General features: G+C 39.2%; 4 protein-coding genes and 1 pseudogene across 7 annotated transcripts; 4 read left to right on the top strand and 1 right to left on the bottom strand.

Annotated features, from left to right (window-relative positions):
* Nucleotides 1–9,390: 9,390 nt before the first annotated feature.
* On the bottom strand, nt 9,391–18,676 carry dedd (death effector domain containing). Of its 2 annotated transcripts, none has more exons than XM_028454214.1 (5): nt 18,373–18,676; nt 16,859–17,453; nt 15,683–15,787; nt 14,429–14,569; nt 9,391–11,888 (listed from the first exon to the last, which is right to left on the bottom strand). In XM_028454214.1, the coding sequence occupies exons 1-5, from the start codon at nt 18,373–18,375 to the stop codon at nt 11,482–11,484; spliced, it is 1,251 nt and encodes a 416-aa protein (XP_028310015.1). In that variant the 5' UTR covers nt 18,376–18,676; the 3' UTR covers nt 9,391–11,481. The 2 variants fall into 2 exon arrangements, with proteins under 2 accessions (XP_028310015.1, XP_028310016.1); XM_028454215.1 differs by having other exon boundaries at nt 18,525–18,676.
* Nucleotides 18,677–20,948: 2,272 nt separating this feature from the next.
* Nucleotides 20,949–46,252, top strand: pard6b (par-6 partitioning defective 6 homolog beta (C. elegans)). The gene is made up of 3 exons (XM_028453251.1): nt 20,949–21,192; nt 27,027–27,249; nt 44,780–46,252. The coding sequence occupies exons 1-3, from the start codon at nt 21,130–21,132 to the stop codon at nt 45,691–45,693; spliced, it is 1,200 nt and encodes a 399-aa protein (XP_028309052.1). The 5' UTR covers nt 20,949–21,129; the 3' UTR covers nt 45,694–46,252.
* A 4,554-nt stretch (nt 46,253–50,806) lies between these two features.
* On the top strand, nt 50,807–85,045 carry arfgef2 (ADP-ribosylation factor guanine nucleotide-exchange factor 2 (brefeldin A-inhibited)). Of its 2 annotated transcripts, none has more exons than XM_028454146.1 (39): nt 50,807–51,118; nt 53,380–53,410; nt 56,332–56,455; nt 57,281–57,427; nt 60,495–60,674; nt 60,746–61,013; nt 61,085–61,222; nt 61,306–61,430; nt 62,389–62,522; nt 62,727–62,961; nt 63,050–63,149; nt 64,079–64,218; nt 64,317–64,425; nt 65,192–65,369; nt 65,483–65,594; nt 66,838–67,043; nt 67,128–67,212; nt 67,294–67,465; nt 67,542–67,693; nt 69,799–69,927; nt 70,000–70,158; nt 70,353–70,500; nt 71,575–71,671; nt 71,740–71,780; nt 71,865–72,034; nt 73,220–73,371; nt 73,444–73,616; nt 73,693–73,853; nt 75,245–75,375; nt 77,161–77,290; nt 77,418–77,553; nt 79,075–79,213; nt 79,307–79,364; nt 80,299–80,407; nt 80,497–80,636; nt 81,581–81,758; nt 81,832–81,970; nt 82,651–82,768; nt 83,914–85,045. In XM_028454146.1, exons 1-39 carry the CDS (start codon nt 50,971–50,973, stop codon nt 84,076–84,078), a joined length of 5,457 nt encoding a protein of 1,818 aa, XP_028309947.1. In that variant the 5' UTR covers nt 50,807–50,970; the 3' UTR covers nt 84,079–85,045. The 2 variants fall into 2 exon arrangements, with proteins under 2 accessions (XP_028309947.1, XP_028309946.1); XM_028454145.1 differs by having other exon boundaries at nt 61,303–61,430.
* On the top strand, nt 70,579–70,696 carry LOC114467717 (uncharacterized; annotated as a pseudogene).
* Nucleotides 85,046–86,594: 1,549 nt separating the features above from the next.
* bcl2l1 (BCL2 like 1) lies at nt 86,595–129,023 on the top strand. Of its 2 annotated transcripts, none has more exons than XM_028454147.1 (3): nt 86,595–86,752; nt 89,403–90,123; nt 127,237–129,023. In XM_028454147.1, the coding sequence occupies exons 2-3, from the start codon at nt 89,593–89,595 to the stop codon at nt 127,378–127,380; spliced, it is 675 nt and encodes a 224-aa protein (XP_028309948.1). In that variant the 5' UTR covers nt 86,595–86,752; nt 89,403–89,592; the 3' UTR covers nt 127,381–129,023. The 2 variants fall into 2 exon arrangements, with proteins under 2 accessions (XP_028309948.1, XP_028309949.1); XM_028454148.1 differs by lacking the exon at nt 86,595–86,752 and adding an exon at nt 87,236–87,427.
* Nucleotides 129,024–129,244: the final 221 nt, after the last annotated feature.

Raw genomic sequence — 129,244 nt, 5'->3', positions numbered from 1 at the left:
CCAGTATCAGGATGATTTCATTTTTTGGTCTAAACCAAACAAGGGCTCCATGAAAAACACACCAAACAACTCCAAAACAGCAACACAAACACAGAATGACAGATGAGTCACATTAGACAAACTAACTCCGCCCACAGCTTCCAATGAGACAGCTACAAGTGTGTTTACAGGTGAACTGAACGTCATAAGAAGTTTGGTTCAGTTTGTTTGCTGGAGCAAAAATTTACTTTCTAAGACTACATTTCCAGTTTCTGGGCTAATATAAGATGCTAAACAAAACAGGTTTTACATCAGTCCTGGGAACAGGTTGGTAAAAGAGAAACTCTTAAAAATAAGAGTAATATTGGATGAAGTGTGCATGTCTTAAACGTAAGCTGAAGTCCCTTCACTTTGTGTTGGAGCTGCATCATCATCCTTCATCACTTCCAGAAGATGAAGATCTCCTGCTCTGAACTCTCCAGACTTCCTCTGGTGTGCTGTGGGTCACACGTTCTCTGCCTCTGCCTACAAGGACATGGAAGTCCCTCTACCACACACACTAAGAGTGGGATGATATATCATGCGACATTGCGATACTGAATTGTCGCAAGATATATTGTAATGCCACAACTTTATTCCAAAATACACAAAAGGAAAACAAAAACACAAAGCAAGAACAAAAATTAAACAAAAACTGCACAAAATGTTTAAAAAAAATTGAGGGTGTACCCCCACCTATCGTCCTAAGGAAGCTTGAGATCGGCACCAGCAGAACCCTGTGACCCGGAAACAGGAATAAGTCGGTCAGAGGATTAATGGATGGATGTTTGATAATCAGGCCTGTTATGACATGTTAATGTCACATGATCATGATCATGTGTGTGTGTAAGCAAAGAATGTGTGTGTGCGCGTGTGTAGCGAGTTCGACCTGAAACTTTGTCAACGGGTTTCAAATACCCCGAGTGTGTGCACCTGTTAATTTGGAGTAATTTCAAAATGTTTATTTTAATTTAATTTTATTTCACTTCTGGACGGAACGGCAAGTGAAACCTATTCAGCTTTCAAATCATTTGAAACTGTCAGCCACTGGTGAGTCTTTTGCAGACATTGTTTAAACCATATAACTGTCCGTGTTATTGCTCAATAACGCGCTGTTTCACTCGAGTCGGTATTGAACTCAACCTGTTCAATTCTCCATCCAAAAACTGCGGATTCTCTGTGGTGCCGTGCATGGAAGCTAAGCTCTGACCACTCGGTTCGAAGGTAAACTTTTGTCAGAGTGATGCGCAGCAGCCCAGCGTGAGCCTCCTCGTTTACTCGCCTGAATATCTTCACTTTGTGGAGGAAAGAAAAACTGCGTGGCATGACCGGAACTACTTTTTATTAACAGGCGGAGTTATACATCGCATCACACAGTGCAAAGAGGTGGGGTCAGGAGTCAAACATAATAAAGTAAAAATACAATTGGGAGCATATTAATTATTTACATACATGTGTTAATATATTAACACCCCCACTTACTCTCACATTGTCAGCTTCCTTTGCCAGGATAAACAAAACAAAAATGCACAAATAACATTTTAAACTCCAAAAATAAGTTTTGAAAACTTGAGCAACTTGTGCAGTGATGCTGGTTTTGTCATCACGTCTGCTAACATCTCCTCTGTAGGACAATAGTGTAATGTCACTTTTCCATCGTTCACAGTTGACCTAACAAAATGGTATTTTATGTCAACGTGCTTACACCCACTTACTGCACTCTTGCCTCTGGGTAAGCTGGTCAGGGTGAATGTTTGATTCTCCCTCAACAACTGTATCTCATCGTCCATGGCTCTGATCGATCCGTTAGACTCAGATGAAGTTACTGCTTCCTTGAAAGATCGTGGTACAATACATGACAGTCTATAACAATAATCAATGTTAATGAGCGCTTGATCATCATTGTCTTCATCAGTAACATATTCACTCAGATAACTCGGTTTGTGTCTGTCTCTGGTTGGATATCTCCTCGTGTTATCACTTGTCTCATGTTCCTCACCATTTGTTTCTGGGTTTAGCTCTCCTGGCTCGTCCTGAATGTTCTCTGAGCACACATTTGGTTCTGGTATGGTTCTCTGTTTAGTTTGGATTGTCTCATCATCATCGTCAGATGTTTTTATTGTTTGTGTTTGCTGCGCTGATGTTTTCTTTTACACAAACTCGACTTTTTCACTATCTGGATGATAGACCAAATAAGCGGAACTATTTTTTTTAATTACTTTATTAATCCCTGAAGGGAAATTATGTTACACTGTTATTTTTAGGGACATGCTTCTCACACACACATAGAATCACACACATGCACAAACAGGACCTGTGAACATGCATCAACGGAGAGATGTCAGAGTGGGGCTGCTTCCACAATGAAGGGAGCACCTTGCTCAAGCTACCAGAACAACTTCTGTATTTTGGTCCGCATTGGGATTTGAACCGGCCACCCTCCGGTTTCCAACCCATGCCTCTACGGACTGAGCTACTGCCGCCCCATTTTTGTCATATCCTATGAACACTCCCTGTTCACATCTTGTGTCAAGTTTCTTTTTGTCTTGTTTGTAAGCAAAACACACACCCCCAAACTTTTGCATTTTTGAAACATCTGGTTTCTTTCCTGTCAGCATAAAGTAAGGTGTTTGCTTTGTGCGATTATTAAAACACCTGTTCCTGATGACTGCTGCTGTCTGTACAGCGTAAGGCCACAATGTTTTTGGCAGGTTTCTCTCAACTAACATGCACTTGGACATGTCAAATAATGTCTGCCAGTTCCGCTCTGCGGTGCCGTTCTGGTGTGGTAAATGCGGCGCAGATGTTTCATGTCTAATCATATTTTTGTTTAGCAGTGATTGATTCTCTTTTGACGTAAACTGTGTACCATTGTCAGATCTGATACACTTAACCTTCCCATAGGGGGTAGTATCGGCTAGGAACTTCTCTGTTGCACAAACTGTGTCACTCTTTCATTTCGGAAAGTAAACAAGAATTGCACTGGAAAAATCATCAGTGAATGATACAGCATATCTGTATCCCTCTAGGAACTATTGGCTCTGCAAGATCTGTATGTACCAACTGTAAAACCTCTTTGGCACGTGCATCAGCCTCTTTGTTTCTTGTCTGAACAAACTTTCCCTGGATGCACACATCACATGGTGGAAAAGGTTTCTCTATTTTGCCCTTAATAGTCATACCTTCAACCACTTTTGACAACTTTTATACATCGTCATGGTTACAATGTCCTAGTATTTCGTGCCATGTTTGTAGGTCAAAACATCCATTACATTCGTCATTACCTCCTTCTGTTGTTGTGGAGAGGTAGTAAAGTTTATTTTGCACATTTATTGGGAAAACAGTACCGTCTTTGTGTATGAGGTGGTCTTTGTGTATGAGGTGGTCTTTGTGTATGAGGTGGTCTTTGTGTATGAGGTGGTCTTTCCCCTCCTTGAAGATCACTGTTGCCCCACTGGCTGTGGCTGCCTTCACAGAAAAGATGTCCTGTGGATAAGAAGGGATAAGCAGCGCTCCCCTCTGTAGCAGCATGGCGCAGACCCCTGTTGCCCCGGCGTCGACCATCAGGCCTTTCTTCTTAACGCCCCCTCCTGGGTGGATGCCCACGTCTCTGTCTCGGGTCAGGAATGCATAAGCGGTATTTCCACTTTCCTCCTCAGATGCTTGTCTTGCGTTGTCCTGTCTTTGTCGCCGCCTGCAGTTTGCATCTCTGTGTGTAGCACTTTTGCAAAAACTGCACCACTGCTTACGCATACATGTTCTGGCTCTGTGTCCTTTTGTGCCACATTTAAAACAGACAATATCAGCAGTGTTTTTCTGCACATTAGCAGATGTGGAATAAGTTTTGTCTTTTGTCTTCATAACATTATCTCCAGCTGACTGCATACACGTTTTCTCCGTGTCTTCAAAGGACCTTAGCTTTGTTTTGAAGTCTGTAAATCTCAGAACCTCATCACTTTGGGCCACATGGATGGCAAATGGCTTGTACGACTCCGGTAGGCCTTTGAGCACCATCGCAATGAGCAGATCATCTCTCATCTTTTCATCAGCATTTCTTAGCGCAGTATTCAGTCACACTTTCATTACTTGCCTTTTGCAGATTGGTCAGTTCAGTATACAGGCTTTTCCACACCTGCATAATATGTACGTAGAATCTTCAGCGCTTGTCTAGCATCATCGGAGGCTTCTCTCATGACCAAACTCAAACTTTTATCGTCCAAAAACTGTATTAATTCAGCATAATCTTCAGCATTTTTCTCTGGAAACTCTTCATCTTCTTCACCTTCTTTACATAATATGGTATTCTTTAGCCATTGTAAATGTAAATGTCCCAAGAACTTAGTTTCCCAGAGTTCATAACCTGTTTCATCTCCATCGAAGACCAGACGGGACCATCTACCACTCGGCCGCTCTTTCCTCTGGGCGCACATGGTAAGTAGTGAACAAGCTAGGTTAGCTGTTAGCCTTTGGGTTCACTGAGCTCGCGGTTCGTTGCGACTTACTTCTCAGCAGCTTAACCTTCGCCAATCTTTTCCTCCGCGGCTTCCTGGGCCCATGACCTGCAGCAGCCCAGCGTGAGCCTCCTCGTTTACTCGCCTGAATATCTTCACTTTGTGGAGGAAAGAAAAACTGCGTGGCCATCAGTCTCGTTGCATGACCGGAACTACTTTTTATTAACAGGCGAAGTTATACATCGCATCACACAGTGCAAACAGGTGGGGTCAGGAGTCAAACATAATAAAGTAAAAATGCAATTGAGAGCATATTAATTATTTACATACATGTGTTAATATATTAATATAAACAATGATTTCTGTTTAAAAAAAAAAAAAAGCCAGCCGAATTGTAGATAATACTTTAATTTACTTACTCATGTAGTTTGGAGCTTTACGTTTTGTTTTGTGCAGTTTGGTTGTTTTTCTGATTGGTGCTACAATCACTATGGAGTTTGGTTATCAGCGTCTCAAACATTTCACGGAACACACACACACACGGTATTTATTTATAATAAAAATATACTAAATAAGTAAAATAAAACACAAAAAAAATGCACAAAAAGACAACGGAAAGATTTTAAAAAAATACACATGACAAAAAAACATACATTACAGAAAAATACAACAAAAAATGAAAATACACAAAACTAAATATGTATACAAAAAAATACACAAAAGACAACAGAAATGCAAAAAACTACACTAAAAAAAGATACAAATTGATTCCAGAATCACACTACTTGGCAACAAAAAACAATAATTATACAAAAAATGTACAAATGACGTAAAACCAAAAACTAAACAATATTTATACAGGAAGTACACAAAACGACAACAGAAATGCACAAAAATATACTAAAAGGCTCCAAAAACACACAAAATGATTCCAAAAAACATACATTAAAGAAAAATACACCAAACAACAAAAACATGAAAATGACTCAAAATACACTAAACTAAATATTTATACAAAAAATACACTAAAATAATGACAGAAATTCATGAAAATACACCAAAAAAAAAAAAAAACTAAAATACACAATGATTCCAGAATCACTACAATGGCAACAAAAATCAATAGTTATACAAAAAATGCACATAAGGACAACAGAAAGATACAAAAATACACATAATGACTCCAAAAACATACATTACAGAAAAATATATCAAACAAAAACATATAAAAATGACTATAAAAAAACAAAACACATTTATCATGCGCATGTCCCATAAAATTAAACCAGGGAAATCGCACACGCTATTTTACTTTGTACCCACAAATAAACCCCTTTATAATAGGAATATAACGATTAGTCTTAAGGCAGTTAAAAATTGATTCATAGGTATCAAGGTTCATATCGATTTTCTGAAAATTGAATCGCAGTACTTTTTTTAAATATATATATATTATCCTTCTCTTGTCCAAATGCTGAGGCGGCGGGCGGAATCTGCTACTACTTTCTTTCTGGCCGCCTTATACTCTTAAACATGTTCATAAATGATTCCTTACCCCTTTAGCACCAAAAGAATATCTGTAATGTTACGTGAATATTTGCAAAAGTCACGTTTTTATATTAGCTCTGTCTTGTGGCAGCATCTCTTCTTCACTGCACAGAATATCTGCATGCCAACCGACCACTGGGTTACCAGCGCCCTCTGCTGATCCAAACAATTATCTGATGCAAATACAGTGCAGACTGGATTTTTATTTTTAAAGTCCAATTGTTAAGGCACAAAATACATTTTCAGTTGCTCTTTTGAAAAGAAAAATAACTATTATGCAGTTTTGCATTGTTTACTATAGAACCGGAATTTAAATTAATAGGCTTCTTATTCCTTTATTTATTTCATTCAATATTTATTTTTAGTTAAATTGCATTGTTTTGAATAGTTTATCAAGGGATTCTTTTGACAATGAAAAATAAAAGGAAAATAGTACAGTATTTTCTAGTTTTTTTTCCCCAAAAAAATAAAGGAATATTTTTAAATCATCATTTGACTACAGTCCCATTTTGTAAAATAAATCATGATAGAATCGTATCGTGAACCCAGTATCGTGAATCGAATTGTATCGGGAGTTGAGTAAATCGTTACATCCCTACTTCATAACACTACAGAGTACAGAGTATGTACAAGTCTTTGTACATTCAACCTTCACACTTACTCATTTGGCCAAAATTGACAACTGTACTTATGCTCCCACATGAATGCATACTTCCGACGGGCACTGTACTACCTGTCTATGAAGCAAGGAATGTGTGTGTGTGTGCTCCTCAAATATCTCTGTGAATCAGGCTCAGACAAAGCTGAGACTTTCAACATGGCTGCTCTTAGTTCAAAGGTGCGCAATGTTGAATTTGTTTGGACTGCAATGATGCCGTTGAAAAATTATTTCATAAAATTGTCCACCGGGAGCCGACAATTTTATGACATTTTAGAACTGATGTCATCATCACTGTGATCTGGTTTAATTATAGGAAATCAGAGATACATTTATCAATCATGACTTTATGTAACTCATTATCAAATAAATTAAACAAGATTCAGCAGCAGTAAAAACACTAATGGAGTTATTTGTGCTTTTCATTTACCTTTTTTTTTTTTTGGAAGTAATTTCATTTTAAGTGAAGAAATAAATGAATTACATACAATAACACTAATAGTGATCCACATGCATAAACATATCAGCTCATGAACTCTGAGTCAGCAGCTATTGTAGCCTTTTTAATGCGTCTATTGTTGATGTATTAACATTTATTTGTGTTTGTAAGGAACCTGTTTACACTTTAAGTTGGGAATTGTTTTATTTATTTATAATTTTTTATTTATCGTGATGTTTTTCGTTATCGTGATAAATACCAGAAATTATCTGGATCATTTTTTTTTAGTCCATATCGCCCATCCCTACCGGGGTGCCATCCGCATGTGTGTGTGTGTTTTTTTCAGAAGTAAATGTGCATTAGGAATTAAGTGTTTATAAGGTCAGTTTAAAGAGGATTTAGTTATTCTGAATTAAAGAAGAAATAAAGCTCCCATGTAAACCATCCATACTTAACCTCCCACCGTTCTATAGCAAGACATAATTCCTACGGGCCCTGCACTAGTAATGTAAAAAAAATTGGGAGGGTATTCTGCCCTGATTAATGTCAAGTTGAAATTTTCTGGTAAATTTCTACAGGAACTTAAAATGGAGAACTTTGGGAATGAGCAAAAATATCATCGTTCCTGGGAATTAATTATTGGAATTAACTAGAAATTCTGAGTAACTTTTAAATAACGGATGCTAATATTAAAGATGATTTTCCCAACTATTTTTGAAAATTGCTTTTAACAGCCAATTTAAAATTTTTGTTACCAACCTTGAAAATTCTTGGAATTTTACAACCATCGTTGAAATTTTATGTTTTCAGTTGTATTATTTTGCATGGATGCTAACATTTATGTTTGGATTTAGTAATTATTTATTTTTTCTAATTATTATATATTACTCGCATTTTCTGTTAAATTCCAACAAATATTTTTGATCTATGAAGCCTAAATATCATTTCCAGCAGCTTTAACAATTTTATTTTTAATCATACTTGAATTCGACTCCTTTTGAATGACCAAATTTGAATAGAGATCCTAGAAATGTGTTGCACAAGAGCCCAAAAGGACAAAAAGCCAAACCTAAATGCTGCAGTCCATCTCTCTATAAAAGCAAGGAAGTTCTGCGTGCGTTTGTGTGTGTGGAGCAAGATTTTCCCCGACGCGGTTTCTGTTCGACCTGAAACTTTTTTAACTGCTTCCGCATAGCCCAAGCATGTGCATCCGTTACTTTGGACTTATTTGGTGTTGCAAAACGTTTATTTTAATTTTATTTCGCCCAGGCGGCACATTCATGTTTACCCAGAAGTGAAACCAATCTGTTTATTTACAACCTCTAATAATCAGTAGAAGAAGGCCCTCCTCCAGTACACAAAAGTAGGTCAATATTGTGGTGTCTGTTCCACCTGAAACTTTTTTTAACAGCTTCCACATGGCCCCATGGTGTGCATCCATTATTTTGGATTTATTTGGTGTTGCAAAACGTTTATTTTTTGTGGTACTTCTGGGTCGGGTTTTGTTCTCTCAAGTCTCACACATTGGGTGACAAACGCATTTCAACAACCTGTGAGGAGTATGTGCATGCGCGCGGCTGGTGCGCGTGTGAGAGAGAGAGAGACAGAGAGAGACACACACTACAAAAAGTACACAAAACAACAGAAATGTACAAAAATATACAAGAAGGCTCCAAAAACACACAAAATGACCCCACAATGACATTACAGAAAAATACACCAAACTATAACAAAAATATGAAAATGACTCAAAATACTCAAAACTAAATATTTATACAAAAAATACACAAAATGACAACAGAAATACACAAAACTACACACCAAAAATACACAAAATGACTCCAGAATCACACTACAATGGCAAACAAAAAAATGCACAAAAACACAACAGAAAGATACAAAAATACACATAATTAATCCAATAAACATACATTACAGAAGAATTCACCAAACGAGAAAAAAAAAAACATAAAAATGAGTAAAGAAAACAACAAACACGTTTATCATGCGCATGTCTCATAGAATTAAACCAGGTAAATCGCACACGCTATTTTACTGCAAATATAGCCCTTTTTAAAATTACAGAGTACAGAGAATGTACATCTCTTTGTACATCCAACCTTCAAACACATACTTATTTGGCCATAATTGACAACTGTACAGTACTTAAGAACATGAATACATAGTTCTGACGGGCACTGTACTAGTTTATTAAATTACTCTTTCTTGAGTTTTCTTCAGGAAATGCAAAAATCAGAAATCGTATCAACCACAAGTATTTTACACAGTTGACATTTCTGCCTTTTATTATTGGTTACATGCAGTTTTTTGTAAAAGCAGCATTTTTAAAAAATCAACAATATACATTAGAAAATAAAAATGAGAGGTACTGAGCCACACTGGGTTAGTTACTCTACGTGGAAATCCAAATGGATCACAACATGAAACGCAGCCCGACTCTTCCTTCATGACAGTGACCGGTTGGTTATCTGATGTGTTCTGATTGGACAGTCAGGTCGTTAGATCAGATCCACAGGAGACGTCAATGACAAACAAAATGATTGTGATGTGATGCATTTTACTTTAATGACATTTTTTACCAAGCCTCGACATTAACGATGCTCCGTATGATGAGTATCATAAAAAGTGGAACCCCTGAGGGCTGTTCGTTTGGTGACATTAGACTCAACTTCTGCTACAAATCCAAATATTCTTTGCACATAACGGCATTTTGTAAACAGTATATATGTGACGCATATCAGCTTTTATTAAACATTTCCAAAAAAGACTTGGGAGCTTGTGTGTGACTGCAGGTGAAAACCTGACGACCATCAATGCAGCTCATTATAATCCACGTTTGTGTGAATAAGTAAGCAGTCGCTAACATGTCCACATGTTAACTACACGACTGTAGCTTGTTGCTCTTCTATCCAAAGCACGAGCTAGCTTAACAACACCTGAAACAGACGAGCATTAGCAACAAACTAATGAAGAATTAGCATATGCAGCGTGAGCTCCATGTAGACGTTCCCTTTCGGTTGACTGATAAAAACAGGTGTGCTGTGCTATCTGCAACAGATCCTATATTGTTTTGTTATTTTCTAGGATTTTGGAGTCTAACTGGTTTTGAACTTGGCAGACGAGGGGTCGATACATAGAACCAGATCCTTTTGAAGGCGTTTCACTGATATCTTCACTAGTGTTACTTTCTATTAGGTAAAAACTTTAGGTGGGAGTCAATGGTTGTGATGATTCTGATGGTTTTAAAAAAATCTAAAATCTTTCAATTTGGACTTTGATTCGTGAACTAAATGCACTAAAGTCACTTCATATGTAGCCATAAACACTGACAATACAACCAGATCTGTGCCTGTATTCACAAAGCATCCTAAGGCTTAAAGTAGCTCTTAGTGACATCACTCTGAGAAAAATCCTCAAATGTAATGATTTTTCTTACAATTTCTTAGGCCCTAAGAGAGCTCCTAAGGTGAAAAAGGAGGTGAGGAGGACTTGTAACAAACCTGAAAGTGTCGCAAACAGACAGAGGAAGGACATATATTCTCTGTATGTTTAACAACAGTGATTTTATAACACGCTACTGGCTTATATTTATTATTATTATAGTGTTTTTGGTTTGTTTTTTCACACCATCCACCAAGTAACATTCCTGCTTGGAATTTTTAGACTAAGTTAAGAGCTCTCAGAGTAGTCTCTGAGAAGCTTTGTGAATACTGGTTTCAGTTGAACTAATGTGAAGTTTAGATCCATCCCTGACTCACTCCAAGATGCAGCTCTTGGCTTTATTAGTAGAAAAACTACAGGACGTCAACGTCTGCAAAGCCCATCACTGAACGCACACGTCTAATGCTCCTGAAACAAGATCACAGACAATTGGAGACGCGTGGTGTGACTAATGTGGAATTTCTTTTTTCCCAGTATGGATTTAAGTTCCCAGATAAACAGTCAACAGGAGGTGAGGATCAGAGATGTGAAGAGAAATAAAGGCACGTGTCAGATCTGAAAGGATTTCCACATCTATCAACAAGTCCATATGGATCCATAAAGGATCCCAATCAATGAACCCCTGGAACCGTACGACCACTCCCACTGGGAGGAACTTATCAACAGTGAGTGTTTAACAGTGAGTGTGTGTGTGTGTGTGAACAGAAAATTCAGTGAAACGTTTGGATGAGGTCAGTGTCATCAGCCTTGGAGAACACCTGAACAGCTCAGCGTTAGGACAGCGCCACACCCCGGCTCTCAGAACAACGGGAAAGTTCTTTGATTCCCGTCAAGCACGAGAACATCTCACCCTGCTCCCCGGAGGAGGCTCCGCCCACTTTCTCTGATGCTCTGACTCTTAGTGTCTAAGAGAGCGAGAAGTTGCTGTTTGGGGTCAGGCTTGCTCCACCCGTCACCAAGTTATGGAGCAGTTTGCGTCGACCAGCCTGGTAGTCCTCCTCGTCCACGTTGACTAGCAGTTTGATGGCCTCGTGGCCCACAGCCTGTTTTAGAGATTCTGTGATGAAAACCCCTTTGAGGGCCTCTAACAAAGACCCATTGATGTAGTCTCTCCAGAAAGCATCCAAGTAGGTGAGCTCAGAGAACTTGATGTCACAGATGATGGAGCCCAAGTCTCGTGACTTCAGAATAGTGTTTGCCTGGTTGAAACGTTCAAACTGTCGCTCAACTGCTTCCTGTTTGTTGGAGAACACATTCCCCTGAAGTGCTGACTCATGCTGGCAGTACTCCGCACGAACACGGAGGCGAATATCTGAAAGTAAAGCACACATTCATGTCAGATGGAGCATCAATCTCAGGTGGTTTTAGCATTGTGCAGGACGGATGACCGCTTCATACCAAACACCTGTTAGTTTTTCTATTCGTGTAATTTTAGTGATAGTGAAGCAGTGGAACGTTGTTTGAGAGTCGTCTATTGTGCAGTTGCACTAAGCAAGCACGACTCGGGTTGTCCAACCTGGCAAGCCTATGTCAGACTAGTTTGGTTCGCTAAGCAAGTCCACCAGCTCCTGTTAATGTTTAACTAGGGTTGGGAGTTAGCCTGGTGATGAACCACTAGTTGGTAGCTTCGCATAATTAACCCTCTGAGAACTGCTAATCGTTACGGTTCGACAGAACCTAAATTTGCATTTGTGCTCATTCTGAGGGGTATTCCATAAAGCGGGTTATGTTAAAACTCTGAGACTGTTCGGGCTCAAATGAGGAAAAATCTGAGTATCCCATTCCTAAATGCGAGGTATTTTCTTCTCCGAGTCTGGTACCATGGTAACATTGAGGTCGAGTTAAGAGTTAACACGAGTTAAGACTCCGTCTTTAGGAGCGTAGGGTCGGGGGTTTGATCCCAGGCAGTTTCTTTTTTTTTTTTTATGACGTCGACATGACTAGCGACTATATTACATTAAAAATCAATATAAATGATGCAATGTCAAGCTGCCTTTACTGTCATTATAGCTACTGTAGAGGGAGGGCTCTCTATGCAGCATCCCTCTGCTGCTGCCACGGCTCCTCAAACACATTTTATTAATATTACTAAAAAACGGTCGTCACGTCCCTGGTGCGATGAAGTGATGAAGCGACCAAAAAGCGTGACAAATCACGGGCCATTTAAAAGACTATAGACAGAGGCTGTAGTTCCTCACCTGCAGCGGGTCCAGGTTCAATTCCCGGCCTGGGACCCTTTCCTGCTTGTCATTCCCTGCTCTCTCTGCCCCCCTTCCTGTCAAGCAACTGTCATATAAAGGCCACTAGAGCCAAAAAAAATCCTTTAAAAAAAAAAAAAAAAAAGAACTGGCTCATATTCCACAAACACTGGCTTATTTCACCCATCGGGGTGAATAAATCACTCTTCCGGGTGGTTGCCATGGCAGCTCAAGTAATCTCTGCTCTATTGATGATGGCTTTTTATTGCGCACGTAAGTAACCCAAAGTTTATATACTCAGGATTGATTGACCCACTTCATACCAACTATAATGAAATCCAATACCCAGAGTTTATGGATAGACTCAGAGTTTGTTGAACCTCTTATGGAATACACCCCTGATTTCATTTATTAGAGTATCTTCAAATACTTTATATCCCTAGAATTCTTACAACCTAAGCTAAAGGTTAAACATAAAAATAAACCACAAACAAAAATCGGAAATGTTTTTATCACTATTTAGTAAACAAACACACAAAACATATTGATCCAAAAAATTTCTAAAAGTAGAAAATTAGGCAATTCCTTTGTGAACAATCCTGATATGAACAATTGACCTATTTTACTTTTTCAGATATGATATTTTTTATGAACAAAGTGCAGATGTTTCATCACTACTGCTGAACCAAAACAAACTGAATATAGAAACCTGAACAAAGTGAAAAAATGTACTTTATAATAATTCGCACATCATTAGTAAAGCTCTGCTGCTTCATGCCCCGGTGAAGCCTGTTTTGTTTGCCGAGGTCCGTGTGTGTGTGTCATTTGACAATATTAAACTGAATCCTGTAAATAGCAATACATACGTCCTATGGGCGCTGCACTAGTTCTCTAATTTAGAAAAGCAAAAATTTTCCAGTCATGCTTTGGAAAAACAAATAAAATCATAACTAGAAACCTTTGTTTAGAAAAACAGAGTGATTTAAAATTCTTGGTCATATCGCCACTTACTAGGGATGTAATGATTAATCGTAAGGCAGTTAAAAATCGATTCATAGGTATCACTGTTCACATTGAACATTGTTCACCGTTTACTGTGAAAATTGAATCGCAGTACTTTTTTTAAGTCACGTTTTTCTATTAGCTCTGTCCGCTAGCATAGCATCTCTTCTTCACTGCGAGCTTAGCTGCATGCCAACCGACCACTGGGTTACCAGCGCCCTCTGCTGGTCTAAACAAATATCTGACCTAAATACAGTGCAATGACTGTTTTTTTTGGTCCAATTGTTAAGGCACAAAATACATTTTCAGTTGCACTTTTAAAAAGAAAAAGAACTATTATGCAGTTTTTTGTTTATTATAGAACCAGAATTTAAATTAATAGGCTTCTTCTTCATTGGTATTATTCCTTTATTTCATTCAGGATTTATGTTTAGTTAAATTGCATTGTTTTTAATAGTTTATCAAGGGATTATTTTGACAATGAAAAATAAAAGGAAAATAGTAGAGTTTTTTATAGTTTTGAACCGAAAAAAAATAAAGGAATATTTTTTAGTCATATGGCTACAGTCCAATTTTGTCAAATAAATCGTGAGAGTATCGTGAATCGAATCGTATCGGGAGTTGAGTGAATCGTTACATCCCTACCACTTACCACATGTCTGCTTCTCTCTGCACTCTACCGAGGAGTGACTTCTCTTCCGTTTGCGGTTCTGAGCAGCAGAGGTTGACTTTGGTCGCTGAGGGGCCACATGTGATCCAGATGAGGAACAAGAGAGGACCGGCTGTGGACCTCCTGCAAAATATACATGTCTGTCAGTTTGATGTTCTTCTTAAACCAAACCTCTTCTCTCTTTGGACACCTGATCTGCTTTTTTAACAAAGCTTGTCTTTAACAGATTCACACAGTTTGACCATTAAGACCCTTAATATTCAAATTGAATGAATGGAAGGCTGGAGATTCACCAGGAATCCTCAAATGTGATCAGCTTAAAGTGAAGCATTAGAAGTAATCCTTGTTTTTGAGGAAATAGTGCAAGACAGGGTTGGGGTCAATTACATTTTTAAATTACAATTACGTCTTCAATTACAACTCAACTATGATTAAGTTCACCAGCTTTTTTCCCCAATTACAAATAAATTTACATTGATTTTCCTCCTGAAATAAATTACAATTACATTTTCAATTACAATTAATCACATTTAGTAAATCTTGAATAAATAGGCCCATAAAACCTAACCTTCCTCCTGTGTTAGCTTTCTGTTAGCATCTCATTTGATAATGGGTCAGTTTTTACCCATGTCTTAAATCAGCTGTAAAATACGCTAAAATATCATATATCATCTCATTTGTTTCTCATCGGTTGGTTACCTTGTTAGGCTTCATTATCCATGAAAATATTGATATTAATATTTTTGGTGTGGGCATCTGAGCCTTTTCTCCGACGCTTAATACGAACTGACTGGTAAAAAAAAAAAAAAAATGAAACATTTTAATTGTTTACTAAATAAGCTTATATGTAAGCCATAGAACAGTTACAGGGTTCCCCATTTTAGTGTTTAATCAAATTGTAAATGACAGTTTTTATAAAATGTTCATGACAATTAAAAAGTCAATTATCTGAACTCAATTACAACACATTTTTTCAATGATTATGTCATGGTTGTAATTAATTACCAATTATGCAATTACAATTATAATTGACCCCAACCCTGGTGCAAGAAAAATCGAATCTGCTACAATAACAAGGTGATGGTGATCTCAGACAGGCACAGCCTTGGTTCAGGATCAGGATTCTGTAACGTTACAAGCACTTGATGCCAGTATTTGATGGGCTCAGAGCAGAGCAGGTCCCAGTGAGAACATGCTTACTTTCATTTGCTGTCCATCACACACTCTCTCACAGACCTGTCTTTCTATTAGGTGTAGTGTCATTGTCGTGCACAGTTCCTCGAGGTGAAATGTACCGCACTGTCGTTTCTTCCAGGTACTTGTCAACAGGATCTGGGCAAACTGAGAACAGCATGTTTTATGTGCAGTCACAGAAGGATTCATGCAAAGACAAACATCAACGTTTCAAAGGTCGTTATGGCTGAGCTGATCACCGTCTTTTAACCAATCTAAGCTTGGAAGGACTTAAGAACTCTGTGATCACAGAAAACACAGAATTCACATTCTGAAATGGAAAAAAGCAATCTGATTTGAGTTTTTTCTTCTAAATCCGGTCTCAGTGACACAGAAATACCTCACATATGTTTTAGGACAAAAATCACACATTTACAGGAAAACATGTGTCTGTAATAAACACAAGTATGATAAACATTTTAATTTCACTCAAAACCTTGTGGTTATTAATCACGGCTGCTCTGAAATTGCAAAATGAAATTCAAATTGCTCAATGACACAGACTACACCCTGACATGCATGCTTTGTACCATATCACACATTTTTATACAAATTTTTCTTTGTAACGAGTGGATGATGTTTTGAGGACAAATGGCACTGCACATCACCCAAAAAGTTTGGCGGTGGGAACATCATGGTGTGGGGCTGTTTTTCAGCATACGGTACTGGCAAATTTCATATAAATGAAGTATGGATGAATGGAAAAATGTACCAAGATATTCTTGATGAAAATATGCTGTCATCCACTAGGATGATGAAGATGAAACGAGGGTGGACAGTTCAGCAAAGACAACCCAACACACAGCCAAGGAAAGTCTCAACTGGTTTCAGAGAAAGAAAATAAAGCTGCTAGAATAGCCCATACAATCACCTGACTCGAATGATGAATCCAATTGAAAATCTATGGAAAAAACGAATGATCCGAGTTCACCGAAGAGGCCCATGGAATTTTTCATTTCAGTAAACGTGTTTAATACTTTTTCCCCTGTGTCATTTCACATTGTTACACAAATTCATTTATGACAATCTATGGTTAACTTTCTTTGCATGTGTTGATTACATGGACCGTTACCAACATCTGATGAAAATGTCATGCCAATAGCACCTTTAGAAATATATTTACTGAGAAAAATGGTGACTTGTTCAATACTTATTTTACCCGCTGTAAATTTTACTTACCAGCCTGACGCTTTTTCAAGGTGACGTAAGGCAAAAGATCGTGGCGGGTGATTATTCTTAAAAGTTGAAGAACGTGACGGAAATTGGTTTCATCACAGCGTCCCTGGCGCTCCAGAGCTAGTAGGAAATCTTTCCCACTCCTGATGCCGCCGCGCTCGTATTCGTCAATCACATCGACAAACAGAAAAGACAGCACCCGCACGTCCCGGTGTGTCAACTGAGCTCCAACAATGTCAAACATGCGGTGGAGAGAGTACAGGCCGTGGGAGTTATCCACAGCTTCCTCTGGCCATGAATCACAGCCAGTGTCTCTTCTGGACAGGCTGGAGTTCGAGGAGGAGGTGGAGGAGTCGGAAGAGGAGGTACTGTGGGCCACATTGCAGCAGGAAGTTGCCATAGCTGAGCAACCGGGCCTGTTGGTCACACGGCCGTGGTCATTGTTGCTACTTTGACTCGATTCCTGGTGGTTAGCGTGAAAGTGACGCGGGACCTGCTGTGCAGATGAACTGTGAGCGAGCTGAGGAGGAAGAGCAGGGAGTGGAGCTTGTTGTGATGTCATCTCAGGCAGAGACTCGACAGGGGACGGGGTTGGTCCCTGAGCACAGAGAGAGACCATGTCATGTACACAAAGTTCACAGAATGCAGAATTACAATCAACGTTACAGAGAACTATAGCAACAAGAAGTCCCATATTTATATCTTGTCGATGCATTGAAGAGCATTCAGGTCAGTGTCATAGTGGCCCATAACAATCACAACAATTCAGTGTCTTGACAACATGTTTTGATCGTTTGACTCGACAGGGATTACTTAGTATTTGTCTAGAAAGAAACCTCTTCGTTTCAGCATTAGCCCATTGTGTCATTACCTAAAACAGTTCAAGAATGTAAGTAAAACTAAAACAAGTATCTTACATTTCATTTGTTTTTTTCCCCACCAAAATACAAGAGCGTTTTAGGACCATGGTGTAATCTCTATGACTTTCAGAATAAAATTGTAATAAGAGATAAATAGTTGTAATATCAAAAGATAACAACTTGTAATATTATAATATTAAATCGTAATATGAGAATAAATCGTAATAAGAGACTAAAGTCGTGATATTACGAGGTAAAAACTTCCAATAATATAAAAATAAATAGTAATATTACGTGATTTTTTTCTCCAAAAAAAAAAAAATCACTACTTTAATTGTTGCATGATGACTTGTTTCTTATGACTTTATTCTCACATTGTTATGAGGTTTAAACCTCACAACATTGCTCCTTTAATTTATTTACACTTTATTCTCGAATACAGTTTGTCTTTCTCTGTCAATGTAACCATAAAACGCAGTTTTACCCAAATTAACCTGGATCGCAGTGTAAATATTACTGAAACCTTCTGCATGAGTGTCAGACAGTGGTGTCTGTCTAGTGAAAGCCCGATTTCGGGTCTTGGCATATTTCTTCTGTTTTAAGACTTTTGGTCACACTTACACGTTGTATATTCACAGATTAGTTGAACAAACGTACCATGTAATGTTTAAATACTGTTAGGTCTGTGGAAGGCTAGCGGTTTGAAGGTGGAGCTGCTGTGTGGCTCTCTCTGTACAGTGGAGCTGTACCAGATGGACTCTGCTGCTACGTTCCGGGTCAGGCTATACAGAAACGCTGGTTGACGGTACCTGAGCTCGTGTTCGTGTTTCACACGATCTCCACGGTCAGAGCTGATCGGATTGAGCGCACACAGAGCCGGGTTCATAGGCTGTGCTCCGCGGAGAGGGACCATGGAAAATACAGAACAGCAGCCGTCCTCCTGATGCTAAAATGAAAGAACTTCCGGTTCACGGAACTGTTAACTTCCGGGGCAGCATCCAGCGACACGCTGCTCAGTGCATTTGAGTAAAACACAATAATAATAACATGTGAATTACTCTAATTTCTATTTCATGAAACTAGTGACGTCAAATTCCTGCTAAAGTGTCATCACCTAAAATACTTTTTTAAAAAAGTACTTAAAAATGGTATATAAATAATTTAACTCACACTATGTAATTTAATTAAATGGAACAACAGGATTGTGCTACAGAAAATAATGTCTTTATTCATTAAAAACTATGGAAAGGCCAATATTTTAAATGGTCTATGTGTTCGAATTTGATATTTACAGATCGGTTTTTTTAACCAACGTGTATGTAGAAATTAGATTGTCTTCCCCCCCCCAAAAAAACTACATGTCTTTCACCACAGGATGTCACTGTATCCTCACAAATAGAATTTATCCACACAGCTCAAAAGGAGTTTATCGCCCCTTCACCTTTTTGTTTTAGAATACTAACTCAAGCGTCATTATTTTCATATGATTGTATTAGAATGCTGCATGCCTTATTAGAAGGGCACCTGCACTTGTTTTTATGAATGAGAATACCCGAGTATTCTCATTAATGAAGAAGAACAAGGGATACAAAGATTTGCTGATATGCTGTAACATTTAAATAATGATATTATTTAAAGCATTTATACAACATTGAAAGGTGGGAATATGTGTTTTAACATTTTTCAAGTGTATTTTAAGAAATTATTCTTCATCAATTTTCCAAAAACTCAATTTAACGAGTTTTTCTTTGAAAATAATAATAATAATACTAGTATTTGTTAAAGCTTTAGATTATAATATATGGCTGTAGTGGTGAATGTGTGCTCTTTTGATAGACTGGAGTGAGATTATATAATAATTTGTGTAATTGGTTGGAATGTAATGGCCTACTGTACTCCTGCTCTAGCAGGATTGAGCAGGAATAGAGATGAATGTTTGATAATTATTGTGAAACTCCCTTTACAGTAGGCCTACACCTTTTTTTTCCTTTTTGTTTTTTTAAAGGAAACCTATTAACTTTAATGATAAAAAGCAGGCTACTTCTAGAATCTTTTCTCCAATTTACTATGTTTTTCGAAGTAGTTTTTGTTGTCCTTATGTGTACTTTTTTGCAATTTTGTTAGTATTTTTTCTAGTGCTGGTTTTTGCTGTCCTGTTGTGTATTTATTTTTGCGCTTAATTTGGGGGCTACACAAAATGTGTGTGTTTAATCTCTGTTCCTAAAGAGCATGGATGGGTTAATTACAATTTTCAGTTACAATTACAATTCAATTACAGTTATCAGCATTTTTTTCTAATTACAATTACATTTCAATTATTGTTTTTTATCCTCAGAAAGTCAATTACAATCACGTTTTCCATTACTAAAGTTCAATTATAATGAATCACAATTACTTAGCCTGAAATAAATAACCTAATAAAAGTTACTCTTTCTCTTGTGTTAGATTTCTGGTAGCATCTCTTATGATATATGATGATTATTAGGCTATCTAATCAATTAAAATATAGGTTTTTAATATTTTTGAAAATGATAAAATGTGAGAAAGCTTGATATGAAATACATATTAATAATTGTTAACCACATACGGGTAGATCTGTAACATGGTTCCCCAGTTTTATGTTAAATTATAATTGACTTTTCTTTTTTTAGAATTTTCATGGCAATAACAGTTACAAAGTCAATTATCCGAATTCAATTACAACTTAATTACGATGACAGCAACCATTTTAAAAATTGCAATTACAATTGTAATTACACAATAATTATAATTTTAAATTACGCAATTACAATTATAATTGACCCCAATCCTGCTAATGAGTGATACAAGAATAGATTTTGATGTGTGTGTGTGTGTGGGAGAGAGCGAGAGAGAGAGTCTGCCCATGCATGCATGAATATATACATATGTAGGTGTTCGTGTATATGTACTGTATGTATATATGTACTGGACGCATATGTGTGTGTATATTGATATATGTAGAATTCTGTACTTAACATTTTCCCCTTAAATATTATTTATAACTTCATTGCAAATGTTGTTCTACATATATGTAGTGAACGCCTATTTTATTTTAATCTTATTGTTCTTTCCTGTGTACATGGTTCTCACACCTTTTTTTTGGCAATGTAAACCAGTTTTCTCACGACAATAAAGCTGTTTAGAATTGAATTGAATAAGAGAGAGAGAGAGAAAGAGAGAGAGAGAGAGAGAGAGAGAGAGATACGCGCACACAGCTGCTGCTTCTTTTCTTCTTCCTATCAGTCCACACACACACACACACACACACCGTCACTCACACACACGGCGGTATGAGCGTGGGCAACTTTCCGGGCGGAGCCGCGTAGTGTGAGTTGTTCGGCCGCTGAGGAGGGTGAGAGGCTCGGTGTGTGGACGTCTGTAGGAGCCCGAAACATGAGCAGAGGCCAGCGGGCACCGAGCAGCCGTTCACTGAGTGCCGTGGAGGTGAAGAGCAAGGTACGGACGCACGGAGACAGACACACACAGACACGGACAGGCCTGTTCGGCTCTACTCAGCCCGATAACACCAAACCACACAAGCTAATTTAGATGCTAAGTGGCTTGACGGCAGCTCACTGTGTGTGCGCGCGCGCCTCCACCTGTGATTGTTCCGTCAGGTGGTCTCCTCTCATCTGTCCTGTATCTGGGTTTTTAAATGAGGGTCCGTGTACCCCTAGGGGTACGCGATGGCATTACAGGGAGTACGTGTGTGAGAGAGAGTGTGTGTAAAATGAACAAATGAAAGCATGACAACATTCCTACCGATGGTCATGAGCTTTGGGTTATGACCGAAAGAGGAACGAGTTTCCTCCGTAGGGTGGCGGGGCTCCCAGAGATAGGGTGAGATGCCCGGAGTAGAGCCTCTGCTCCTCCGCGTTGAGAACAGTGACTCTGGCACCTGAGTAGTAGAGCTGGGCTTATGTACAAAAACTCATGTTAAATTTGCTGATGCGGAGTAAAGAAAGTAGCGCTTCCAAAACAAGTAGTTTTGGCGCTATATAAGTAATGTTGAATTGAATTGAATTGTAATTTTCTATTTTACCTAAATAGAAAACTCGATATATCTTGAATCTCGATCTATTGCCCAGCTCTACTGATTAGGTAACCTCCCTGAGGTGTTTAGGGCACCTCACCTGTAGGCGACCCTGGAGAAGGCCTAGGACAACCTGGAGAGCCTTTTTCTTCCTGCTGGCCTGGGAACGCCTCAGGATTCCTCTGGCATCTGGGCCTCGCTGCTAAGAATGCTACCCCCACGACTGACCGTGGATAAGCCGTGGAAAATAGATGGATAAAGGAATTAAAAATATGGGGTTAACAATATTTTTTTTGGTTGAAAATGATAATCTTAGTAATGATGAAGGAAATGATCTTGATTAGACTATGAAATGAAAATACAAGCGGTATGGTGAGAGATGATCAGAAATGATAAGAACTGTAGGAATAATTCTGTTTAGGAGGCACTAAATACTGTTTCATTCCACTTATTTACAAAGTTGAATTCTTTAAAATGTGTTTTATCACTCATTCATTCCATCATTATAAAAACAAATCTTTAATTAGGCCTCTTAAATCAAATAACATATTTATAGAAAGGTGAATATATTTATAGAAATGAGATAAACATAGTCTGAATGTTTTTAGGTAGTTTTTGGGGTGATACTCATTATTTATTACTATGATATTAAGGTTATGTTACATTTACAGTATGAAATGGTTAGATTTAGGGCTAAACTTAATGTTAGGGCTACAGTATTTTAGAATAATGGAATGGACCTGCTAGTATTTTGGACTAATTTTAGTGGCCGTGACAAAAGGAACTTTCTCTGATATCATCATCTGATATCGGATGATATCAGGCTACATTAAAATCACTGATACAAGCAGTCCATACCAGACTACGCTCTAGCACTTCTAATATATTTTCCAACACAGAAAAGCTGATTAACCTTAATTTATCAAGGTTATCGTAAAAAATGTAAAGATAAATGTATTTAAGCTACTAATTATAACCAGAGTTTCTGTCAATACATTTTAGGCATACTTTAAATACTTTAGGCATACATTAAAACACAAAGCTTCTTTGAGGCAACTGTTTAATTTAGGCAATGATACCTGTACCTACAAATATCAATATATTTTTATTATTTTCCCAGATAACACTATAATTTATGTTTTTAATCTTTATAAAACAAAGCTGGCATTAAATCTAAATATTTATTTAATTTATCTTCAAAATGTTATTATTAATATGTAAACTTTTTCCTTGTTAGTTTTTGTAAGGTAAAATAAATTAAAGTTAATACCAAATTTTGTAAATTTCTTTAAAAGTATATTATTTTTAATGTAATTTTTCATAGTTGCCCTGAAACAGGAAGTAGATAACTTGCTCGCTATGTGTAATCACGTTAGGGCTTTTCTGATCACATTGGCCTTTTAGTGGCCTGAGTGTGAGAGAACAAGCCTCGGCCAGCCACAGCCAGTTAACCTCAGATCATTTTGCTTTGCTGAGCAACAGTAACCACAACAACTGGTACGTCTGATCAACACAAGGCTAATGGGACGTTGCTCTGTGTGTGTGTCTGCTACACAGCTGCGTGAACATTGGATACCTGGAGCCAGGGATCCCTTAACATTGTGCTGCGTCTGCTCTGCAGAGCCATCCACTTTGTGTTGGTGCTTGGTAAACATGCTGTCAAACATAGATCGATCTGCTCTTAAATGATTTTTTACGGACGCAGGCTTTTTTTTGCTTCAACCTCTTTTAACACTGCATTCCAAAGGGCCTCCGATGTTCCATGATTGTGGGAAATGGATGTAAATTATGGGATTCATTTCCTGAAAGGAAATGGCAAAATTGTTATGATTATCTTTTAAATTATTTTATTAATAAATTATAAAACAATATCAAGCAGAAATTGCAAGCTGACAGAATTAACTCCCACATGCATGTTGTGAGAAAATATCATGTATTTGTATTCGCAATCGGGTAGTTAGAGAGACAGAAATGTCAATTTTCTGGAAAAATCTATAATGACATGACTCGGTCTGCAAAGGGGCAGAACATTTTAAAAGCTTGGGAATAATAAAAAATATAAACTTTTCATATTAATTATTTATTGAAATTTTTGAGTAATTTTAAATAACTGTATCATATCTATACATAAATAAATATTAGAATTCTATGCAAAATAGTTCCATTTAAAGGGAACATATTATTAAAAATCTACTTTTGCAGTTTGTTTGATTACATGTGAGGTAACTTGAGTGTCCACCGGCACACAAAATGTGAAATAAAACCATCCAGTCATTTGTAGGGGTGAGGGATGTTGCAATATGATACGTATCGCAATACTTGGGGTCAAGATATGATATTATCTCGATATATCACAATATTCTACCCAGTTAATATCAAAATTAAACGTAGAGATGAAAAATCAAGTTGCTGTATATGTTCATCAGAAGATATTGATCATTCAGAGGACAAATTGAGTCAAAACTCTTTGCTTCAAAACGTCCTATTTATTATTTATTATTAGTGTTTTTGCACATTTTCACTGAAAAAAAGGAAATGCAGTGTTACACACTGCCATCACAAAATAAAGTGCAACAAGTTTCTTTTCACTGAAACTACTGCATGTAGAAGTCTCAAAGTAACCATTATAACATAATGACGACATTGTAACAACTGTAAGTGAGAACATTAAGGATAAACCACCCTGAGTTACTGATAATGCACAAAAATAAGAAAAAGTAATTTATCCTATTGTGTCAGTTTAAAAACTGATCTGAACAGATTATATGAAAATAAAATGCCTGTGCATACATTAAATTAAAAAAAAATTAAATCCGGGCTTTCGCCTTAATTGGTCATGTATGTTATTACATATATGAAATTTGTCCTCTGCATTTAACTCATCCCTGAGGAGCAGTGGGCAGCGATATTGCGGCGCCTGGGGAGCAGTTAGGCATTAAGGGACTTGCTCAACATCCCACAGCGATGGCCCGGGTGAGAACCGGCAACCCTCCTTACAAGCCCAGTGTCCTTAACCACCAGGCCACCACTCCCCTAAAACACAAAGTATTGCATTACACACTGCCATCATAAAATCAAGTGCATCAAGTAACCATTGCCACACATTGAAACCATTGTAACCACTGAAATATTGCACAAATACACAAAAATATTGATCAAATATATTAAAAAAAAAAAAAAATTGCAATATATTTTGAAATTGTTTTTTTTTGTACACCCCTATTCATTTGTTTGTGGTCTGTGTAAGTCTTACAACACAGAGAAAATTACTCCGTTTCAAATTTTCGGAGTTTGTGACGTCACAAGCGAAGAAAATACACTCCCTCCTCTGGTATCTCCACCCATTGACTCCACCCCCAGTATGTCCTATTGCCTCTCATCGCTAATCTGACGTGTTTGTGACACAATTGGCGCAGCGATTGAACAAAACAAATGATTATCACCTTAAATGCACTATTTCTGGAGTGAGAAAAGCTAAAGAGGAGGAGAAAGAGTGTGTGCGAAGCCGGGTGACAGGGGAGAGAGAGAGCTGATTACTTCTCCCAGCACTTATCATTAACAGCGCCGCTTTTATGGTGTAAATGATCAACTTACGGAGTTACTAAAGGATGAGTTCACTCAGAATGTAGGCTTATTCAAAAAGTTAACCGCTAAAATTTTGTCCCGGGAAGTTGCAGCTGCAGCCGTGTCACTGTAGCGGAGCGGGAGGGATAGGCTGCTGCTCTACACAAATCCAGGGACACACCCCCCAAAACAGAGAGCTCTCACAGAACTTGTTTTTACAGGGTATTCAACCTCTTCTTTTGCTTTATTCATGTTATGTTTTGACCAAACACCATCACAGATACATATGTCATTTAGACCACAGGGAACTGTTTTAAAAGGTGAACATTTTTCATAATATGTCCCCTTTAAAAAAAACCTAATAGCTCAACTAGTGTTGCAAAATAACATAGTCAGAATAATTTATTTTAGCGCCCTTTAAAACAGTGGTTCCCAATTTTTTTTCTATTGCATCCCCCTTTGAAGAATGAAAAATTGGCAGCACCCCCTCATCCCGACATCGCAACACAATTTTATCAAAATGGGTTATAAATCTTTATTAAAAAAAGGTAAAAATTGTGACTATCATTTAAACTTATACAAATAACATAAAATGTGCAATCATATATTATAGAATGGTAATAAAAAAGTTCTTGGGTGCAAATACATTTTTTTTTCTATTTTTCATGCTCAATGTTTAACAAGGCCGTTCTCGTGGTCCCCTTCATGATATTGTGCACCCCAGTTTAAGAACCACTGATCTTAAATATCAGTGTCAGCTTTTCAATATTACTCCCAATTTCTGATTAACTCCAATAAAAAATGCATAGCAAAAGTTTCTATTTTTGAATTCCACCAAAATTCCCAAGCTAAAGTCGGTGCGAGCTGCGCCTGCAATAACATCTGATTGGGGAAAGCTGGTGAAACAGAATCAAAATGGAAATGTGGAAAGTGACGCGGAGATGACACAGAAATGGTTGAACTGAAAAGACAAGCTTATCCTGTAGTTGCGAGTCTCATCCTCACTCTGTCATGTACCAGTGCTATACCGGCTGGAATGTGCGTTCTTATCGAGATGTATGCTTTAGTTTCAATGTATGCTTTAGTTTCAAAAACTAGCAAAAATTGTTTGCTCGTTTTTAGTTCTTTCAGCAATACTCAAACATTGCAAACGCAATAAAGCTCAGGGTATTGTATTGTATTGTGAGACATGAATTGGACTCTGAGTCATTATCAACTAGTGCAGTGCCCGTAGGAAGTATATCTTGCTATAGAAAAATGGGAGGTTAAGTAGCTTTTTCATTGATGGTTTACATGGGAGCTTTAATTCAGAATAAGAGTTAAATCCTCTTTAAACTGACCTTGCAAACACTCAATTCCTAATGCAAATTTAATTATGAATTACACACACACATACACAATTTTTTTTATTATTATTAATACTCACCTTAGTTACAAATCCAACATTGCACACCCTTGAACCAAGCAGCAGCCATGTTGAAAGTCTCAGGTCAATCTGAGCCTGATTAGCAGAGATATTTGAGGAACACACACACAGACAGAGATTCCTTGCTTTTTTAAATAGATGTAAGAACAGGTCTATCCATTTTAAACAAGAAGTAATGTGTTTCCTCAGCCATGAAATGCTTCTGTTTTCCCTCATTTGCATTTGTCTTTGTTGTAAACATGTAAATGTTCTCTGTCTACTTCTCAGTTTGGTGCAGAATTCCGGCGCTTCTCTCTGGATCGGTCCAAGCCGGGTCGCTTTGATGAGTTCTTCAGCCTTCTGCAGCACGTGCATCACATTCCCAACTTGGAGTTGTTGGTGAGCTATGCCGACGTGCATGGGGACCTCCTGCCCATCAACAATGATGACAATTACCTCAAAGCCATCTCCACTGCCAGCCCCCTGCTCAGGCTGTTCCTGCAGAGGAAAGGTAAGCAGCTGAAAGAGAAAAGTCTGAATAGTTTCACAGCATGGAAGGACCTCTCCAAGCTCCATAATTTAGTCCAGCTCATGTAAATCAGGGGTGTCTTTCATTTTGGAAATATTTGGTGATAAAGAGAAAGTAGAAGGTGGACAATGGGTGTGGGAGGGTGCAGGTCTGAGTGGTCTCCCTAGTTAAATGAGAGGAAAAATGTAAATACTTGTTACATTGCTATAATTGACATTATACATGTCGATGTGATACACTGTAGTATGTGTAACGTTCGGTGGGAAATCCGAGCATTTCCATGGATTTTTGAAAGCCCCCAGACATCGGGACAGGACCCACTGGTCAAAGCACCATAAGTGATTGCGCAGAACACACATCCAACTGTGTTCACTCAGCATCCCCTACACCACTGAATCAAGTGAATGGCTTGTTATCACGCTTCTGCAGAGCTTGATGACAACACATTGGTTTCAACGAGGTGTGTTAGAGCAGGGACACACCTACACCCATACAAACACTCACCGATGTGACTATGACGATGCGACGAGGCTGTAAACGGCAACATCTTAGCTTTCACTAACAGTATGGCTGTTTTGGAAATGGCTCACTCTGTACTATGCATTACAAACTCAATGAGTATGTACTATCTACTATATACTATAAGTATGATTAGGATGATGACTGTTCCCACTGAAGTATACTTTGGGATACAGGAAGAGATGCTTTTGTTTAAAAAGGAGATGTTTGATTTTTAGCTTGATGCTGGTCCCAGGACGATTTTAGATTCCACTCGCAATGCATCATGGAGCGGTTGAGAATGACTAGTGTGCCCACCTTACACACAAAATGTCCCCATATAGTATTCCCGCTTACTCAATCTTTTCATACTATCTGTCTAATGTGAACGTACTACATATCATATTTGATGTCAAACTTAGTGTGAGTAGTACGTGAGTGTGACATTTCCAACACGGCCATGGACTTGTTCCGTTCAGACAAATACTAGCAGAGTTAAAGTCTTCTAAGGCCAGTTACAGCAACAACTTTGCTGATGACTTATTTTTTTAGGAATACCAAGATGGAGGCTATTTTCAAATGCATCCATTTCCTCCTAATGGATGCAGTTAAAGGAGCAAATAAAATGCACTTTATAATACTGTACGTTTTTAGAATGCAGGAGGTCGTCTCTGGTCATTCAAACACCAAACGATGGCATGTGATGTTTTCTTGCATTTGAGTACGGGCAGTTCCATTAATTCCTTAAGCAGGTTCTTCCCGATCAGAGGGTTTGAGGTTCTGAGGTACAAACTTTGTTGGTCCCTCATGTGAACAAGGCATTAGCTCCCCAGCTTTGAACCCTGCAGGTCTTGACAAGTTTCAGGGTACTCGATTTACTCAAGACTATTCTGATGATACAAGGTCTTCTCAAAGTGGAATGGAAAGGTGTATTGTAGACTAGACGGAGGACTCAATACCTTGAGCTTCATAACACATAGCAGAAGAAGAGGCCAGATATCCAACAAATGATCAATGATTCCTTCAAGGGAAAGATGGACTCACGTGCAAGGTGCAGGTTAACATGTCATGGCACGAGAACCCCACTTGGTAGACCAGTTATGAACATTGTTTTCCTGGTGACTTTATACCCAAGTATTTCTTGGTTAAATTGGAATGTTTACAGTTTCCAGGTGGGGAGTGTTCTGCTTCAAGCTTTGTTATTGTTGAGTTTGCTTTGTTTGTGTTATTACACCACAGTGCTAACTAATGGTGAAAATGAGCACTGTTTGATTTTCCTGGCCTGACCTTTTATTACGGGTCATTTCTTCTCCAAACCAGAAGTACTAGAACATATTGCTACACATACTTTATCTACACTGTAGGATCTGAATTCTTGTGAATCAAAAACAAGAAGCTCTTGACTGAAGGGATTTTCCCGTCAGTTTGGAGCTGTTCCTAAAGTGCGCTATGAACATAAACCAAAACCAAATCAAGGTGCACTTTCGGATACTGGAGTAGAAACTTTTCAGGTGCAAACAAGCAGAAATTAGAAGAAAAGGGAACCATCTATTGGACAAAGCAAGCGCGTTCTTACACAGCATTCAACAACAGAGCAGCAACAAATTGCATGGTTTTGAGGTTTTTTTTTGTACCCTAGCCAGTTCTCCTGCCCACCCACAATGCTGTGAGCTCTATGTCATCTTTGACACTCTGTGTGTTTGGAATGAGTCGAGAGTGTTTGTGTTTTCAGCACAACTGAATCGCTCTAGATTTTGATTGGAAAAGCTCAGAGTCTGGCTAAAACAAAATTCTAGAATTTGTTTGCGTTTTCACACAGGTCAAAACACAGCGGACTTGAAAAGCAAATGTGTCCTAAAACTATTAAAATGCTCCAGAATGAATAGATTGAGATTGTGACTAGCAATATGAAGCTCATGATGCTTTTCTTCTTCTTTGAATCACTTTGTAAGTGATATCTGTTTATTGTGCTCCTCACCTCTTCATGTTATTGTATTGTGTGTGTGTTTGTGTGTGTGCATGCGTGCGTGCGTGCATGTGTGTTTTGCCCACATAGGCCCCTATTTGCTTCATTGTCAGGAGCTCAAGTTTCAACCCCCATAGACATTGGTCTGTGAACTAAGCGAGTCTGTGTATTCTGAACACTGCACTACACAGCTGTAGTGCAGTGAGCTACAGTACATCATCATCAGCTGATTTGAATTAGGCCTGTACTACAGAGCTGGATTTCCTCTTATCGCACTAACTTCCGGGATTTTATCCGGGTGTCCTATACTACTTAGGCTAACTGAGCGAGTGCTTAAGTCCCACCTCCTGACCAATCAGTTCTTTTGGAAAATGACCTGCCCATTGTTAGAAGATCCTGGTTGGTGCAGATCTGACAGCTGTGCTTAAAAAAAAATATTATTAATGGATAAATGCAATCCTTTCATTTACTGATGAAATACTTTAGGAAAGGTATAGATTTACATCAGATGGACTGATCTACAGTCAGCTGTAGATAAATTAATGATCCGTCCGTATCACCGACTTCCAGGTTCCTCCAACCAACACTCTACCCAGGAATGAGACACTCTGATCATTCATTCTTTCATTCATACTTACATGTAATAATGACGCTGACAGCATCAACAGTGAAACAATGTGCTCTCATCCCAGTGTGTGTGTGTGATAAATTGAAACACGTCTGTGATGTAATATAAGTGTAACTGGCTGATCAATGCGCTGTCCGTTTATCATCCGATTAATTAATGTTGTATAATCTTGTGTCACAAGCTTCCTGCCTGTGTTCCTTAGTTCCTGATTTTTCTGCAGCAAGTGTTGTTTTTTGGTCTGAATTATGGATTTTAATTCTTCATATTTTTAAAGAATTATTCCTCAATTGTGACATAAATTGCTCTACAGTTTCTACTTGTTTATGATTGATCTGACGCTGCCAACTACACTCCTGTCAAAAGAGCAGGCTGAAATCAACTCGCTTAATTTTGCGAGTTGATATCATGCTTTGTAGTCCAGCTTCTCCCTGATGGAGAATGTTTGGTTAGGTGAAGCCCTCTAACGGAGATAAATCCAGGCTTCACTTATCTAGCATCGTAGTACAGGCCCCTAATGTCAGGTTGTGTTTGGTTTTGCTGTGCATCCTTGCGATGAGCTGCTGATTGGCTCCTGTGGAACGGTCAGTTTTGCTTTGTTGGGTCTAAGCTCTGTAGCTCTGCCATATGTCCACATATGAGCTAAGCCACTTTGTCAAGAACAGATTAGTGGGGTCACTGTGGTGTTTCACTTCAACAGTCCACACACACCCAACCAGCCCCAGCCCTCCCCTGTAAGCACACACTGACTCAATTAAAGCTGCTCGTGACAATAAGTGTTTTAGTGTAGGCTTCATAGATCAATTTGCTCAAAAAAATGTAAAAGGTTTAAATTGCCGCTTAAAAGTTTGTTTTGTTCTCTACTGTAAACACTTGGTTTATTGACAATGTTGGAGAAAAGTTAAGCATTGCATTGTGGGATGTGGAGTCCCAAGGATGCATAGAAGTGTTTTTACTTCATTCTTCCTGTGATTTCTGTTTTTTTTCTTTAATATTTTATCAGCTCTGTGTCAGATTTGTAAATGTAATCGTAATGGCTCAGAGATCACTGTTTCGTTATATGTATTTATTTATTTTTTTATTTTTTTAAATGTTTTTTAATTTTTATTTTAAAAATGCAACACAAATGGGGCAGGTCAGATAGACAGGCCAGACAAAATTAAGGATTTGTTACAAATTCCTGGCTTTTGTTTTTTTTTTTGTTTTGGTGTTTGTACAACTCCATTCATCGTACCCTGCCCTGGGACACATTTTCTAGAGAGGAAAGAAAGAAAAATAATGGCAACCCTTTTAAAATGAGTAAACAAAGAGGAGATGTGTGTATGTGTAAGCGACTTGAAAAACTAAGATTGGTGTGCTATCTTTCAGAAAAGGTTCCAAGATACAAATTCTGTCTTTAGATCTTCTCAAGTATTTTATCCCCGCCCCTCCCCCACCCTCACAGACATTTTCTTCTACATGTTAATAGAGTTGGAAATGCCTTGATATCTTTTTCGCCTTTTTTTCTCAAACAGGCTTATTTTAGTCAGTGATGCTAAAAATAGCTGTAATAGCATTGGTTAGATTGATCTGTTGAGTGCGATTTGAATATTCCAGCTCAGGAAGGTGTTGTCAGGGCAGAAAATGAGTGAAACACACATGGGTTAAATCAGCAGGGCAGGTTTGGCGTCTGTCGCAGTTGGGGTTTAGTTTGGGGTAGATTCTTGTCAACTGTGCTTTAGAGAAATGCACTTAATTAAAACTAGATGACACTGCTTTTCACACACTATTAATTATTACTAATAATAGTGCCTGTTATTAATGTTATTATTACTCCAATCATTAGGAAGTAGAAAGCATGAAGTCTTCGGGCCAGACATGTAATTAGAGCTGAGGGGAGACAAGTGAGCGCAGTGTGATAGGAATTCATTATAATGAACTAGAGAGGGAGGGAGGGAGGGAATTGTATTAGTGATGGAGGAATGCAAAGGAGGCCCAGGCTGGGGAGTTTGTAAGAGAGAAATAACCAGGGAGGGAAAGAGTTTGAAGCGAGGGGAGGATTTAGTGTGGAATGTAAGGAGCCTGTGATCACGTCTACAGGGCATATTAGTCAGGACAGCAGGCTAGACTAAACCTGAGCAAACCAAAAGTACACACAAGAGGTAGGAAATGGGTTGGAGGAATATAAGGAGGTGTCTGAGGTGATGAGATGGCAGGATGGGCAGGAAGCAAAGTGAACGTTTGGCTACGAAAAGCTTGAACGGAGTTTCATAGAGGATGACATGAGTGTGAGTGAGTGAATTAGTGTGGCAAAGCAGAAGCACAGTGATGTGGATGTGAAATCAAGAGTTTATTTGAAAACACTGGAAAACATTCTACAGCGAGAATGTCGAGCTAAAATTGTCACAAAAAGATGAAAATTAGACTATTTTATTAGATGAAAATGAACTAAAGTATAAAAATAAAATGAAATAAAACTAAATAAAATGAATCAAAAATAAAACTAAATCAAATTCAAATATATGAAAAGAAAATGAAATAAAATGCATCTAAATAAAATAAAATAAATCAAATTCCAATATAACAAATAAAAATAAATGCGCACTTCCTTAGCCTCCTTCCCACCAGGCAGCGCTAGAGCGAGCCTGTTAAAAAATTTTGCAGAAAAATTATAATTAATCAATTAATAAATATATAAAAAGCTGTGAGCAACTAATTGCTAACTAATTGAAAAGTTAGAAAAAGGATAGTAATAAATGAATAGACAAAATTAATCCAAAAATTAATTGACAAGAAAAACACATAAAATGAACAGTAACAAGCAAAAATATACAGAATGACAGAAAAACACCCAAAACAACAACCAAAAGACATAATCATTTGTTGTTTCCTGTGTTAATGTTCACATTGGTCATTATTCTAAATGCTCCATTAATGATTTTTGTGGCCCCTGCTGTGATAAAAGTTGCCAACATCCTCTTTACAGCATTCTTACAATAATTATAATCATGAAAATAATAATAATAATAATACTCAAGGGAAAAAATCCACAGCATTGTCACATTTAACAAATCACACATATGCATACAATTTGTTCTGGTTTACAGCTTGCCACACATGCTCAGTTAAAGAGATCTTTTTATGTGGCTACTTGCATTAAATTGGGTTGGGTTTAACTGAAGAGAGGCTTTATTTACACTGTAATAGTTTGGTCAGGTAAATAATGCTGTTTATTGACACTGAGTAAGAAGTCTGACGTGTTAAGTTAATGTTTACTTTCAGTTAAAAAAAAGCCTCCAAAAAAAATTGTGTTCCTGAAAGTTGGTGGATTTTTTGAAAGCTGCAAGAAAGTGACATTCTTCTCACTTTTCTAAGGTGGTGATTCAGAACTTTGTCATGAACACACTTTATTTTATCATTGTAGATAGAAACCAAGTCACAGTTGCCTCAGACAATGGATATACAGTAGTTGCAGGTAAACAGAAGGCGATTTAAAGAGTGAAAGGTGGAAGCTCATGCAGCCATGGAGAATGAAGAGGAACCAATTTAAGCACAATTCAGTCAACAATGACCACACACAATGTGCTGATTTGAGAAGTACATCAGTAATCTGACTTCTACTTTTCATGTGGTTTTTCCTATGTATTTCATGTATTTTAAATAATGAAACTGAATCTCTCCTGTTGGTGCAGGTTTCTAATAATGGCTGATGAACTCCAGCACATGAGCTAGAAATCTTTTAAATAATAAATCTTTAGGTAATTTATCAAACTGTTAGCTACGTTTCACACCCAGGCTTCCTTTTGTTTGAGCTTGGTCTATACCTATCACAACCTCGCTGCTTTTCAGCTGTTGTTTCAACCAATTGAACGATGTTTGAGGAAGTAATATCTCACCACACATTCCTTAGGACCTCAGTAGGTGAACACAACTCAACACTTCTGTATTTGTTAAAATACATCCCTCCCTTTATTCTCTATCTATCCTTTATTTATCCCTCATCCTTCAATATTTATCATTATTATTATTTTTATTGTTGCTGGGTTGTTTCTTTGTTTTTTGGTTTTGCTTGCTTGTTTCTTTGTTCTTTGTTTTCTTTGTTTTTTGTTTTGCGCACCGTCTACCAAGACAAATTCCTTGTACTGTCCTAAAAAACTGTACTTGGCCATTAAAACATTGATGTGCTTATGGACACCCTTACAGAATACGGATATATGTAAATGGAGCTATGAAATAAATAACACAGGTTATCACCTTCAACTATAGATCAGACCAGGCGATCGGGATAATTATGAGATGGACTGGGAAGCAAAATTTTTCAAATTTGTAGGTGTTTTTCTACCTCAAGATCAAGGTCAATTGAAATCCTGTTCCAAAGTCTGCCAGTGGAGGAAACAGCTGCAGCTGCCTAAAAATAAGAGTTACTATCAAGCTGCTGAATTTAAACAACCCTTCCTACTCAGCATGAATTGAAGTTAGCACAACAGATGGTAGGGATGTAACGATTTAAAGTTAAAAATCGATTCATAGGTATCACTTTTCACATCGATACTGTGAAAATTTAATCGCAGTACTTTTTTTTAAACAGCAGAGGGCGCTATATATTTATCCTTTTCATCCAGAAGTGTTAACGGCGGGCGGGATCTGCTACTACTTTCTTTCTGGCCACCTTCTACTCTTAAACATGTTTAATAAATGATTCCTTACCCCCCGAAAGAATATCTGTAATATTACGTGAATATCTGTAAAAGTCACGTTTTTCTATTAGCTCTGTCTGCTAGCGCATAGCATCTCTTCTTCACTGCTAGAATAACTGCATGCCAACTGACCACTGGGTTACCAAACAAATATCTGACGTAAATACAGCGCAAGTCCAATTGTTAAGGCACAAAATACATTTTCAGTTGCGCTTTTAAAAAGAAAAATAACTATTATGCAGTTTTGTATTGTTTACTATAGAACCAGAATTTAAATTAATAGGCTTCTTCTTCATTTGTATTATTCCTTTATTTATTTCATTCAACATTTATTTTTAGTTCAACTGCATTGTTTTGAATAGTTTATCAAGGGATTCTTTTGACAATGAAAAATAAAAATGAAATACTACAGTATTTTCTAGTTTTTTTCTCTCCCCAAAAAATAAAGAAATATTTTTCAGTCATTTGTCTACAGTCCCATTTTGTAAAATAAATCGTGAGAGAATCGTATCATGAACCCAGTATCGTGAATCGAATCGTATCGGGAGTTGAGTGAATCGTTACATCCCTAACAGATGGAGTTCCAGTTCAAAAGATGTCTAACTCTTTTTTTATATTAAATGTAGATAATACCTTTTAAACAACTAATGTTAAACATGTGAACATAGCAAACAGCTCACTGTGTTGGGATTTATTTATGTAGCCAATCACACGTGAGGATGGGATCACATGATCCTTACTTTAAAGTATAAAGCAGGGCAGACAGGTGCCAGATTTGAATGTGTTTGCTATTGAAGAATGTAAAGCTCATGTGTGAGAAGGAATGAAGAGGAGTTGGAGACCAGAGGGTTCAGTTTACCCACAGCTGCAAGACTTTTGTGCCAGAGCCCAAAAGAGCTAAACTCTCAGAGCAAACAGTAGTAGTAGTTTATCCATTTTCATTTCATTCTCCTTCCTTGTTTAGATGACTTTACTGCCTATTCAATTTAGAGTTAACTGATGTTTATATGCTTCAGATGACTTATGGAAGCCAGGAGGGTCGCGCTGACACTGTGCAAGATTACGATGCAAAAATGTCCATTTGTGACCCTCAGCCATCCGTTTTATGGGAAAAATACTGGTGATGCACTGAAGATTCGGCCACTGAAAATTTGGCTCAAAAGTGCATTTTCGCTTTTTGTCCGAAACAGGATGTTGTGAAGATGCAAGCAAACACCGTGGTCAGCGCACGTTTGTCTTGAAACGGACCAACAGCTACTGTATTTCAATACATCTGAATACTAAAGCATTTTCTAAGCAGAGGTTGAGACGGAGCGTGTAAGTGGGATTTATATTTTGTGTTACGTCGACGCTGTAGTTACGTGTAGCCCCCCATCAAAATGGACCCCTGCACTGCAGCCAGAAGCGTGGCTGCACATTAGCAGCATGAATCCAGTTTCAGTACACGTTTCACAGAGATCCTCTGATCTTCATAACGACTGCACTTGGTCGCTGTTATAAAGATCATTACTTGGATGGGATTACCAGCGCACACAAGAAATTATGCACGCCTCAATGAAAACAGAGAACCTGCTTGGACACGCCCACAGAGCAGGAAAGGAGAACAGAGCTCACAGAGTCAGGAACAGACTTCACTATTGAAGCGAGCAGCTGATCATCATCAAAAACATCAATGCACTTTGTGTTTTAATCTGAGAACATATTTAATTTGACTCTTTCAGCAGCTCAGTCAATTATAGGCCTGTACAATATTGTACAGTGCATATACAAAGTATTCACAGCACTTCGCTTTTCCCACATTTCATCATGTTACAGCCTTGTTCCAAAAGGGATTCAATTAATTTTTTTCCTCAAAATTCTACACACAATAACCCATAATGACAACATGAAAAACATTTTTTTTTAAGTGTTTGCAAATTTATTAGAAATAAAGAATGAAAATATAACATGTACATAAGTATTCACAGCCTTTGCTCAGTACTTTGTTGTGGCACCTTTGGCAGCAATTATGGCCTCAAGTCTTTTGGATTATGAAGCCACAAGCTTGGCACATCTATCTGTGGCCACTTTGGCCCATTCCTCTTTACAGAACCGCTCGAGCTCCATCAGGTTGGATGAGGAGCGTCGGTGCACAGCCATTTTCAGAGTTGTTCAATGGGACTCAAGCCTGGGCTCTGGCTGGGCCACTCTAGGACATTCACAGAGTTGTCCTGAAGCCACTCCTTTGATATCTTGGCTGTGTGCCTAGGGTCGTTGTCCTGTTGAAAGATAAACCGTCGCCCCAGTCTGAGGTCAAGAGCGCTCTGGACCAGGTTTTCTTCCAGGATGTTTCTATACATTACTGCATTCATTTTTCCCTCAATCTTGACTAAACATCCCCACAGCAAGATGCTGCCACCACCATGCTTCACTGTGGGGATGGTATTGGCCAGGTGATGAGCGATGCCTGGTGTCCTCCAAACGTAACGCTTGGCATTCACGCCAAAGAGTTAAATCTTTGTCTCATCAGACCAGAGAAGTTTTTTTCTCATGGTCTGAGAGTCTTTCAGGTGCCTTTTGGCAAATTCCAGGCGGGCTGCCATGTGCCTTTTACTAAGGAGTGGCTTCCGTCTGGCCACTCTACCATACAGGCCTGATTGGTGGAGTGCTGCAGCGATATTCGTCCTGCTGGAAGGTTCTCCTCTCTCCACAGAGGAACCCTGGAGCTCTGTCAGAGTGACCATCGGGTTGTTAGTCACCTCCCTCACTAAAGCCCTTCTTCCCCGATGACTCATTTTAGAGGGACGGCCAGCTCTAGGAAGAGTCCTGGTGGTTCCAAACTTCTTCCATTTACGGATGATGGAGGCCACTGTGCTCATTAGGACCATTAAAGCAGCAGAATTTTTTCTGTACCCTTCACCAGACCTGTGCCTTGAGACAATCCTGTCTCGGAGGTCTACAGACAATTCCTTCGACTTCATGCTTGTGGTCTGACATACACTGTTAACTGTGGGACCTTATATAGACAGGCGTGTGCCTTTCCAAATCATGTCCAATCAACTAAATTTCCAATTAGGCTGTAGAAACATCTCAAGGATGATCAGTGGAAACAGAATGCACCTCAGCTCAATTTTGAGCTTGATCTCAAAGGCTGTGAATACTGATTTCATTTTTTATTTTTAATAAATTTGCCAAAAATCTCAAACAAACGTTTTTAAGTTGTCATTATGGGGTATTATGTGTAGAATTTTGAGGAAAAAAGTGAATTTAATACCTTTTGGAATAAGGCTGTAACATGATGAAATGTGGGAAAAGCAAAGCACTGTGAATACTTTCCATATGCACTGTATAATTGGAGTCAAGTTAAACATTTTATTTTATTGTATATTGTGCATTGTTGGAATGTCAGTGCTAAATTCATATTTTCATATTTTTAATTGATTTATTCTTTGAAGCAATAATAATGATTTATACTATGACAATGCTTTAATATTAGTGAGGTGAGTACACATTTAAAGCCACAAATTTGATTATACTAATAATTGGCATTGAAATTTATTTCGGTGTTTCAGGTTTAGTCTTTGGTTTTGGCCAAGAATTTTCATTTTGGTGCACCCCTAAATATGTGATATAGTCACAAAACATGTACGTGAGGGTTTAGTTCATGTCATATAGCTATTTCCAATCGTTCTTTTATCCATATGCAACCTGTGTCCAATCTGTTAAAGACAGTTTGAACAGCACAATTTTTTGAAATGTGATAAACGTCACAATTCTGTGTCCCAGGAAGAGAGACGGGAAAACACATGTTCATGCAGGTCACTTCAGGGTCATGTTCAATTCATCCCCTGATAGAGAACACATTTGATGTGAATATAAGTGAACACACACAAAAAAACTGATTAAAAAAATAAATCTGGATTGTGATTTAAAACCTGCTGTGTAAACAGGTTCTCTGGTGCAAAGTAATTGTGTGTGAGGGTGACATTCTTGAAAGAGCCAAAGATAAAGTGTTGCTCTGTAACAACCATCAAAAGACTGTGTTTGGCCTAATGCCTCATGGGAAATGAAACATGAGGCTGCCCCTCTGCCCGGGAATAAGTGACGCTTTGTTTTGGTTTTGGGGCTGAAGTGGGAGTGGCCGAGAGCATACCTGTCAGAACCTTTATCAACCTCCTGAGAGCATACGTTCTCCGATTACACACACACTCTCTCTCGCTATCTCACAAGCAGAGGAATTCAGACTGTGACTGACAATGTCTGACTTGGTGAGCTGTTTTCATCTAAAAACAAAATTTACTGTCATAAAACGTGAAAGCTCATAAATGAACAGTCACGATACAAAGCACCACACTGCCAGATGTTAATATGTAGCAACTTGTGTTGTCCTGGTTAGCTATTAAAAGCCAAGGTCCTTTTTTTCCCTCCTTGCGCTGTGCATGTTGTAACCCTGCCAGCTGTATGGGTTAAAGTCTGAAGTGCACGGACTGTATAGGAAGCCCCTCCATCTGAAATACTGTAGTGTATCACTGTAGTCAAACACTGCGCTCTGTGAAACCATCATAACTTACTTTCTTTTTACATTTGTAGCATTTCATAATTCTAAAATTAGAATAAAATCAGTTTGTTCAAAAAGTCAGGTTACGTGCATACATGCACATGAGTATGTGCATCTTTGTGAGGTGTACAGGCCTCTCTGCTGTCTCAGCTGTGAGAGGTGAGTCTTGTTTCAAGCTATTGCTAAAAGATTAATGGGGACAGTAATCATCTGCTTATTAGGGGCCAGGAATCTTTTGTTACCCATGTTCTGGTTCTTCTGAGGAACTCTTACTTCCAATAAGTGAACGATCACCAAACTTTGCACAAAGGTCCAGTCTCATCCCAGATCGTCTCAGCTGCAAAAACAGGCCAATCGTCCTAAACGTGGCGCTACAGCAAGCCTCTAAAGTTTGATATTTGGAAAATTCACAATAAATCAATCACATGTGCTACAGATTTGAAACTTTCACCAAAATGTTGCCCCAACACTGAAAAAACTTTTGTCCATCAAAACCTTTTGTAAGTTATGAAGTCCATCACTCTGTTATTATCAAAAACTGTAAAATGTATTAAACCACAATTGATGCTCAATTGACACTAAACTGTCCTACACAAACATCCACACAGATTTATGATTGATCAAAAATCGAGTCTACAGTACATTAAAATGTTTGAGTGTAAACATATACTTTTACATTGTTATTCAATACATTATCAACGTTCATTAAAAAAATGACAAAATTTGAGGGTCGTTGTGGATGATGTTTGGAAATTATTAGAATTTTATCACAAAAACTTAATTTTTTCCAAAATGTTAATTTTCACTCTCATGCTAACAATTGGAGTCAATGCAAAAATGTCCTATTTAGGCATCAGTTTTTCACTTATGGAGCCAATAAATCAGTGTTGAAAACTAATAAACGATATCTCCATGCTAAATACAGCTGCTGTCTTGCTCACAGGTGACTGGTTAAATTGATTGGTGAAGCTACAGGTGACATTTCCATGATCTAATTAGCTCAGTGACATAGAGCAGTGTTTTTCAAATAGTAGTACGTGTAACCCTAGGGGTACGTGTCACGGAGTGAGCCGTGACGCTCACACAATAACCACAGTTAGTTACTGACCTCAGCATCTATGCAGGGAAAGGCCTACCAGCATATGTGTTTGTTGGTTAGCAGCAAACTCACCACCATGGTCACAGGAGCACTTCCATTTTCAGGAAACCAGAGGGACTAACCCAACTCATGTAAATAGGGGTGTTTGGTGGGCTGGTGTTGGGTCAAACCATTTGTACAGGGGTGTTTGTGTAATTTTTGTTTGTTATGGATTTTAAAAACATTTAAGGTGAATTAATTTACATGAAGTTATTCTGTATGATTGAGTAATTAAGGTTTGTTGTTTTGTGTGTTGCTTGTATGATTATTTGGTTTGTTATTAAGTTAATTGATTTTAGATGGGGTTTGGTTTGTCTGTGGGAGGAGTTACAGTTAGAGGCTGCCTATAAAGGGAGCACAGCCTCAGTTGCTAGAGAGGACCCTGAGTGAGCAGACCTGTTAAAACTGATGGCAACAAACAGAGGGTAAAGTCCATGTTCAGGATTTGCAAAAAATATAGCCTGGCATCTCAATGCCCTTTTCTTTTTGTTTTGCTCAAGTTTTTGGTTTTCTGTTTTGGGGGTTTCACTGTAAATATATTGCACCTGACAAGGAAGAAAAATAAATAGAAAAAGCTTGAAACGTATTTCTACTCTCGAGTCTGTCTGTCCCCTCCGCTGCCGGTCATCCTTACCACATTTGGTGTCAGAAGTGGGAGGAAGGAGGTGGACTGAAGAAGGACAGGCAATAATAGAGAAAGAAGAAGAAAAAAAAAAAAAAAAAAAATGGAGACCAGGACGAAAAGACCTGAAGAGAGCGCTGCTGAGGTGACAGAGGTCAGTGTTATGATAGCCGCCGAGGGTGGATGATCTGGTTGAGCGCCTCGGCAAAGCAAAGTACCGGAGCACGCTGGACTTATGCAAAGGGTACTGGCAGGTGCCATTGGCGGAGGACAGTAAAGAGCTGACCGCTTTTAGGACACCATTTGGGCATTTCCAGTTCACTGTACTTCCTTTTGGATTGCATGGGGCACCCGCTACCTTCCAGCGGTTAATGGACAGAGTCCTCAGGGGGACAGAGGGCTTTGCAGCTGCCTACTTGGATGATATTGTTGTGTACAATACCAGCTGGGAGGAACATTTACGTCACCTGGGTCATATCCTGTCTTTGATAAAAGAGGCAGGCCTGACCATTCACCCCAAAAAGTGCACCTTGGCAAAGGAAGAGACTTCTTACCTCGGCTACATATTGGGTCGGGGTGTCATCCGGCCTCAAGTGGGCAAGGTGGAAGCCATCATGTCTGCAGAGCGACCTACCACCAAGAAGCAGGTACGCTCGTTTTTGGGGTTGGTGGGTTGGTATAGACGCTTCATCCCAAACTTTTCAGAAGTAGCGCTGGTACTGACTGAACTGACACGGAAAAAGCAGCCCAATAAGGTTATTTGGACTGAGGACTGTGAAACAGGCTTTTGGGCCCTAAAAAACTCTTTATGCCAGGAGCCGGTGCTGATCAGTCCCAACTTTGATGAGACATTTACACTTCAGACGGATGCATCAGAGCGAGGCTTGGGCGCTGTGCTGCTGCAGGTGAGCCATGGACAGCTACGCCCTGTGGCTTATATTAGTCGCAAAATCCTACCAAGGGAGTGTAACTACTCCACCATTGAGAAGGAGTGCCTGGCAATCAAGTGGTCCTTGGACTCTTTCAGGTATTACCTGATGGGTCGTAAGTTTGTATTGGAAACGGACCACAAGGCACTGTCATGGTTGGGGCGTATGAGAGACACAAATGCACGTATAACCAGGTGGTTCTTGGCTATACAGCCTTTTGACTTTCAGGTGTTGTACCGTTCTGGGAAATTGAATTGCACTGCAGACTTTCTCTCCAGAGTGCCACAGGGGGCATCTCGAGAAGGGGGGGGAAATGTCACGGAGTGAGCCGTGACGCTCACACAATAACCACAGTTAGTTACTGACCTCAGCATCTATGCAGGGAAAGGCCTACCAGCATATGTGTTTGTTGGTTAGCAGCAAACTCACCACCATGGTCACAGGAGCACTTCCATTTTCAGGAAACCAGAGGGACTAACCCAACTCATGTAAATAGGGGTGTTTGGTGGGCTGGTGTTGGGTCAAACCATTTGTACAGGGGTGTTTGTGTAATTTTTGTTTGTTATGGATTTTAAAAACATTTAAGGTGAATTAATTTACATGAAGTTATTCTGTATGATTGAGTAATTAAGGTTTGTTGTTTTGTGTGTTGCTTGTATGATTATTTGGTTTGTTATTAAGTTAATTGATTTTAGATGGGGTTTGGTTTGTCTGTGGGAGGAGTTACAGTTAGAGGCTGCCTATAAAGGGAGCACAGCCTCAGTTGCTAGAGAGGACCCTGAGTGAGCAGACCTGTTAAAACTGATGGCAACAAACAGAGGGTAAAGTCCATGTTCAGGATTTGCAAAAAATATAGCCTGGCATCTCAATGCCCTTTTCTTTTTGTTTTGCTCAAGTTTTTGGTTTTCTGTTTTGGGGGTTTCACTGTAAATATATTGCACCTGACAAGGAAGAAAAATAAATAGAAAAAGCTTGAAACGTATTTCTACTCTCGAGTCTGTCTGTCCCCTCCGCTGCCGGTCATCCTTACCACAGTACGCAATAGCACAATGGGGGTACTTGAGAGATAGTGGAAAGTTAACAAACAAAAGCATTGAAAATATAGTTTTACAATATTTATTTTTTGTTAGAAATGATAATCATAATAATGATGATGGAAATGATCTTGATAAGAACAAGCATTTAAAGTACAAAAGTCAGTCTGGCATGAGGTGACTGGAAATTCTAAAAAACCGTAGAAATAAATCTATTCAAAAGGCACCAAATACTGTTTCAATCCACTTATTTAAAGAATGAGATTCTTTCAAATATGTTTTATCACTCATTCATTCCATCATTATGCTCTATAGTTGTTTTTTCATAGTATTTTGAGCAAATTGTTGTCGTCGGACAAAGGGGTACTATGATTCAGAAATATGGGAAAAGGGGTAGTTGAGTTTGAGAACCACGAACATAGAGGATGTTCCATCATGAAATAGGTATGGCTTAATGATGTGTTTGACTTACTGATTTATTGACTAATCATTGCAGCTGTAGAATTCCTATTTTTATTATCTTATTAATTATCTTACTAATAAACAAAGCGCATTGTCTCTTTTGCCAGAAATTGTGAGTTGAATTGATTCTAATGTGCATTTTTCATCTTCCTCTACTCTGCTTGTTGCTCAGAATTGCCTACTTTTGCCTAAAATTGCCCGTCTCTGACTGTTGCTGACTGTCTGCTTCCCGTTTGTTTGACAGAGGTCGATCATTAGTGGATGGTCAGCAGAGATGATCAGTGTTAAGAACGTTACTTTAAAAAAGTAATTAGTTAAAGTTACTCACAACTTGTTCCAAAAAGTAACTGCGTTAGTAACTGAATTACTCTATAATAAAAGTAACTCATTACCAAGGAAAGTAACTATTTGCGTTACTGTAAAAAAAAAAAAAAAGTTGCTCTATGTCAAAGAATTCACATTTTTTAGATGCGTGTGTTGTGAGGTGCTTCATTAAATTTGAGTTGCTTACAACAGATGTGGACAGTCTTCACTCCTGGTTATAATGTACACTTCGCATGCACGTTCTTGCCTTTGACCACAATTAATTTAAAGTAGTGTTTGCATCGTCACCTTAAAAATGCCAATCATAATCGCTCACCTTGTTTTTAACCCGCCTCCTTTTGCTGGCACATGTGTAAAAACACTGGCTCTGATTGGCTACCATGAAACATGACGCCGCCTAAGCCAATCATAATCGCTCACCTTGTTTTTAACCCACCTCCTCACTACAGCTGAGTCAGAAGCCAGGGTTGCTTTCGGATAACGGTTCATTCAATCATGCATGTAACGCACCGCATTTAACGTTCAGTAACGATAACGGCGTTGTAACGGCGTAAAAAGTAACTAGTTAGATTACCCCGTTAATAACGCCGTTATTTTAAACACTGTTATTCCAAACACTGCAGATGATGCCTGATGAACTGTGTGTGATGCACCTGAAACACTAACCAGCTTCTCTTTTGTCTCCATGTTGTGTTTTTCAGAAGAAGCAGATTACTCCACATTTGGTACGGACTCGTTAACCAGAAAGAAGAACACGGGGCTTTCTGCTGTTCTTCTGCGAGCCGACGCCAACAGAAAGAAGCCTCCCGTCATCATCAGCCTCCCTCGAGACTTCCGGCCCGTGTCCTCCATCATCGATGTGGATATTCTTCCGGAGACACACAGGCGTGTTCGCCTCTACAAGCACGGCCAGGAGAAGCCGTTGGGTTTCTACATCCGTGACGGTTCCAGCGTGCACGTCACTCCCCAGGGTCTGGAGAAGGTCCCTGGGATCTTCATTTCTCGCATGGTGCCTGGTGGCCTGGCTGAAAGCACGGGTCTGCTGGCTGTCAACGATGAAGTTCTGGAGGTGAATGGCATTGAGGTCGGGGGGAAGTCTCTGGACCAGGTGACGGACATGATGATCGCCAACAGCCACAATCTCATTATCACCGTCAAGCCGGCCAACCAGCGTAACAACGTGGTTCGAAGTGCAGGGGGCGGGGCAGCGTCCGGCAGCTCGGGACGCTCCTCGGACAGCGGTGCCAGCTATTATGGCTACTTATCCCATGGGGGGGTCGGGACCCCCACCTCCACACCATCGCACATCATCCAGAACTTTCCCGTCTGTGAGCTGGACAGCGACGAGGAAGACGAGGACCTCATAATCGAGGCGGGAGGGGAGGCTGAGCCAATCAGACGCACTCCCTCCGACTACAGCATGCCCTCGCTTCCTCGATACGAGCCACACCTCAACCTCCGCTCCTCCTCGGCCCTCGCCCTCCAGGCCAACGGGAAACTGCCCACCAGTGGCAGCAACGGATCGCTGAGCGCTGCCGCCTCCACGGCTCCGTCCCCTGAGAGGAGGCTGGAGAGGCGGAGTCTGGAGGAGGATGGCACTGTTATCACACTGTAGGCGGGGCATCGGCGCACCCTAGCTCTTAAAGCCAGAGACAAACACTACACACACACGTTCAGTGCTTCATTTACTCACAGCCTTGGACTTGTCTGCGCCTCCAGAACAGAGCTCTGATCACTGATGGGGAAACAAACCAATCTCTGTTCATCCTTTTCTTCTTTGAGTCTTCTGCTCTGTTCCACTCAACACGTTTAGGAGGCTGTGAGTCACACTTTCCATCCCTCCATCGATTCTGTCATATAACATTTTCCTTCACGTCCTCGCTCTCTATTGGAGCAAACAGATCTGTTAGTTTTACACTGTAATGCAGTGTGAAGGCTAATTTCCTCCCTCCTCCTCCTCCTTCTTGTCTTTTAATTCTGCAATCACTTGGACGTAACTCGGCCCTTCGATTTGACACGATCAAGGAAAATGATTTAACATTCTGAAATGGCAAAAGCAATTTTTATCTTTTTTTTTCTTTACTATTATATGTAATTTATAATCATATATGATATATATTTATATATAACAATTAAAAAATACCTATATTTCATTGATATATAATAATTTATTTATATATATTTGTAGAAACTAAACCCCAAACAATGATTTGTATGAAAACAAATGTATTTGGTATGAAGTAGTGTTGGTTCTGTCACATTTTAGTGAAACTATTTTTATTTGTTGTATTTTGATGTCAAAATGTAAGTGTGACTTTCATCTATGGGTTGAAACCCGGATATTACAATTCAGTTTTGCTATTGGCTGAGAAATGTGGCCGATGATTATTTGGTGGCTTCTTTCGTCACTAACCACCACTGTTGGCCCCCCTCCTATAAAAACTGGCACCTGTGTCGACTGACTGACGGGGCTGCTGTTAGAGTGTGAGTGGGTGTGTCTTTACTGCTCCAGGAGCCCCGCCCATCATCAGACTGGAATGGATGGACGTCAGCCAAAAACCCCAGGTTTTTGTTACTGTTTAAAATCTGTCCCCAGCATGACACGGTTATATCTTGCATGCATGATTCTGGATATATATACATATCATGCTTTTCTACGCTACTTTTCCTAAGGAACCTGGTGACGGAAAGTCTCATAGGTGTAGCAAACAGATAAAAATGTCAATTTACACTGACAATCTTGTTCAAGTTCTCACTCTACATAATCACTCTATTGCGTGGGAGTGATTACAGAAAATGAAATGCAAATATCTCTATGACACGGACTAAACTAAACCCTCATGTTTTGGGGACAATATCACACATTTCCATGGTACTTTTTCTATAAAACGAATGGCTGCGTGTCCAGCAAGTGAAGCAAACAGACATATCAAATGCCTCGCAACATAACCCTTTGGTATTTCAGCGAAACCCGACCACCAAAAGTTATATGAAGCATATAGGGCCTTTCTTCTGAAATGGGATAAGGATATCCAGGATATCTCTCTGTTAGCGGGCTTCACCTAACCAAACATTTTCACAGAACAGCTGACGAAGCAGGATATGAACAGATTCACTTAATCCAGGTGATTAAAGCAAGGCGACGTGTGCGCTTCTGTGACGGGTGGAGATTGCACCATTAGACCAATTACAATCACATAGAAACTGTGTAGAGCAATTAAGTCACAATTGAGGAATAATTTTTTAAAAATATGATGAATCAAAATCTGTAATTCAGACCAAAAACAGCACTGTTGCTGCAGAAAAAGCAGGAAGGAAGGAACACAGGCAGGAAAATGCTGACACTGTTAATGTGTAAAAGCGTGATATTATACAGAATTAATCCATGGGATATAAACAGACAACACTCTGATCAGGCAGTTTCATTTTATTACAGCGTCGTAGGACAGGGCACACCGAATGAATCATGAAAGTTAGCACGATAAGAAGAAATCCAGCTTCATCGTACAGGTCCATAAATACCAAATTAGTAATCGTAGTTGTTCGCTCTATTATCCTTATTTAGCATGTTTGACATGATTTTTGGAAGTTTAATAGCCAATAAAGTCATCTAAACAGGGGAAGATGATGAAACTGAAAAGGGTGAATTCTGATCAAATTTTGAAAGTCTCCACACATCTTTGTGCTTTTTACATGTGAACCTAATTCTGTCTCCGTGATGTCTACAGCTGTGATGGCATGTTGAATCACAGAGTAATGAAGTGTATGAAAGTAAAATGAAACTGGAGGAAAGCACAGCCCTGCTTTAGTGAGTCACACTGAAACAAAAACACGTAACGGTAACCACTTCTTCTTCACAGTGTTTGATCAAGGAGAGGCCGTATGTACGCTGCATGTTTGCACTGACCTGCATAGGCTCTGTCTACCATCGTCACATCCTGTTCATGCAGCACACAGCCATTAGGATCATGTCAAACTCAAGGTCAGGGGGCCAAATCCAGCCCTTTAGAGCATCGAATTTGGACCGCTCGAGAAAGTCAAATTTAAAGAAAAAAATGACCAACTATTTCAGTTGTAGATATCTCAGCCCCTCAAAATACAAACATTCAAATAAAACCGGCAATATTTGCAGAGCTCAGTTCTCCACTTCTTATGTCACCTGACAGCAGTAATTTTTTTTTTTTTATCTCAAATTGTTGAAAGAACTCAAAATGTTTCCAAAAACCTGGCGAATTTCCCTCAAACTCCCAAAATCAGGGAAATTTAAGTGAAGATCCTGCAGAGACTGATATACTCACGTACTTTATCATTTATATATCATTTATACATGGAAGTGCAAACCAAGCCATATTAATGTTGAATTTTCTCTTTTTTTCATCCAAAATCTGTGGCCCACTTAAGCTCAAACTGGTCAATTTGGCCCCTGAACTAAAATAAGTTTGACACCCCTGATATAAATGGATGATTTCCTGTGTTATGTTGTGTTGTAAACATTTGCTCTCATTTATTGTTCTCACCTTGTCTGCAAGTAAAAGTGGACAATATGTCACACGTCCTCACACAGTTGTTCGCGCCCAACTGTAATCGCACTCTAAATTATTTTTACTGTATCTCACTTTATTGCTGGACACTGGGATTGTAGCCAGAGCAAAGTTGTATTTATTCTCAGATCACCTCTTTTTTTTCTTTTTAGTGCATTTATTTTTATATCATGACTTATTTTTCTGATTTGTATTCAAGTGATGAATCTTTTGGTAATGTAGATTTTATTTTCTGATTTTCTTTCTGTCTATGTTCATGACGCTCTCTCTTCTTTTTCATACTGTGAAACATTATTTTTGTTTGAGCCTGAATGTTGCTTTCAGTCAGATTTCTCTTTTTAAATGAAGCAATAATTTGTGCTGTACCAGATAAATCATAAGGTCTAGATTTGTATCAAAGATGCCAGTATTTTATCTATGATGTTTGGTTTTGTTTTTTTTACATTAAATGAAGGTGTTTTAAGAATAAACTGGAAATGTATGAATAAATAGATGCTGATCAAATAAAACTGTCTGCTCGCTGTGTGTCTGTAAATGTCAAATATTTACCTATTTTATTGTACCTAATTATTAATAATAGAATAGAATAAATATCCAAAACATCAACAGAAATATGCTAAAGGTCAACAAAAGAACAACTACACACAAAATAACTGAAAAATAAACAAAACATCAACAAAAATACACAAAATAACAAAAATGTAAATAAAACTGACTAAAAAACAAACTGCAAAAATACACAAAATCACTCAAAAAAAATCATACACATTTACCGAAAAATAAAGAAAATTATAAGAATACACAATATAACTGAAGTTTTCACACAACAATAAAAATGACTCAAAACAAATAAAACAGCGAAAATGCAAAATTTACAAAAGCATCAACAAAATACAGAAGTTAACAAAACTGCACAAAAAGGACTCCAAAAACAGACAAAAAAGCAAAAACAAAACACAAATTTACAGAAAAGGAAAAAAAAAAATCATGGTTTACTGCGCCGCCTGTTGGATCAAATGTGACATGGCGCTTTCCCTGGGTGTGCTTGATTTACTGCAGCCGTCACACCGGCTGAATGACTGTGCGGGGCCGTGGAGCGTGCATAGTTCGTCTCTACTGTAAAAACCTAAACCTGACACAAAAATTGAGTGAATTTTATACGATGTGAACACAACGGCTGTGGGAAATAAAACCAATCCAATGGTTTATTTATATATTGAGTGAAAGGAAAAACAAAGCTTTCTGAATCATAAAGAAACAACATTGGTAAAATAGTTAGGGTTTTTAATATTTGTCAAACAGTGAGGTGCGAGTTTCACAATAAGGTTAAACAGCTTCAAACTGATAACAGTGAAATACGTCATTAAACAGCTGTAATACATTCAGATTGCCCAACAATAAATTAAAGTAAATAATAAACAGTTACACAATTAACAATATTGTACTTAATTAAGTAAGTAAGTTTCTTTTCACTATCTATCTGCTATATTTCTCGGGCTCCTTTAAAAAAAGTAGTTTCCCTCTGGGATCAGTATTTCTGATTCGGATACAGACACTCCTCTGAACGAGTGGTGGGAAGATAATTTCCATAAAATAGTCGTAAATCCTTGTGGACCTGCTGACCATGGACATTAAATGCTGGCAAAGTCAGGAAGGGATTTTTGTAGAATTGTACATAATTTTCTAATTCATTTTATTTATTTATTTTTGTTTATTTGAGTGGGACAGTGTGTATTGATGTACAGTTGAAGTTGTAAATACACCGTAAATAAACGCTAATTTATATCCGTAGTCCCATGGTGCAGGGGTAGAAAACATTAGAATAAAAACACATAAAAAAGGCATTGGCTATCCGTACGGTTGCCGTATCAATATCCCATAATTATATCCGTACGTAGTGTCCCTATTTGGCCGGTTTAGGTCACGTGATAGGTCAGACATTGGCCAGTTTAGGTCGCGTGACTAAGAGTAAAACTTACCCAAAACCTAACCCCTAAAATTGTTGCGATATTGAGTAATAACCTAACCCTAACCCAAGACAGACGCACACGTACTTGTATTTCGCGTGCCAATAGCACCGGAGGTGCAATCGTACAAATAGACACTTTCGAATAAATTAAAAAAAAAAAACCCGCCCCGCCCTGCAGGGGGCGGCAGTCAGAGACAGGCTCATCGGGGTCACGTGACGTGACGTGGACCCATCATGGCGGCGCTGTGCTGAGGCAGCGACTGTAGCTGTACAAACACGGACCGCCTGGCTGTCATTCGACTCCCTCAGCGTTCGCCAGCCTCACTGGAGGCCGGGCCGGGCATGTCGGCCTGAGCTCCACGTCACGGAGACGCTCCGAGACATGCAAGCAGCGGCAGCTCAGCGCCAGGCGGAGAGCAGCAGAACCAAGAGCATGTTCCTGTCACGGGCGTTGGAGAAGATCCTCTCCGACAGAGAGCTGAAGAGGAGCCAGCACGGACAGCTGCGGAGGGCCTGCCAGGTGGCGCTGGGTAAGCAGCGGATGGGCGGGTTACATAGACCCTGAGTGCGCTCTAATAGGCATTAGTGACCACCATCATCATCATCCTCATCACCACCACCATCACCGTCATCATCACACAGCAGGAACAGGTAACAGGCCGCCGGGCCGAGGTCAGCTCAGACAGCTGACAGACCAATCCCAGGGCTGAACGTTGCACTGACGCACACGCACGCGCACGCACACTCACCCAATCCAGGATACGGTGACGCTCGTGCTGTTTGTGTCCTGGAATAATAAAATAATTACCATTTCAATGAACAACTCGTTTAAAGTCAGCTGGTTTATTAGGTTTGATACTCAGTGAAGAAAACACTGGATATGATTGTAGCCCGACCGATGTGGGATTTTTAGGACCAATACCAACATTTGCTGTAATAAATAAACGATATTTCGGTCAGTAGCCGATATATAATCAGAACATTGATGTACATGAACAAAATTATTATAATACTCAAAATATGATTGAAGACAAAGAAGCAAAACATTACTAAAAAAAACAAAAACAACTTCAATTAGTAACATTGTCAACACAAGGACTGTAAAGACAGTTTTTTTTCTGACTGAAATACATTGTAAAAATAAATAAATCTTAAAAACTAAATGTGGATAGATCAAACTTCTTCTCTTCATTACTTCTGATTCAAAAGTGGCATCTTATAATTCACTCACTTTTTCCTTCACTTTCAAAGTTAAAAACAAATATTTGAACTGTAAAAATAATACTTTTTACCATCTATTATTTTGTTTCATCTGTTTAATTTATATACAAATCATTCACCTGTATTATATCACTGAGCTTATTGAACAATCTTAGCATTAATACAGGGAACAATGAAGATGTCCCGATACAACTTTTTCACTTCCGATATGATACCGATATTGCAGCCTTGCGTATCGGCCGATACCGATATTGATTTGATACAATATCAGCACGAATCATACATACTTTTATTACTTATTTTGTAGTGTGGAATGTTAGAAAAGGTTTGATCAGGTGATATTACTCAAACAGAGAACAATAGTCAGCAACAGTAGGTTACTTTGTTGGAGTGTGAACCACAGTCACCTATGGACAGAAGTGCTGGAGCGGAACATTTTATCGGAAAGCTTGTATCGGTGACTTTAGATGCATGTCACCTGTTTGCAAGACAAGACAAGGCAGATTTATTTACATAGCATTTCATACACAAGGCAACTCAATGTGCTTTACATGATCAAAAAGTGCAACAGACAACAGCTTAAAATTAATAAGAACATTAAAGTAGGCAACAAAACATTTAAAATCATCAACAAACATCAACAACAACATGACCCAAAATCTCCTAATCATACGCAGTAGAGAAAAACAGTGCCTTTAACTTTGATTTAAAAATTGATCACATTAGACGCTGACTTCAGCTCTGCAGAGCGGTGTTTGTCCACGGTGGTACCCCTTTTTCTTATTTCTGAATCCAAGTACCCCCCATAGTCTGACATTTTGCTTAGAGAAGTATTTAAAAACAACTATAGAGCATAATGATTGAATGAACGAGTGATAACACTCATTTTAAAGAGTCACATTTGATAAATAAGTGGAAATAAACAATATTTAGTGCAGTTGTTTCCAATCATTTTTGGATCATGACCCCATTTTGATATCATGAATTTCTGGCGAAAATTAAGATTTATATTTCACAAGGTGAATATATAGAAATACAATTGTTTAAGATTGTGTTTTAATTGAAAAAGAGAAAGGATAATTAAAACATTTGAAAAATCTACTGTATTTGAATTTTCTGAAATTTCAGGCGACCCCATTTAAATTGCAGACGACCCGGCCCCAAGGTTGAAAAACACTGATTGCTGAATAGATTTATATTATTTCCGGTCATCTCACGCCTGGGGTGGGACGAGAAATGACCCTATCTGACCCTCTCTCTCTTTCTCAAGTACACCCTGTAGTGCCATCGCGTACCGCTTGGGGTACTACTTCCCTGTTTGGGAACCACTGGTGCACGGGTCCAACAATAGAGCTCTCTTACATTTACCTTCACCTGTTTCCTGTGATTGGAGGATGTGATGTGGTTAGAATCCATCACCATCCACATGTGTAAAGGTCTCACTTTGTCAGAACAGTGTCAGTAGGAGGACCTGCAGTCTGTCCGTCCCTCGCAGCGGTTCCAGGGTCGTGTTGGGTGTCGTTGCTGTCAGTTGGCTCCTCAGTAATTGTCCTCTGTCTGTCTTCCACAGATGAAATCAAAGATGAGCTTGAGAAACAAAAGTAAGTAACGAAGTTCCTTTCCTCCTGATGTGCCATGTCAGTGCAGAGAATTCAATGGTTTAACATGAGGATTGGTGATGATGTGCTCATGTTTACATGGCAGAAAACTGTTATCGCGTTGACGCCACTTGACTGGTTCAGATTTGTGTTGTTGTTTGATGTAGGGCTGCACGATTATGGCCAAAATGATTATCGCGATTATTTGGATCAATATTTTAATCACGATTATTTAACATTTTAGGGAAAACTTCTTTATTTTTGTTTAAATAATATGTTTGGAATAGGTATTTTTGAAATAGTTTTAAAGGTAATATTGTTTAAATATTGATTTATGTTGACGTTTTTAAATGATCAGAGTTTCTGCGCTCCATTGGGTTTGACTTGCTGCTGTGAACCTGGTTTTCTACTGTAAAGTACGGGTTAGTGTCAAAGTGAAGGAAAACACTGCCCTGTTGAAGCCCATGCGGTCAAAGGACAACAGTTTAGTGAAGCAGGATGAGGAGCAACAGTGTTTCTGACCGTCAAAGCTGTTAAAACCGTCAACTTAAAGGGGACATATCATGCTAAATCCACCTTTTTAGCCTTTGAATGCATTTTGTTGTATATTTAGAGTGCTTAGAAGTACAGAAAAAATCAAATTAGTCTCTTCAGGTGCTTCGTTGATATCTTTATATTCTGCTTTGGTCATATTTTTCAATCTGTTTCAATTTTTCTATTCTCTATTAAGTTTTTTGAACTATTACGTCACAGTATTTGCAGCGGAACTGCCAAATTAGGACATCGACTCCAGGCCCAACGTTTCGAGCAATCCGCCATTTTTATTTCTCGCTTTTATTTTGTAGTCCAAGCTCAAGGATGCCGAAGTTACGAGAGGATAAGTCAAAATGTTCGGTTGTTGGATGTAGTAACCACACACTTCATTACACTATCTCCCAGCATCAGAACCTTTTCGAAGTGCCTGGTTGAGCTTTATTTTTATGGACATGTACCCATATCTGTGGGTAAGGTCATTTTTGTGTGCGCGAAGCACTTCAAGGATGACTGCTTCTGCAACCTCCGTCAGTATAAAGAAGGATTTGCTGAAAGACTTTGTCTGATTGAGGGTTCAATTCCTTCTATCTTTGGAGACGACGAACAGAGCACTTCGGTAAGCTGTAAATAACACTAAAAAGTGTGATGATAAGACATCCCTGTCATTGTTTTGTTAGCATTAGCAGTTGCACCGTCTTCATATGTTAGCGCTGGGTGCTCGTTTTAGATCCTTGATAATATGGCCTATGTGATTTAATTTAAGTCTAAAGTTTTCATTAGTCATTTCATTTTGCCGTTTTTGTCTCCGAAAAGACTGTATTAAAATGCATTTTGTGACGTTAGCTTGGCGCTAGCGTTAGCTCGGTGCTTGTGTTAGCTCACTTGTTAGGGTTCTGCAGGTTCATCATCTTCATTTTCATCTCGCTCCGCCGGGTCAGACTCTGGCTCGAACATATAAGGCTGGATGGACAAGTCTTCTGTTGTTGACATTTTGTAAATAACCTCTGAATAAAAAGTTTCTGCGCCGCTACATCGCCGTATCTCTTCTATCAAACTACAAAAATGGCCGAGCAGGGTGGAGTTGAACCGAGTGTCACCTGAAGAGGGGGCGGGGTATGGAGTGTCTCATTTGCATTTAAAGAGACCGCACCAAAACGAGTTGCTCTCAGAAGCACATCAGAAAAGGGGTAGAAAAGGGGCCTGTGGAGCTATAATAATGAGGAATTCAGACCCAAGCATTGCAGTTCCACTTTATATAGACCACAACTGTATGATTTATATGTAAAAAGGAAGGATTTAAAACCATGATATGTCCCCTTTAAGCAGTCAAAGTGGTCAGCATCATCAGTGAGGTCATTGTGTTCTTTACGTAAGGATTTATTATTTTTTGGGACTTTGAGACTGAGCTTTAAATATAAGGACACTTTGATTTTGGAACTTTAATTTTTGTTTTTCTATTTTTTGGGGATAAAAGAGACAGATTGATTCATCCTACGCTTGCCTCTTTTTTCTTAATTTTTAATTGGATTATGTTTGAAACAAGCGAGTCATAAAACTTCATGTCCTGCAAGAAGTGGTAAAACTTTGTTTTTGTGTGTTGCCACTACTTTTACTATGGGCTAACTATAGACACACTGTTACAGAGTGCAATGCCTTGAAAACAATTGCAGCGTATAAAGAAAAGTTAGCCTTAAGAATCTGTGTATCATTTGTTCATTCGTTTTTCATGATTTAACAAAAACATGAAAATCTAAAAAAACACTCATTATTTGATGTTTGTTTCCAAAACCAAAACGGAAAACGCCTTGTCTCGTACTTTGGTCAATCGGTAATGGAGAAAAAAAACAAAGATGTTAGTTTTTCGTTTTCTGTACCGAAGCAAAAGAGCTTGAATTTGAAAAACAAGGCGTTTTCCGTTTTTTCATTTTGGTTTTGGAAACAAATATCAAATGAGTGGTTTTTTTTTTTTTTTTTTGTTTTCCATGTTTTTGTTACATAATGAAAAACGAATGAATGAATGATACACGGATTCTTAAGCCTACAGGTTTTGAGCCAGGAACACCAGTCTGTCAACATTTTCTGGCTTGAGTATCTGCTGGAGTAATTAATTAATACTAATTTATTAGGTACTTATGTCAATCAACTCATAGGGCCGTGTCAACATGTTCCACACAAACCCCCCCCAACCCCCACAAAACTCCAGTTTTATATTAATTAGAGGCAGCATTTTAAGTGTAAAAATTGCAGATGATCAGTTTAATTTAATCGTGGTGGCCAAAATCGTAATCACGATTAAAATTTGATTAATTGTGCAGCCTTAAATTGATGTTGCATGAATCAAACTCTTATCACTGCATCATTGATCTCATACATTTCTACTGTTTTCCCAGGGAGGGAACTGTTGTCCCACCCAAAGCCAACTACATCGAGGCTGACAAATATGTGCTGCCCTTCGAGCTGGCCTGTCAGTCAAAGTCCCCCCGGATAGTCAGCACCTCTTTGGACTGTCTCCAGGTACACACACACACACACACGCACCTGCACTCACACATGGCAGCTTCATGGCTTTTTAAATGTGGAATTATCGAGCAGTAGTTTTAAAGGGTGTCTGTAGTGCAACTGCATACGACATAAAATTAGTTTAATGCATTACCAATAAGGAAAATATCTGCACATTTATTTAAAAAAACAAACACATTTTCAGTAGTTTACTGACTGAAAATAAGAGAAAGTTTAAAACTTTGTTAATTTCTTAAAGCTAAAAATATTAAAATAACATGTTTCTTTCTGCTTTCATCTTACTGCTGAATAGGAAAAAAATGTAACTAACAGCTTAGGGGATGGCTTAGTGCGGTGCATAAAAATAATAATTTTTTAAAAAAAAACAACTTAAAGATAGTATAATGAACAATGGTTGATTAATAATGACATTCCTGTTGTCATTAAAAAATGTAATCTTTATGTAAAAGGCAATTGTGACTATTCTTCTTCAAAAATTAAACTCATATAAATGCCATAAAATCTGCAATCTCTTATATTAGAACAGTAATAACAAAGTCCTTGGAGTGCAAATAAAACATTTTTGTTTTCATGCTCAATCTTCAGCAAAGTTCCCCTCCCCAGTTTGAGAACCACTGGTATAAACTATAAAGCTGATCTGGTGTCTAATACTTTAATATTTTTAGTGATGGATGAGCAGTTATAGTCCGTTAATACCACAATCCTCATTTGAAAATGATCCTTTTTTTTTATCCCAGGTCATTTGAAAGTAATAACAGATGATTTAAGAACAATGAGCAAACATTAAGTGTTTTCTATTATGAACTCCACCCTTCACAGAAGCTGATTGCGTACGGCCACATCACGGGCAATGCTCCAGACAGCAGATCTCCAGGAAAGCGGTTGATCGACCGTTTGGTGGAAACCATCTGCAACTGTTTCCAGGGTCCACAAACGGACGAGGGAGTTCAGCTCCAGATCATTAAGGTTTCGTTGCACGTTAAAACACACTAATATTTAGGAAGAACACATAAAGCATATCCTTGATGCTCCATTTAAAGCAGGGGTGCCAGACTCCAGTCCTCGGGGACCAGATTCCTGAGACTTTTAGATGTCTCCCTGCTCCAACACACCTGGTTGAAACCAATGTGTTGTCATCAAGCTCTGCAGAAGCATGATAACGAGCCATTAATTTGATTCAGGTGTGTTGGAGCAGGGAGACGTCTAAAAGTCTCAGGAATCTGGCTCTCGAGGACTGGAGTCTGGCACCCCAGATTTAAAGCCATCAGTCCCTGTGAAATACACACAGTTTGAACCCTTTTGACCAGAGAATTTGAGATAGTGATGGTGTTAGTTGAACACATTTACAATGTCTTTAGTCCCTTAAACTAATCTGAGGGGAAGAAAAACAAAGATGTGCTTTTTGGCAATGTGAGATCTGAAATTTAAGGAGCTACGTGGAAGAGAATGATAATAATTTACATGTAGCTGTTAAGATCTCGCGCTGGATGGACATGGGGCGTTCAATCTGGGTGGGAGGGGGTGGGGTGGCTCTTACCTCGGTTCCTTCACTTCTGGAGTTTTTCACCTCTCACAGATTTTGGGACCTCCCTGGTCAAGTCAAATACAAACTGGAGGGTACACTTCCTCCCAATAGGGTCTGGAAACTTCCCTCCTTAAGGGCGTCTTGTTGCTCTGGGTTGGCTGTCTCCTGATTGGATTCCCAACAGCCCAGAGCTTGCAGTGAGGCCTGGATAGGGATGGAAATTAATTAAGACATCGGAGGAAAAAAAATGGAATAAGGAACGGGGAGTGGAGGAGGTCTGGAGGAGTTTACCATGCCCCTCTCTCATTCTTCAAATGCCTGCCTCATTGGGTCCCTCTTTCTATGAACGTCAGAGTTATATGTAGTATTTTATTTATTATTTAATTTCATTACATTTATGTGCGTAGACCTTCCCTGTTCATTATTTATCTTTAACCGTTTTTTTTTTCTCCATTTTTCTCTTCCTCAAATGAATGACAAACTACCGCCATCAATTGTCTTTTATTTTTCTCTTCATTTCTTCTTTCCCCACCCCCTCCCATTATTTTCTCCTCTTACACACACACACATGTTTGTTATTGTAAAGTGAAGGATTTGTAATTTGTAGATATTTGTGAATGTTGTTTCGGGTGTCTTGTTGGGATATTGCACTGTTGTCTTTGTACGATACATACAAGACAATGATGAAGACAAAGTAAAATAATAAAAGATAATTATAATAATTCTCAATAACTAACTTAACCAATGTTACGCCTTCCCTGGGATGTAATACCAAAAGGCTTGAGGGGCTGCAACATAAGACTCCATTACAAAACTAATGATTTTCAAATTATTTATTAACAAAAGTTCTTCAAAGTACCAACAAAACAAAAGGGATTAGGGATCCTGGCCAAACTAAACAAAATTAGGGAGGGCATTTGGCCAACCTTATACAGAATTTGTCGCACCCAGAGTCCAACCTCTTCATTACAAAAAGTTACAAAACGGAGCCATGAAAACAGGATTACCAGAAATCTCCACTCCAAAGCTAAAATAACAAGAGAGAAGAACCTCGAGTGGGGAGCAGAAGAACTCTCCCCACATGTCTGCTGCTGGTCGCATGTTGTGCCTCTTCTCTAATGCTCCTCTCAGCCCTTTATATAGCTCCTCCTCCCTCTCCATCTGATTACTGATATGAATCAGGTGTGTTAGGTGAGAGTGAGGAAGGGCAGGCTGGGGGACCAGGAGGGACCAGCCATAACTAATGCCAAATGATGGTAAAATTAAATTTTACTCCTCCATCCACAGCCTAAAAGCTTAAATTCCGGTTATTTGATCAAGACAATTCTTTGCATTTTGCTCAATAAAAAGTGGACGAGTCAGGCTCGCGAGCAAGAGACTGTGCTCCCCACCTTCCTGTGCACGCTGTGCAATGACCAAACCTCATATCAGGACAGCGATCCCTCACAGACGCAGAAATGTTGATTATCAGCCTCAGTGGTCCGCAAGCTGGAGTCAATAAATAACACATTAAAATAATCTCTTAAAATGCCTCAGTGGAGGCTCTGCTGCCACTGGTTTAACTTTGGCTCCTCACGCTGCACTGGTACATCAGTCATCGCTTCATTCACCAATGCAATGTTGTGCAAAACAGGTTAAAATAATGTCACACTTGCTTTGGGGTATGCAGCAGTGTTCCCCCGCTAGTCCAACGCAGCCTAAGTTGCACTCGTGACCTGTGTGTGTTACGTTATGCACTGTTAAAACTATTCCCTCCTGCCTGGTAGCAGGGTTTGCTAGTGGATTTGTCAAGTATCCTGTTGAAAGAAAACCAAAAAATGCTGATATTGATAATTGGGCTTTTTAAAATTGATTTTTCGTTTTAATAATTCATTTTGATCTGTTCTAAATAGTGTCTGTTTATGCTTAAATAACAGTTGAGGTTTTTTAATGCTTTATTTTCAGACTTTGCTGTTCTGCACCACAAATCCACACACTCAGGTTTGGGTATACTATCTCATGCCTGATGTGAGATCTGATCATAGCATACGCTCACGTGTGACAAAGTGGATGAAGGGATTCACACCATTGTCAGTTATTGTCATACAGTATATTATTTTGTATTTTTATTAATTTAGCTGTAACTTACTTTTGCTTTTATAACATTTGCCAACACTTACTATCCCGGGTTTGTTTGTGTCAGCATTTAGTTATAGTTTACATCAAAGCATAGTAATTCAAAGCAACTTTATCTCTCCCTCTTCTGGACTTCTTTTGCCTTGTAGATATGTTTGTAATATTGTCTTGGGGCCACTATGGGTCAGATATATTTTTAACTTTACACACAGATTAATTCTGAGCAGCTTGTTTATATCATGTACCACTTTTTAAAACAAACTCATCCCAGTCTGTAAAATAATAAATTGTTTGTCAAACTGATTGTTGTTCCAGTTTTCAGCAGGTTTCTTTGTGTTTACGCTTTAATATTGGTTTGTTAATTGTGTCTGTTCCATCCTCGGTCCTGCCCAGGCTTTGCTCACAACGGTGACATCTCCACACATTGAGATCCATGAGGGCACAGTACTGCTCACCGTCAGGACCTGCTACAACATCTACCTGGCGAGCCGTAACCTTATCAACCAGACCACGGCCAAGGCCACCCTCACGCAGATGCTCAACGTCATCTTCACACGCATGGAGAACCAGGCCGTCAGTCTGTTTCTAGAGTTTAGTTGAAGTGCATATTTTCCTGGTCTGACTTTGATCTGTTGACCCTGTAGGCTCTGGAGGCTGAGGAACAGGAGAAGGAGCGCCTACATTTGCCCCAGCAGAACCCCTCACCTGTTCCAGGTTCTAGGAGGTCTGGCTCCCCCCGGTCTGACCGCACACAAACTCCCGATCATCACAGCTCCCCGTCGCCAGCAGCTAGCAGCCCAGACCTCAGTAGCTCCACCCCCCCTGTACTCGCTGCGGAGCAGTCGCACACGCATGCCGTCAATGGGGAGTGGGACTCGAGCACAGCAGCAGAGCAGCTCACGCAGTCTACAGGTGAGTGTCCCTGCATCAAAGGTGTGTCCGTGGAACGGTTTCCTTTATTCTTACTGTGAGCTTTTTCTCAGATTCAGTTTTTGACAATGACACGCCTCCTGGAGCAGCCCAACAACACGAAGGAGAAGGAGGAGGGAGCGATTACCCCCCAGCCTCAGGAGAAGGAGATGATGGAGAGCAGCAGGACCCCCCCACGCTCTGTGAAGACGGTCAGAACTCACACACCCCTTCCCCAAAGTGTCTGCACTAGGCTCAGTGCAGTCATCCAGGAATCTGAATGTTTTTCCAGCAGCGGAGTCCACAGCCCCGCCTGACGGTGAACTCCCAGAGGTGGCCCCCCCTAGAGTCGAGATAGAGAACCAGCAGATGAATGGCATCGGAGAGGACCGCTCCTCAGTTTCCTCCACCGACATGCTGGTTAGCAGTGATTTATATCAATAACGGATGACCCGATACAACTTTTTCACTTCTGACACGATACCAATATTGCTGCCTTGGGAATTGTCCGATACCGATGTTGATCTGATACGATATCAGCAGGAATCATACATACTGTGATGACTTATTTTTGTTGTAGGGGTGTGCATTGCCATCAATTTGACTATACGATTCACAATTTGCATGTCACAAAACGATATATCCCGATACTAAATAATAAGATACAAATCGCAATATCAATAATTACAAATTTCCCCTTTACAAGTACAAAATGGCATGAAATGCAATTAATTTATTTTTTTTAAACTTGCTTGATCAAGTAAATGGTAACTGTAATTCAAGTACAAATATCAAAAAGAAGTAGTGAGGTAGTTTAACAAGTTCTGATGTGGTTCACTGACACCTAGTGACCAGTCGTTTACCTGCTATGCATATGTTGGTGCAATTAAATGTTTTTTTTTGTTAAAAAACATTACTAAAAAAATGGATTTTTGACATTTTTTGGATTGATACGATAATCATGCTGTGATATATACTGTCATACACTATTATTTTGTAGTGTGGAATGTTAGAAAATGATTGATCAAATTATATTAATTCAATTCATTTTTATTTGTACATTTATCATCTTGTAGCGCTTATCAGAATATAAAATTCTTAAGAAAAAACCCAACAAATCTACATGAACATGAATCAGCTACAGTGGGGAGAAAAAAAAGCCCTTTTAATGGTAAGAAATCTCCAGCAGAACTGGTCTCAGAGGTGGCAGCCATCTCCTCGACTGGTTGGGGTTAGTGGACTTTGTGCCAGTGCACAATGATTGGATTGAGTCCGTGATATCAAACCATCTTTAGTGAAGACTTCTGACCATTTATATGTTGTAATAAACATAGGAAAGCTCCCCGCAGGTGGGACTGACCTCCTCTTTCTGTCTCAGGATGCCGAGGGCCTGCATGGCGCCCACAGTGCTGCCCGCTTCTCTCACATCCTGCAGAAAGACGCCTTCCTGGTGTTCCGCTCTCTCTGCAAACTCTCCATGAAGCCCTTAGCAGATGGACCTCCAGATCCAAAGTGAGTCCTTGTCACAGTCCCACCTTTTCTTCTTCGTACAATGAAGACATTTTGATACCAATATATCACTTAAAAGATCAATCATTTTATACATGACCGTACGTGTAGATCCTCCAACAGACAGAGATGTGCACAGATGCCTCTGAAGGAGCACTGCAGCTTCCTCACACACACTTATACGTGCGCGTCTCGTCTCTTCTACAGGTCTCACGAGCTGCGCTCCAAGATCGTCTCCTTACAGCTGCTGCTGTCGGTGCTGCAGGGTGCGGGGCCAGTGTTTCGCACTCACGAGATGTTTGTGAACGCCATCAAACAGTATCTGTGCGTGGCTTTGTCCAAAAACGGCGTCTCCTCTGTTCCTGAGGTGTTTGAGCTCTCACTGGCCATCTTTCTCACCCTTCTGTCCCACTTCAAAGTCCACCTGAAGATGCAGATCGAGGTAAATAACTTAGTGATAGTGGAACACTCTGCTTCAGGCTTTGAGAGCTCATATGTTCTCAATCTTCACCACATGCTTTTCATCGCAGGTCTTTTTTCGGGAGATCTTTCTGACCATCCTGGAGACGTCGACCAGTTCCTTTGAGCACAAGTGGATGGTCATCCAGACTCTGACACGCATCTGTGCAGGTACAGTCTCTGTCTGGAGCTTCTTCTGCTAACATAGCATCGGGGGGGTGATGTCTCACAAGCAGGAGTGGTAATTTTTCAAAATAAAATACTTTCCATGTGGCCCGGTGTCATGTACTGAGTGCGTATCGTACTGAGATTATAAATGCACATGCGCACTACCGGAAAATGAATTTTTGCTTAAAAAAAATAACAATTAATTTTTATTTTGTTTTTTTTTTTCAAAGTAAATGGACATGTGTTTTATTTGTTTATTGGATTAGGTTAGGGTTATAATCTCATTACGTGACACCGGTACTGAATATTCCACAGACTCAAGCTGGTCCACAGCCCAGTGGTTGGGATTTGAACCAAAACATTAGTCAACTAATCATACTGGAAAACGTTTCTCTGTTCACTAATGTTTGCCTTCCAGAGACCCAGATCAATTGGATCGAACACACTGAACATTGGTAACTCATTAGAAAAGAAAACATCAGTAAAAGTAAGATTAATCATTTGAGTAATTGTTGGGGTCTGAATAACATTAACATTTGGTATTCTTATTTAGGAAATAGAAAAACACCCGATACACTTATGTTTGTTTTTGATATTTACCAGACACACCCAAATGCACTCGCGCACATACACACGTGCAAGGACACACATGCAGCTGGTAGGGTTTGAAGGCCTCTAATCCAGCCTGTGCTTAACGTAATAATAAAATGGCATAAGGGTTGTTTTCAGAAACAAAAGCAAGCACTCTCACAGAGGTGAAACGAGTTTTTCTCAAAATCCAATTGTGGATACACAGCTACTATTAAAGTAATATTTACTTTTTAACGGGAGTGAAACAACAATTGTTCCCTAAAATTACTGAAAATCAGTCGTTGGATTTTACATGTTTCCACTCCTGTGATGGAAAGTTGTCCATTCCCATGTTCCCACAGATGCGCAGTGTGTGGTGGACATCTACGTGAACTACGACTGCGACCTCAATGCTGCCAACATTTTTGAGCGGCTGGTTAACGACCTGTCTAAGATCGCACAGGGCCGGAGCGGCCAGGAGCTCGGCATGACTCCTCTGCAGGTACTGTTGCACGTTTACTCTGCACATTAACCTTCCCACGTTCATAGAGGCGGGAGTAGAGCCATGCTGACCCTGGGTTGATTGGTTCACTCTCATAGGAGCTGAGCCTGCGTAAGAAGGGGTTGGAGTGCTTGGTGTCCATCCTCAAATGTATGGTAGAGTGGAGCAAAGACATGTACGTCAATCCAAACCTTCAGGCTAATCTCGGTAAGTTTACATTGACCAGAATGCACAGAAGAGAATACCTAATCATTACAGGGAACCTGGATATTTTAAATAAAAGCTCTGTCAATGTATTGCATTGTTGGATGTGGAGTCCTGTCGATGGATGCATAGAAGTTTTTTTACTTCATTCTTATTGTGATTTCTTGTGTTTGCTTCCAAAGATTCTGCCAAACTTACATCCCAACACATTGCTGGTGTTTTCACTGAAAGTTGAAAACAATTTAGGATGTTTATTTTGGGGTTGACACGTACTGATCCGAATCCGGTCGAAATTGAATGTGTGGTGGAGTGAGGTGATATCATGGGCAATACTGGGAATAAACTAGAACAAAAATCCAAGTCAAGCCAGTTACTTTCCTTCTTGTCTGACACAAGAAATCACAGTAAGAATGAAGTGAAAACATTTCTATGCATCTGTCTATGGGACTGCACGTCCCACAATGCAATGCGCCAAACTTTTCTGAAAATGTCAATGAGAGAAACAAACTTTCGAGCGGCAATTTCAACTTTTTATATTTTTTTCCCCAACCAAACAATTTTTGATTTATTGATTCATGAGGCCTTTACTATGTCGTTATCTGTTGAAAGCACTACAAGCTGATGCAAAATGCAGCCTCTGAATCAACTGTATTACTTCACATTTGGTAGAAAATGGCTGGTTTTCATCTGTGGAATTTCAAGGATTGGCTTTGTGTTACTTTTCCTTCTTTTCATGAGTAATGACTGTTAGTCTCTGTGCTGTTGGTAGGTCAAGAGCATCAGCCAGAGAGTGAGGCAGCAGAGCTTAAGCTCCCAGAGCACCTCGCTGGACGTCGAGATAGCATCAGCTCACTGGATTCCAGTCACGTCACGTCTCAGGCGGATCACCCAGAACAGTATGAGGTCATCAAGCAACAGAAGGACATCATAGAGCATGGCATTGAACTGTGAGCCACGTCTGCTTGTAGTGAAGCTCAGACTTCAGTGATGTAGCTGCACATTCCTGTGAGTTCAGTCCATAAAACACCAGCATCAGGTTTTTTTATATGTTCCTTCACAGCTTCAACAAAAAGCCAAAGCGTGGCATCCAGTATTTGCAAGATCAGGGCATGCTGGGACCCAAAGCCGAGGATATCTCCCAGTTTCTACACCAGGAGGACAGATTGGACACGGTGAGCATTACACGTCCTTAGAGGTTGAACGTTGACACGCTCTGGTAGGATTAGGATCTTCAGGTTCAGGGGTAGCATTAACCGTCCTATTTTTCATGTTAATGCTAAATGCAACAACTCACCCTAAATAGTGCGTCCATGAAGTTTTGTTACATTCTCATGTCCATCTTGTTGTTAAATCTTGCATTTTAAATGTTGTCTTTGAGCGTTGCCGGCCTGCTTTTCAGAGAACGACCGTATATGGTTTGTGACTAGGGATGCACCAAAATGAAAATTCTTGGCCAAAATCGAAAATGAGAAAACCAAGGCCGAAAATCGAAACACAGGAAGAAATTGTAATTGACAGATATTTGACTTTGTAATTATATTTGCCATGAAAATTATATCAAAAACTTTCATTTACAATTTAATCAACTGGGAAAAAATATTACAGTTCTGTGGCTTACACATACGTAATGAACAATCAATAAAGTATGTTTCAAGTTTTCCCCCTACCTGTCAGTTGTCTTGAGGATCATTTTACTATTTAAAAAAAAAATTGAAATCTAGGGGTATACTGATGGGAAAAAAGGCTCAGATGCTCACACCAAAAACATCATTACCAATATTTTCATGGATAAGGAACCATAACAAGGAAACTAAGAGATGAGAAACAAATTGGATTGTGTATTTTACAGATGTCTTAATGCGTGGGTCAAAACTGACCCATTATCATAACAGATGCTAACAGAAAGCTAACACACGAGAGATGTTACGTTTTATGGGGTTATTTATTTCAGGCTCAGTAATTGGAATTCATTTTAATTGAACTTTAGTAACTGAGAACGTAATTGAGTTTCAGGGGGAAAATAATAGTTAAAAAAAAAATATCAGTCACCATAATCATAATTAAGATATAATTGAACTTGGGTAATTAAAGATGTAATTGTAATTAAAAATTTAATTGACCCCAGCCCTGCCCAGAAGGCATGAGACAAAAGCCAACGCTAGGAGTCCACCAAGACGTATTCTGTCTGAGGCAAAATTCTAAATTTATGAGACAGTGATGTGTGATGCACAGTTTGCTTGTTCAATGGACTGAATATTATTTAAAAATGAATGAAAATTAAATGCTGTACTTATTATTATTATTGAAATAATTAATGGTACTGGGAAGAATAGATTAGAATAGAGCACACCCTCTGGTCAGGAGCTTTTTTGTATTCCCTTCTTATCCTGATTCCTGCTCGTCTGTGCTGTGTAGACACAGGTGGGGGAGTTCCTGGGAGAAAACATCAAGTTCAACAAAGAAGTGATGTACTGCTACGTGGACCAACTGGACTTCTGTGGACGGGACTTTGTCTCGGCCTTGCGAGCGTTTCTGGAAGGCTTCCGGCTGCCCGGTGAGGCCCAGAAGATTGACAGGCTGATGGAGAAGTTTGCTGCTCGATACCTGGAGTGTAACCAGGGGTAAGGCCAGCGTTTCCTGTGGCTCCCTATGCAGGTTGGAGGTGTGATGTTTGCTTTGAGTCAATACTCTGTTCTCTTTCACAGACAGACGTTGTTTGCCAGTGCAGACACTGCCTATGTACTGGCCTACTCCATCATCATGCTCACCACAGACCTGCACAGTCCTCAGGTCAGATCTCTGCTCTCGTGTGTCGTCCTCACGCATTTGTCTTGCCTGTCCTCCAACTGTCCTTGTTGATCTTTTCTGCAGGTGAAGAACAAAATGACAAAGGAACAGTACATCAAGATGAACCGCGGCATCAACGACAGCAAAGACCTGCCTGAGGAGTATCTGTCCTCCATTTACGATGAGATCGCAGGCAAGAAGATCGCCATGAAGGAGAGCAAAGAGTTTTCAATCACTCCTAAGTCCTCCAAGCAGAGTGAGTGCTCATCTCACTTGTCGCTGTCACTCAGGTGCGCTGTAGCTCAAGACCTCCATTAATTTTCATCTTGTAGGTGTAGCCAGTGAGAAGCAGCGTCGTCTGCTCTACAACATGGAGATGGAGCAGATGGCAAAGACGGCAAAAGCTCTGATGGAGGCCGTCAGTCACGCTCAGGCTCCGTTCTTCAGTGCCACGCACCTGGAGCATGTCAGACCCATGTTTAAGGTACAGCCGTATCAAAAAATATAGGAAAAAAACGCTTTGAATTCCACTCTTTGTGATCGTTAATGAAATCTCAAACGTCTGGTATTAAAGGGGTTGTGTATATTTGGATGGATCTAAAAGAAAGGAAATGATTAGTAAAGGTAGTTGAATATAAATGAGTTTAAAAGCCTCTTGAAGCGTCGTTGCTGGAGCCAAAGTTATTTATTCAACAAACAAACAATAACTTGTTTTTTGATAATCTTTGTTTTGGTTTTGGTTACCACAGCCAATAATCAGTGAGAATCATAGTTTATAAACATCTGTCCTTCAGCGAGCTACAGAAGATTGTTAAATCTGTGCTTGTTAGAATGAAGAGCTCCATTCAGACTTATATGCGCAAATAAACTAAACCAATAGGAAATGTCTTTCTTTAAAAATGGAGGAACTTCCTAATTTCAATATCAAGAAAGTAAAAGCCCTCAAGTTTGTTCGTCATTCGTCTGCATCATGATTACAAATAGTATTTTTGTTTGATTAGACACGAAATGTGGACACACGCCTCGCTTCCAAAAACTGAGTAAGGAATGTTGCTTTTTATTGTTTTTTACTTGTTTCATTCTTTGATGAGTAAACCTAATGAAGGTCATCCAGTAAATGTTCTCTAATATTTGGAGTACATAAGCACACCAGTCTGTATTCTTGAAATGTAAATTCTTGGCTGAAACCGAAAATGAGAAAACCAAAACAATTACCGTATTATGCCAATTAGTACAGTCAAATGTATGTCTCTATGAATGTGTACTAACCTTACTATTGTAATTGTATACATTAATATTAATGATTCAAAGAATAAATCAATTAAAAATATCTGAAAATATTTCTTTGACACTGACATTCCAACAATACGAAATATAAAATCAAATAATAAATAAAATCTTTAACTTGTACATTAAATAATGTACAGGCCTTTAAGTGATTAGTCTGCTTAACGCAAGTCAAATTAAATATGTTCTCATTAAAACACAAAGTCCATTAAAGTTGTTAATGATCAGCAACTGCTCTGCTTCATTACATTAAAATCATTCATTTAATTTTATTTATTTTAATTCTATCATGGTTAAACTTACATTTTGTTCACAAGGAATATTCAACTTCATTACATTCCATGTCCATCAGATCTTGAAATATCCTGTATTACGAAAGAGTTTGATACAAACACGACTGGAAAATAGCCTAGTATTACTTTAGGAACCGGTTGATGAATTTTACTTCTAACTACTCCTAAACATAAATGTCAAAAATCATGTTATGCCTCTTCACCACAGGGGGTCATGTGTCAGTGGGACAGTTCTGTGATCTTACAGTATCCCAAAGGTATCTGTTTGTAAAGGAGGGGGAAGAAAGACGGATGTTCTTCCCCCTTGTGGAGTCGTAAAAAGTGTTGGGCCAGTCTTTTCCGCTATGTTTTTGGGTTCAAAGGCTGCATAGTGGGGTTAGCTATGCACCTCAAAGTTGCTGGGGCAGTTATTTTGTAAACAGTTTGTGATAAAGAAACAGGCTCCTTGGTTAATTCCTGTTAGGAAGATGGTCTTTAGGCTTGATGTGGTTTGGTTTCCTACAACAGTTGTGATGAAGTGCTGAGGATCTCTGTGAAACATGCGCAGACAGACAAAATCTGAATTCATGCTTCTGATGTGCACACGCATCACATAGGCTAAGCTTTGACATGACAGAAACATATCACACTTGTGTACTTTTCATAGTTTTCACACTGTGTCAAACTCTGCTTAAAAGACGGTTTAATGCTTAGGTGAATTTAAATACGGCCGCTCCATGGACACGAGTGGACCATTTCCAGACAAACGCGCGTCATCACATCTTTTTTTGGCAGCCAAATTTTCGGTACATCACTGTGTGTGTGTGTGTGTGTGTGTGTGTGTGTGTGTGTGTGTGTGTGTGTGTGTGTGTGTGTGTGTGTGTGTGTGTGTGTGTGTGTGTGTGTGTGTGTGTGTGTGTGTGTGTGTGTGTGTGTGTGTGTGTGTGTGTGTGTGTGTGTGTGTGTGTGTGTGTGTGTGTGTGTGTGTGTGTGTGTGTGTGTGCGCGCGCGCGCGTGCGTGCGTTTTCAGCTGGCGTGGACTCCACTGCTGGCAGCGTTCAGTGTTGGACTGCAGGACTGTGATGACCCCGAGGTGGCCTCGCTGTGTCTAGAGGGAATTCGGTGTGCCATCAGGATCGCCAGCATCTTCAGCATGCAGGTGTGTTGGTGCACTCCTCCTCCTCCTCGTCTGTGCTCTGACCTCGAGACAAACGTTGCTTTGTGTTTGCAGCTGGAGCGTGACGCCTACGTTCAAGCTCTGGCCAGGTTCACCCTGCTGACGGCCAGTTCCAGCATCACTGAGATGAAGCAGAAGAACATTGACACCATTAAGACCCTGATTACTGTGGCTCACACTGATGGAAACTATTTGGGAAACTCCTGGCACGAGGTATTGACACTATTTATTTATTGTTTACATTGGATAACCCAGATGTTTTGTTCAGATTCAACCTTTTTTCAAGCAGATGATCTTTGATTTATTGATCAATGAGGCCCACACCATGTTTTTATTGGATAATACAATATTTGCTCCAAGCAGCTTTAAAATAGGTGTGTGCTGCTTGTGTTTGACGTGTGTTGCAGATATTACGCTGCATCAGTCAGCTGGAGCTTGCTCAGTTGATTGGGACAGGAGTGAAGCCACGCTACATCTCAGGGGTGGTTCGAGACCGGGAGATGGGCATCAAAGGCCTACCATCAGGAACCGAAGAGTTCATGCCCCTGGGGCTGGGTAGGACAAACACATGCGCAGGAGCTTGCTGTACACCACACGAGTCACATTTTCCCATCATTTTGCCCCTCATTTTGGTTATGTGGCCATACTAGCCTGTCATTTCCTGATCTCGTTAGATCTCGGAAACTAAGCAGGTCTGGGCCTGGTTAGTAGTTGGATGTGAGACCACTTAGAACTCCAGGTGCCACAGTGGGGGACAGTCGCTCCAGTGGTATCTCTCATTGTGTCCTTGGTCAAGACACTTCACCCACATTGCCTAGTATGAATGTAGTGAGTGAGTGTTGGTGGTGGTCAAAGGGGACGATGGCGCATGATGGCAGCTTGCTTCTGTCAGTCTGCCCCAGGGCAGCTGTGGCTACAATAGTAGCTTATCACCACTAAGTGTGCAGTAAAAGAATAATCAGTTGATTCTGTAAAGTGTCTTTGAGTGTCCAAAAAAGTTCTATATGAAATGTATCTATTATTATTGTGATTATTATTATTATTATTATTATTATTATTATTATTAATTATTTTGTGCGCCCCCCAAAGTATACATACAAAATAACAGAAAATACACAAGACAAAAAATGGACAAAATAACTCCAAAAGCAACATAATAATTCCAAAAACTCACAAAATAAAAACACAATATGAGAGAAAACTAATCCAAATGATGGAAACATGTACAAAAAGACTACAAAAACACACAAAATTACAACAAAGATGCAAATAATAATGCCAAAATCACAAAAGCAATTTAAATATTAACAAAAATGATTCATGGAAAAAACTAAAATTAATCATTACATTGTAACACACAAATCAACAAAAATAGGCTCAATCGCAGGAAAATACTCAAAGTGACCTCAAACATACACCAAATGATAACGAAAAGGCAAAGAACAACAACACAAAGAAACAAAATGACCCCAAAAACAAACAAAACACTTTGTTCTTTCCTGTGTTAATGCTCAGACTATTTCAAATGCTGGCATAAATGTTGATAATGTGACCCTTGGCTCAGATACATTTTTTTTGCCCACCTTTGCTGTAAACAGTGGACATTTGTGTGTTGTGTGTGTGTTGCAGGTAACCTGGTGGGAAGTCAAGACAAGAGACAGATGGCCCACATTCAGGAGTCAGTGGGAGAGACGAGCTCTCAGAGCGTGGTGGTGGCTGTGGACAGGTAGGTAGGTGGGACCATTCTTTACTGGTTTATCTGCTCTCACTTCATCCATCAATCAATGTTTGCAGGATCTTCACTGGCTCAACCAGATTGGATGGAAATGCTATTGGTGAGTGTGTGACAGTGAAGGATTGAAGGATGTAGTACAATGCATCGCTTTCTCACTGAGCTGTGTGTGTGCGCGCGTCTGCAGTGGACTTTGTGCGATGGCTGTGTGCCGTGTCCATGGACGAGCTGGCCTCAGCACACCAGCCAAGGATGTTCAGCTTGCAGAAGATTGTTGAAATCTCCTACTACAACATGAACCGCATCAGGCTTCAGTGGTCTCGAATCTGGCAGGTCATCGGAGACCACTTTAACAAGGTTGGCATTAAACCCTGGGGTTTAGTTACTAACCTGCCTAAAATGCCTTCATTAGGGGCGGGGCTTCTGGAGCAGATAAGACATGCTCAGTCTATACTATAAAATCTACAAAGAACAATCTATGCTATGATAACGATATGATAGATTATCAATACTCATTAATAGTTTTTATTGGAGGGGCAGGGCCAACAGTGACATAAGGGGCGTGTACCACAAAGTTCGATAAGTATATTTGGGATATCTCGCCGTTAGGCTTCACCTAACCAACCATTCTCTGTCAGAAAGCCCCTGTCCTACGAAGCAGGATATAGATACTGTACGTTCACTTAACCCAGGTGATTTCAGCCTGGCGACGTGCATGCTTTATTGAAATGGATGGAGATTGCAACATCAGACCAATCACAATTATGGAGAGTGTAGTGCAATTCACATCAGAATTCACGAATAATTTGAAGAATATGAAGAATTGAAATCTACAATTCAGACCAAAAACAACACTGTTGCTGCAGAAAAAGCAGGAAAGAAGAAACACTGGCAAGGAAGCTGCCGACACCGTTAATGTATAAAAGCATGAGATTATACAATATTAATTTATAGTATTATAAATGGACAGCGTAGTACAGAACAGGAACAAATTCTTGAAGTTAGTGCAATAAAAAAAAACCAGTTTTGTAGTACAGCCCAAAGATGCCACCAGGACATCATAAACCTCCTTTCTTAGCCAATAGAACATTTTAATTGTAATAATGGTAAATGGACTTGATTTTATATAGCGCTTTATCACCACACTGAAGCAGTCTCAGCTCATTCACCCAATCACTCACATTCACACACCAGTGGGACAGGACTGCCATGCAAGGCGCTAGTCGACCACTGGGAGCAACTTAGGATTCAGTGTCTTGCACAAGGACACTTCGACACATAGTCAGGTACTGGGATCGAACGCCCAACCTCTCGATCAGAAGACGACCCACTACCACCTAAGCCACGATAACTGAGTTTCAACTCATAGAGTGCAGTCACTCTTACATTTTTACAAAATAAAATGCCAAATTGAAAATCTCTCAAAAACAACACGACTTCATACCAAATTAAATTTGTTTTCAGCAAGAAAAAAGTTTTTTAGTTACTTTTTTTCTGTGCATGTGTTGAAAACGACTGCAGTCTCATTTGTCTTTTTTTTAGGTGGGTTGTAATCCCAATGAGGATGTGGCCATCTTTGCAGTGGACTCTCTGCGTCAGCTCTCCATGAAGTTCTTGGAGAAAGGAGAGTTGGCAAACTTCAGGTTCCAGAAGGACTTCCTGAGGCCTTTTGAGCACATCATGAAGAAAAACAGGTAGAGAGCTGGTCTTCGTCAGATCTTCCTGTTGGATGCGGTGTAAGGAACCCACCCTGTCCCTCTGCGCAGGTCCCCCACTATCAGAGACATGGTGATCAGGTGTGTGGCTCAGATGGTTAACTCGCAGGCGGCCAACATCCGCTCCGGATGGAAGAACATCTTCTCGGTGTTCCACCAGGCTGCCTCGGACCACGATGAAACCATAGTGGAGCTGGCCTTCCAGACTACGGGCACCATAGTGTGTGAGTGCGGCTGCCGCTGCATCACCCAGTGAAGGTCACCACTGCAGCTCATTGCCCTCTGATCTCCTCTCCGCAGTGAACACTTTCCAGGAGCATTTTGCAGCTGCTATCGACTCCTTCCAGGACGCAGTGAAGTGTCTATCAGAGTTTGTGTGCAACGCGGCCTTTCCTGACACCAGCATGGAGGCCGTCAGACTCATCAGATACTGTGCCAGATATGTCTCTGAACGGCCACAGGTAGGCGCCGCTGAGCCAGACCATGACCTCCTTTAACCCAGTGGTTCTCAACCTTTTCAGCCCGCGACACCCAAAATAAAGGTGCCAGAGACCGAGGACCCCCACTGTACCTGAAGGTGGTTGAACACAGACATGAACATTGAAGAACAGTCATGTGGAGACAGGGCCATCTATAAGGGGGAATAAAGGGGAGAGCTTTTTGGGGCCCATCCATAAAGTCAGCAAAATGATGGTCTATTGTTCTATGAATCTGTGATAATTACATCTATTTATTTATCTCAATATCCACTGTTGTCCAAGAAGTTGGTTATTTTTTGTGCCATAGTATGTAGTCATCTTAAAGAAGATGTAAATTCTTGTTTTAATCAGAAATAAAATGGTGAAAAAGAAGAGAAAAAAACACAGAAATTGGTTAAAAGTTGCAAATTAAAGTGGAAAACCGGACAGAAACAAACAAAAAAAAGTTATAAAAAGTGTTGTCAATTGTGGGTTTAAATGGTAGAAATTGGGGAGTGGGGGGTTAAAAGTAAAAACAATTCATTTTTATTGGCAAATAATGGCATGACAAATTATGAATGTGGTTAATAAGCATGAAATATGGTGAAGAGAGGTTGAGAAGTGACAATTGGTCAACATATGCGACATTAGGTGGGAAAAGTAGTGGAAAGGGTTTTTTAAGTGCCGTAAATTTCTTGAAAGTGGAAGAAATTTGCATAAAAGGCATCGAAATTTGATGAAAAGGTGGCATCTGTCCGTTTGCTAAAGTTGCTACGCATTAGATGACTACTTTTATGGTGGAAAGTTGTATGTAAAAGGGTGATAATGTCCCAAAACAGTAAGAGTTTAGTCCGTGTCATTTAAGTATTTCCATTTCAGGAGGTGAAGTCTGTCATTTTGTGCCACATTAAGTCAGATTTTGCTTGAGATTTTCCTATTTCTGTCCCTTTGTCCTCTCATTTACAGTAAAAAAAAAAGTGTGTAAATTTGTGATATATTTTCAAAGCATACATATGAAGGTATATTCCCTGTCATATTCAATGTTTTTTATAATAATATATATATATATATATATATATATATATATATATATATATATATATATGTACATAATATTTCTGTTTCAGGGAGTACATTTTTGTCTTTTTTTCCTGCAATCACATAAAAATCCAAGCCTTTAACACACACACACACTACTTCCTGTGTGCAGATCAGGCATTCACCAACACTATAAAACAGATGAGTTTTTAGATGATAATAAAGTAATCCTGTCTCGTCAATTAGCAATATGTTTATTATAAACAAAATGGATTATCACCTACAGTTCTTATATTATGTACATTTGACAGCTTGTGGTGCATTCAATGACTTTGGGCTCTGTCATCTCTGCTCAGGCCCTCAGAGAATATACCAGCGACGATATGAATGTGGCCCCATGTGACCGGGTGTGGGTTCGTGGCTGGTTTCCTATCTTGTTCGAACTTTCATGCATTATCAACCGCTGCAAGCTGGACGTCCGCACCAGGTAGAGCGCGCGCACACACATTATGGGGGGTGAATCCATTCTAAATTCATGCGCACGTCCATCGAACGCGTACCCTGTGCCTGCACGTCTGATCGACATTTTCCATTGACTTAAAATGGGTACACGGGCACAATGCACAAGTCACGTCCGCATGTGTGCTTGCAGATGTGTTATCGCGTTAAATGTATGCACACATACGCCACAACTGGATGTGCACCTAACAAACATAAATATATTAATCACACATTGACGCAGGTGTGACATCAGTGAAGCTGTAGCAATCAAGTGCCCTTCACTATCGATCACTGTCTACGTGACATGTAAACACAAACATTTGAGGTTCTTAGGCGTGCAGGCAAGTGTGTGAGTGTTGAATGTATAACGGACCACCATTTAGTCCGGTTACAGTCTGTCACGACACCTGTCCATAGAGTGGTAGTGACTGTAGTGTTATGTTCTGAGTCAGATTGTTGCTGTGATTGGACAGGATACAACACTCAACACTTACAGACGCGTAAGCGCCTAACAATTTTTTCTAAGTATTTACATGTCACGTAGACGGCGATCGATAGTGAAGAGCACCAGATTGCTATAGCTTCGGTCATGCCACACCTGCCACTACACCTAACTACTTAAATTAGGTGAGTTTAGTGAAAGTTAGACAGGCAGGTACACGTGTGATTGACTAATGCGCATGAATTTATAATGAATTCACCCCCCATACACACACACGTAAAGCTCTATCATCAGGCACTTTTATCTGTATATAGATGGATACATCTGAGTGTAATACAGGCTATACAGTTCAAGTGTCCAAACAGTAAATGAAAACAGTAAACACAATGAAATCACTAAGCCATTTAGGACTCCAAGTTAGCAATTACATTGCAAGTCACCAGCATTCCTCCTTTTATTCCTTTCACTTGTGTTAACCCTCTGAGGGCTGCAACAGAAAGGGTTTGCGAGAATCTAAATTAGGTTTTTTGCTCAATCTGATGTCATTTATCTTCAAATACTTTATATCCCTAGAATCCTTCCAACCTAAGTTAACATGTTATACATATAAATAAAGCACAAACACTAGTTAAAGGTGTTAAAATTGTGTTATAAATAGAAAAATCTGAAATGTTTTTGTCATATTTAGTAAATAAACACACAAAAAACATTGATTCAAAAGATTTTTAAATGTAGAAAATTAGACAAAACATTCCTGAACACTCCAGTAAAGATTTGAACGATTTACTTATTTGACTTTTTGAGATATGTTAAAATGCAGATGTTTTATCACTTCTGCTGAACCAAAACAAACTGAATATAGAAATCTGAACAAAATGTTTCTCAACAATAATATTGTTCATATATATACTGTATATTCCACGTGATCACAGAAAAAGCTAGCACCATTAGACAGTAATGTAACTATTGTGATTATTACACCAAAATGTCCTGTTGGTACTGCTCTCAGTAGATTAATGATTAAATCAACAGTACAATCTGGTTTAATTAGAGGAAATCAGAGATATATCTATCAACCATAACTTTATGTAGCTCATTGTCATATCATGTTTTTAGGTTTTTTTTCCATAAATTTGACCTTTTTTTAAATATTAAATATTACGTTTTTTTTCTTCTGGTTCTTATTTTGAATTGGTAAAAAGAAACCCCAAAAACAATGAATCAATAATTATTGATATCAACTGATATGAAACACTTATCGTGATACAATTTTCAGGCATATCGCCCAGCCCTAGGTTTGAAGGTGTGTGTGTGTGTGTTTTGTGACAGAGGGCTCACGGTGATGTTTGAGATCATGAAGAGTTACGGTCACACCTTTGAGAAGCACTGGTGGCACGACCTCTTCAGGATTGTGTTTCGCATCTTTGACAACATGAAGCTCCCTGAGCAGCAGACAGAGGTGAGTGCTCTAACAATCCAAACACATTAGAGTTGTGACCAGGCCTCATGTGCTGACTGTTTACATGTTGACCTTCAAATGAAATCATTGAGAGCACTCATATCAGTTGTTTGTTGTTCTCACGCAGAAGACTGAGTGGATGACGACCACGTGTAACCACGCGCTGTACGCCATCTGTGACGTGTTCACGCAGTTCTACGAGCCTCTCAATGAGATCCTGTTGCAGGACATCTTCACACAGCTGCAGTGGTGTGTCAGGCAAGGTGGGCATCATCATCATCATTAGTCATTCTACAGAGCTGCTTCACTGCACCCAAATGTTTCTCAGAAAATACTTTATATTAGGCACTGTTTAAAATGATATCATTCTTATGCTTGATTTCTTGTACTTTTATTGTCGGTGCAAAGTAGGCATAGCTTTTTCATTGGATAAAATAAATATATAATTAATAAGTAGTAGAAATGAAACTATTTGTTCCTGTTTAGTGTGTATTATGCTCTCATTGATCAGGGCTATCGTCTTAGCTGTTTCCAAATGTGTTCATGCACACCACAGATATCATATATGCGTAGACGCCTCATCAAACGCTGGTGCTGATTAGAGCCGACGTGATTACGAGGTGCCATCTTGCTTCGGGGCTCTGCGCTTCTATCGTACATTAATGTCAATGGAGAATTGTACTATTAATGTGCTTGTAAATCACCGCGTTGTTCTTTAAAAACGGCAGACATGGAGGTATGTTCAGGACTATTTAGATGATAGTTTGTATCATTACTGAGAACAAAAAGTCGACAAGTTTTGAACAATTTTCTCACAAAATACTAATCAATCAATCAAGGTTATTTTAAAAGATGCATTTGTAATTATTATTTTTTTAAATGTAAAAATAGAAGCCAAAGATGTGAAGGATTGTCTCTAACAAAATAAAACTCATCCTTCACATTAAGAGTAAGTGAACATTACATATAGGCTTACATATTCAATACTATAAGTTCAATACACAAAAAATATTTCCTAAAAATATTTCTAACAGTTTAACTCTCTGAGGACTGTAATAGTAAGCGTTTACCAGAACCTAAATTTCTGTTTTTGCTCATTCTGATGTCATTTATTGGAGTATTTTTAAATACTTTATATCCCTAGAGTTCTCACATCCTAAGCTAAGCCTAACGACCTTTGATGCTACTCTGCGTTAGCGCGGTAAGTTGTGGGTTTTGCACTGCAAGTACCGTTTACATAATGACGTCACTAAAGTCATTTTGGAACGTAAGATGTATGCATACATCTTTGCTTTCTACCAAAAAGAATGCGCATTCCAGCTGCTCTAGTTTCTATTTTACATCTGTTTATGTAAAACGATGCACACAGAAGGGAGGGGTTGCCACCCACGGGAGTTTTATCCCCTGAGGATTAAAGTCACATTTTTCAGACCGAGGACAGTTTGATGAAAAAAATGTCTCAATTTATATATTTCACTTGTAAGCTGTGCATTACATGAGATTGCATGATGTGAGCTGTTAGTTGTTTGAATAGAACCTGAACCCAGAGCAGCTCTATTTCTCCTGTCTATACTGTATTTATATTACGCTCCACATTGTTCCTCAATTTATCTGTGGAATGAGATTCTCCAGGATCTATTTTCTACTTTACAATCAGTAGAACAGCCAAAAGAGGCACAAATGTGAGGCATTTTTTTCTGTGTTCTGTACAACATCGGCTCTGCAGCGGTTTTACTTCACACAGCTGTATAGAGTAAAGTAGAGTTCACTGTGTTGTGCTGCAGACAATGAGCAGCTGGCCCGCTCAGGGACAAACTGTCTGGAAAACCTGGTGATTCTGAATGGGGAAAAGTTCAGCCCTGACGTGTGGGACATGACGTGCTCTTGTATGTTGGAGATCTTCCAGAACACCAGCCCACATGCGTGAGTAGTGAGCTGCTTAGCTTCCTGCTGCTGCCTCGATGTCTGTGCTCAGATGGGATGAAAAAGATGTTCCTGTTGGGTTTGTCTCTTCAGTTTGCTGACTTGGAAACCAACTGGGCAGGAAGAAGAAGCTGCTGAGGGAAAGCATCTGGTAAGCAAAGAAACACCGTCACAGCTCAGCTGCTGTTCCACAACATCAAGCCAGACTGCTCACAAAGTTTCTCAGAGGGAATTGATCTCCACTTTTACTTAAATACTCTGTTAGAGTGTTTAATTTTAAGTGAGAAAGTGACCAAGTAGAATATCAACATATGGTCATTTGATCTATAATTTTCAGTTGGACACATTTCCTTCCCACATTTCGGACATTTTTGGAGACCCGCCATTGTGCTACTGACAAAACTTCCTGTTAACTTCAAAACAAGAGCTCTTTTTACAAAAGTGTTAATAAACTAACGGAAGACTATTTACATTCTGCTCTCACTGCATCATGGGGAGGTTGAGTATGACTAGTGTGCCCACCGTGCATACTTAAAAAATGTCCCCATAAAGAATACATCAAGGTATTTCTCTCATACTCAATTTTTTCATACTATCTAATGTGAACGCACTACATACTCATTTTGACGTCAAACTTAGTATGAGAAGTACATTACGTTAATATGACAATTTCAATGCAGCCAATGTCTTTATCTGATGAATTATAAAAAGTCTTCGTCTCTTGCAGCTTTACATAATGCTCTGAAAACCTGTACACAGAATGGAGCTAAAATTAAACAAAGAATGTGGATCCAAATAAAATGAGAAAAAACAAAATTTTTGGGTGCTTCTGGCTGATCCCAGGATCAGTGTAGAGCAGAATAAGTGCACAGGAGATGGAATGGTATTTTTTAAATCAAAGTCCATGAATTAGAACTTAAGGTAATTAACTCTTCCATCCATTCTCACATTTAAGCTTTGATGCTGAGAGTCCAGTCAGCAAAATATTTAATCCACCCATCACAGCCTATCAGAGCCCGCTGGCAATGTTTACCCACCCTCTGATTGGTTGAATTCTTAGCAGATTGTATTGTGTGTGTGTGCAGGACACAGACATGGACAGTCAGTCCCAGAGCAGCTATGACAGAGCTCTGTCTGAGAGAGGACACAGTCAGATGTCAAGCGATGACACGTGGAGAGGAAAGTCCAACACTAGTGAGTGGCTCCTTTCTGCTGAGTCATGCAGCTGCCAGTAGGTGCACGCCTGGCTCAGCCTCACACCAGCTGTCCTGTGTGCTCTTCAGGGCTCTCGGACCAGAAGCTGTTTGCAGGCCTGCTCATTAAATGTGTGGTGCAGCTGGAACTCATCCAGACCATCGACAATATTGTATTCTTCCCAGCAACCAGCAAGAAGGAGGATGCTGACAACATGGCTGCTGCTCAGGTACACCACACACCGGACCGATTCTCTCTCTAATCTCAGCCCCTCTGCAATCTACCAGAAGCCATGCCTCTACTTTTCTACACGAGCATCGCGTAACATAACAAGGTTGCATCGTCTCGCATTGATATAGGTCTATTGGTCAGTTTAGAGCTAAAATCATGCTGTTGCCTTGTTTCCGTGCACAGTTCCGCATTCACTTTGATTGATAGTCTCAAAAACAGGAAGTCGAAGCCTATTGGCTGGGCGAACATGACAATCGTTTCCATTTGTATAGGGGTCTATAGGACTAAGGAGGGACTTATATACATTAATATATATGAATGACCACCTACACTAGATCAGGTATTTTTTCGCATTTCAAAAGAATTATACATAAACATAGAATTCTCAGAAACTCCGGATATCAGCTTTAAGTTTCATTTTCACGGTGTTGCAGTCCAATTAGTATCCACATAAACTGTTGACTGAATATCGACTGTGTTGCTGGTGCGAGGCATACAATAAATGTTGGAAAATTTACAATTAGAGACTTTTACAAAAATAATTACACAGCTTTTGTGAGGGGAGTAAAATGTATTGTCCATGTTTTAATACAAACAGCAGCCATCTCTCTCTCACACACACAAACACACACATGGATTTAGAAGACAAGAAACAAAGAGCACCAGTTGATACATGCCACCATCTCTGGTTACTTTAATCAGATGTATTTAATCAATTCAATATTTACATTTTTATAACATTTCACCAGTCACGTGACTTCATCAGTTGCTCCTATTTGTCAGCGAGCTATTCTACAACATGAATACATCAAAAGTGATCCTACAGCACAGCAAACAGTTAGGATCAGTCCTGAAATATCAACCCTTTTTGATATGGCCAGGATTTATCTGGGACCAATAAATCCAATCCACGTGCTTTACACCTCACTGTTTTCCCATCAGAGGGATGCTCTGGATGAGTCTGTGGCTGACGGAGGAGAGGAGGCTCTCGATCAGGGCATGTACAGACGCATGACGTCTGCTCACCTCTTCAAGCTGCTGGACTGTCTGCTGGAGTCACACACGTTTGCCAAGGACTTCAACTCCAACAACGAGCAGAGGACGGCGCTGTGGAGGGCGGGTAAGAAAGGAATCACAGAAGGTCCTCATGGTTCAAAACCAGAACTGGACTCGACTCTCTTTGCTGCTCCCAGGGTTCAAAGGGAAGTCCAAGCCCAACCTGCTGAAGCAGGAGACCAGCAGTCTAGCCTGTAGCCTCAGGATCCTGTTTAGGATGTACACAGACCTTCAGCTCAAGGACTCCTGGCCTGACATCCAGACACGCTTGTTGCTGTGAGACACACACACACACACCATCCTTTTGACTGAAAATAACACACTAAAGGTGCGTTCACACCGAAAGCAACCTCCCTTCAAGTAAAGCGACTCACACTTCTTGTCACTTTGAGTGACACTGTGTTGCAACATCCAATCGGCAAAGTGTTTCTTCCCACGTCACTCCCCCAGTTGTCACGTCTCTTGAGAAACACGGAGGAAAGAGTCGTGGCTGCATGCGGGTACCTCGTCTTGTGCGACTCCTGTGCTCCTTTTTAACAGGACCACAATAAAAGGGAGCAAGCATGGGTGAAAGTTCAATTCAACTTTATTTATATATAGCGCAAATTACAACAAAGTAATCTCAAAGCTCTTAACAAAAAAATATAGAGTTTATAGTAAGAAAGAAAGAACACAACAAGATCCATATGAACAAGCATTTAGTGACTGTAGAAAAAAAACGATGTGAACGCACCTTAAGATTTTTTGAGGATTATACTATTCATATGGCTGATAGCAACAGTAGAATAATGGTGACATTGTGTACATTACGTCACACATCAGGGTGTGATGCTATGCTGTGTCATCCGATCTATTCATTACCTTTGACTTTGATTCATTAAATAAGGCCAGACATGCACCGGCTGCCCACTCATGCTGTGGAAAATTGAGGATGTGTGTGTGTGTGTGTTTTGTAGAGTTTGCACGGAGGCGTTGGCCTACTTCAACGGTCTGACCTCAGAGAGCCACAGAGAGGCTTGGAACTGCCTGCTAATGCTGATGCTGACCAGGACGCTCCGGCTGCCCGACAACAAGGCAAGAACACACGCACACTCGTTAATGTTTCTTGTGAGGACTATCAAGATCATTGGTTAAGGCAGGAGTTCTCAACCTTGGGGTCATGACTCCATTTTTGGTCATTAGACACTGGGAAGGGGTAGCCAGATGCCTTAAAGAAACCTTTAAGAATATTTTTTGAACAATTTGAGCCCATTTTTGCTTACTTTTACCTTTTTTTGCAACTACACCAAACTTACCATATTTTAACCTATTTTCATAACTTTTCTTGCTGTATTTTGGCTCCTTTTATTGCATTTTTGCTACATTACCATCTAATTTCAATGCCTTTTCTGCACATTTTTTCCACTTTCAAGACATTTTTGGCACTTATAAACCCTTTCCACCATTTTCCCACCTAATGTCATATATGTTGACCCTTTATTGTCACTTTTACCTCTTTTCACCATATTTCATGCTTATTTTTGCCATTTTAACCGCATTCACGATTTATGTCCATTATTTGCCAGTTTAAACTTATTGATCCTACTTTTTAAGTTACATTACCCCAGGCCCCCCTCCCCCATTTCTGCCACTTTTAAGCCAATGTTGAACCTTGGAACACTTTTTCTGTTTGTTTTTGGCCACTTTTATTTGCAACATTTAGCCAATATCTGTGGTTTTTAAAATCTCATTTCACCACCATTTTGGTCACTTCTAACCCATTTTATTTCTGATTAAAACAAGGATTTACATCTTTAAGACGACTATATACTATTTAGCAAATAATAATTAACCTCCTGAATAACAGTGGATATTTTTCAAATAAATAATGTGGTTATCACAGATTTATATAATAATGGACCATCATTTTGTTGACTTTATGGATGGGCCCCAAAAAGCTCTCCCTCTTTATTCTCCCTTATAGATGGCCCTGTCTCCACATGACTGTTCTTCAATGTTTATGTCAGTATTCAGCCACCTTCGGGTACAGTGGGGGTCCTCGGCCTCTGGCACCTTTATTTTGGGGGTCGGGGGCTGAAAACGTTGAGAACCACTGGCTTAAGGGGACAACCTTTAAAGACCTGCTCAGATGCTTGACGCGTGTCCTAAGGGTGGTTTATTTGAATGTGTAGTATTCAGGATTCCATTGTGTACAAATGGATTTTTGTTCTTATTTCCAGTTCAAGCCCCACGCCTCCTGCTACTACCAGCACCTGTGTGAGATGATGCAGTTCGACCTGATCCCTGAGCTACGAGCCGTCCTCAGACGCTTCTTTCTGCGCATTGGCTGCGTCTTCCACATCGCCGCCTTGGACGGAGCGCTGACACAGGCCCCCGCCTCCTAGAATCAGCTGGTGGGTTCTGGATGGACAGGTGGAGATGATGGTCCTCAGGAGGACGAAGAAGAAGGCCTTTGTTAGGTCTGAGCATTCCTGCATCGTTCCCGACATTATGGCCTTTAGTTTCCTCTTGGAAAACGAACAGTACTGTGATCAGCTGTTACTGCTGACCGTCCTCCTGATGAGATGTGTAATCTATTAATTTATTAAATTTGATGGATGGTATGAAGCAGATTGTTGAATGGGTCGCTTTATCAGCACTAATTCCAAAACATTGGCATGTGAAAGTTGACAAGTTTCTTGCTTTAGGAGGAAGTTCATCCCTTCAAACTGTTCTCACCGGTGTTGCTTTATCTCTCCTTCCAATCCACTCCGCTGAGCCCGTTAACTTGTTAGCTCTTTCTCCTGTGATGGAGGCCTGAGGGAGATTTTCAGGACTCGATCAGAGACTGGGGGGGCTGATTCATTGTTTTAGCTCACATGCTGAAAGAGCCAAGTCCTTCCTCTGGTCATGTAGCAGTACTGACCCAGCTGGCTCTCGCTAACACCCGTCCATCAAACGACTCCAACAGGCGATGCCGTGGCCTGTCACTGTTAACTACGCTCTGCTTTGAAATCCCACAGGAACCCTGAGTAACCTCCTCCCTACAGGTATAAAGAAATCAGCCTGGGAAGCTTCTTAATTATTTGATACTTTTTTTCTGTTCTTTTTTTAAAAGAAGGATGTATGTAATTATTTAAAGTGCATTTCCATATTTTAAGAAGCATTCCTCCCTTGCAACTATAAAAGTCTACTGTGTCAGCCCTCAACTTAGGGATGATATATATGAGGAGTAAATAGAAAATAATTCTGACTGTAAAGTTTCCAGTGTAAGATAACTAAAATATATATAAGGTTATATACTTAATCCTGTGATGTAATCTTCCAAACATTTGGTGAAGTAATCAATAAAGTTCATTTCTGATTTGCTCATTTCTGCGCTTTTCTTTGTCCCATAGAAAGTCTTTGGTAATCCTTTGAAATAGTTTAAACGATTAAGGTGTGATATTAACTTGTCACATCATAGAGATGTGACTGAATTTTAATTTTAACCATTTATTTACATTTATTTTCTCACTTTAAATAAGTTTCCATTTGAATCTTTTGCAGGACCGCCTCCATATTTATTCAGGCGTGTGTGAAAGTGGCATTCTCTCAGACTTGTACTAATTTCACTTGCTCTGCTCCCCTACTCTAGAACTCACTCACACCAGACATCAGGAACAATGATGCGCTATCGCTCTTCAAATCAAGACTAAAAACCACCTGTTCATAATGGCATATTCACTGTAATTTGACTGTTTTGCTCATCTTTTGATTCTTGTTTTTACTTATTTTTGTGTTTTAATCACTCTGTAAAGTGACCTTAAGTGTCAGAAATGCAATTTTAAATGTGTTATTTACCAGATTCAAGGTTTTTATAATTTTTCACATGGAACATGCAAAATGAAATTTGTACCTGAGGACCAGCAGAAAATTGTAATAAATAATAAATAAATTAAAGTTACGTAAAAGCCTAAAATTTGGGAATCTGACAATACCATAAAAATATAATTAACTTGCATCAACAAGTTATGTTCTCTGCCACCTGTATGTACACCAGGGATGGACAACTTTTGTCAGAGGGCCACAAAAAAAAAAATAAAAAAAGATTGATCTGAGAGCCACATTAGGTGCTGTGATAAAAGTTGCCCATCCCTACTTCCTAGTATATACTGGAATATATATTATATACAAACTTTTAAACCAACTTACTCCTGTTTTTACAAAAATCATGTGTATTTAGACAAAACATTTGATTGGGACTGAAACTCCCAACCCTGACCATGCAAACTGAAAAAGGTAACTGTTCCACATGGCCTCTTTTTATTAAGCACACGATTCCAGGGTGATGAAGTGACTATCAGCCAATCAATATATAGTAATGATCTATAGCCTCATATATTTCTATGCAGGAAAATACCTACAAAATAAATAATATCAAAGTGTTAATTTATACTTGGGCCAGCATGTTAATCATTTTAGGGTCTTGATACTCAGTGACTTTATTTGCTATTACTCAGATACTTTTGTATGTGCCTGTATTGCATGAAAAGTGACAGTAAAATTTTAAGTAGGATTATTTTCAAGTGAAAATAACTTAATGTGTTTACTGAATCAGAAGATGAGCATAAATGACATGTGAAGGCTGACACGAGAAGATAGATCTCTCCCACCCCCACCCCCCACACGTCCTCCCGGTGGCGCTGTGCTGTTGCCCTGACGGCAGGTGTCCCGTACTAAAAGACAAAGGTTACTATGGAGCTCTCACATGTCCATTTCAAATGTTCATCTGAAGGGACGGTGGCATGGATCCTGTTTTATTGAAAAGGAGCAGAAAGCAAGAGCCAAGGTAAATCCCTGACATTAGATTCAGAGGAAAGCTGCTTTGTTGTAGTCATGGGGGGTGGGTCCGTTCGGCTCAATTCGGGCCAGCTGAGATCGGCTCCACGCACGCACAGCGTCGCTGTGGGCGGGTCGCCGTCAGTCAAAGCTCCGACGGTCGGCGTTAGCCGCACAAGGCTAGCAATGACGGAAAACACTGAACCGGGCTTTAGAGCGCGAGGAGACCCACATGAATCCATGGAGACCACCATACAAGTAAGAGCCGTGGTTCTTAGCTGTGCTGAGGAGGCTCTCCGTGTCCGTTTGCTCCTCTGGAAATGACCGGATGTGTTAGCATGTCCTAGCCTTGCAGCTGATATGTCCGTCAGCAAACTGCACGGATTGCACGGCAAACGCTAGTACCTACGTGCCTGTGCGCGCACACCTAGGCTGTACGATAGTGAACCCATCTTCATTAAGTTTGTAGGAACAGTGTGTGATCGCGTACAGTCGGGTTCCTTCATTACAGGTGAGGAAGCTCGGTGCTTGTGCGGGATGCTAAATCTGTCGGACACTCTTTCGCTTTACTACGTCTTGCTGAGAATGTGCTGGAAGCAGGATGAAGACCTCCGTGCATCGATATGTTGTGCGTGTGTCGTGCACTGAGCAGGGCATAATGAACCGCTCAGTGACTAGGCCTGAGTCGTGACGGGACACTCACACCGAGCTGTTCTACGTCATGTCACGTAATACACGACACGGAGGGGGGTTGCGCAAGGGGACTGGGAGGGCTCGGAGACGTATCCGTATTCCGTACACGTTGAGTCGCCCAGGCGAAGACTGCCAGCTCTGCTACAGACGGACAGAGACAGACACGCACACTTAAAGAACGCTGTAATTGGGCCGATTAAAGATAAACATCAGGAAATAGTGGATGTCTCCAGGTCGTTGGTAAGGTCTTTTTCCTCTACACACACGTGCGCATGTTGGCAGGTTCCCGAGGAGGGGGCGCTGTGTTGTTTGGATTCTTCGTGTTTACACACTGCAGCTGAAGCACGAGACACGTGGGGGACCTGGGACCATGTGGCCTGGAAACACGACTCAGGCTCCCTTTGGAGCATCGTTAGGGCGCTTATATCTGCCTTTGTTTGGGATGTAACAGTGAGGGAGAGACCTTTGGCTTCATGAGCAGACTCCAGCTTCCTCCAGGTGTGAGCTCTGATTGGGCTGAAGCTGGGGTGTGAAAGGGGCCGAACATTTCCACGGGAATAATTGAAAAAAATATAACATTTTCAAGGGAAGTATTTATAGAAATTGGGCTTAATTGTAAATAACTAGCATATCCCAACATAAATATGATCATATATTTAAAATACAGTATTTTGAAATTTCAATTACTGTTGCAATATCTTTGGTATTTTCAAAGTTATAAACTTTCCATGAGATTTTACAGTAATTTTGTAAAATTGATAGTTATAGTTATTGTAGTTGGGGAAGAAAAAAAAAAAAAATATATATATATATATATATATATATATGCATCATATAAAATATCAGTGTCACTGATCTAAAATCTGGTTTAATTCAAATGGATAATTCCCATGAATGATCGGTTTGTAAAGGTGAGCAGACATCATCCATCTGTACATGTGTTACATCAACCCTCACTGGACATAAAATGTATTTTATTTCATGCTCCCTTTTTACATTTTGTTAAAATTCTACTTTATATATTGGTAACAGCTTCTCATTTTATTGTATTTATGTACTTGTTATTTTAGCCTTGTTTTTTCTTTCACACCAATGCACCATGACAAATTCCTCGTATATGTACTTGGCAATAAAGAACAATTCTGATTCTGATATATTTTTTTAATTTTTCCAAAATTCCTGAGCATAAGTTGCCATGGAAATTTACCAGAAATGTTCTGCTTCTTTGCAACCCAAGGGTGATGCTCATCACGCTCATGAGGAACAGCAGACGGGAAAATTCACCTGAGAGAGGTGTGTTTAGAAAGGCAACAGGGTTACGAATGAGGGAGGTTTTAACTTCTCAGGTGCTTCTTTGTTCTGGAAAGGAATGCAGAAATACACTTAGAAGAAAAAAATATCTTTCCATTGAGAAAGAAATGGATATGATCTTGTACAGATGTGCTATTTTGTTGTCTGTGTGTCATGTCACGACGTGTGACATCATTGGATTATTAGAAATAATTCATCAGTGTGAAAACAATTTCAGACATGGTAAAGTCTTCTTATCCATTATCTAGAATGTGCTAGAGAATTTCAAGCAACCATTATAACAGTGTGGAATTTTTTGTTATCAGGTCAACATTTCGGTTCAAACTGTCTTAGGGAACCTAAAACAATTAAATATTCTCAATCATTAGAAAACATCTCAAATATTAGAGTACTAAAATGTTTTTGCAAACACTACCTGTTTTTTCTGTGTTTACAGAGGAAATAAAATAGTGTATTAAATGAAATGAAGAACAGCTGCAGGGACAACAAAGATCTTGTTAAATAAGGGTTTGGATGCTGGAAATTTCCAGGAAATGTGAAGGTCGTGTGTGAGAAGAAGAAAGAGAAAGAATGGAGGCAGATAAGGAGACTGGAGGTCATAAGTCACTGATCCAGAGACGCATGGAATCTCCAGCAGAGTAGACACGTCTTTCTGCTGTGCCTTCACCTTCCTCCCCTTTGTTTCTCTTTTATACACGCGCGCACACACCACTGGCTGCTTATTAATATCATTACCATCTGCTCCATACTTAATAGTCCAATTAGTGATGCTCTTTGACCCCACCTGTCCAAATGTGCTTTAAATGTCCTCAGCCGTCCTGTGCGTCTTCAGCCCTCCTTGCATCATAATGTGATTCAGTCGTGGAAGTCCGGACTCTGACCTTTCATTGCTGTCTCTCTGCAGGGCCTGAGCTGATTTGTCGGCCCTGTGCAGGTTTGGTTCCCAGTGTGTCCTGTGGATCAGCTGACCATGACGGTCTGAGCCGAGTAAAAACAGCGAAGAACCTGGACACGGTGTGCACGCCCACACCATCACAGACCAACCGAAGCGCTGGAGCAAGGACAGGACAGATTGAAGCACATTTAAAGACAAAATGACTCAGAACAGAGAACTGGTTGTGTTCTACATCACATACAAACTGTCTCAGAGGAACTACCCTCTGGACCACATAGTGCTCAATGAGCCTCCACACAGGACCGCTGGGTCGGACGCAGAGCCCGCAGAGGATGAGCGGACGGACACGCAGTCCAATGGAACTTTGAACGCGTCTCCGGTGCAGCAGCAGAGGTTGCCGTCAGCGACAAGCCTGGATGCGGTGAAGGAAGCCCTCCGAGACACAGCCAACGAGTTTGAGCTGCGCTACTCGCTGGCTTTCAGTGACCTGCACAGCCAGCTGCACATCACGCCGGCCACGGCCTACCAGAGCTTTGAGAACGTGATGGACGAGGTGTTCCGGGACGGCGTCAACTGGGGTCGCATTGTGGGGCTCTTTGCATTTGGTGGAGCACTGTGTGTAGAGTGTGTGGAGAAGGAGATGAGTCCTTTGGTGGGCAGGATTGTGGAGTGGATGACGGTCTACCTGGACAACCACATTCAGCCCTGGATCCAGAGCCAAGGGGGATGGGTGAGTCCTACATCTCACACACACATAATCTACTAGCCACTAGGAATGTGCGATATTTTATCGTTTATGATATATTGTCAAAAACATTCTCACCGGAAAGAATGTCATCCCACGATATAAACGATAAATTCCCATGTTGGAAATTAGCAAGGGCCACAGGCCATTTGTCCCTCAATTTTGCCAAGAATGCCCCAAAACAAACGTGTTTCATGGACCAAAACTGCCCCTGTTTGTTGTCAACAACAGCTTACCATGGAAAGCCAGTTGTATCTCACATAGTTTTACATCTAACTTATTTCACTGCTTAATCTTTGCGGAAATGTTCCCAAACTTTAGGTCAAAGCTTTCTGGCTTCTTCAACAGTTCGGTCTCCTTCAATTTTGCCAAGAATGCCCCAAAACAAACGTGTTTCATGGACCAAAACTGCCCCTGTTTGTTGTCAACAACAACTATTACTATTTACACTAAGTTGCGAATTTTTTTTATTTATAGTTTCTATTTATCGTGGTTTTTTTTCGTTATTACTAGAAATTATCGGGATTTTTTTTTTTTTTGTCAATATCGCCCATCGCTACTAGCCACACAACATTTTTAGAGCTGCAACTAATGATTATTTTTGTAGTCGACTAATCTATCAATAATTTTTTCAATTTGTTTTTGTTTTGAAGCACATATTTTTGAATCGCAATTTTAATCCACCTAGCTTAAATCCTCACACCTGTGACAGTGACCTTGTTGTACTGTTTCATCATGTTTTACAGACAGGAAATAAAACAATGACAGGACAAAATAATGCATTTATATAATAGTTGTATTTAAAATATATATCAAATAGATATCAACGTAACTTATGATCTCACCTTTACGCTGGACATGAAGAACGTGGAACACCAGCTGCTTTAAACAAGAATAATGATAGATAAAATAAAATGTACCCAAACATTTTTAATTTACTATGGGCTGTTAACTATTAATACACTGTTAGAGTGCAACGCCTTGAAAACGATTACAGCTTGTAAAGAAAAGTTAACAACATTAGGCTTAATACTTTGAGCCAGAGACAGCAGCTTGTCAACATTTTCTGTCTTGGAAGTCTGCTGGATTGATTAATTAATACTCACTAATTTTTACCCGTATCTTAATTGTATAAATCACTGATGATCAGGTTAATTTAATCATGGAGGCCAAAATCGTGATCACAATTAAAATTTGATTTTTTTTTGTACAGCCTTATCGTGAGTTCACTCTTTCGTTACATCACTGATAATTAGCAAACGAATTTCTTTGTGTTTGGGTTTTCTGCTTCATTTTCAATAATTGTAATTTCAGTGCATTCCTAAGTAAAGCGACGTGTCGACTAAAGAAAATGCAGTCAACATTTAATTTTAATACTCACAGCAACACTAGATTTTTAAAGCTCCTCCTGCGCCACATTGCTGTGTGTCTCTGGTTTGAAGACAGCTGACCTCCTTCACACATTTTTATTGCAGTTCAGACTCAGTCTGGCTTTTCTTATGAGGTGGGAACACCAAATTCATTTTTAATGGAGCTTCTTTGACATTTTTACAACATTTACTCTGCACCAGCTCCAAGCCACAACCCAGGTGCCGCCCTGAGCAGCAGACCCACAAAACGAGCACAGACGTTGTGTCCAAAGTGTTTGTGTAGTCAGCATCTGGCTCAGCTGTTTTCTAATTGATCAGCAGCTCAGAGCTCAATGTGCTGAATCGAAGTGTTGGATTATCAGACTGCAAAGGGGCTTTGTGTCTGTGTCAAGGATCAAAGTCCTCTCATGCTTTCGCAGATGTTCAGTGTATACGCTCACCACATGGTTTTTGTTGTTGGCTTTTTGAAAAAAAATGTATTACAACATCACATGTTCTATGGTGTTGTTCACTGAGGCAGCAGCTTGGAATTGAACAGTCATATTTTGGTGAGGCTCAGACGCACACTGTATAATAATGGTCATCTTTGTTCCCTTTGTCCAAACCATTTGATGGTATGAAGGGAGGGGAGAGGCTGTTTATGTTCACCCCAGTGCTGACTGAAAGGTCAGAGGTCGATCCTATGGAAACTGACATCAAGGCAGGCTGAGGTCTTTGTGTCTGACTTTCTGCTAATGGAAAATCACGTCCTACAGCATGTCATGTTAAAGCTGCACTAAGCCTGGGACCAGAACAGGATTTATTAACTGATGACAACCTATCCTAATGATGCAAGTACACATATCGTAGAACTCACCTCACGCCACATTGTACCATGTACATAACAGGGTTCTCGCACATGGACACAAATGGGACTCCCCTTATAATCAGTCTTTTGAATAAAGTATTATTTCTTGTCTCTACAGTGTCTGAGTATTTATTAGTGGAGGGCCTATATATATATATATATATATATATATATATATATATAGCTCTCTATCTACATTCATCATCACCGTCACCAATTCAACAATTAACGTTCAGTTTAAAGTAAGGCTGGAACAGAGATTAAAAAGCAACAATACCAAACCCAACTTTAGCTTTACTTTGCTAAATTTAGCCTTCAGAAAGTTATATATTTCACAATTTTCCACAACGGTGGTGCTTGCTCGCGCGTCAACGCGATCCCCCTATGCTGTGAAAAATTACTGGAGAACCCTGTATCTAGTATTTTATTTTTTATTGTATATTAGGATGTATTATTCTGGTATTTATCACGATAATGATAAACATCACGATACATAAAAAACTATAATTAAATAAAACAATTCCCTATTTAAAGTTTAAACAGGTTCTTTACAAACAAAAATACGTCTGAATACATCAACATTAGACACATTAAAAAAGGCTACAATAGCTGCTGATTCAAAGAGCTCATGAGCTGATATTTTATGGAATATATTTGTGAATGTTGGTCACTCTTAGTGTTATTGTATGTAATGCATTTATTTCCTCACTTAAAATTTAATTATTTTCTAAAAAAAAAAAAAAAAAAAGCAACATGAAAAGCACAAATAACTTCAATAGTGTTTTTTTTACTGCTGTTGAATCTTGTTTTATTTATCTGATAATGAGATACAGTACATAAACTTATGATTGATAAATAACTCTGATTTTCTATAATTAAACCAGATCAAACTGATGATTTAATCATTCAGTATATTTAGGTGTAATAATCTCAATAGTTACATTAGTCTAATGGGACCAGCATTGTCTTGTGAACATGTGAAATATAATTAAAAAATAGTGATATTAGTATTTATGCTAATATTTATTTCACACAACGTGTGACATGTTAGTTTTTATCTTTCCATACAAGTGTTAAATCTGACCATAAACAAATCGGTGGCTTCATGACAGTAAGACGTGTTCTTTTAGTCTTTTTACTTGGTTTATATGGAGTGGTTAGCATTAGCTCTTAGCCCAGTCGGTCGGTGTGTCGGTGGGTTAGCTTAGCTTAGTTAGCTTTAGTTGAGTTTCCAGTTCATAATTGTTGCTGCGAGTTCATCTTTGTCCCTGTGTTTGTGGAATTTTGGGTGGATCTGACAGAGGAACTTGGATTGGTTCACTTTGTTGGATGGTTATCTGGTCTTAACCAAGTAGCGGTCCATGATGTATCACAGCACGGCAGCTTCAAGTAGCCGTGACAAGCACCGCCGTGTGTGTGTGTGTGTGTGGGCTGGGAGTGGGAGCAGCGGTGGTGCACACCGTGGAGGCTTCGCTGCGGAGTTCCCGTGAACAGCACGCCGCTTCAGAGAATAATAAGTTGTTGACAACAAACTTGTGGGAAATTTTGGCCCCTGGAACAATTATGGGCATTCTTGGCTAAATTGAGGGACAAATGGCCCGTGGCTCTCGCTAATTTTCTGATGTGGGCATTTGTCGTTTCTATCGTGGGATGACATATTCTTTAGAATGTATTTAACGATATATTGTGAAAGACGATATATCGCACATTCTTATCGTATATAAAGTGTCTTTTACAGTTGCCGTACAGACGACCCCTGGTGTTATTGGTACAGTTACCAAAGTTCAAGTACGTAGCGTTTTAGGGTTAGGGGTGATCCGATATCGATATCAGTCCAATAATAGCCTGAAAACGATTATCAGATATCGGATTCAAATTTCCGGAATCTCCAATTTTTTATTTTTTTTCCAATTAATTTTTAATTTTATTGTATTGAATTGTAGAATACTGTAGATATTATATTGAAGGTTAAAATTTATGTAACCAATTGGTTAATAATAAATGGGTGAGTTTCTCATACCTACTGTTGCTGACCATTGTTTTCTGTTTGAGTAACATCACTTGATCAAGCTTTTTATAACATTACAAAATAATAATATATTTTTTTGTTAAAGGAAAAAAAAATTAAAGTATGTTTGATTCATGTTGTATTGGGACATCCCTAGTTAGGTTTAGGGTTAGTTTATAACCCAATATCGCAACAATTTTTAAGGTTAGTTTTAGGGAAAGGTTTAGTCTTAGTCACGTGACCTAAACTGGTCAATGACTGACCTGTCACGTGACCTAAACTGGCCAAATAGGGGCTCTGTGTATGGATAGAATGTTGGTATATTGATACGGCAACTGTACGGATAGCCACTGCCTATTGTATATTGTTGGAATGTCAGTGTTAAATTAATACGAATAAAACATGTATTGCTGTCATAAAGATTGCACTTCTTGTAGTATTGACCTTTGACAGCATGTGCAGACAAGGGAAAAAAAATCAATATTTTCATATATTTTTAATTCATTTATTCCTTGAAGCATTCATATTATGGGTTAGGGTTACATAAATGTAATAGTACTAATAATTGGCATAATAATGCCCTTGGTTTTCTCATTTTTGGTTTTGGCAGAGAATTTGCCAAATCACCACAATGGGTTTGTTCAGGAGCAATTGCATCCAGATTCTGACGCAGAGTCAGAGTGCGGCCTATGTGACAGAGCGGTCTTTACGTGGATTTTTCTTGGAAAATTGCAAAAATTTTGGAATAGTAGCCAATACCGCGGTGCAAACTAGAGCCCGGAAAATACAGTAATTATGTATAGTATATTGTGTATAAAAGGAATAAAAGGCACAGATTAACAGCAGTGTCACAAGTCTAAAGCTTTATGGTTTGCTGAATAATTAATGAGTAAGATAAGTGGAGTGAAGGAAAGTAAATCTCTCAGTAAAGTGAGCTGCGGTGAGGCTTTCATGGTCTTCAAAGATAAAAACAAAAGCTAAATGTTCAGAGGAATTGAAACAGTGATGCACTCTACTGAACAAGGTAGTGCTGAGTTTCTACAGAGAAGTAAAACCACACTCTGTTTGGTGACACATGCTGTGGTTACTTAAGATCCTGCATGTCAGTGTAACCCGGAGTTGGAGAAGTGAATGGGTACTTGTGAATGGATTCTTTTTTTTAGTATGGTTTCACTTCTCCTGCTGACTGAGGACATGGTCTACAGCACGTGATGATATTTGATTTCCTTCCCTTTTGTCCTTCTATGAGCCCATTGCTGGACAAGCATCCTACATGGGATAAATGGATGATAAAGTATTCGGGCTAGCCAATCTGTGTGAGAAGCAGGTGTCTCATGGGCCACTGTTGAGTACACAGAATTGTAGATTTCTTCACAATTGTTCTTATTTTGAACCATCTGCCACTGAGGGGGAATAAGATCTTCGAACAGGATGAATAACCCCAGTTGGATTCTGATCTTAAGCACGGGGAAAAAGCTGTCTATTGTCACATGATAAACCTTTACGGCAGCGAGCAGAAGTGGAGACAATGGCTTCGACTTAATGATGTTTCCAACAGAGCTGGCGATGGCGCTGAATCTCTAGTAGAGGATGAGGCGCCTCAGGGTGGAAGTATGGGTTATTACCAATTATAGATGAAAAATGTCTCCACCAGCTACAGAAAGAACCGTGTTTTCTTTTTTTCCCTGATACACTAATAACGACTAACCTCGTTTAGAAGAACCGCACAGCTCTAATGGGTTAGGATGCTTGGCTGCAGCTGGATGTGAATGGAGATGATTTCAGAAGAATAAGAAGAAATGAACCACTAATCTTGTTTGGTGCTTATTGTGTACCGGCAGCAGTTTAGTGAGGTCAAGGTAGAGTTCACCTTCTGTTTGGGGCAAAATTAGGGAAAAAAATATCACTATATTAGATTGTATACAAAAAAAAAAGTCCTTTACTCAAAATTGATCTTGATTCTCCTTTATTATTGCCTTCAAATCTGATAAAACAAACACTGAAGTATTCAAATCAAACTGTATTTGTAAAGCACAACCTACCAAGGGCCCTATAAAATCTGCGTTGACGGAATCGCGGATGGAATCGACCAATAAAAGCGTTTATACAAAATCGGCATGACACGCCGTTACCGTGGGGCAAGGGACGTTTTTTATGGGGAAATGTTTCCGGGGACCGCTTATTAGCTGCACCACCCTCTCTCCTCCTGTCCTGGCTGCATTAAACTCATCTTAAACCACCACAAACACCCTCTAAAACAACGCAAATCATCACCGACTCCTATAGACAGAACCTCTAGTGCCCGTTAACTTGGCTGTGCCTGTGCAGCTCTGTCCGTGTTTCGTGTAGCGCAGCGGTCCTCCGTGAGAAAGTGATCAGCTTTAATCATCTTCACCTGCTCAGTGTTTGATCTGTTGTGTCTGGCTAACTAAGAATAACTCCGTGTTGTCTTTTAGTTATTTTTATTACAGCTTTTTGTCCGTGCCTCGTAAATACACATTCACAGTCAGCAAGCTACCTCAAGTACAATCGTTTCAGTGGGAATTCTTAGAACGTTACATTCTAACATATCATCAGAGCTACAGTAAAATGCATGTTGAAATAATGGAATAATAAAAACAAATCAAAGTTTATACTTAATTGTTTTTTTTGTTGTTTTTTTTAATTAAGCAATGAAAAATGTAATATTTTTTTCTATTTAGAGAGTGCATGGCTTATTAGCCAGAACATTGTTTTGTTTTGTTGTTTTCCTAAAAAAGATGTTTTGTTTTTTAACTTCAAAGTGCATTGCATGGTGTTACTTTCGTCCTGACTATGGGGGACAAAAGTAACAAAGTGCAACATCTAGTCAGTGTCAAATTCCACATTACACAGAAGATAAGATAATTTAAATTAGGTTAATTTAAACTTAATCAATAAACCTGCTCAGAATCAGTAAACCACTGATCCCTGAGAGGAAATCAGGTGACATTAATGCTGTTCTCGTACATATTTATGACATATAAATAATTAAAAAGGAGCAGTCAGAGTAATCCATGACACTACAACTTATATCTATCTTTTAATTTTGTGTACTTTATTTTTTACCTACATTTTTGTTTAATTATGAGTTTTTTTTTATTAATTCTTATTTATTTTGTTTCCTCACAGGAGTTAAAAACTGATATTTTCTTTAAGAAATGATAAATATTTTTAAAAAAAACAGAATTTAAAAATTAAAGTGAAAAAAAATTTGGAAAAAAATAAAATGGAATTTTGAAAAAAATAAAACTTTTAAATTAAAAGACAATCGCAGCTAATGTTTAATTACAAGCCTTGTTAAACAGGTTTTAGTGAGCCTGAATTTAAAAATATCTGTAGACTCTCCAGTCATGAGGTTTTATGGGAAGCTCAGACCCTTCAACGCGTCAGTGTTGGAGGAGCTGAGTGTACACGAGGGCGCTCGTCAGGTAAAAGCAAATCACACAAGTAAAGCAGGGTACACTCTTAAAGGTAATCTGGCTGTTTTTGTTTTGACTTTCTCCCTTCCCAATGAAGCATGGCAAACACCAGATTATTTTATGTTTTATAAGATTAATCTATTAGATGATCCTATGCTCTGAGGTGTGTTCAGGGGGAATTCAGGGTTCTCATCAGGAATTTTTCACAGCATTGGGCAATTGCGCGCCACTGCCGTGGACAATTTTAAAATGTACAACTCTCTGAGGGCCAGATTTAGTGAAGTAAAGCTAAAGTTGTTTGGTGGTGGTGTTTTTATTTAGGGCCCTATAAAATCTGTTTTATTTTTTTCCAAATTCCATTTTATTTATTCCCAAATTTCGTTTTTTTCCACTTTAATTTTTAAAATTTCTTTTTTTCATCATTTTTTAAAGAAAATAGTTTTTAACTCCTGTGAGGAAACAAAATAAATACTAATAAATTAAACAAAAATGTATGTCAAAAAGAAAGTACGATACAATTAAAAGACGGGTATAAATTGTAGTAACATGGATTATTCTGAGCGCCCCTTTTTAATTATTTGTCATAAAAAAGATATATGAGAACTGCATTAATGTCACCCAATTACCTCTCAGGGATCATTGGTTTACTGAATTTGAGCAGGTTTAATGATTAAGTTTTAATCAACTTAAGATAGTTTAAATTAGGTTAATTTAAACTATCTTCTGTAGCTCTGATGAGATGTTGTTAGAATGTAACATTCTAATAACGTTGCTCCAAACCGGAAGTTCCCACTGAAACGGTTGTACTTGAGGTAGCTTGATATCTGTGAATGTGTACCTACGAGGCACAGACAAAATGCTGGAATGAAAATAACTAAAACACAACTGTGCTACATGAAAAACAGGCAGAACTTTACAGGCACAGCAAAGTTAAATGGGCACTGGCGGCTCTGTGTTTAGGAGTCAGTGATGATTTGCGTTGTTTTAGAGGGTGTTTGTGGTGATTTCAGATGAGTTTAATGCAGCCAGGACAGGAGGAGGGAAGGCGATGAACCTAATAAGCGGTCCCCTAAAACATTTTCCCATTCAAAAAAAAAAAAAAAAAAAAGTTCCTTGCCTCACGGTGACGGCGTTTCATGACGATTTTGTTCATTTCCGCGTTTAACCGTTTTCATTGGTCGATTCTGTGATTCTGTCCGCAATTCCGTTAATGCAGATTTTATAGGGCCCTATTTATCTTTGTCCCAGCCTTACCTTAAAACGAAAAGTTATTTGTAGAATTGGTGAAGGTGATGATGAATGTAGTTAGTTATTCATGCTTGGTATATATATATATATAGGTCCTCCACTAATAAATACAAGAAATAATATTTTATTGAAAAGACTGATTGCAAGACACGCTTCTCAAATTTAAATGAGGTACTTTGTGGGACTTGCAGTAATGTTGGAACACACATACACACACAGACTTACGCATATTCACACACGCGGAAGAGGCACACACTTAATCGGGCCAAAATAAGAAGGCCCGGTCCGAGAGAAAACGGCCCAAACCTGTCCTACCAGAATGAAAACGGATGGGATGTCACTTTAAGTCCAAACACCTTTCAATCAAACGGTATTCACATACGTGAGCGCGCATGTAATGTGATCCGTTGTGAATTAGAAACATGACGAGCAGCATCATGTGCGCTACGCACTACGTCTGGTTGAAGCACACTATTTATATTGGACGGTAATTATGGTTACCAAGCGGAGTAAATACACAGGCAGCATCAGGGTTCAGCAATGAGGTTTTCATTACTGCGATGACCTGACCTCAGATGCTGAGGTTTTTTCTTTTGTCTCATCATATGAGTCATATATGTTAATCAACCAGAATTGCCGAGAACTGCCTTTCTGGACTGCTGGCCAATCAGAGATGGTTACGGGACACAGGCTTGTATGCGCTACAGCGAGTCTCAGCGAGTGCGCTAACAACAACTACTAGGGCCCTATAAAATCCACGTTAACGGAATCGACCAATGAAAACGGAACCTACTGTTGTTTTTATGTGGAAATGCACCGCCCGCCCCCCTCCCGTCCTGGCCGCTTCAAACACTGCTTAAACCACCTTAAACACCATCTAAACTGCCAAAAAAACTAGGCAAATCATTACTCACTCTTAAATCAGTGCCGACCAGTTTAACTTTACTGTCTGTGAAGCTCCGCCCGTTTCATGTCAAGCTCAGCGGCGCTCCGTGTTGCCTGAGTCTGAGCTCTCCGAGTGCTTTTCTAGTATATCAATGTTTTGATCTGCCACATTAATGTAATTTAAATTAAAATACCGCAAGTTGAGGGCCTTTCACAGCAATTTTTAAGTGTGATTAAAAAATAGATTAATTAATTACAGAGCATGATTAATTATTTGCACAATTTTTATTTTTTAATCTCTTGACAGCGCTAGTGTTAAACACACATTATGATCAAAACTGTTCTCTGGCTGTTTTTTTTTGCATGTGTGGAGTCTGTAACAGATAAAACATCTCTATTGATTTGTGTACATTGGCCCATGACAATTCTGACATTTAAAAACTAATTATTCTTAATATTCTTAAAATTAACCCTGAAATATCCAGGAAGCCTCTGCAGTGACTTTAGAAATTGGGGTGTTGTGTGTTGTCTCCTCTTGGTCGTTATCAGCACAGTTTTGAAGAAACTGCATGCTTGATGTACTTTTCTAGGGAAGATGACAAAGGTGTTAAAGCCTGGTTCATAAGACTAGAAATATTAACCTGTGTTTGTGTTTGTGGATGTGAGAAACACCTGAGCCTCCTTTGTGGCAGACCTTCTCCCTCCCCCTCCCGCTCTGTAATTAACATGCACATAGGCGCAGCGGTTAGATCCATGGAGTGTCAGACAACTCTAATGTGGAAAACCAACATATCTCTCCCATGGGACCTTCCAGCTTACCTCTCCTCCCCCCAAACCTTCATCTTCTATACATTTATCTGTTTCACTTCATCCAACTCCTCTCCAGCTCATCTTCCACCACCCCAATCGATTTCAACTTCCTTTCTTTTTCCTCCCTCCACCTTAACATCATCTTCTTTGCTCACTTTATCACTTGAAGTCTTTCTCGTAATTTCCCCTTTTCCATTCCTTATACGTCACATTCATCTTCTGATCATGGACATGTTATTGGCAATAGGGATCAGTGCTTCCCACCCACTTTTGTTTTTGTTTACCTCAAACCCAGTGTGTTCCTCAGTTTATCCTCCCCTGCTCCTCCTAAGCAAATCACTTTGGCCTAATTTATAGGAAAGGTTTGAAACAAACATCAAGCACTTACTTAACTTTGGTAAAGCAGTTATTTGAAATTGTGAATTTTTAGTCTTTGCGTATATATTTGAGTTGCGTTGTACTGTGGCTCACTGCAGAAGGGGTGGGGACAACGCCGAGTCAGAGTAATCATGTGACCACCTGAAACAAAGGACTGGTAACCACAAACACACACACACACGCACAGACACACACAGCTCCTGCAAACCCTTCATAGCGCCGGATCAATGATGGCCCTTTTGTTCCAACAATGTCGATAAATGCCTCTTGTGATGGCGGTGCCTCGATGCAGATCGATCCTTGAATGCTCTCTTGTGAATTTCGTAGCTCAGCTATGGCTGCTTCTTGTTTTTGAGCGCATGTGCGTGACTTCCTGTACTGGGTTTGATGATCTGTGGCATGTAACGTGAATAGGATGATGACTGCGTCTGACTGCATGCGTTCTGATTGACTTAGACAGTAAAATGACATTAGACAGACCATTGGTATGTGGCTGCTCTCACGTGTGAATTGTTGTCACACCAGAGGAGCATCCAGCAGTTTAAAGCAAGTGTCATTCTTAACATGATGAGTTTTTTTTTTTTTTAATAAAGATCAATTGGAAATCATTTAGAAAAGGCCAATAAGAAGCCCTCTAATCATATTTTTGTACCTTTTCCATTAGGATCAAGTTAGTTTAACTGCAATCAGCCTTACTTTTTTACAGTCACAAGACCACCAATGATGGCGATTATCAACTGTCCCAATCACTAGACTTACTTTATTTCATTTTATTTCATTTATTTGTTTGTTTTTAGCAGGGACAAGAAAGAAAAATTAAAAGGAACAAAGAACTTTGTGTACAAGGAAACCCCAACAAAATGATAAATGCCATCCATGTACAATACATGTACACTTTTATAATTGCAATAATATGTTTGCCCGAAAAGGAGTGGAAAGAAGAATCTCACTCTCATTTCTTAATTATGTAATTTTATTATATTGCTTCCTAGTCTGCTTGGACTTCTAGAAATAAACAAATACTAAACAGAATAGGAAAACTGACCAACTAATAATCAGTGAGATATACAATGCAAAATACCAACAATGGTAATACATTGACAGTTAGAGACAGTTATTATGAATCTAATGAAACACAAATAGGGCTGCAATAACGACTATTTTACTAACAAAATAGTCATCGATTATTGAAACAATGAATCAACTAATCGGATTATAAATCGTACAATTATTTGCTGTGTTGCTACAATCTTTTACATTTGGATTAGGGCAGGTAAGCTTTTTTTTATTGTGTCAAGTTGAAATGCTCCCAGATTAGTGATGAGCGATATAGACTAAAAATGTGTCCCGTTAATTTCTGGTATTTATCACGGTGACGATAAAAATCAGGATAACTAAAAACAATAAATAAATAAAGCCATTCCCAACTGAAAGTGGAAAAATATTCCTTACAAACACAAATTAAAAACTCTAGAATCTGATTCAGTAATAGCATTTGCACATTACAAAAAGGTTTCTGTGACTGAATGTAATATCTGATTATTCTCCTGGCAGAGCAGACACTGTGATTGCTAATAAATGCAATGTGCTCTCATAACAGAGGTTTTTCCAGTCGTGCCCAATACCAGAGCAATGGTGATCTGATGGTTAGAGACATGGGTGACCTAACAGCAGCAGTGATGTTAGGTGTGATATTGGAAGTGTGAACTGTGAGCAAGGCCTTAAACAACAAATGCTCCAATAGCATTATACAGTAGCTGTAGTCATAATGTATTTTTGAAAAGAAAAACACGGCTGCTGTAACACTAGCTAATGCTGTCAGCTCCTCCCACAGGACATTCCATCAAACATTTCTTTCTCTTGGTGTAAATCCACTCACTGACTGCAGACACAGAGAATGGTAGTTTGTGTCGTGCACAAACAGTATTATGAGCAACCTGTGTTCCTTAAAGCTGAATATACCAGGATTTTAGTAAGTCAGTGTTGGCTGATAAATACTTGGAGACAGATTTTATATGTGGAGTCACAACAGCAGCATTGTTACATGATCAATGTTTACGTAGTGCATAATCTGCGTGTATTTGAAAGCTAGCGGCCAAAACCGCAAATTCATCAGGGTGATGCTAAACCTGAAGTCTGATAATGTTATTATTTAGAGCTTAACAGTTATTAGTAAAACTGATTTATTATTTGAATAAGGACTATTGACTAGTATTAATATTATTACTCCCCATTATAACTGTTGGACTGTTTATTGTCCAAATCATTGTCGTTCAGTGCCTTAAACTGAATAAAAGCCTTCCTGTAAACAGTTAGGTTGGTTAAAATGAACTCAGCAAATGTCTTATTGTGAAGGGATCAAATATTTGGCCAAAGATCTTTTTTTAGTAGACTTTCATTACTAGGTTTTTGAGTCTGGCGTTAGTTCCCTTCCCAGCATACTCCAGAGGAGAAGGTGCCCCTTGCACCATTCATTGTATTCAGCAGCATCTTGTTGCATTCATTACAGAACTGAAGCACATGCCTTATTTCACATTGGCACCCCTTTGTTAGATGTTAAAATAATTGTTATTGATTGATATACTGTAAGTATATGCATTGAGCTTTAAGTGCAATATCGACTGTTGGCTCAGACAATACAGTTGGACTACAGCCAGTCTCCAAGATTTTTGAGGAATGAGTTTGGGGAATCGAGATTAAATCTGTTGTAGGAGCAGCTGCTTGTTGAAACAAAGGCTGTACTCAAAGGTCACTCACACTGGCAATCTGTGACCCGTACTCACACATTAACTTCAGTCCAACACTTTCCCTCCGACACATATGCCATCACATTCATAAACGACCTACGTGTCGACTCTGGACGAAATGAGCATTTCTTTTTTCATCCTGCTGCCGAGTCACTGTGAAACACTCAAGTGTGAAGCACCCATTGTACTGAGAACATTGCAGATCCTCATCTCCGTTGACGGTGTGTTTCACTAGCCGTAAGGAGGTGTCATCTCCTCATGTTGCGACCATGACACGGGACACATCTCCCCGATGTGTGTCTGTACTGAGATTCAGTGTGCTGGGCGTTTACATTAGTCACTGTAGAGTATGAGTTAGCTCTGTGTCATTAAGGCTTTCTGGTTCAACAAGGCTGGACCAAGCTTCCTGTTTTCCTTTCTGTCTCGGACTTTTGTGTTTCATTTAATGTTTGTTTTTTTTCTTTGTTTTCCAGATAAAGTTTTATATATTTATATTAGGTTTTCCCTCTTAAGGTTATATGTCAGACTGTCCCAAGAACTTTATAAACAAGTAAAGTTCTTAAAGTTGCAATCTTCTCAAAGACTCTGTGATGTCTGCGGCAAAGTGCACAATTGGAGATCTCTTAAGTTTAAAATAAAGGAAGAAAAAAATGATTAATTGGGTTGGGGTTCAATAAGTTTCATTTCTCCCCACTCCATTTCAAGCATCACTGTATTTCATATAGTACAGTTAATCTATTGATAATCTCAGTATTCTCTCCTAGTTTGTAAGTGATTATTATTGTGTAGCTTATCCTTTTGTTTTGTTCTTGGCACACTATTCGCTTGAAATGAAAATGACTGAATGAAATGAAAATTTCTTTTTGAAACTTTCACCTCCAACTATCACTGGCTTTACTCTTTTTACAGACATTTAAAGATTAACTAGTTCACAACACATCCACTTGCTATTGCAAATATGCAGATTACAATCACGTGTCGTACAGCCTGGGCTTGTCACCACTCCAAGACTTGAACGTATTTTGGGCTTTGTCAAGGAAAAAGTTGAGGTGAATCTGTGGGGGCAGTAATGCATCTTTGCTACATTTAGTCTGCCAGAACCTAAAGCAGGAGAAGGAACTTAAGAAGAGGGGGTGGAGTAAATTTTAGTTCTAGTTTCAATTTGTGGAAGAAATTTATTAACAGTTAAAAGAACATCGCTGTGTAGTTGCAGCATTGTTAATGACATACTTGGTCAGGCTCTGTTTGCACTATTTGCACTCTGTATTGACGGAGTAGAACTTTGATTTGGTTTTGCACATAATATTGTTTGCACTTGAAAAAAAGAAAAAAATATATAATTGTATTTAAATTTTGTTTCAAATTGTGGAAGAAGTTTATTAAAAGTTCATGCTTACATCATGCATGTAAAGAGTTACAATAAAACATTTCAAAATACATGTGCAACTCGGTTAAAAACAAGTGTGTTGGTCCAGTCATATATTTTGCTATTGTAGTTCTTTTTTAAATCTCGTTTTTGTGAACCCAATATCGTGTCTCGTCTCGTGAGCTGAGTGTATCGTCACATCTCTAGTGACTACTTTATAACGTCTCCTCTGTGCAACTGCTGCATTAACCACAGTTCGTCAATCCTCAATGTCTGTGATGCATAACGAGAGTGGTGCACGATATATAGCAAGTTATCAATTCAAAGAGAAGCACAAAGCCATACAAACAGTTCATTGTGTCCTTGGAGAGGAGCAGAAGGAAATCCAATCAGTCCTGCCCTGGAGATCTTCTGCTTTTGTGGAGATTATTGTGATTTAACCATGGATAAATATATATATGTATATGTGATCCACTACCACTCTGTTTAGGGTGTAGCCCCACCTAGTGCCTGAAGAAAGCTGGAGACCAGCACACCCCCGCCACCCTGAAAAGAAGCAAGAAGGTCGAACAATGGATGTAAATACGATAGGATAGGAAATAGAATTTATTTTGAAAATACACCAGAAGTTTTATAATGTGTCTGTGCACTACTTCCTGTTCCACACAAGTTTATCTTTGCTGATGCATCATTGCTCCGGCAAAAATAGAAGGTCTGCGTATCTTTTGTGGAGGGCGCCGGAGTCATTACACAGCAGTGACGGCCCGCATATGAATGTGGTGGAAATTGGCACGCTGTCTTTAATGGAAACGTTTCAGCTCCATTGCTGTTACGCAGCAGTTACACTTCACAGTGAAAATTGGAGGTTAGATGGACAAGCTGTTGAACACTGAACAATGTATGGTTGTTTACTTAGTTTAAATCACTTAATAAACATTTGGACAAAAACAAGCACTTGTAGATAAACAGATCTGCAGGGACAACGGGCTGACGTGCTTTACCATCACCCCGTTCTTCTTTCTGCTTTTTATCATGTCCAAACTTCATCTTTACTTTACCTTCATTTCCTCCACATCAAGGTCTTCTTTGCACCCATAGAGGTAAAACAAAGTGTAATTTTTTGTTAAAAATGCTATAAATCAGTGCTTGTATTGAACACAGCCAGGGTATTGTGTAGTCAGCAGTCAATTGTGTATCGACTTTTGTGGTGGGGAACATTCCACCTAGTATCGCTGATCCACGAGCTTGCCACAGTTCTGTTGTTTTTCCATCCTCTCTCTCCAACCTCCCAGTCACCGCCAGTGTTGTGGAGAGCGATGACCAATCAGATTTGAGACTGCTGTCCTCAGACAAAAAAAGTTTTCTGTTCCCTAAATGTTCCCTAAGTGGTGATATAAGGAGGCTGATTGATATTTTTACATCGATGGAAGAGTGTGTGAGGTGTTAATCAGGATGTAGTGTTTGTAAGCTTGCCATGGTTGGCTGGTTTCGCCATCGGGGGATTTGAGCGTTGCAGCTTGTTATGGTGCAACACTGAAGCAACCGACAAGCGTCAGTGTTGATGAATGGAAAACTCCTGCTAATGATCGTTAAAACGCCTTTCTGTGCTCAGGAAGTATTGGACCATTTATCAGCCACGGAGACAGACCCAGACACACCTTCACACATCACACACACAAATCAGCTGCTTTCCCGTTGCCATGGCAATCTTGGAAAGGATCTCTCTGTTTGTACCCCATTACTTCTCCGTTCTCTTTGTTTTTTTTAATCATCTGATATTGTATTTTGGAGTCAATGTTTCCCTCTTCTGGGTTTGTCCATAAGATGGTTTAAAAAAATAGATATGATCAGGCCTGAGGGAGATTTGCAGGCTGCTGCCAGCACGTGATTTCCTCTGAGAGTTGAAGGAGATGGAGAAACAAAAGAGTAGATAAAGAAGGGTTTGACCTAACAGAATTAATTGTTTATTAAAGCATCTATGCTGATTAATGAAATGTCTGTATTAAATCAGCTGGTAAAAAAGGAGCTTCAAGTTTGAATGGTGCAGGGGCTCCCATTCCTGCATCACGTCACACTTTTCCATTTTGTTTCTGTTTCATCATCTTACATGACTTTACTGGCTATTAAACTTTCTAAAATCATATTAAACATTGTAAATAGGGTTAATGGAATCAACAAATTTGAGTAATTTTACGTTTTATATGCTTCAGATGATTTCCAAAAATAGGGTTACGCTAAAGTCATGCATGATAACATGTCTGTTAGCCACACTGCTTACCCTCAGCCACCCATTTAATGTGAATAATACAGTGGAACTGTGTGATATGGTCCCTAAACATTATTTGTGAAACCTTTAACCACAACCAAACGGCAAAAAGTGCTCGTACCCCCAATATCCACTGGATGCGTAACTGCTGCATATCAGTTGCGGAACAGAATTAATTCAATTCACATAACTTTATTTTTTCATTTGGCACTTCAGTAATGTCAATTTCCACCGCCAGCGTACAGTGCATATGGAAAGTATTCATGGCGATTCACTTTTCCCACATTTCATCATGTTACAGCCTTATTCCAAAAGGGATTAAATTCACTTTTTTCCTCAAAATTCTACACATAATACCCCATAATGACCACTTTAAAATGTTTGTTTGAGATTTTCGGCAAATTTATTAAAAATAAAAAATGAAGAAATGACTTGTACATAAATATTCACAGCCTTTGAGATCAAGCTCAAAATTGAGCTGAGGTGCATTCTGTTTCCACAGATCATCCTTGAGATGTTTCTACAGCCTAATTGGAGTCCACCTGTGGTAAATTCAGTTGATTGGACATGATTTGGAAAGGCACACGCCTGTCTATATAAGGTCCCACAGTTAAGTGTATGTCAGACCACAAGCATGAAGTCGAAGGAATTGTCTGTAGACCTCCGAGACAGGATTGTCTCAAGGCACAGGTCTGGTGAAGGGTACAGAAAAATTCTGCTGCTTTAAAGGTCCTAATGAGCACAGTGGCCTCCATCATCCGTAAATAGAAGTTTGGAACCACCAGGACTCTTCCTAGAGCTGGCCGTCCCTCTAAAATGAGTCATCGGGGAAGAGGGCTTTAGTGAGGAAGGTGACTAACAACCCGATGGTCACTCTGACAGAGCTCCAGGGTTCCTCTGTGGAGAGAGGAGAACCTTCCAGCAGGACGACCATCGCTGCAGCACTCCACCAATCAGGCCTGTATGGTAGAGTGGCCAGACGGAAGCCACTCTTTAGTAAAAGGCACATGGCAGCCCGCCTGCAGTTTGCCAAAAGGCACCTGAAAGACTCTCAGACCATGAGAAAAAAAACTTCTCTGGTCTGATGAGACAAAGATTGAACTCTTTGGCGTAAATGCCAAGCGTTATGTTTGGAGGACACCAGGCATCGCTCATCACCTGGCCAATACCATCCCCACAGTGAAGCATGGTGGTGGCAGCATCATGCTGTGGGGATGTTTTTCAGCAGCAGGAACCAGTAGACTAGTCAAGATTGAGGGAAAAATGAATGCAGTAATGTATAGAAACATCCTGGAAGAAAACCTGGTCCAGAGCGCTCTTGACCTCAGACTGGGGCGATGGTTTATCTTTCAACAGGACAACGACCCTAGGCACACAGCCAAGATATTGAAGGAGTGGCTTCAGGACAACTCTGTGAATGTCCTAGAGTGGCCCAGCCAGAGCCCAGATTTGAATCCCATTGAACATCTCTGAAAATGGCTGTGCACCGACGCTCCTCATCCAACCTGATGGAGCTCGAGAAGTTCTTCATATTCGTGGCTTCATATTCCAAAAGACTTGAGGCCATAATTGCTGCCCAAAGGTGCCACAACAAAGTACTGAGCAAAGGCTGTGAATACCTATGTACATGTTATATTTTCATTCTTTATTTTTTATATAAATTTGCAAACATTTAAAAAAAAATGTTTTTCATGTTGTCATTATGGGTTATTGTGTGTAGAATTTTGAGGAAAAAAAATTAAGTGAATCCCTTTTGGAATAAGGCTGTAACATGATGAAATGTGGGAAAAGCGAAGCGCTGTGAATACTTAACATATGCACTGCATGCGGTCCGTCATGGGGGTCTGCTGGTGCCTATCTCCAGCTTTCTTCAGGTGCTAGGCGGGGCTACACCCCGGATAGGGCAGCAGTGGATCGTATTTCCAGCAGGTTTGCCCGATTCATACGAAATTCACCATATGTATTCTTGACCCTAAGATGAGCAAAAAGTTACATTATGACCCTGCCCAACACTAAACAGGAAGTCGGCCATCTTTGGTCAAAAAATGGCGTTTTGCCCTAGCAAAGCATTTGTGCGAACTAGTCTGAGGGGCTTCATGCGATTCGCTTCAAACTCGTCCAGAACACTTAAGTTGAATTAAAAATCATTGAAATAATTTTTGTATCTCTAATGGTTTGGTTGTGCGCGCATTACAATTGCAACGCAAAAATGGGCACAAACTCTGATGGACCCACACGACCAGCGGGTTTGTCCTATTCATACAAAATTCACCACATATATTCTTGACCCAAGGATGAGCAAAAAGTTACAGATGACTTTGCCTAAAACCAAACAGAAAGTTGGCCATCTTGGGTTAATGGCATTTCGCTTTTTTGCCAACTGGTCTGAGGGGCTTTATTTGATTCGCTTCAAACTTGGCCAGAACACTTACGACCCACTGAAGATTTTAAATTATCGAAAGAATTTGCGTATCTTTAACGGTTGGTTCGTGGCGCGACTGGCGCCATTTAGCACGCCATTATAGAAAAATGCATATAACTCTCAAATGCAAAATTCAAAGTGTTTCATATTTGATACATGTTGACTGTCCATCCCTAAACGAAACTCAATTTCAAAGTTCATGACGTTTGTTTGGGTTAAAAAAAAAAGGTCAATAATGAAAACATTTTTGTACCGCTAAAATTCATTTAAGTTAATATTTCATGGTTATTTAATATTATTCCCATGATTCCAAACTTACTTTAGATCTCGGGTCACAGACTTCACTTCCTCCTTCATCTCCATGAGTGTGGGCAGTGGCTGTGCTGACGGTCATTAGCCGATTATATCACAAACATTCTGATTCTTCAAACAGAGGAATGTAACATTTTTGTGAGCGGATGGGTCCACTATGATTGTTTGTTCTGCGCAACGGTGAGTGTTTCTTCTCATATTCTTCTATGTGCTAAGAAAGATGCTAGCAGCTACAGTGTAAACAAACACACACACGGCTGATGCGCTGCGTGCGTGCATTACATTGGCACACACACACACCCACAGTATTATATTATCTCTATCTAATCGTACTACTACCATATTATTATTATTTTTATGTTATTCTTTTTTTTGTATTATTCTTTTATCTTATAGTTACTGGTATTCTCATTGTATTATTATTATTGCTATTACCTTATTATTTTATGTTATTGTTTTTATTGTATTATCGTTACTGGATTTTCATTATATTTTGATATTTTTATTGTATAATTTTACTATTGTATTAAAGTTATTGCTTTTCTTATAATTACCGTTATATTCTTTTTCATTATTAATATATATTTTTATTATAGTTACTGGTGTTCTCATTGTATTGTTAGCTTTGCTATATTATCATTATATTACCTTATAATTAAATATTGTTTATTATTAATATTGTTTTTAGTGCATTATATTATTTTGTTATTGCTATTAACATTAATATTACAACATTACTTATACTACTTTCACTATTAATATTATATCCCTATCAACATATTTATTATTATCAGGGCTCTACACAAACTTATCCAGTGGTGGTGTGATGAACTTTCTCTGTGAGTGGAGGGGGATTACAGCATAGTTATGCATGCTGATGAATAGTTGACTTAACTGGCGTAGTTACCGTGTCTCTCTTAACAACCTGCAACGGATTATGTGCAAGAACGCGCACATGTGTGATAGATAATGCACGGAGAAGATGGCTGACACACACACACAAACACACACAGTATTTATAATAAAAATATACTAAATGAGTAAAATAAAACTAAAAATTAAATAATATTTATACAAAAAGTACACAAAATGACAACAGAAATGAATACAAATATACAAAAAGGCTCCAAAAGCACACAAAATTACTCCAAAAAGCATACATTACAGAAAAATACATCAAACAAAAAAATATAAAAATGAGTAACAAAAACAATAATTATACAAAAAAATGCACAAAAACACATCAGAAAGATACACAATTATACCCCTTATGCTCACACATGAACGCGTACTTCCGATGGGCACTGTACTAGTAATAGAAAAAACGCGATAACTCTCATATACAGCCTCAAATTTGATACACATGTTGACTCTCCAGCCCTAAACAAGAATCAATGTGAGAATTACCCATCGTGCTTTGCGGTCTCGTATAGTGCACGCCTTAATAGAAAACCGCGATAATGCTCAAATACAAAGTTCAAACGGTCTCATATTTGATACACATTGGTTACCGACCCCTGCCACTCCTTCGGACCCTACGACGCTGCTCGCAGCTTTAATTAGTTGTTATAATACTAGCATTTTCAACTCGATACTGATACTCAAAAAAATAGTCGGCACTCAATACCACTGGGGGAAAAAAAATGACCCCAAAGTTTAATAGAAGTATTGATATTAACAAGAGAAATGCAAAATACCTTCTATTACAACATAAAACAAATACCAGAACCACAAGTTAAATCATAATAAAGAAACTTAAAGAAATTATATATTTATAATATAATATAGGGCGACCGTGGCTCAGGTGGTAGTGGGTCGTCTTCTGATCGAGAGGTTGGGGGTTCGATCCCAGTACCTGACTATGTATCGAAGTGTCCTTGGGCAAGACACTGAACCCTAAGTTGCTCCCAGTGGTCGACTAGCGCCTTGCATGGCAGTCCTGTCCCACTGGTGTGTGAATGAGCTGATGTGTAAAGCGCTTTGAGACTGCTTCAGTGTGGTGATAAAGCGCTATATAAAATCAAGTCCATTTACCATTCCATTTATATGCATGCTGTGTTGGGGGGGTGGGGATTACAATGTTTAGTTTGGCTACTTATTTCGAGTATTTTTTGACAACTTTACTTGTTATAGGATTTCTACAGCTGCAATGATTTGTCAATAAATTAATAAGTCAAACACATTATTAATCCACTACTATTTCATGATGGAACTTCCTCTGTCACTGAGCTAATTAGCATACGGAAATGTCACCTGTAGCATTACTAATTGACTAATCCAGTCATCTGTGTGCAAGGAAGCAGCTGCTAGTGTTAAAAGGCACATTTTAAAAGGCTGACGTTTTTTTTGAGAACTTGAATTTCCTCAGAAGAAAAAGAAACAAGATTCCATGTAGTTTTTACTCAAATAGAATTATTGTTAATCTCTTTTACTTGCGCTTTTCTGTGCTGCTAAAGATAGGAAATAAGTTAATTGACATTTTGAGATTCTGAATTCATAACCTTGCCTGTAATGGGTTTTATGTTTGTTATCGCTCAGGTTCTGCCAACATTAAGTCAAAAGTGGAATAAACACACCAGTAGAGCATAGTTGATTATATAACTATTAAAAATTATCTTTAAGTTTGGTCACATGGTCGATTGTGTGACCATGTGTTTGGAAACATGTCCTGACTTGTGAGATCTACAGGTGGCTTTGCTGCTGTTGGAAAGAAGCAGAGTTTCTACACCCACATTCTTTACATAGTGGAAGAGGACGTCACACAGAGGGAAAGACAGAGGTCACACAGCGGCTTTCTTCCTGAAACGTGACTCATGTGTAATCAGGCTGCGTCACACCTGTCTCTGCTTAGAACTTTAATGGTTGAGATGATAAGACTAGAGGCTGGTTGTACACTTTGACACGGAGGCCTCTCTATGGATAACTGAGACACAGCAGAAGGCAGGAAGTGAGGCTGGGTGAGTAGCAGCTGAGGAATGGAGTGGGCTTAACACACTGTCACCCAAGTCAACCTTGAGCCAGTGAAACCACCACTCAACCAATCAAACGGCAGCTCCGAGTTACTGAACCCTGAGGAAACACTGGAAGCTTTAAAGTTTTCACTGTTCTGTGTCAGTGTGTGTGTGCTTTTAATAATTAGTTTTTTGGGGATTCATTCAGACTTTTATTACAAGCAATAACTTCATACACAAATATTTCACGCTGTAGGTGAGATTAAACAAATTTTGCATATATATATATATATATATATATATTATTCTGATGACATCAAATAATATTTAATTTAATTTACACACAAAAAGAAAATATAAACTTGGCAACAATTGGGGGTGAAATGCCATCTTTATCTCCAGGTGGACAACTTTCTTGTTTACGTTTTAAAATAATTGAGTTGTTAATGAAAAAAACATTACAAAATAATGTAAATGTAAAATGTTACAGCATCCCATGTCATCACATCTACATTTCCCAACTTTATAATCCATTAAGCCTGGGCAATAAAATAACGATATTTATCGTGATAGAGATGTAATTAATATTAATAGAAAATATGTGTGATAGAATGTTCAATAATCTCACTGAACTTCGTCAGTAAAAACCCGGAAACAACCCAGAAGGCAAGGCATTTTGGGGGATGTAGGCAGAGGAATGGCTTGAGCTGCTCCAAAGTAGGTGTGTATATTACTAGTTTCATGTTACTGTACATCACCTGAAATGATGTTTTTTGGAACTGTGACATATTTATAGAAGTTTAGAATTGAACTTGTGTGTTTGGCTAAGGAAAAAATTGTGATAATTGTCACTGTAGAATCACAATACTTGTAAAAACAAAATTATAAATTTTTATTTATATATATTTCACGTATTTACAGACAAAGCTCGTCCCATAAGAGAGTAATGTAACTATTGTGATTATTGCACCTAAATATTCGGTTAGTACTGCTCTCAGTAATTATTATTAATGATGAAATCATCAAGTCTGATCTTAATTAAAGGCAATCAATGTAACTCATTATCAGATATAAAATAAACAAATTTCAGTAGCAGTGATTTATAATAAACAGTAAACTTTTCCTTCTTTTTTTTCCTCTTTTATTACTATTATTATTATTATTGTTACCATCATTATTGCTATTATATTTTATTCTGTTATTATATTTTTTTTCCTGTCTTCATCCCTTCCCTCCTGTTACACACACAACTATACTGTAAGAAATTGTAAATACTGTTATCACATTGCTGTTTGTATGTGTATTGTCACCATAATATTTTCTAAATACGTACCCTGCTGTTCGTTTCATGTCAGATGTTATAGTCCGGATGCAAAGACCCAGATTTTTGGAGAACCTTGCAATATGGTCCGTACAAAATGTTTTTTTTCTTTTTTTTTTTTTTTCTATTTCTATACCTCTGAGGTGTGCTCTTTCAAAATTTGGGCAATCTGCTCAATATGTAAATGAAGGCCGCCATTACTGAAAACCTTGTTTTCATCGATATCAGTAACAGTGCATGGTATCAAAATAATTTTGGTGTCTATACACGTTTTTAGTGGTAAAGAATTAGATTAAACAATTTCAGCATTGATATTTTTTCAGTGTATATCCGAGTCGTTACAGAACATCCCCTTTACTTATGCTGATGCGTGCTGCCATTACTGATTTGACTCAGTCCTCAAACTAGTTACATTCAACAACATTGTCAGTCATCAACCCGTGGATGTGCTAATTCCCTCAGTGTGCATCCCTGTGACATCCACAAAACATTGTATAGTACATGGCAAGTGAGATGCATGGCATCCACACTTTGTTTTTGAACAGTGTGTATGCATAGCACAACCACACCTAATCATTTCCAGTTCCTCCAGTGGAGCAACACTAACGTGTGGTTGCATTGTTACTAGAGTCAGGCATCTAGTGCGTTTGTCACGTTCCCATCCAAACTTGACAGGATCTAATTCGTGAGGTTCTGATTTAAGAGCTGATATCCAAATGGCAGTCTGAATGTGCGCCTGCTTTACGTTCTCTTCTAATGCATCTTTTGAAGGTGGGAGGGACTTAACTTAGTCACATTTTTTCCACCCAGCCTTCGCGACCAGACTTCTCCACGGACCGCAGATATTTTCAATGTCACCAAGCTTTTTACCCCATAGCAGGCAGCCATGACTGCTGTCACTTTTATAATGATGTCACCTATGTCCTGAGATAGTACGCCCAATTTGTGCAGTTCTCTTAAGGCCTTTGATGATAGTGCTTTTTCCTACTCTGAAGCACTGAGCCACAGTGTCCATGTTCACTTGCAGTTTCCCCAATGTAGTATCGTTGTCACGATACTAGAATTTCAAACTCAATATCCATACTCAAAGAAAATACTCAATACCATTTCCGATACCACAGAGCAAAAAAAAAGACAAAAAATTCGAAGCCCAATTTCCTTTAATAAAGTTGAGAATACAAACTATGAACACTATACAAAGACAAAAACGATTATGCTTTTTTGAGAAAGTATGACAAAATTAGTAAATTTTCCCTTCTCATTTTTGACTAAAACTGGTTGCGTAGGCCCCCCAGCAGCAGCACTCGCCAAGCTGCAGCTGTGCTGACATTTGCTAACTCAGTTTTATGATGAGGGCCCTATAAATTCCTTTTTCTTTTTTTCCAAAGTTCGATGTTTTCCACTTTAATTTTTTTTAAATTTCGTTTTTTTTTAGAAATATAAACAAATAATTTCAGAAAAAATATATATAATACAGAATAATTACTAATAAATAAAAAAAATCAATAATTAAACAAAAATGTATGTAAAAAATAAGGTAATATGCAATTAAAAAGTAGATTTAAGTTGTAGTGACTGATTATTCTGACTGCTCATTTTTAATTAATGGTCATATAAAGATGTATAAGAACAGCATTAATTTCACAGTCACCTAGTATCCCATCAGGGATCAATGGTTTACTGAATCTGAGCAGGTTTATTGTTTAGGTTAATTTACAGTAAATTAGGTTTATCAAAACCAGACCATAATGATTAAACAAAAACAAATAGGCACAAGTATGCATCAGTTATTTCACCACTAGGGGCCAGAATATTTTACAGTATCAGAAGTTACTATTAACCTACAATGTTTCAGACTCAACAATCCATGGCATCGATGGTCTCGTCCACATCAACAGAACGACTTTATCCACAGATCTGTAGCTCTGATAAGATGTTGTTTAAACGCTCTGAGCAGGTGAAGCTGATTAAAGCTGACTCATGTTTTCACGGAGCGCTGCTGCGCTTGATGAAAAACGGATGGAGTTTCAAAGGCGCAGCAAAGTTAAACGGGCACTGATGACTCTGTGTTTAAGAGTCAGTGAGGATTTGCGCTGGTTTTTTTTTGGCAATTTTAAGAGTTTGATGTGTTTTAGGCAGTGTTAAATGCAGCCAGGGCAGGAGGGGGTAGGGCGGTGCACCTTATCAGTAGGGATGTAACGATTAATCGTAAGGCAGTTAAAAATCGATTCATAGGTATCACGGTTGATATCGATTTTCTGAAAATTGAATGGCAGTACTTTTTTTAACCAGCAGAGGTTAAAGGGCTATCCACAAGTGTAGGCGGTGGGCGGAGTCTGCTAATACTTTCTTTCTGGCTGCCTTCTACTCTTAAATATGTTAATAAATGATTCCTTACCCCTTTAGCACAGAAAGAATATCTGTAATATTACCTGAATATCTGTAAAAGTCACGTTTTTGTATTAGCTCTGTCTGCTAGCATAGCTTCTCTTCACTGCAAGATATCTGCATGCCAACAGACCACTGTTACCAGCGCCCTCTGCTGGTCCAAACAAATATGACGTAAATCAGTGCAATAACGTTTTTTTTTTTTTTTTTTTTTTAAAGTCCAATTGTTAAGGCACAAAATACATTTTCATTTGTATTATTCCTTTATTTATTTCATTCAAGATTTATTTTTAGTTAAATTGCATTGTTTTGAATAGTTTAACCATGAATTCTTTTGACAGTGAAAAATAAAAGGAAAATATTACCGTGTTTTCTAGTTTTTTTTTCCCAAAAAAAAAATTTGTCTACAGTCCCATTTTGTAAAATAAATCGTGAGAGAATCGTATCGTGAACCCAGTATCGTGAATCTAATCGTATCGGGAGTTGAGTGAATCGTTACATCCCTGTTAATCAGTGGTCCCCGGAACATTTCCTCATAAAAAAAAAAAAAGGTCCCTTGCCTCACGGTGACGGCGTTTCGTGTTGATTCTGTCCATTTCCGCGTTTAACCGTTTTCATTGCTCGATTCTGTGATTTATAGGGCCCTATTAGTATTCAGCTGCAGCTGAAGGGAGGGGCTGCACGTGTGCCTGTTTGTCTGCAGCAGCGAATAAAGTTGTCAATTGAAACAGGCGAGGGAAAAAAACTATATCTATTAACCATAGATATATTAAGAGATGGACATGGCGCTGTTAGTATTCGATACTTTTGCAGGTGAATATCGTATCCGATACTCACTTTTTGGTATTGATACTTTATTCGGTATTGAGTTTTTTGACCGCACAAGTCCTTCCATGACATGACAGGTCAGGTTCAACTTTGTGTAGAAGTGCAGCAGAGTAGGGCAGTGCAATTAATCGAAATACGATTACAATTTCATTTATTACACATAACATAATTGAGAAAAAAAGAGATTATTAAAAATAAGTAGAACTGCAAGCAGTTATGAAAGGGGGCCAAGCCTTCCACGCGACTCGGCACCCAGGTGTCGCGGAGCACATGGAAGTTCCTCACAAAGGATGACTCCGTGTGGCGAGCGTCAGGACACAGGCCAACGTGCCATTTGCTGGTGAACAGATGAATATGAAGTTTTTGAAGATGTGAATTAAAATGTGAAAGTTCGAGGCCAAAATGTGTTTGCAATTATAGCGCCACCTAGTGGCGCACATTTTGGAATGGGTGGTCTGTGTGGTCTTCTATATCTACCCTGTAAATTTTACAGCCCTCAACATAATAATTCAGCTGAAATAAATGTTTTTTTATTCATATGTTATGATGTAATAAGCCACGCCCACTTTGACCAATCGCGAATACATTTGAGATATGGCCTCAGGAGGGACCCAAGATCATACCATCATCCCGGACATCCTTCACCAGAAACTCACCCAGCTCACAGTGCCGGCCTCCACCTGTCAGTGGATCACCAACTTCCTGTTTGACAGGAAGCAGCAAGTAAGGCTGGGAAGCATCACATCTAGCACCCGGTCACTCAGCACTGGCGCCCCTCGGGTGTGTTCTCTCCCCACTTCTATTCTCCCTCTACACCAATGACTGCACCTCAGGGGACCCTCTGTGAAACTCCTGAAGTTTGCAGACGACGTCATCGGTCTCATCAGGGATGGGGACGAGTCTGCCTTCAGACGGGAGGTGGAACAGCTGGCTCTCTGGTGCAGTCAGAACCATCTGGAACTGAACCCGCTCAAGACTGTGGAGATGACAGTGGACTTCAGGAGAAATCCCCCCCCACTCACCCCCCTAACCATTCTGAATAGCAAAGTGGCTACCGTGGACTCCTTCAGGTTCCTGGGATCCACAATCTCACAGGACCTGAAGTGGACCTCCCACATAGACACATTCAGGAAAAAGGCACAGCAGAGGATGTACTTCCTGCGTCAGCTGAGGAAGTTCAACCTGCTCCAGGAGCTGCTGATCATGTTCTACACCTCAATCACTGTCTGGTTTGGATCTACAACCAAACTGGACAGACACAGACTACAAAGGATAATCAGGACTGCAGAAAAGATCATTGGTGTTGATCTACCCTCCATCCAAGACTTATACCTGTCCAGGGTCAGGAAACGGGCAGGTAGCATCACTGCAGATCCCTCACACCCTGCACACAATCTGTTTAAACTCCTCCCCTCCGGCAGACGCTACAGATCATTGTACGTCAAAACTACCCGCCATAAAAACAGTTTCTTCCCCCAGGCTGTCACTCTGATCAACTCTAAACAGTCATAGAGTGTCAGACCTGTTTCTGTTACTGTGAAATAACCTGGAACTAAACATAACAACCCTGGATCAATCTGTCACTGTGAATGTTCATGGACATAATATTTTAAATATTTAAATGTTCACCTGCACTACTCATCAATGCACTACTGCACTATTATCTTATTATTATTGTATTGTTACTATTATTATTATTATTATTACTATTATTATTATCTTGTTATTCTTATTAGTTTGCACATATTAGTCTAACTACTCTTATATTTATACTTCTTTTTTATTTATTTTTATTTTTTCTAGTTGATTGTTATTATTTAATGTTACACTATCTGAGAGAGCACAGGTCACCAAGACAAATTCCTCGTGTGTATTCATACACTCTTGGTCAATAAAGTTGATTCTGATACCCACCAAATCTGGTAAAAATTGGTCTTGCCATTTAAGAGAGATAAATATTCGTTATTTGCAGCGCCACCTAGTGGCCTACATTATTCAAATTTGCCGCGTACCCCCACAGTTATAAGCCAAACAAGGATTTCAGATTTGGTGGTGTTAGCATTTATTTTGACTGAGATATGTACCAGTTCGCGTTTTCAAAGCTAGCTAGAAAACTTTACTTGTTAATAATTTGTGCATATTTTGCCCAAACAAAATTATTTTGATAACTTTAGATCAAGTCCAACTGAAGACTCTACGTGCCAAGTTTCACGTTGATTGGACAAAACCCCAAGGAAGAGTTCGAAAAAGTAGGTTTTCCAGTTTTTGAGATTTTGCTCCAACAAAAGTCCAGGCGGAAATGGGCGTGGCCTAGCCCAGGTGATTCAGCGCTATTCAAGGAATCTGTGGATATGAAGTTTTTAAATATGCAACAAACGGTGTGGGAGCAAAACGCATTGACTTTTGTTATAGCGCCACCTGGTAGCGGATATATGTGAATTTTTGCATCCAAGGTCCCCTGGGGGTTTTGGACCGACCCTCCAAAGGGCACCGCCCTCCCTTGCACGGTTTAGCCTGCAGCAACACTTTTACCAACAGAACTATAAAAGGTAACAATAATAATCTGAACAATAGGGTTCCTAGCACCGCTGGTCCTAGCATACGCGGTTCCCTGGCCCTGCGGGCTTGGCCGCCTAATATGTATTTTTTTATTTTACATACACTTTATTTGCTAAATAAAACAAGCTTCTACGATTTCGGACATCTACAAATAAAGCTTGGCACATACCGATTAATAATACTAACTTTGAGTTGTTTAATTCTGTGGTACACATTTTATTCTTGTTTAAATAATATATTTTCCATTGTTTTGTACAAAAAATAAATAACTTTTGGTTGACAAATAATCGTGATTTTAAGTGACTAAAATAATTGTGATTATAATTTTTTTCTATAATCGAGCAGCTCTAAGCAGGACGATGAAAATGTCTGTCCTCACATACGATGTTGATTCTTTTCACACCACTTTAAGCTGCCGTAACCATCTGCTGTATGATTATTACATCCACTTCTTTGTCATGAGATCTTCCCTGCAGAAGACAATGCCATCCTGAATTACAACTGATACAGTCTCAGTAGAGTTAATGACCAGACTGTGTTCATCCGCTTCTGGATCAAATTCTGACACATCAGATCTATGACCTGTATCTTATTCTCAGTTACTGTAAGGACAACCTTCTGTGTCAATGGAGTGTGTAACTGCAGTTTGTCATCGGCTTGCTTCGTCACCAGCTAAAGCTGTCCAAGTCTTTTTCCAGTCACCACGGTCCACTGTCTTGCAAAGAACAACCCTGCACCAATGCTTCGGATGCTTAGGATCAATGTCGAGGCATTCCTTATCGTAGAAAAGGCAGTGTTGCCTAAAGTTGAAGGTTTTTGATCCGGACCGACAGACGTTTTCCTGCCGATGTGCTCAGTTTATTGACGCGTCTCTTGAGGTGAGATTAGGATGGATATGTGGATACACAAACTCTGACAAAGCACTTCTAAATGTTTGTCTGTCAACAGTCTAGTTTCAAGATCTTCATGGAGATCTTCAAATCTGTTTACTTGATTCAATGTTACAGGGTATCCGCAAGGTCTCAAAAAGTCTTTGATCCAACAATTGAAATTTAAGGCCTTAAAATGTCTAAAATTCTTCAAAAATTTCATAAAAGGTCTTAAATATGATTTTGAAAGGTCTTAAAAATGTATCTAATCATACATTCATCAACCTTACCATCTATTAATACAGGCGATCTGCTTGGACCAGGGTATCCGCGGGGTCTTGAAAACTCTTAAAGTCTCTGCGGGGTCTTAAATCGAATAATTTAAATTTAAAGAGGGGGGGGTATCATGTTTTTTTCACACACATAGTATCATTCTATATCATACTCAAATAACTAAGCTACCCAATTTTTTGGGGAAAATGCAGTAAATATTAAAAAAAAACCTTTTCCCTCTGTAGCCCACGATTCATGACACCTCAATTTCGCCTCTGTCTCGTTAAGAAAGTCCAAGCTTGTCTGACGCCCATGAACACAGGTTTTGTTTACTTCTGTTTTTCTGTGCGCTGTATTTGGCTTCTTTCTACATTTTTACATCGCTGCAATACATTAGAATGATTGTCAAAATGAGGAATGATAACGTACAGACGGAGATCTGTCACTGACGCACGCACACACACACTTACCTGTGGTTGCTGCTGCTGCAGGCCCTTATTTGCATATTTTGCAGAAAATATTGGTGTGATCAATACTGAAATGGTTTATTCTGATTTTTTACCCCTAAAAACATGTATATAGATAACAAAATTATTTTGATACCATGCGTAGTTATTGAGATATTGACGAAAACAAGATTTTCAGTAATTGCGGCCTTAATTTGCATATTGTGCGGATTGCCAAAGGATGACACAGACCGCAATACACGCTTATCGGTCCTTGCTACCGGACTATTAGTTCTACCTCAGGTGTGCACTGATTATTTGTAAAATGTGTTGCACATTGTGTTTGATTAAGCATGTATTTAATGTCTATATTCGTACATTAAACAGTTTAACAGGTTTTTGAGTTTATCTCCGTAGTTTTGTTGACCTCTTTTTCAATGTTGAAGATTACTTTTAAAATCAAAGTTTTTAAATTTGCCCTTTTTTCTTCTGGTCCTTATTTTGAATAGGTTTAACAAAAATGAATCAATTATCAAAATCGACTGATATGAAAACTTATATCATGATACATATTTCAGACATATTGCCCTATAATTCATATACCGATCATTCCTTTGTTATTCTGTTTGAAATGAAATTAAAATAACAAACAGCATGGTTATTTTGTTTTAAAACAAAACAGAAATACATGTAATAAAAACCAGATATAGAGCATTTTCTGTTTGAAAAAAATATTGTTCTGTTTGTGAGAAATTTGGATATTTATGGGGAAATTAGAGTGAGAACTGAAAACGGCTGCCCAGGTCCTGGGCCCAGTCTCTGCACACAGAGACTGCTCATGTTTTCATGCAGTCTGTGGATGTTTCAGCTCATTAAAAGCTGCTTACGTTTATGTTTTGTTTTATGGTGTTACGGTCCAAATAGTATCCAAATAAACTGGTGGCTGACTACCGACTGTGAGGCTGGTGTGAGGAACAATAGATGTTAGAACTTCTAGGATTTGACACTAGCAAAGACAATGGGCTTTGAGACTGCTTCAGTGTGGTGATAAAGCGCTATATAAAATCATGTCCATTTACCATTTACCATGCACGTTTCACTTCCGCGGTTGAGTGAAGACCGTGAAAGAACTTCCGGTTCCTAACCCTACTGTATTATGACAAATGACTATAGTTTTCATACAATAGCAGCAAATAGCAAAGGACATTTTATACATTTGCATAAGCTACTGGCCTTTCACTGACAAACCGTTTTTCCCGTTGATTGATTGATGGATGCACTTTATTGTCTGGCCTGAAGCAGTGACAGAAAATATTTTTTGACACGGCCACAACAGCAACACATTCAGCACAATAAAACACATTCAGCACAATAAAACACATTCAGCACAATAAAACACATTCAGCACAATAAAACACATTCAGCTCAGTAAAACACATAAAAGTTGCTTAAAACAGTGAGGATAATTTTATTCAGAGTTGCTTCTCTAGTTTTATGTTTAGCTAGTTGCTAATGTTACTTTAGCTACAGCTATGTTTTTTTTAGTATTTCTTACCTCGTATAAAACCTAATGTCCTCATCTGAAGTAGCAAACCATTCCAAGCCAAACTTGTTCCTGATCCATCTCCTCCATCCGTCTCCGGAGGGCCGCGTTCTCTGCCCGGACCAACTCTATAACACTGAGGGCTAAGTGCAATGAACCTGGATCAGCACAGGAGCAGTAGTCGTGGTCAGGACGTGGTACATCGTTTTCCTCCTCGGGGTCCTCAGAGAGAGAGTTTGGTTGCTTTCTTCGCTCCTTAACACCAGGACGAGGTGCAGGAAGGGAGTAATTATTCCATTCAAAAAGAACGGGGACGGCTCCTTCGACACCCTTGTGCATTTGATCGCTCCTTCATGTCAGGGTTAGGGTCTGTCTCTCCAGATGTTGATGACCCACTTGTTTCGCAGCTCATCTTCTTCTGGGAACGTAAAAAACTCAAAGCAGAACTACATCTAGCTGAAGCTGTACACTTAAGGATGCAACAGTGCTGTCTTCTCTTGTTTTGGAAGGTAAACTGGATGTCGTTTTGTAGACGCACAAACAGGGACAATAAAACAAAACTGTGAAAAATGTTTCAAAAGTGTGACGGCTCAATTCTCCACTGTTTTGACTTTCCAAAAATCGGTAACAGGAAAGATGTCAGCTGTCTTATTTTCAATTGGAAATACATCACGTGTCCCTGTGCATATAGCCCATTACACAGCTAATTTGAGGGCAGTAAAAATATTTATTTTGCACAGTATAATATCTTCAACCACTAACGGCAGATGTCAACACACTCGGAAGCTGATCACAAGAAACGAGGAGCAATATAAATTCAGTACACCACCTCTGGTTCCTTTAATCACATATCATGCATGTTTTCGTGGTATTGATATGGATTATTTTCTTTTTTTAACATTCAATAATTAAATGTCCAATAATTCCTATTTACCCATAATAAAATATATTCAGGTCCACTTTCTCAAAGCCTATTTTTTGGAACAAACAGTTTTAGAAGATTTGATTTCAACGTAATCTAAATCTAACAACACAAGCAAGTATGTAAGCGATGAGACAAATCACATATAAATAACTAGAACACTCAGATAAACACTAAAAAAGACAGTTTGAACAAAATGCACAAAATCTAAATTGTTAAATAAGAATAATTCTATTTTAAGTATTAAACGTAATACACATTAAACAACTTGTATACATATAACTAATAAATCAAATAAGCAAACACAATAGACCCCTAAATGATAATTATTAAATCAATCATAATCTTGTACATACTTTGTATTGCTATAAATCAGCAGTAAATGTCATCTTTAACTAACTACAATAACTGATGGTTTAATTTCTAAATGTAAAACATCTAATTGAAGAATACTGTTAGATATAAACTTTTGATAACTGTGCTTTGACCTACAGTATATCATTTGCGTATATCTTTATCTTTGATGAGCTTATGTTTGACCCTGAAAATCATAAATGTCTTAGTATCATAACAAAAGAGGACATGTCCCAGCCAAGGGAAGAGAAACACTAGATAACAACATAAACTAAAAATGCTGAGAAAACTGTTTGTGGCCCAGGAGTGAGCCGACCTTCAGATGTGTGTGAGATGAGGGCCTGTTTCTCCTGTTGACTTTACGTTGTTTGTTTTCTGTTCATCTGTAATAAAATGATTGATTCAGCAAAACAAAACCTTTGACTATGTCTCTCTGGATCTAAAAACTCTTAACAGTGACATCCTTTTTTTAACCTTTAAATATTCCAGTTCATCAGTAATGGGCCTTATGCGTGCCTCCTTTTTTTTTGTCTGAGAGTAAAAGTCCACCCCCGTCTGTGGGTCCTTTCTGTGTGGTGAGTTTAAAACATGAAGCTCTCGTCCTTGTTTCCCTTAAATATCCAAAGGTCACACAAACACAACAAGATTAATTTTAAAACCAAAAAATGCTGCTTGTCTGGTTTTTGATATTTCTGTATAAGTCAGTAAACCACATTGTTCAGTTGTTATTTTGATTTGGTTTAAAAACGGAATAATCAAAGAATCAATGGTACACAGATTCTATCTTCAGTAGTGTTGGTTTGTTTTTAGCAAAGCAGCAGCATTTCATCCTAAGAACGATCAACCCTCAGTCTCTGCTGCTGACCCTGGGAGGGACTGGCCTTCGTCCTCTTCCTTTTGTCCTTGCCAGAGGAATGCTGTGGTTCAGCTGGTAAACTGAAAATCTTCAACCTTTCACTTGTCAACTCACTGGAAACCTGCTGTAAAACAGCAACATCTTTGGCTGAGGTTGAGGACGTGTTAAGACATATTTCTAATGTGGGAATGTGCTCATCTTTTCTTTATTGTATGATAATACTTAACACTATTGATGTTTTAAGCATGACTAGTACAGATACCAACAAATAAATTGATCCTCCGCTGTTTTTTTTTAAAATTATTTTTGCAAAATTAATTTATTTTATTTGCAACAGCTGAAAACTTTTAAACGTTTTTATAATTGCTTACAAAATGAGATTTCTGAATCGAAGTTGAGTAGCTTTGATCAAGGAGAGGGAAAGTAAAACGCAGAGTAACAAACTTCAATTATTTCCTAAAAGATGTTGAAACACGGGAAAAAGAATGTGATTCTACTTCTCAGTGTTAAATCAAAGAGTGTCACAGACGGTGGGCTGCCTCTGAAGGGACCCAGTACGTCATCAACCCATGATCCTTTACATGCCATGTAAGATGGCAGCCTACAGACTCATAGGCTGTCTTGTAAATGTCATACCAATGTACTACTCATACTAAGTTAAAGTTAGTATGTAGTGCGGTCACATTAAATAGTATGGAAAGGTTGAGTATGTGAGAAATACCCAGATGTATGGGGAAAGTATGCACACTAGTCATACTCAACCGCCCAATGATGCTTTGGAGCGCAAGCTAAAAATCTAACATCTTTTCAAAACAAAAGCATCACTTCTTGTCCTTTCATTTTTAAAGCTTTTTAAAATAAGACTCTTGTTTTGAAGTTAACCAGAAGTTTTGTCAGCACAATGGTGGGTTTCCGAAAATCTCTGAAATGTATATCTGAACATTTTAGAAAATTTGTCCTTTTATTTTTATCCTTTATATTTTATATGCATTTTAAAATCTTTCTATTGGTAGTTAACACCGTGGCTCAGAGAGAAACGATTTTTCTATTTTCCTGTCCAGCACACGCAAAATTGACAAAGATGACTTTGACTTGTACATAGCATGTTAGTGGGACATGTCCAACACAGCTTTAAATTGATTCTAAGTCCAATCTATAAAAGACACACGGCTCTTCTGATATGTTGAACATTTTGGGCAAAGTTTGTGATGAGTTCTTAACTGTTTTTCACAAAGCCAGACCTTCAAAATAAGTCACAGCAGAGAGTCTCTGTACAGTGCAAGTCTAACTGGCGCCCCCTGTGGTTAAACTGTTGTAGTGACTCAGATTTCCTATTTCAACCATTTACACGTCAGTTTACCCATTTTAGTTTGGTTTATGTTTCATCATGTTTCCCTGTTTAGATGACTTTACTGGATAATCAATTTCTCCAAATTGTATCAAACAAGATTAATAGGTTTAAGAGAGTCAACTACTGTTGTTCTTTTTATATTTATTGCTGAAGATGATTTAAGCAACACTGCAAGACACTCGGCCACTTTTCCATGAAATACTGTACAGCCGTGATCACATAGCGTGAGATTTTGAACATTATAAGCCTGACATTCTCGTCAGTTTGCTGTACTTGCTAGACATACAGTACATGTGACACATGTGAGATATAAATCTTTCTCTCTGTCTCTCCCTCAGGAACGCTTTGCTGAGGTCTTCGGGCAGGATGCGGTGGCTGAGATCCGGCGGTCCGAGGAATCTTTTAAAAAGTGGCTGCTGGTGGGGATGACGGTGGTGACCGGGGTGGTGGTGGGTTCGCTCTTCGCACAAAAACGTCTGTGAGGAGGCACTCGAACAGGAAGTAAAGGAGAACGCTCCACCAACGCTGAACTATGTGCACAAACGGGCAGTGTTTTTGTGTTCACTGATTTCATCACCATCTCTCCAATCATTCCCAGTCCGTGTCAGTTGTTTACACCGTGACACCACTTCACACTCGTGTGACTCACGTGAGCGTTTCGCTTCTCCTTTGACACTCGGTGTTCTCGCGCACAGCTCGCCATGTGCCATAAGGAGCATCAAGGCACCATGTGACGGCAGAGCTCATTGGTCCGTCGTCTCTGCAGGTCTGTCCACAGCCACACACCTGATAGACACAGGCAGAGTGGATTGTCTTTTACTCAATGATTTTCCACACTCAACCCTTTCCATTGGAGTGGAATGTACTGAGGCCAAAATATTAGAACAGCTTTGTTTGCTGACACGCATTTCTCTGCTGACATCAACATTATTATTCCTATTTGGACTTCCTGTGAAGTAGCATCAGTGCTTCAAAACTCAACAAAACCTTAGTGTATAACTGATCTTTGGACACAATCTGCTGTGGAATCTGCACGTGTTTGTGCATCGAAGGATTTCTGCTCACAGTCACTGCACTACAGAGCTCCACCAGTCTGGTGACTTCACACACCATTACTTCCGTGATGCACTTTTTCTTCATCCTATCCAGATGTTTTTGGTGACGAGCTGCAGTTCACAACCATCCACAGCCTTTTAGTTTTTCAGCTTCAGGTGATTTAAAAACAGTCCAAGCTGTGGATGTCATGTTGTCCTTAAAAAGAGTTCTTTAACGTTGAACGTCTGCAGCTCCCACCAGAACATGAGCACACAATTCCAATTCCAATCTGACATTTGATTAGTATAAGAACGTCACTGTCGCAGCTTCCCGAACATTTCTGTTGAAAAAGTGCTGACGCTGTGGTCATTTTCATCAACCATCTCCTCTTCCCACTCATTGTCCATCTGCGTACTGCCCCCCCCACAGTCACTCAGTGAGAGTCGTGGAGTCGCTGCTGATTAACCGACATGAACCCAGCTGTGCCTCCGTCTCCTGTTTATGTTGTTCTCACGGGGTTGTGGCGCTCTCTGCCTCCTCCCACAGTCCTGATGTAACCCTGGAGATAACTAATGAGGTTCTCTGTGTGTGTGTGTGTGTGTGGCTCATACATTCCACATCAGTATCAACAAAATGTATATTTTTCTAGTCTGCCCCAATAAGAAGCTGCTCCTAGGATCATCTTCTGTGTGTCTCGCCGCTTCTCTCTTTCTCTGTGTGTGTGTGTCCAAATGTTGGGCACTAAAATGAAGGTAGTGTGATTCCTGGTCTGACCCTATATATAGGCTACTTATTTAAACCAATTAGATTAGTGCTTTAGCTTAGTGACATCTCTGAAATCTAAGTGGTGACTTTGAATTGTTACTTCCCCTTAATTAAGACGACCAGAAGCTCCCTTTTGTTCATTGATGTGCATTGTTATTTCTGGTTTGCCCTGATTGAGGTAACACTAACAAAACAAGGATTTTTTTCACTGTAAAACAAGTTTGGTTCACTTTTAATCTAGGCTAATGCTCCGTGTTTGTCTCTACAATGACATTGTAAAATTAAAAGGACATTGAAACCCTAATAAAGCCCAAAGCTGGAAGACGCACTGTGTCCGTCTGGTTTTCTCACAAAGAACAAATGAAGGGACTCTGTTCAACTAAATGTATTTCCATTAAAAAAAGAGAGAAACCGTTTTAGAAGAAAAGCAAACGTTTCTACTTAAAAAATATTTATATACTGGTACTGATGTTGGTAAAGTACCGTGTTTAGCCTGCAGAGTGTGTAGCAGGCACAGACATACTTGGGTAAAGGTAACTACTGCCA

This window comes from Gouania willdenowi, chromosome 7, assembly GCF_900634775.1.
Source record: "Gouania willdenowi chromosome 7, fGouWil2.1, whole genome shotgun sequence".
Classification (NCBI taxonomy): domain Eukaryota; kingdom Metazoa; phylum Chordata; class Actinopteri; order Blenniiformes; family Gobiesocidae; genus Gouania; species Gouania willdenowi.
This window is presented reverse-complemented; position numbering and strand designations above follow the sequence as displayed.

Coding starts and splice junctions, on each gene's coding strand:
- arfgef2 (XM_028454145.1), top strand. CDS start 50,971: ATGCAAGCAGCGGCAGCTCAGCGCCAGGCGGAGAGCAGCAGAACCAAG. Junction 62,962..63,049: donor ACCTGAAGATGCAGATCGAG/GTAAATAACTTA, acceptor TTTTCATCGCAG/GTCTTTTTTCGGGAGATCTT. Junction 65,370..65,482: donor ATAGAGCATGGCATTGAACT/GTGAGCCACGTC, acceptor GTTCCTTCACAG/CTTCAACAAAAAGCCAAAGC.
- pard6b (XM_028453251.1), top strand. CDS start 21,130: ATGAGCAGAGGCCAGCGGGCACCGAGCAGCCGTTCACTGAGTGCCGTG. Junction 21,193..27,026: donor CCGTGGAGGTGAAGAGCAAG/GTACGGACGCAC, acceptor TCTACTTCTCAG/TTTGGTGCAGAATTCCGGCG. Junction 27,250..44,779: donor GCTGTTCCTGCAGAGGAAAG/GTAAGCAGCTGA, acceptor TGTGTTTTTCAG/AAGAAGCAGATTACTCCACA.
- dedd (XM_028454214.1), bottom strand. Junction 14,570..15,682: donor TACACCTAATAGAAAGACAG/GTCTGTGAGAGA, acceptor TATATTTTGCAG/GAGGTCCACAGCCGGTCCTC. Junction 11,889..14,428: donor CAGAGAGAAGCAGACATGTG/GTAAGTGGTAGG, acceptor CTTTACTTTCAG/ATATTCGCCTCCGTGTTCGT.
- bcl2l1 (XM_028454147.1), top strand. CDS start 89,593: ATGACTCAGAACAGAGAACTGGTTGTGTTCTACATCACATACAAACTG. Junction 90,124..127,236: donor TCCAGAGCCAAGGGGGATGG/GTGAGTCCTACA, acceptor TCTCTCCCTCAG/GAACGCTTTGCTGAGGTCTT.